A 112,515-nucleotide genomic window follows, 5' to 3' on the forward strand; every position below is an offset into this window, starting at 1 on the left:
AGAATCCCTTTCCTTAAACATATCCATATTGGAAAGAAAATTGCCTTTATTAATGTATATGCTCTAAAATGTATATAATCCCCCAAAAATATTCTCTGAATAGCATATTGTTAGAATTAACTGAATTCCATCTGTTTATTGGGACAGACATGAATGCCATTTTGGACATGCGGGACAAATCTAATAAGATCAACTACAATCCCCACGTAACCAAGGCTCTCCAGCATATACTCTCTGATTGCAACCTCATTGATACCTGGCGAGCACATAATCCTTAAGTAAAAGAGTAGACTTTCTACTCAAACAGGCATAAATCATTCTCACAAATCGATTGCATACTATTATCTACACCTCTATCTTCTTTAAGAAAATAGAAATTGGACATATTAGCTTGTCTGACCACCACGCTTACTACTGCCAACTTTAAATTTCAGAATCTCAACAAAATGTTTTTTTTTTTTTTAATAAAGCAACCGCATTTGCATCTTGGTTGTATAAATCACAATTAAAGAAGATATCAGATTTGGAAATGTTGTTAACTGTGTTAGAGTATTCTCAACAAACACTCTTCAGACCAGGCACATATGACTCTTTCCAAAGTCACAACAGAACTTAATTTATTGATAAGACAGAGCAGAATTTGCCATCCCTCCAGTAAGACTCAACCATGACCCAACCACTACTTCCATTGTAATCATCCTAGTCATTTACTGGCCAACAAGCTATGCAGTAATGATCAATTTCCTGATAGCAACTATTGAATCTGAAACAGGGGAATTACTATCAGAACCCAAATTATTTAATGAAAGATTTTTCAGCTTCTACAGTACCAGTCAAAGGTTTGGACACATCTACACATTCAAGGGTTTTTCTTTATTTTTACTTGTTTCTACAATGTAGAATAATAGTGAAGACATCAAAACTATGAAATAGAAAATATGGAATCACGTAGTAATCAAAAAGTGTTTAACAAAACAAAATCTATTTCATATTTGAGATTCTTCAAAGTAGCTACCCTTTGCCTTGTCAGCTTTGCACACTCTTGGCATTCTCTCAACCAGCTTCATGAGCTAGGCACCTGGAATGTCTTTCCATGAACAGTTGTGCCTTGTTAAAAGGCAGTTTGCGTAGTTTCTTTCCTTCTTAATGTGTTTGAGCCAATCAGTTGTGTTGTGACAAGGTAGGGGTGGTATACAGAAAATGTCCCTATTTGGAAAAAGACCAAGTCCATATTATGACAAGAACAGCTCAAAAAGCAAAGAGAAACGACAGTCCATCATTACTTTAAGACATGAAGGTCAGTCAATACGGAACATTTCAAGAACTTTCGAAAGTTTCTTCAAGTGCAGTCGCAAAAACCATCAATCACTATGATGAAACTGGCTCTCATGAGGACTGCCACAGGAAAGGAAGACCCAGAGTTACCTATGCTGCAAAGCATGAATAAATGCAAATTACCTGGATGTGAAGACTGTGGCATGCGCTGAAAGAATCAAGGTGAATGGCATTTTACTTCAAATTTTACTCTGCTAACCTTGACTTTAGTGAGGTGGTCAACTTTGCCTTTTTAAACTCTCTGTGAAATTCAATGTATCAAACCAACAACTCCGCAGTGGAGCAATTGATTTGGAGGAGGATAGGGAGGATGAAATGGATGATTACATTGAGAGATAGGCCTAGATGATCAAGGCCCTTGGTCATCCCCACCTCTCATTATGTTTTTATTTTACTAGGCAAGTCAGTTAAGAACAAATTCTTATTTTCAATGACAGCCTAGGAACAGTGGGTTAACTGCCTGTTCAGGGGCAGAATTACAGATTTGTACCTTGTCAGCTCGGGGATTTGAACTTGCAAACTTTCGGTTACTAGTCCAACGCTCTAACCACTAGGCTACCCTGCCGCCCCTGTTCAGAAAAAGACCTGTGTTTGTTCAAAAAAAGAAACCCAAAAGAGCACTTTGAACTTGAGATATAATATGTCTTAATTGCAGATTGGACCCCAGGTGTTTATTTTGTCCAAGTTTAATAATTTTGTACCTAAAGATTATGTAGATGTTTTTGTTGGAACTCTGAGCTAGCTTCCACCCCTTATTTGTTAAAAAAAAGTTATTTCTTCAGGAAAATTAAACAAAATTGAACACTTTAAATGTTTCTAATTGTATTCTGCTTAAAATCGTCCTAAGCGTGAGCACATATGTCTTTTATTGCTTTATATGAAATTAACGTGAAATGTATCGCAGAATTTCAGAAAAGCTGCTGCAAAATCAGGCATTTTTGGCTGCAGAAATCCCCATTTTAAATATTTGGGAGTACATATAGTTCCTTCCTTAGATAAAACCATTTCCAGAGCCTTACCAGAACGTTCAAATCAGGCCTCCCGAGTGGCGCAGTTGTCTAAGGCACTGCATCACAGTGTTGCGCCGTCATTACCGGCCATAACCGGGTGTCCCATAGGGCGGCGCACAATTGACCCAGCTTTGTCCGGGTTAGGGGAGGGTTTGGCCGGGGGGGCTATACTTGGCTCATCATGTTTAGTAACTCCTTGTGGTGGGCTGGGCATCTGCAGGCTGACTTTGGTCGTCAGTTAAACAGTGTTTCCTCTGACCCATTGGTGCAGCTGGCTTCCGGGTTAAGCGGGTGTTAAGAGCGTTTGGCGGGTCATGTTTCGGAGGACGCATGACTTGACATTCGCCTCTCCCGAGCCCGTTGGGGAATTGCAGCGATGATTCATTTTCAAAAAGAACACTCAAATCAATTCAAACTGACCTCAGCAGATGGACAACTATCCCAGTTCCTTTAACATGCAGAATATCTATTGTCAAAACGTATATATTGCCAAGGCTGAATTTCTGTAGTATAATGGATCCCATGACTGCCCCATGACTGCCCCTTTGCCTCCCGCCAATGGTCCAAATGTGGAATTTGTACCCTTACATATATCACGGACAGTAATGGTTTGAGAACATGCCAAGATTCGAAAGATACATACACATTAAAAGGCATCTGATTTTTTTTTCTATATTTACAATTTAGGTCAACTATGCTAGCTTATGGAGTCCCTTGGGAAATCCAACTACCAAACCATCCAATGTTGGGATGTATAAATAAATGATTTGGGCTCCGGAAAGACTGATCTCTATCATATATAAACAACTTTTAGAAAGCTCATATTCTGAGCTAACCATTAGAAAAGTATGGTCCACAGATCTATTTGAATCTGAACAACCCTTTAACTGGAACACAACATGACCTTGGCAACCCATAATTTGTTTATTGTGTCCCCTATATCAGGTAAGGGACACTATATCTTTCATATGATGTTGGAGTGCCCTGCAATGAAATACTTCTGGGCAAAGATATAAAATACATTTTGAAGTGAATGAATTTAAATATTCAATGCATTGCATCTATAGTGTTACTTAATGATGGTAGCCCTTTGAATCGCTCAATCAATCAGAGAAGATTACTGCTGGCAGGCAGCAGTGCGAAACAAATTGGCTCAGGGGATGGATGGGTGGGATGGAAAAGGGTAAGAGACATGCTTTCTTTGGGTCAGGGTAATCTTTGTATGCGTTCCTTTGATCCTTCTTTTGTAACTGTAAAAAAAAGAGGACAAAACTAAAAACGACTAAACTAAATGTGGAGGTGTCTGTAAAAGCAAACATATCAATAAAAGTTGATTATAGGGACAGTATGTATTCACAGTCATCTAAGAGATAAAGCAAACGGAAGTCGACCACTGAATCACTCTTCTGTACTGAATTCCATTCTTCTATGTACAGTAGCTACTGTTGAAGTCGGACGTTTCCATACACCTTAGCCAAATACATTTCACACTCAGTTTTTCACAATTCCTTACATTTAATCCTAGTAAAAATTCCATGTCTTAAGTCAGCTAGGATCACCAGTTTATTTTAAGAATGTGAAATGTCAGAATAATAGTAGAGAGAATGATTTATTTCAGCTTTTATTTCTTTCATCACATTTCCAGTGGGTCAGAAGTTTACATACACTCAATTAGTATTTGGTAGAATTGCCTTTAAATTGTTTAACTTGCGTCAAACGTTTTGGGTAGCCTTCCACAAGCTTCCCACAAAAAGTTGGGTGAATTTTGGCCCACTCATCCTGACAGAGCTGGTGTAACTGAGTCAGATTTGTAGGACTCCTTGCTCGTACATGCTTTTTCAGTTATGCCCACAAATTTTCTATAGGACTGAGGTCAGGGCTTTATGATGGCCATTCCAATACCTTTACTTTGTTGTCCTTAAGCCATTTTGCCACAACTTTGGAAGTATGCTTGGGGTCATCGTCAATTTGGAAGAACCATTTGCGACCAAGCTTTAACTTCCTGACTGATGTCTTGAGATGTTGCTTCAATATGTCAACCAAATTTTCCTCCCTCATGATGCCATCTATTTTGTGAAGTGCACCAATCCTTCCTGCAGCAAAGCCCCCCACAACATGATGCTGCCACCCCCGTTCTTCACAGTTGGGATGGTGTTCTTCGGCTTGCAAGCCTCCCACTGGAATTGTGATACAGTGAATTATAAGTGAACTAATCTGTCTGTAAACAATTGTTAGAAAATGTACTTGTGTCATCCAGTAGATGTCCTAATTGACTTGTCAAAACTATGGTTTGTTTTCAAGAAATTTGTGGAGTCGTTGAAAAACGAGTTTTATTGACTCCAACCTAAGTGTATGTAAGCTTCTGACTTCAACTGTATATTAGAAGCCCTGCAGACAGAGCGGGTGACATTCCTCTGTCTGTGTAGCACTCTCTGCTCTGCTCTTTTACGCACTGTTCTGCCATATCAATGACTCATCCCTTCCATAGCTGGCCAATACCCAGGCTACGATTAAAACATGAAGCACTTCATTACTCCACACGGTATCCCTCCACACCACACATAATTCAGCAGCACCACAATGTACTACCACAGACTGTCTTATGGGGGCACTGTCCAATACTGAATCACATTCACTGTGAGCTCTTCAGATCCAAGGAGGTAAGCAGGGTTTAGGTTTCTCCCCTGGCTTGCTGTAAATACCAACAGTAATGCATTAGGTCATTTAACTCCAATATTGCTGAAACTGAGTGTGGCCAAAACTTTGCCAAAGTGCAAAACATACTGCTGGTTTGAGTGAAATCTTTCCTAACCAAGAGATGTTTCCAAACCAGACATTGTCAGCTATGACATTGCTGTGCTGTAGCTCCTGTATGTGTTTTGGGGACAGTGGTATCCTACGTGGCTTTCCCTCTATCCCTGGTGCTACATTGTGGCTCTGTGCTCAGCTGGCTAGCCAGTCCTCCACCAGCCCTCTCTTCTCCCCCGCTCTGCTGTGCTCTGAGTCCACACACACAGTGGCTCCAGTGGAATGTGATGACCATGTGCTGGACAAAGCCCTGCATTCATGTCCTCACGTCCCACTCCACTTTGGGAGACTGATTACTGCCGGGCAGACAGCTAGGCAGGGGGGACACAGTCCACTATGTGTCTGGTCCTTGACCCTGCTGGTTTGCATATATCCTACACATCCGTGCACCAGATCCAGGTACAGACACTCTGTTTCCCTACCTCCCCTCTCATAGAGCCCCACAGTGGAGGTGTCATAATATCCATAAAACCGGGAGCAAGGAAATGGTTCCTAACATTTTTTTCACCATCATTTTCTTCTATAGAGGATTTTAGAAACATTTATAATAAGGACTGTGTTTTGTATAGGCTTACCCTAGTGTGACATTTTGATAAGCATGTACTTTTATCAATATATTCAGCTCTATATACTCTCAGATTCAAAAATGCTAATTAGCATAAAAGTAGTCATCATGCAAAACTATAATTCCCTGCAAGCTCCTGCACGTCATATCCGGTTGACACTTTGGTAACAAGTATTGGGCCAATTTAAAACTTGCACAAGACAGTTCACAGAATTGTCCATTTACAGAAATGTAGCCCATGTATTAATTAGTACATTTAGCTAACATTAACTAGTTAATCCAGAGGCTCTTACCTTTGTCTCGATTCGGCAGTCTCGTCCAGACCATCATTGCACTTGTAGTTCTTTATCCTCTACAGGATCGGTTATCCCCCCTGCGGTACAGTTGAGCTAATGTAGGCTAATGTGATTAGCATGAGGTTGAACATTTCCCAGGAGACAGACATACAGTGGGGAGAACAAGTATTTGATACACTGCCGATTTTGCAGGTTTTCCTACTTACAAAGCATGTCGAGGTCTGTAATTTTTATCAATGGTACACTTCAACTGTGAGAGACACATTGTATGATTTTTAAGTAATTCATTTGCATTTTATTGCATGACGTAAGTATTTCATCACCTACCAACCAGTAAGAATTCCGGCTCTCACAGACCTGTTGGTTTTTCTTTAAGAAACCCTCCTGTTCTCCACTCATTACCTGTATTAACTGCACCTGTTTGAACTCGTTACCTGTATGAAAGACACCTGTCCACACACTCAATCAAACAGACTCCAACCTCTCCACAATGGCCAAGACCAGAGAGCTGTGTAAGGACATCAGGGTTAAATTGTAGACCTGCACAAGGCTGGGATGGACTACAGGACAATAGGCAAGCAGCTTGGTGAGAAGGCAACAACTGTTGGCGCAATTATTAGAAAATGGAAGAAGTTCAAGAGGGTCAATCACCCTCAGTCTGGGGCTCCATGCAAGATCTCACCTCGCGGGGCATCAATGATCATGAGGAAGGTGAGGGATCAGCCCAGAACTACACGGCAGGACCTGGTCAATGACCTGAAGAGAGCTGGGACCACAGTCTCAAAGAAAACCATTAGTAACACACTACGCCGTCATGGATTAAAATCCTGCAGCACACGCAAGGTCCCCCTGCTCAAGCCAGCGCATGTCCAGACCCGTCTGAAGTTTGCCAATGACCATCTGGATGATCCAGATGAGGAATGGGAGAAGGTCATGTGGTCTGATGAGACAAAAATAGAGCTTTTTTGTCTAAACTCCACTCGCCGTGTTTGGAGGAAGAAGCAGGTTGAGTACAACCCCAAGAACACCATCCCACCCGTGAAGAATGGAGGTAGAAACATCATTCTTTGGGGATGCTTTTCTGCAAAGGGGACAGGACGACTGAACCGTATTGAGGGGAGGATGGATGGGGCCATGTATCGCGAGATCTTGGCCAACAACCTCCTTCCCTCAGTAAGAGCATTGAAGATGGGTCATGACTGAGTCTTCCAGCATGACAACGACCCGAAACATTCAGCCAGAGCAACTAAGGAGTGGCTCCGTAAGAAGCATCTTAAGGTCCTGGAGTGGCCTAGCCAGTCTCCAGACCTGAACCCAATAGAACATCTTTGGAGGGAACTGAAAGTCCGTATTGCCCAGCGACAGCCCCGAAACCTGAAGGATCTGGAGAAGGTCTGTATGGAGGAGTGGGCCAAAATCCCTGCTGCAGTGTGTGCAAACCTGGTCAAGAACTACAGGAAACATATGATCTCTGTAATTGCAAACAAAGGTTTCTGTACCAAATATTAAGTTCTGCTTTTCTGATGTATCAAATACTTATGTCATGCAATAAAATGCTAGTTAATTACTTAAAAATCATACAATGTGATTTTCTGGATTTTTGTTTTAGATTCTGTCTCTCACAGTTGAAGTGTACCTATGATAAAAAATGACAGACCTCTACATGCTTTGTAAGTAGAAGAACCTGCAAAATCGGCAGTGTATCAAATAATTGTTCTCCGCACTGTATCTGATATGGGCAGAAAGCTTCAATTATTGTTAATCTAATTGCACTGTCCAATTTTCAGTAGCTATTACAGTGAAATAATACCATGCTATTGTTTGAGGAGAGTGCAGAGTTATAAACTTGAAATTGTATTAATAAACCAATTTGGCCATTTGGACAGTCTTGATACAACATTTTGAACAGAAATGCAATGGTTCATTGCATCAGTCTAAAGCGTTGCACATACACTGCTACCATCTAGTGGCCCAAATCTCAATTGCGCCTAGATTCCTAAGTCATGTATTGGCCTTTCTCTTGCATTTCAAAGATGCTGAAAAAAAATGTATATAAGCACTTTTTTTATGTATTATCTTTTACCAGATCTAATGTGTTGGGGGAGGGAAGGGGAGGAATAGAGTACCACAGTGTGACTCATAATACCTATATACTTCCGGCGCCGACAGAAATGGCCGCTTCGCTTCACGTTCCTAGGAAACTATGCAGTTTTTTGTTTTTTTACGTGTTATTTCTTACATTAGTACCCCAGGTCATCTTAGGTTTCATTACATACAGTCGAGAAGAACTACTGAATATAAGATCAGTGTCAACTCACCATCAGTACAACCAAGAATATGTTTTTCGCGACGCGGATCCTGTGTTCTGCCTTACAAACAGGACAACGGAATGGATCGCATGCAGCGATCCAAAAAAACGACTCCGAAAAAGAGGGAAACGCGGCGGTCTTCTGGTCAGACTCCGGAGACGGGCACACCGTGAACCACTCCCTAGCATTCTTCTTGCCAATGTCCAGTCTCTAGACAACAAGGTTGATGAAATCCGAGCAAGGGTAGCATTCCAGAGGGACATCAGAGACTGTAACGTTCTGTGCTTCACGGAAACATGGCTCACTGGAGAGACGCTATCCGAGCGGTGCAGCCAACGGGTTTCTCCACGCATCGCGCCGACAGAAACAAACACCTTTCTGGTAAGAAGACGGGCGGGGCGTATGCCTTATGGCTAACGAGACATGGTGTGATGAAAGAAACATACAGGAACTCAAATCCTTCTGTTCACCTGATTTAGAATTCCTCACAATCAAATGTAGACCGCATTATCTACCAAGAGAATTCTCTTCGATTATAATCACAGCCGTATATATCCCCCAAGCAGACACATCGATGGCTCTGAACAAACTTTATTTAACTCTTTGCAAACTGGAAACAATTTATCCGGAGGCTGCATTCATTGTAGCTGGGGATTTTAACAAGGCTAATCTGAAAACAAGACTCCCTAAATTTTATCAGCATATCGATTGCGCAACCAGGGGTGGAAAAACCTTGGATCATTGTTACTCTAACTTCCGCGACGCATATACGGCCCTGCCCCGCCCCCTTTCGGAAAAGCTGACCACGACTCCATTTGGCTGATCCCTGCCTACAGACAGAAACTAAAACTAGAGGCTCCCACGCTGAGGTCTGTCCAACACTGGTCCGACCAAGCTGACTCCACACTCCAAGACTGCTTCCATCACGTGGACTGGGATATGTTTCGTATTGTGTCAGATAACAACATTGACGAACACGCTGATTCGGTGTGCGAGTTCATTAGAACGTGCTTTGAAGATGTTGTTCCCATAGCAACGATTAAAACATTCCCTAACCAGAAACCGTGGATTGATGGCAGCATTCGCGTGAAACTGAAAGCGCGAACCACTGCTTTTAATCAGGGCAAGGTGTCTGGTAACATGACCGAATACAAACAGTGCAGCTATTCCCTCCGCAAGGCTATCAAATAAGCTAAGCGTCAGTACAGAGACAAAGTAGAATCTCAATTCAACGGCTAAGACACAAGAGGCATGTGGCAGGGTCTACAGTCAATCACGGACTACAGGAAGAAATCCAGCCCAGTCACGGACCAGGATGTCTTGCTCCCAGGCAGACTAAATCACTTTTTGCCCGCTTTGAGGACAATACAGTGCCACTGACACGGCCTGCAACGAAAACATGCGGTCTCTCCTTCACTGCAGCTGAGGTGAGTAAGACATTTAAACGTGTTAACCCTCGCAAGGCTGCAGGCCCAGACGGCATCCCCAGCCGCGCCCTCAGAGCATGCGCAGACCAGCTGGCCGGTGTGTTTATGGACATATTCAATCAATCCCTATACCAGTCTGCTGTTCCCACATGCTTCAAGAGGGCCACCATTGTTCCTGTTCCCAAGAAAGCTAAGGTAACTGAGCTAAACGACTACCGCCCGTAGCACTCACTTCCGTCATCATGAAGTGCTTTGAGAGACTAGTCAAGGACCATATCACCTCCACCCTACCTGACACCCTAGACCCAGTCCAATTTACTTACCGCCCAAATAGGTCCACAGACGATGCAATCTCAACCACACTGCACACTGCCCCTAACCCATCTGGACAAGAGGAATACCTATGTGAGAATGCTGTTCATCGACTACAGCTCGGCATTCAACACCATTGTACCCTCCAAGCTCGTCATCAAGCTCGAGACCCTGGGTCTCGACCCCCCCTGTGCAACTGGGTACTGGACTTCCTGACGGGCCGCCCCAGGTGGTGAGGGTAGGTAACATCTCCTCCCCTCTGATCCTCAACACTGGGTCCCCACAAGGGTGCGTTCTGAGCCCTCTCCTGTACTCCCTGTTCACCCACGACTGCGTGGCCACGCACGCCTCCAACTCAATCATCAAGTTTGCGGACGACACAACAGTGGTAGGCTTGATTACCAACAACGACGAGACAGCCTACAGGGAGGAGTTGAGGGCCCTCGGAGTGTGGTGTCAGGAAAATAACCTCACACTCAACGTCAACAAAACTAAGGAGATGATTGTGGACTTCAGGAAACAGCAGAGGGAACACCCCTATCCACATCGATGGAACAGTAGTGGAGAGGGTAGCAAGTTTTAAGTTCCTCGGCATACACATCACAGACAAACTGAATTGGTCCACTCACACAGACAGCATCGTGAAGAAGGCGCAGCAGCGCCTCTTCAACCTCAGGAGGCTGAAGAAATTCGGCTTGTCACCAAAAGCACTCACAAACTTCTACAGATGCACAATCGAGAGCATCCTGGTGGGCTGTATCACCGCCTGGTACGGCAACTTGTCCGCCCTCAACCGTAAGGCTCTCCAGAGGGTAGTGAGGTCTGCACAACGCATCACCGGGGGCAAACTACCTGCCCTCCAGGACACCTACACCACCCGATGTTACAGGAAGGCCATAAAGATCATCAAGGACATCAACCACCGAGCCACTGCCTGTTCACCCCGCTATCATCCAGAAGGCGAGGTCAGTACAGGTGCATCAAAGCTGGGACCGAGAGACTGAAACACAGCTTCTATCTCAAGGCCATCAGACTGTTAAACAGCCACCACTAACATTGAGTGGCCGCTGCCAACACACTGACACTGACTCAACTCCAGCCACTTTAATAATGGGAATTGATGGGAATGATGTAAATATATCACTAGCCACTTTAAACAATGCTACCTTATATAATATTACTTACCCTACATTATTCATCTCATATGCATACGTATATACTGTACTCTATATCATTGACTGCATCCTTATGTAATACATGTATCACTAGCCACTTTAACTATGCCACTTTGTTTACATACTCATCTTATATGTATATACTGTACTCGATACCATCTACTGTATCTTGCCTATGCTGCTCTGTACCATCACTCATTCATATATCCTTATGTACATATTCTTTATCCCCTTATACTGTGTATAAGACAGTAGTTTAGGAATTGTTAGTTAGATTACTTGTTGGTTATTACTGCATTGTCGGAACTAGAAGCACAAGCATTTCACTACACTCACATTAACATCTGCTAACCATGTGTATTTGACAAATACATTTGATTTGATTTGATTTAAAACCTAGCTGTTCCAATCGTTTTTCCACCATTTATTTTTCCCATAGGGGATTTTAGAAACACTTAAAATAAGGGCTGTTATGTTTAGGCTTACCCTGGCGTGATGTTTTGATAACTGTGTAAATCTTTCTAGGACCATGTGACTTTAACCAATATATTCACCTGCATTAACCCTAAAAATGACATTTTAATTAGCTGCTAATCTTATATCTTATACAAAGTTGAGGTGCAATGACATAACTTTGCGACCCTTGTTTTAATTTGCTCCATAGCTCAGGTGTCCAAATGGACACAAAGCTGTTTGGCTCATGAAACGTAAGCTGAAAAGAATTTGTATGTAATATACATTCACACAGATTTGCAAGAAGCGGTAGTTCGGATTTGTCACTCCAAGCCAAAATATACTCATCAAAAAAGACACATTCTCTCACTGTCAACTGCATTTATTTTCAGCAAACTTAACATGTGTAAATATTTGTATGAACATAACAAGATTCAACAACTGAGATGTGAACTGAACAAGTTCCACAGACATGTGACTAACAGAAATTTATTAAGGTGTCTCTGAACAAGGGGGGTCAAACTAAAGTAACAGTCAGTATCTGGTGTGGCCACTAGCTGCATTAAGTACTGCAGTGCATCTCCTCCTCATGGACTGTACCAGATTTGCCAGTTCTTGCTGTGAGATGTTACCCCACTCTTCCACCAAGGCACTTGCAAGTTCCCAGACATGTCTGGGGGAATGGCCCTAGCCCTCATCCTCCGATCCAACAGGTCCCAGACGTGCTCAATGGGATTGAGATCCTGTCTTGCAGGAAATCATGCACAGAACGAGCAGTATGGCTGGTGGCATTGTCATGCTGGAGGGTCATGTGAGGATGAGCCTGCAGGAAGGGTACCACATGAGGAAGGAGGATGTCTTCCCTGTAACGCTGAGATTGCCTGCAATGACAACAAGCTCAGTCTGATGATACTGTGACACACCGCCCCAGACCATGACGGACCCTCCACCTCCAAATCGATCCCGCTCCAGAGTACAGGCCTCGGTGTAATGCTTATTTCTTCGACGATAAACGCGAATCCAACCATCGTCCCTGGTGAGACAAAACCGCGACTCGTCAGTGAATATCACTTTTTGCCAGTCCTGTCTGGTCCAGCAACGGTGGGTTTGTGCCCTTTGGCAACATTGTTGCCAGTGATGTCTGGTTTGGACCTGCCTTACAACAGGCCTACAAGCCCTCAGTCCAGCCTCTTTCAGCCTATTGTCTGAGCACTGATGGAGGGATTGTGCGTTGCTGGTGTAACTCGGGCACTTGTTGTTGCCATCCTGTACCTGTCCCGCAGGTGTCATGTTCATATGTACCGATCCTGTGCAGGTGTTGTTACACGTGGTCTGCCACTGCGAGGACGATCAGCTGTCCGTCCTGTCTCTCGGTAGCACTGTCTCTCAGTACGGACATTGCAATTTATTGCCCTGGCCACATCTGCAGTCCTCATGCCTCCTTGCAGCATGCTTAAGACCCGTTCACGCAGATGAACAGGGACCCTGGGCATCTTTCTTTTGGTGTTTTTCAGAGTCAGTAGAAAGACCTCTTTAGTGTCCTAAATTTTCATAAATGTGACCTTAATTGCCTACCGTCTGTAAGCTGTTAGTGTCTTAACAATCATTCCACAGGTGCGTGTTCTTAATTGTTCATGGCTCATTGAACAAGCATGGGAAACAGTGTTTAATCCCTTTATAAGGAAGATCTGTGAAGTTATTTGAATTTACAAATTATCTTTGAAATACTGAGTCCTGAAAAAGGGATGTGTCTTTTTTGCTGAGTTTATATCATACTTGGACTTAAACAATGACTTATTGACTTAAATTGTTGTGCCATCATCAGATATTTCTCAACAGTACTACTCCTAGAAGGAGTGGGAACTATGGACCGGATTCTTTTGATGAAGTGTTTGTTGTCATTTAATGAGAGGCGACTAGTTTTCATGCAAATTTTCACTTGAGAAACACTGCACGAAACATCTTAGTTAGTTGTAAAAATGTTGATGTAAGACGTCCTCTGCAATAATTTCAAAATTAATTGCCTTTTTTTACAGAAAATTATCATCACTTATTTTTGAGCTAGTCTGTATTAAAAAATATCTGACCATTTTATAAAATGACATGACATGATATCATTTTGCAGACCTGCTCCCCCATCGCCCCAAGATGAATGGTTTTAAACACTAAACTTTTGCTTTACTACTGGCTCCACTGCTTGGATTGGTGTTAACGTTAGCTAGAAACGGAAGAAAATGAAATGGCACCCCGAAAGAAAATTCAAGGAACTGATATGCCATTCAGGGCCATAACACAGCTTTCAGTTTAAGTGAGGTAATTTATTTTCTTTATTGTGTACAAAATTATTATTATGATTTTTCTCAAATTAGAAAACATTTACGAGGGCCAGACCTTGTTGTCCTCATACGTAGTTAGGGCCCTGATATCATTTGCGCCCCGTGAATGATCATGAGCAAAATAATTGTAGTCTATCATTTCACTTCCCTGTGAAAAATCATGAGCAGAGCTGACATGGCTTTGCTGTCCTGCAGCTGAAGCCGGCCAGGACCCTATCTACCAAAGGTTACACCATGTCCATTGCAATGTAGAAAAGCTTTTATGTGTCTCGTTTCAGGAAACTAGACTTATGTCACACATAACTACTTCACAGGAGAGGCATTTGAACATAAACATACATTTTTTTATCAAAATGCGTTTTTAGACAGAAATGCCTTCTGGAACATGTGAATTTTCATGTGCCTTAATACCAAATGTGTATTCCATCCATAAATACGCTTAAAACTGTTAACAATTTTATTAGCGGCCATCACTGTTTTCTCCTGCAATTCTGTAGCCTATAGACATGTTGCGCTACATGAGCTCATGTGCTCTCATGAAGTGTTTGATTAGATTTTTGACACATTTGAATACCTAGGATAGGATAAGATGTACATTTGCATTGATATAAAAGTGATTAGAGAGACAATGGAGTGCTGAGTACCAGGCAGTTAGCAAGTATGGTATGCTGCTAATGACCAGCAGCATCAGAGCTTGGAGAAGCTTAATTACCGTGACGAAACGGTCATGTGGAATTGTAGCGGTAATACGGTCACCACAACAGCCCCAGATCTCAATCCAATTGAACATTTATGGGAGATTCTGGAGACAGCGTTTTCCACCACCATCAACAAAACACCAAATGATGGAATTTCTCATGGAAGAATGGTGTCGCATCCCTCCAATAGAGTTCCAGACACTTTTTGAATCTGTGCCAAGGTGCATTGAAGCTGTTCTTGTGGATCGTGGTGGCCCAGCACCCTTAGACGCTTTATGTTGGTGCATCCTTTATTTTGGCAGTTACATGTATCTCAGTGTCTGGTTGTCTGACTCCAGGGATGGATCGGGAAAAGTTAGGGTGTGAGTGATGTCATCTTCCTGAGAAGGAAGGAAGTAGGAGGATAACGATTTGCACACCTGAGAGACCAGGCAGGTAACAAGACCTGTAGTTGATTAACAGTTTTCCTCAGTCCGGGCCACCACCCATTAACACTTACCATTACTGTCATGTTAAAGAGGTAATGAAATATTTAACAGTGGAGTAAGGGTTCTACTACAGTCTACTAAGGCCAGCACCAAACACACAATACATGGAAGTAAGGACATCTTTAAGGTAGTTATAGAATCACATCAAATGTATCACTTTAGTCTAACATCTTAAGTCAAAGTACTATTACTCTTTCTCGTAAGACGTGAAGAATGGTGTGACTGATATGAAGCTGGAGTGCTGACTCGGGACCTTACAGTATAAACAAAGCACTAGAGAATGTCTTTCTGCTCTGCTTTGTACTTCCTCTGATCTGATGTAGAACTGAGTGCCCATTTGGTTCCGCTCTTTATATAATAGAACCACATACTTTGAGCCTCCAAGGCTTTTTCCCTCAGACAACAACCACACAGGGAGACAGACACACTAATATAACATGCAACCACACATTAAACACCATAAAGTCACGCAGACACACACCTACCATAGTGTATCACACAATACTCATGTCTCTTTTGTGTTAAAAAAATGTTTTTAATTCAAAGTGTATTAGTCTAGTACACAGATTTGCAGATGATAGATACATACATACATACATACATACATACATACATACATACATACATACATACATACATACATACATATACACTACCGTTCAAAAGTTTGGGGTCACTTAGAAATGACCTTGTTTCTAAAGAAAAGCATCAAAAAAGCCCATTAAAATAACATAAAATTGAATAGAAATACAGTGTAGACATTGTTAATAATATAAATGACTATTGTAGCTGGAAACGGCAGATTTTTTATGGATAATCTACATAGGCGTACAGAGGCCCACTATCAGCAACCATCGCTCCTGTGTTCCAATGGCACACTGTGTTAGCTAATCCAATTTTATAATTTTACAAGGCTAATTGATCATTAGAAAACCATTTTGCAATTACTGTATGTTAGCACAGCTGAAAACTGTTGTTTGATTAAAGAAGCAATAAAATCGGCCTTCTTTAGACTAGTTGAGTATCTGGAGCATCAACCTTTGTGGGTTCGATTACAGGCTCAAAATGGCCAGAAGCAAAGACTTTCTTCTGAAACATGTCAGTCTATTCTTGTTCTGAGAAATGAAGGCTATCCATGCTGTTTCCAGCTACTATAGCCAGCTACAAAACATCAAAATGATGAAATAACATGTATGGGATCATGTAGTAACCAAAAAAGTATTCAAATAATCAAAAGCTGTCATCAAGGCAAAGGGTGGCTACTTTGAAGAATCACAAATATAAAATATATGTTGATTTATTAAACACTATTTTGGTTAGTACATGATTCCATATGTTATTTCATCATTGTGATGACTTCGCTATTATTCAACAATATAGAAAATAATAAAAATAAAGAAAAAACCTTGGAATGAGTAAGTGTGTCCAAACTTTTGACTGGTACTGTAGGTCCAGGTGGGATAGGGAGGTGTACAGTGCAGTGGTTATTGAGTCATCTGTGGATCTGTTGGGGCTGTATGCAAATTGTAGTTGGTCGAGGGTGTCTGGTAAGGTGGAGCTGATATGGTCCTTGATTAGCCTCTCAAAGAACGTCATTGTAACAGAAGTGAGTGCTACCGGGCGATAGTCATTTAGCTCACTTTTCTTCGCTTGCTTGGGTTCTGGAACAATGGTGGATATCTTGAAGCAAGTGGGGACAACAGACTGGTTTAATGATATATTAAATACATCCATAAACACTCCAGCCAGCTGGTCTGTGCATGCTCCGAGGACGCGGCTTGGAATGCCGTCTTGGCCACCCTCCTTCCGAGGGTTGACTCGCATGAAAGGCTTACTCACATCGGCCATGGAGATCGAGAAACCACAGTCCTCGTGAGAAGCAGGGGATGCGTCAGTGGCTCGGTGTCATTCTCCTCAAAGCGGGCAAAGAAGGTGTTCAGCTTAGCTGAGCATGACATGGCTGGTTTTCCCTTCATGAACTATGATTGACTGAAGTCCCTGCCACATTGTGTCCCATGTTGAATTGTGACTCCACTTTATCCCTGTACTGTTGTTTAGCCTCTTTGATTGCCTTACAGAAGTCATAGCTGGTCTGTTTAGCATCATGAAGAAACATAGGACTTATGGATACTGTACTTATATGAAACCGAACTGACTCAGGAGACCACTTAACAATGACTTAACAATGGAGACCACAGAAATCCGAGGACAAGATTTAGAACATTCCTCATATGTCTCTCAATAAGGGTTCTCACAAAACCTTGCAGTAGAACAGCAGATAAAAACACCACACAACCGTGCCAGAGGACTGTGGTCACCAAATATCATCACCCACTTATCCAATCAAAGTCATTTCACAATGTAGCCGAGCTGTTGCTAACGGGCAGACCAAACACTAATAGTTACAGCTTAATGAGAAAACAAACCACAGGGAAATTTTGGTCTCTCTGTTTACAGAACAAGGTCTCATAGTATCTTACTTCATATGAGTGAGTTGTTTCTGATGCCAATATGTAAGTGATGTTACATGGATAATACTGATGCAAGACACAACCTGTCAAGTTTAATGTAAAACAATTTGCTAATCAAGGCAAATACTGTCTATAAAAATGTGTAAACTGTCTCTCAGTGTAGACTACTAAACATAATCCTAAAAGACCACCTACCGGGTCAAAAGTAGGGCACTACATAGGGAATAGGGTGCCATTTGGGATGCACTCGATGACATCAGAAGAGCCTGGAGCGGTCCTCTGATTTTCCCTGCAGGGCCACGCCATCTGCTCAGCAGGGGAGCTCTGACAGTGTCATCAATTTTACCAGCTCACTTCCTCTCCTGTTCTCCTTCCAGGTGTGACAGCCCTCCTCAATGGCAGACCCCTTCCACAATTCATGAGGGTAGATTGAGTTCCTTACAATGTGTGTGTGTGTGTGTGTGTGTGTGTGTGTGTGTGTGTGTGTGTGTGTGTGTGTGTGTGTGTGTGTGTGTGTGTGTGTGTGTGTGTGTGTGTGTGTGTGTGTGTGTGTGTGTGTGTGTGTGCGTGCATGCGTGTGTGTGTGTGTGTGTGTGCGTGCGTGCGTACGTGAGCGTGCGTGTGCGAGTGTGTGTGTGTAGTAGGCAAGCAAGCAGTTTGATAGTCAGTCTGTCATATAGCCAAGCAGGAAACACCAGTCTGAAGCTACGGCACGGAGAGAGAGGAATAAAAACATAGCAGCCTGAGAGGTAACAGACATGAGTGTGTTTTCACTGGAGCTTAACAGTGTTTAGAGAACAAGTCGGACATCTTGGTTCTGCTCCTGTCTATTCTTACCTGACAAGCGTGTGACATGTTTTGGGGTGGAGGGGTGAAGGGTGTGGCAAGGCTTAGTCTAAGGCAGTGTGTGGTGTGTGTTTGTGTGTATGCATGTGTGTGCATGTGTGCGTGCGTGTGAGACTGTCCAACTCCTTTCCCCAATGTGTGTGTGTAGTCCCAGTCACCCCAGGTTGCTGTCACACTGTCACACACACTGACTGACGGATGGAACGCTGAAATCCAAGCCCCTGCGTGCCGTGACTGCCGTCACCCGAGAGCACTGGTTTTAGGTTCTGTGCCGGCGTCCATCTCTCCTCTCTCTCTCCAAATGTAACACGGTATCAGGTCTCAGGTCTCAGACCCACGCAGGTACTGGCAGGCCCCAATCAAACAAATCCAGTAAGGCCTCAAATGCCTCCCTGGCTCTCTCCACAGCACCCTGCTCAGGGCTGGCAACACTGACTTAATATCAGACCACATGACTCAGCTTACCGGTCAGATGATGCTTTGATACCTGCCCTGCCCGGCTCACTTCTCATCAGGGATCTCAACTGGGTTGGGCAGCATCTCTCTAAACGGAATGCTGTCACTGTTTCCAGATGCCCTCAGATTTAAATGCATTTTGATGAAATTTCACGGATAACATTCTGGTTGTGTTATGATTACATGTCGAGATTCATCTGAATACCAAATCGTTTATGTGTCTAGTTTAATTCTTATAATCCCAGTACTGCATAAACTGGCTTTGAATCAAATAGATAAAGAGAGACTATTTCTAATATGGTCCCCATGTGAATGCAGTGTGTTGATGTTGAGCAAAACAATGTGGATGAATTTTTAATTTGAACTAATGGACTAATGACCTCATATGTTCCCACTGGAAGACCAGTAAAAACATGTAATCCTCTAAGTGATTGGGATAGGGAGTCTGTTTGCTCCCTCAGACATATAGTATGTAGTGGTTCAGAACAGACCCTTGTGATGTGGTGCACAGGGCTGGAGTATAAATATAGGCCCCTATAACGTTCCACTAACGTTCTAGGCTGAGGCCTACTGGGAGTGCTCAGAGGGGCGGCAAGGGAGCACTTTTCCAAAGGACGTTTAGAACAGAACTATTATCGGGAGGACTTTCATAAGGGGACTGATAGGCTGAAACCTGTTTGTGTTTTTCTGGGTTTGTATTTTTAGTGTGTGAGATCAGGGCATCAGCGCAGGAGGCTGAACCATGCGGATGGCCTTTTTAAACTTAGCTGCATGTTAAGTGATGCTGTTTCAGGAAAGCAACCAGCTCTCACAGTCTCACTGCAGAATTAGACCTTTTCCCATCGTCAAATATCAAAGTTGCTCCAAACGTTCAATTTAAAGTGGTTTTGACAACCTGGGTTGACTCCTGGCTCAGTATTGTTCTGTTTCTGCAAACATCAACTGTATAAGGTAAAGGTTTTGGATAGGGTTAAAACATCAAGCTTGGACACTCATTCCGAATAGTTAAGGCAAGGGTTAAGGTTTGGGATAGGGTTTAAAAAATAAATAAAAAACAAGTGTCCACCATTGGGCTCAAACATGCAACCTTCAGATCCAGAGTCATGGGATTATACTCATCTGCCACCCCAGTCTAGAGAGCGCTAGCAAAACCCAAGCTTACTTGATGGGAATAGCACTTACTATTGCCCTTAGTGGCCGGTTTTGAAGGAATTTCCTGACGTCCTCAGGACGTGGATAGACATCCATTTTTAAAGACCCTCTTGAGCAATCTGCCTGGAAGGGAGGCCACCAATGGGTCAGCGGTGGGGGTGGAGCAATGAAATGACATTCATTCCATTCTAAATCTAAACCTCCCTGGGACAATAGTAACCCTGGCTTGGTTGCATCAAATTGAATGCATCATTCACCAGTATGATAAGGCCGGGCAGCGTTCAGTCCCAGTATAACCAGGGCTGTGTTCAGCATGTTTTTACGTTATGGAATGTTCAATTGAACAGAAACGGTGCTGTAATGAACATGGACTGTGTGGACCATAAGGCCCCGCCTCCCTAGAACCACTGGAGTTAAACTACAGTAGATAGTGAGAAACAGAAGCCTGCAGCCCGTTGGACATCCTTCTTTAATAGAGGACTGAAAGTGTAGTAAGAGTAGCCAAGAGCAGGTCAGGAAAGAGTATAAGAGACACACAGTAGCAGACTACCTTGATCCTAGAAACGTATAGTATAATCTCTATGGTGCACACTCTGGACCCGGTATGTCTATGAGGTTAGCTTGTCTATTGCAAATGTCTAATGCAAATGCCTAGTATCTCTGATGCAAATTGTGAGATTCACAGGTAGGGCAGCATGATTTAGCTGGTAATTCCAGTCACAACAGACCTGTGAAACACTGCCTCTTTAATAACGAACACCCAAACATTCTTCTTTGCTATACAGTTCAAGTCTCCAAATGAATGTTGTGCCAAACAATGGTATAGGAACATACCTTCGTGGAAATACACTGCCAAAATCTCTGGCTTTAAAAGCCCTGTTAATTCAGCATTGCTGGGGAGTGTGACTCAGTGGGAATAGCTTTTAACTTTCTGTTTGAGAGCAGCAGACCTGGGTTCAAATACTATTTGAAATCATTAAAAAAAAAGAAATTCTGGGATTGATTTAGTTTGCCTGTTGCAAAAGAACCAATAGACAGTGCCAAAAGTGCAACCCCTACCCACAGGACACTCCAGGTGGGCTAAAGCAAATGCTCAAAGTATTTGCATGATTTCAAATAGTGTTTGAAACCAGGTCTGGAGGGCATCAGTCTGTCCAGTCATCCTGTTAAATCAGGCTGGTGGAAAAGCAAAGCGTTAATGCAGTGTTATTGTAGTGAAAGCACAGGACCCCAGGGGAGACAATCACAGTAGAGTAATAGTGACAGGCTCATGCCATGGAAAACAAAACAATGAGGAGTCCTATCGCTAAGACAACATTCCAGCATGAGGCACTGTCTATATTAGGCAGAGGAGGGGAGCCGTATTGGGCTGACTGTTGGGTGAGAATATTTACATCACTGTTAGGCTACAATAGCTCAACTACGTAAGTGTATCTACTATGGAAGGACCTAAATAATTCACAACCACCGCCTTTCATTGTGTAAATACATTCAGAAAGGAAAGGAAATAGGAAGTGATCCTCAGTCATTTGCTGTCAGGATCATACTCATGTGATCAAGCAGAGACAGTAGCACTTACAGTACATAGTTCCTGCTGTTGTGTACATATTCCTCCTTGTGACACCCATTCCGCAAACAATCCAAAAAACTCTGCTGAGTAACTGCAGCTATGAGATGACACTGATGACAACCAGGGAAGGCGATACATCACTAGTTACTCTTACAAAATACCCTAAAGATAAATGTATCGCAATAAAATAGAAGATACTATTGCAAAGTATTGTAATGAATTAAAATACATATATGTTGTATTTAAAACACAAAAATAAATGTGCAAGTAGGTGGCCAAACAGCAACAACATTCTCAGTAAAGGTTACAGAAACGTCTTCCTTGCTATAACTGCGACATGTTGTTGTTTATCTACATTAGTTGAATGCACTGTCACTCTGGATTAGAGCATCTGCTAAATTACCAAGGTATACATTTATTTATGAAAATGAACAACTGCAAAGCATTGTCATCGGTCTTGTTTCGGAGTGGTGTTTCAGAGCGGTGCTATGTAACTTATTTTTCCACATTTTGCTGCCTTATCATTTTAAATTACAAATCTCCACATTTTCAAAGTGAAAGACAGTCACTCAAATTTTTCCAAATTAAAGGTGAAATATGCAGAAATCACTCCACAAGTTCCTGGTTGCTGGAGTCTAAGTTTTGCCTAAATTCAGTTTATGTGACAAAACAGCATCATGTTATGGGTGTTTGTCACCGGCAGGACTGGGGAGTTTGTTATGATCAAAATAAATATGAAAGGAGCAAAGACCAGCTAAAACGTTAGGGGAAAACACACCCCAGTCTTCTGAAAACCTAACCCTAGGATAGAGTATAATTTTTCACTGGGACAGTTACACACATTTTTATGCAAAGCACACTAAATCGGCTATTCAGGAGGTGTTGAGTGTTCCTGAGTGGTCTAGTCTCAGTCCTGACTTAAATCTGTTGAAAAAATCTGAGACAATGCTTGAATATTGCTGTCCATCCCAACCAAATTTAATGAGCTTATGCAATTTTGACAGAAAATATGGATGCCTTCAGAAAATATTATTTTCCACATTGTTTTGTGTTAGAGCCTGAATTGAAAATGAATTAAATACAGATTTGTTTTTTCACTGGCCTACACAAAATACCCCATGTCAAAGTAGAATTATGTTTTCAGAAATTCTTACAAATGAATTAAAAATTAAAATCTGAAATGTCTTGAGTCAATAGGTATTCAACTCCTTTGTTATGGCAAGAGTAAAAATGTGCTTAACATGTCATATAATCAGTTGCATGGACTCACTCTGTGTACAATAATAGTGTTTAACACATTTTCTTTATGACTACCTCATCTCTGTAACCCACACAGTTGAGCAGTGAATTTCAAACACAGATTTAACCACAAAGAACAGAGAGGTTTTTCTAAAGCTTTGCGTTTCTGTTTGTTTTTACTTCCAAATGTTTATTTAACTAGGCAAGTCAGTTAAAACCTGTTTGGGATATGTGTGCCGCTAGCGGGACATCTCGACAACATACGGTGAAATTGCAGAGCACCAAATTCAAATTAAATTACTATAAATATTTAACTCATAAAATCATAAGTGTAATTCATCAAAATAAAGCTTAACTTGTTGTTAATCCAGCCGCGGTGACAGATTTCAAAAAGGCTTTACGGCGAAAGTAAACCATGCGATTATCTGAGGACAGCGCCCCGCATACCAACACATAAAAAACATATTTCAACCAGGCAAGCGCGACACGAAAGTCAGAAATAGCAATATAAAAAATGCCTTACCTTTGATGATCTTCTTCTGTTGGCACTCCAAAAGGTCCCAGTTACATCACAAATGGTCCTTATGTTCGATAAAGTCCTTCTTTATGTCCATAAAATCTCAGTTTAGCTGACACGCTTCAGTCAATAATCCATCCATTTTCCCTCCATCAAAATGCATACAAAATGAATCCCAAACATTACTAATAAACTTTTCCAAACATAATCAAACTTTAGGTATCCTAATATGCAAATAAATTATAAAAGTTGAGATGGAGAATAGTTTAGAGTAGTTTGTTCATTACAGCAGATAAATAAGAAAGAACACGCTTTCCTCCACGTGCTTGGAAACACTACAGCCAAAATGGGAACCACCTAGAAAAACTACAATTTCTGTGTAATTTCTCTAAAAACCAGCCTGAAACTCTTTCTAAAGACTGTTGACATCTAGTGGAATCCCTAGGAACTACAATTTGGGAGGACTTGGACTTATAATTATAGTACTAGCCATTGAAAACAGTGGTAAGCTGTTATGACAACACTTATTCCCCCTAAGACAGCTGTAAAGATTTGGCATGGTTCCTCAGATCCTCAAAAAGTTCTACAGCTGCACCATTGAGAGTATCCTGACTGGTTGCCTCACTGCTTGGTATGGCAAGCAGTGGTATCGGCATCCAACCGCAAGGTGCTACAGAAGGAAGTGCGCTACAGAGGGTAGTGCGTACGGCCCAGTACAATACTGGAGCCAAGCGTCCTGCCATCCAGGACCTCTATTCCAGGCGGTGTCAGAGGAAGACCTTAAAAATTGGCTCCAGCCACCCACGTTATTGACTGTTCTATCGCACGGCAAGCGATACCGGAGTGCCAAGTCTGGGTCCAAAGGATCCTTAACAGCTTCTACCCTCAAGCAATAAGACTGCTGAACAGTTAATCAAATATTTGCATTGACCCCTTATTGTATTCTATATTTTACCTCTGCTTACATGGACATTACCTTGACAAACCCGTACCCCTGCACATTGACTCGATACAGATACCCTTTGTATATAGCCTCGTTATTGTTATTTTATTTTGTTACTATTTTTCCTTCTTACTTACTTTTTTTACTCTGCATTGTTGGTTAAGGGTTTGTAAGTAAGCATTTCAAGGTAAGGTTGTATTCGGCACGTGACATATACAATTTGATTTGAAACCACTCAGGGATTTCACCATGAGGCCAATGGTGACTATAAATTGTTTGAGTTTAAGGGCTGTGGATGAGACTGGATCAACAACATTGTAGATACTACTCAATAGCACCTAATTGACAGAGTGAAAAGAAGGAAGCCTGTACAGAATACAAATATTCCTAAACCTGCATCCTATTTGCAACTAGGCTAAAATAAGACTGTAAATAAATAATAAGCAATTCACTTTTTGTCCTCGATACAAGGTGTTATTTTTGGGGCAAATCCAGTACAACACATTGCTGAGTACCACTCTCCATAATTTCAAGCATAGTAGTGGCTGCATCATGTTATGGGTATGCTTGTAATCATTAAGGGCTAGGGAGTTTTTCAGGATAAAAAAAAAATAAAAAGAATGGAGCTAAGCACAGGCAAACATTTTGAGGAAAACTTGGTTTAGTCTGCTTTCCACCAGTCACAGGGAGATGAATTCACTTTTTCAGCAGGACAATAACCTAAATCACAAAGCCAAATCTACACTGGAAATGCTTAACAAGAATGTGAATGTTCCTTAGTGGACAATTTACTACTTGAAAATCTATGGCAAGACCTGAAAATGGTTGTCTAGCATTTATCAAAAACCAATTTGACAGAGTTTGAAGAATTTTAGAGACGTATATAGTGTATGTAGACACCCCTTCAAATGAGTGGATTTGGCTATTGCAGGTGTATAAAATTGAGCACACAGCCATGCAATCTCCATAAACAAACATTGGCAGTAGAACAGCCTTTCTGAAGAGCTCAGTGACTTTCAACGTGGCACCGTCATACAGTAGGATGCCTCCTTTCCAACAAGTCAGTTCGTCAAATTTCTGCCCTACTAGAGATGCCCCAGTCAACTGTATGTTTTATTATTTTGAAGTGGAAACGTCTAGGAGCAACAATGGCTCAGCTGCGAAGTGGTAGGCCACACAAGCTCACAGAACGGGACTGCCGAGTGCTGAAGCACGTAGAGCATAAAAATGTTTGTCCTCAGTCTGAACAGTTCCAAAAGCAACATCAACACAAGCACTACTCATCGGGAGCTTCAAGAAATGGGTTTCCATGGCCGAGCAGCCGCACACAATCCGTAGATCACCATGCGAAATGCCAAGCGTCGGCTGGAGTAATGTAAAGCTCGCCGCCATTGGACTCTGGAGCAGTGGAAACACATTCTCTGGAGTGATGAATCACGCTTCACCATCTGGCAGTCCGACGGAAGGATCTGGGTTTGGTGGATGCCAGGAGAACGCTACCTGCCCCAATGCCTGGCCTGCACAGAGCCCAGACCTCAACTCCATGGAACACCTTTGGGATGAATTTGAAAGCCGACTGCGACGCAGGCGTAATAGCCCAACATCAGTGCCCAACCTCACTAATGCTCTTATGGCTCTTATGGCTGAATGGAAGCAAGTCCCCGCGGCAATGTTCAAACATCTAATGGAAACTATTCTCAGAAGAGTGGAGGTTGTTATAGCATCAAAGGTGGGACCAACTCCGGTTTGCAGGTGACAACATACTTTTGTTTATGTAGTGTATTTTCGTATTTCATTATCATTTGCTAAGAATTCTAAAAACATGTTTTCACTTTGTGATTATGGGGTATGGGTGAGATTTTTGGGGGAATAAATCCATTTTGAATCAGTCTGTAACACAACAAAATGTGGAATAAGTCAAGGGGTATGAATATTTTCTGAAAGAACTGTATCTTGCCCAAAGATCTTATGCAGTTGGTAGAATCTTATTCCAAATTATTCACAGCTTTCTTGTGTGAAAAATGTGTGACAAATGTGAAAAAATGTAAAGGGGGTATAGACCTTCTGTAGGCACTCTATGCATATACATTTAGCAGACACTCATCACATCATAGTGCCATCAGACTTTTGATACCAATGTAGGGTAAAAGATGGCCAATATATTTTTGAAAATACAAAATTACAGCTTTCCAAAGTGTCTTATTACAAATTACATTGGAGTGCAGTTCAGCTCAGAAGTAATTCAAATCCATATTTCAAATACATGTAGAAGAAATAATGCCCATCTCTGAAGACAACCAATGCCAATAGTTGCCGGCCACCATCACTCTTCCATACAAGATGTTTTTCTTTTGTATCTGTGCCCAATTTGCATATAATACAGTACATCTCATCACCTGTCTGACACTGACGTCAACTGGAGACAAGCCCTGGGAGTGGAGGGCTACTGTCATTGTCAGTCCAAACCCAAAATCCTGATTACCCAGATTAGTGTAAAGGATTCTGGTAACATGACACACATATTGTTATTGTGTGCTACATTAGCTTACTGTGTGGACTCTTCCTGTGCTATGAATTATTAACCAGGAGACTGTAACCTATAGGCCCCAGGGTAGTTACCTCAGAGTGGGGTTAGGTTGTTTGTTGATGTGTCCAAAATGGCACCGTATTCCCTACGCAGTGCGTTACTTATTGGGCTCTGGTCAAAAGCAGTGCACTATGAAGTGAATAGGGTGCCATTTGGGACACCGCTCTGATGCTGCTGGAAGAGAAGGCGGACTGAACTCATCTGCTTCAAACACTACACACACAGAAAAAAATACATTTAAAATATACTTTTAGATCCATTTTTTAGGATACATGTGAAAAACGTCAAATTGGAGAAATAACCCCCCTCCGTTTGTTTTGTACACTGTTGCTACTCATTGTTTACTATCTGTACATAGTTACTTCACCCCCACCTACATGTACAAATGACCTCGACTAACCTGTACCCCCGCACACTGACACGGTACTGTCACGGTACTGTCACGCCCTGACCTTAGTTATCTTTGTTTTCTTTATTATTATTTTTTAGGTCAGGGTGTGACGAGGGTGGTATGTGTGTTTTTGTCTTGTCTAGGGTTTTTTGTATATCTATGGGGTTTTGGTATTGTCTGGGTAAATATAGGTCTATGGTGGCTTGAATTGATTCCCAATCAGAGACAGTTGTTTAGCGTTGTCTCTGATTGGGGAACCTATTTAGGTTACATTTAGGTTTTGTGGGTTATTGTCTATGTGTAGTTGCCTATCAGCACTTGTGTTATATAGCTTCATGTTCATTTTGTTAGTTTGTTTAGTGTTCTTCGTTTTAATAAAGAAGAATGTTGCGCCTTGGTCTCCTCATTACAACGAACGTGACAGGTACCCCCTGTATATAGCCTCATTGTTATTTTATTGTGTTACTTTGTATTGTCTTTTTTTATTTTACTTTAGTTTATTTGGTAAATGTTTTCTTAACTCTTCTTGAACTGCACTGTTGGTTAAGGGCTTGTAAGTAAGCATTTCATGGTAAGGTCTACACTTGTTGTATTCGGAGCATGTGACAAATAAAGCTTGATTTGATGTTCTTAATAACAAAATACTTTTGAGAGCTGAAATTTGTATTTTCAAAACACAAAATACTTTTCAATATTTTTTTTGTTTTTGTGATTCACAATTATATGGCCCCCTTTCACCCTGCAGTGATATTAGACGTCTGATAGCACTTTGGTGTTATAAAACCAACTGCTAGTTGAACTAAATATACTTTGCCTTAAAGATTTCATACCCCTTGACTTTTTCCACATTTTGTCATGTTCATCAACATAAAATACTCCATAATGACAAAGTGAAAACATGTTTGTAGAAACACATTTACATAAGTATTCTGAGTAAATACATGTTTGCATCACCTTTGGAAATGATTACCGCTGTGAGTCTTTCTGGGTCCCTCAGGGGCATTGTACACCTGGATTGTACTGTATTTGCACATTATTCTTTTAAAATTATTTAAGCCCTGTCAAGCTGGTTGTTGATCATTGCTAGACAACCAGTTTCAAGTCTTGCCATATATTTTCAAGCCAATTTAAGTCAAAACCGTAACTAGGTCACTCAAAAACATTCAAGGTTGTCTTGGTAAGCAACTCCAGTGTATATTTGACCTTGAGTTTTATGTTATTGTCCTGCTGAAAGGTGAATTTGTCTCCCAGTGTCTGTTGGAAAGAAGACTGAACCTGGTCTTTGTGGCTGAATGTGTTTGAAATTCACTGCTCGACTGAGGAACCTTACAGATTGGATTGGATGTGTAGGGTACAGATATGAGGTGGTCATTAAAAAAATAATGTCAAACACTGTTATTACACACAGATTGAGTCAATGCATTTTATGTTATGACTTGAGAAGCGCAATTCTACACTGAATTTATTTAGGCTTACCATAACAAAGGGGTTGAATACTTATTGACTCAAGACATTTCAGCTTTTAATTTTTTATTAATTTGTAAAGATGTCTACACACAGAATTCCACTTTGACATTATAGGGTACTGTGTGTAGGCTAGTGACACAATTTCAATTGAATCCATTTTTAATTCAGGCTGTAACACAACAAAATGTAGAAAAAGTCAAGGGGAGTGAATACTTTCTGAAAGCCCTGTATGTACAGTACATGCATCTCTAGCCATATAGAAATCGGTGGTGATTGTTAGTCGATTTTAAGTGTGATGCAGTTGAATAGTGACAATGACATGTATTGCAGTTGACATCCATTCAAGCATTACACTCCAATTTTTACCCCAATGTGTGAAATAAATACAGAGCCAGTCAAAAGTTTGGACACACCAATTCATTCAATGTTTTTTCTTTATTTTTTACTATTTTCTACATTGTAGAATAATAGTGAAAACATCAAAACTATGAAAGAACACATATGGAATCATGTAGTACCCAAAAAAGTGTTAAACAAATCAAAATGTATATTATATTTGAGATTCTCCAAAGTAGCCACCCTTTGCCTTGATAACAGCTTTGCACACTCTTGGCATTCTCTCAACTAGCTTCATGAGGTAGTCACCTGGAATGCTTTTCAATTAACAGGTGTGCCTTGTTAAAGTAGATTTGTGGAATTTATGTCTTCCTTAATGCGTTTGAGCCAATCAGTTGTGTTGTGACAAGGTAGGGGTGGAATACAGAAGATAGCCCTATTAGGGTAAATGACCAAGTCCATATTATAGCAAAAACAGCTCATATAAGCAAAGAGAAACGACAGCCCATCATTACTTTAAGACATGAAGGTCAGTCAATCCGGAACATTTCAAGAACTTTGTGCTATGATGAAACTGGTTGCCACAGGAAAGGAACACCCAGAGTTACCTCTGCTGTAGATGTAGAAGTTTATTAGAGTTACCAGCCTCAGAAATTACAGCCTAAATGCTACAGAGTTCAAGTAACAGACACATCTCAACATCAATTGTTCAGAGGAGACGGCGTGAATCATGCCTTCATGGTCAAATTGCTGCATAGACACCACTAAAGGACAACAATTATAAGAAGAGACTTGCTTGAGCCAAGAAACACAGGCAATGGTCTGGTAGATATCTGATTAGTCCAAATTTGAGATTTTTGGTTCCAACCGCTGTGTCTTTGAGATGCAGAGTGGATGAACGGATGATCTCCGCATGAGTAGTTCCCACCGTGAAGCATGGAGGAGGAGGTGTGATGGTGTGGGTGTGCCTTGCTGGTGACACTGTCAGTGATTTATTTAGAATTCAAGGCACACTTAACCAGCATGGCTACCACAGCATTTTGTAGCGATACGCCATCCCATCTGGTTTGCGCTTAGTGGGACTATCTTTTGTTCTAGAAAATGCAAAATAGTACAAATAAAGAAAAGCCCTTAAATGAGTAGGTGTGTCCAAACTTTTGACTGGTACTGTATATAAACAATAGCCTAAAAGTAGGCTAATTTTGATTGCCGTCAATAAGGAGATTCTGAATCTTCCCCCACAAGGGAATGCGTGAATGGCATTTCCATCATCTTGGTTGAATATCGTTTATATTGTAATGAGTGCGCTGAGATTCGGGAAGCAAATTCAGGGAGTGAGTGTTTTAATAAATGAATGAACGAATGAATACAAACAATAAACACGAACCACAAACAACGCACCGACTTGAAAACAGAGTCAATAACACCTGAGGAAAGAACCAAGGGGAGTGACTGATATAGGGAAGATAATCAAAGAGGTGATGGAGTCCAGGTGAGTATCAGGAGGTGCTGGTACGCGTGACGATGGTGAAAGGTGTGCGGGATAATCAGCAGCCTGGTGACCTAGAGGCCGGAGAGGGAGTATATGTGACAGATATTTTTATCACATCTATAAGCCAGGGAGGAGCAGCAAAGTTGCCATGTAACTCCTGAAATGCAAAGAAGCAGTAAATAATCACAAGGATAGTTAATAATAGAAATGCAATTTTACGGTGACAAAAACACAGCAGCCTACCACATCTGATGTGATATTGTACCCCAAAATGAGGAGATCCTACCAGAAATGCCAAAGTGACAGCAAATTTACGCTGCTATTTTCCATCCATCAACCATTTTCAGGCTGTTATAATGCAGACACTTATCCATATGACTCACAGATGTCCACTCTAAAGTAATGTTTCCCCCATAACATTCCTTCATGGCTAATCAGAAGGTTTTCAGCTCTGCTGGTGTTTGAGTTCCTCCTATTCTGATTTGACTAAAAGGTATTCTGGGAGGGTGGTGGTGGAGAAGTCCAGTTGTGTGTTCTAATGGGACTTATTATACACAGCTGTAGTGTGAGGGAGGCCCATACTCCCTCCCCTGTCAAGATTTACAACCACTGTCCAAATGCACCCACCAGATGTGTCTGCCACTCCTAGGCCTAACCAACAGGAGCCAATGTCCAAAATCACACCATGGAGATATTATCTCTCCCACACACATGGTCCATTTCATCTGCACATGGATCTGGGCCTAGATCCAACAGAGCCATAGATGATTTAGCTGAGGGGCTTAACGCCCAGACAGACTGCACATATTACAGACACGTTTACCGTCCAGATGTTCAACATTCACATTTCATCTGGTCATAACCAGGCAGGAAGCCTGATTTTAAAAGCCATAAAGTTGATATTCACATTTAGAGGCCTTGAAATGCAACCTTCAAGGCATTTAGCAATAATTTTATATTTTCATCAGCAAAGGATCTCCTCATTTTGGGGTGCAATATCACATCAGAAGTGGCAGGCTGCTGTGTTTTCTTCACAGTAAAATTGTAGTCCTATTATTAACTATCCTTATGAGTATTTACTGCTTCTTTGCAGTTCATGGGGCAGCAGGTAGCCTACTGGTTAGAGCATTGGACGAGGAACCCAAAGATTGCAAGATCAAATCCCTGGTCTGACAAGGTAAAAATCTGTCGTTCTGCCCCTGAACAAGGCAGTTAGCCCACTGTTCCTAGGCCGCCATTGAAAATAAGAATTTGTTCTTAACTGACTTGCCTGGTTAAATTAAAAAAAAATGTTTTTGCATTTCACGAGTTACAACCTGCCCCCCTGGCTTATAGCTGTGATAAAATAAGCTTGAGGCTCAAAATGGTGAGAGAAGCAGGTGAGCATGTTCTTCTGAAAAGTGTTGCTTTGTTTTCATGGCAAATGAATTCAGAATGTCTCCAACTGTTACAGCTACTGCAATGGCTGTAGATGGCTGTTGTTCAAATGGAATCGGCTATACTGTGACTATGTCCAAGGAGAATGGTGGAATTGGGGGGTAACTCTAAACTCCAAATGTCCTCCAAGTCACAGCAAATCCCATAATCACATTGAGTAATTATTTTGCTTACAAGAGACACAATGCATGCAGTTTTGTGGGGACTCTCTCTGTCCCCATTGATGTTGAAAGTATCCGCAGTGTGTCCATCAAGCACATTATTTGATGGATTCAAGCTATAAGGAATAATCCTGAACAGTATGCAGAAGGAAAAGGTTCTGTGTAACTACTCGTATGCAGTGGCCTAGCCTACCTTGAAGTATTTAACCCCCCCCCCAAAAAATGCTTCTCATAGCAGCCCATAGCAACTACCTCTGTGGCAACCGGAATGTAGGACAACTCACCTCCCAACTGAAGCAACCAGCTTTTCGGACAGTCAAAGATGCCATTGGTTTGTTTGAGCCCACAGCAGGAGTGGCCTGCGAACTTGTCCATCAATAATGTATCTTGGATTACCTTTCTAAACTCTTCAGCTCATTCTTAGGTGAGGACCGGTCGAGGTGAGCCTGTGTGTCGTTAGCGCTGGGTGTCGGGGAAACCTTTGTCTATTCACGGTGTAAGTGGATTTTATTTCAATTCAGCCTACTGTTATTTACAAAAGATGCTCACATACCTGTGACCAAATGGCTATTTTCGCAGACAATTGGCAATGTGATATTTCTTTTAATTAACGTTTTTCCCAGTGGACATTTGATTTTCTCATATTATTTGCAATTACTCCATATATCAATGATATGTTAATGATGCCAAAAATGTGTGACATTCATGCAAATGTGGAATATTGAAATATTCAAAAATATTTTAAATATCTTAAAAATGTCTGGCATCAGAAAGTAGCCTAACTTTAGAATTTTCCAAATCGCATCTCAGAAACTGAAATGGGAATAGCAGCAGCCCAATATGGCGACTGGAGTATGGGTGAGTGGGTGTGTGGAAAGGAGTGGGTAAGCGGAACTGAAAGTAGTGGATATGTGGAAGGGAGTGGGTGAGTGGAAAGGAAAGTAGTGGGCGTGTGGAAGGGAGTGGGTGAGTGGAAAGGAAAGTAGTGGGTGTGTGGAAAGGAGTGGGTAAGCGGAACTGAAAGTAGTGGATATGTGGAAGGGAGTGGGTGAGTGGAAAGGAAAGTAGTGGGCATGTGGAAGGGAGTGGGTGAGTGGAAAGGAAAGTAGTGAGCGTGTGGAAGGGAGTGGGTGAGTGGAAAGGAAAGTAGTGGGCGTGTGGAAGGGAGTGGGTGAGTGGAAAGGAAAGTAGTGGATATGTGGAAGGGAGTGGGTGAGTGGAAAGGAAAGTAGTGGATATGTGGAAGGGAGTGGGTGAGTGGAAGGGAGTGGGTGAGTGGAATGGAAAGTAGTGGATATGTGGAAGGGAGTGGGTGAGTGGAAAGGAAAGTAGTGGATATGTGGAAGGGAGTGGGTGAGTGGAATGGAAAGTAGTGGATATGTGGAAGGGAGTGGGTGAGTGGAAAGGAAAGTAGTGGATATGTGGAAGGGAGTGGGTGAGTGGAAAGGAAAGTAGTGGATATGTGGAAGGGAGTGGGTGAGTGGAATGGAAAGTAGTGGGCGTGTGGAAGGGAGTGGGTGAGTGTCAAGCGCTCTGCTATATGTTAGAAGGTTTTGATTGAGCTGTTATTTGATTTAACCTTTATTTAACCTGGAAGGGCTCATTGAGATTTGAAATCTGTTTTTCAAGAGCGTCCTGACCAAGATAGGCAGCACCAAGTCATTACACAATTACAGATATTAGACAGACAACATGAAAAACTACAGGTAGTCTAGTAAAAGAACAGAATTCACAAGAGTATAACACAATCATGAAACATCAAATTAAAAACATTGACAGGTCAGGGAATCAGCCTCAAAATCCTTCATCAATGATTTAAAAACACCAATCGGGTGTTTCAAGTTCTTCCAGTTTAAAAGTATTTTGTAAGGCGTTCCAAGCCGATGGCGCAGAGTACATAAAAACCCTTTTACCAAATTCAGTTCGGACCTTTGGAACAGTTAGCAGGATTAAGTCCTGCGAACGAAGAGAGAACCAACCACATTTCTGAACAATAAAAATGACTAAATAATATGGTTGTAAATCCAAAAGGGCTTTGTAAATAAAAGTATACCAGTGACTGAGCCTACGATTGACTAGAGAAGGCCAGCCAACCCTTGTTTATAATGTACAATGGTGCGTAAGGGTTTTGCAGTTTAAAATAAGTCGTAATTTCACTGTTGGTTATACACAAAGAATGGTAGATTGTCTGTTATTAAACTGGCAATTGTTTATTTTTTATTAAAAGTACTGATGATGGGTGCACTGTTTACTTATGTGTTGTACAGTATGTGTGTGCTTACTGTGAATGTCAGCCTAACTAATACAGTAGGTAGCTACTTCCCATGCTATTGCTGGTCAGTAGTGCTTGTTAAGATGGAGCGAAGGGCACTGTGTCCCAGTGTTGTTGCCATTCTTTCCCTCCCCATTGAGTAGTAAACTGTATGTATCTATCAAGATGACATCTAGATGGTTATCAACCTTAGTTATTTCTTGTGTAGGCCTACTTGAAATAAAATCATGGGAAGGAGAAAAATTGGCAACTTCAGCAACAGATAGCGACACAATGGTGATACCAAAGATATTTACAAGTAATCCAAGATTGTTCATCTGTGTCGTTATCAATGGGAGCAAATTAAGCATAGTGGACAGAACAAGCAAGGAGGTGGTCAGAGCCAAGCACGAGCTAGCGAGATGTTTTTGCATATTTCCATTGGGGAACACCTTCTCTGTAAAGTGAGTGAGCACAATAACTCAGTTCATTCACCCTTGCACTCCTTGTAAAGAACGCAAAGGTTCACGTCTACAAAACTTAATGCACTATTTTCGTAACAGATTATAGTTTTGACAACAGAAAACTGTATTGAGCTCAGGCTTTTATTTGGTGAGAAAATCAGCCGAATGTTGGCCCAGTTCCATCTCGCTGCAGACTCTCTCACTGATGGCCACTGGGCTTCCTCTCCTCGCCATATTGGTGGGGAGTGAAAATTTCAACCGGATGCTTGAGAATTATACATTCAGTGAAACATCTGGCCCCTTGTTCTAGCTGTCGTGATAACCAGTAGGAAGCATGTCGGCAGGCACGTCAATACAACAACGGTGAACTGGTCGCCGGCTTATCGGCTCCTTGTGTAGCCGAATCAGTCACTCAATTACCTGATTCGCTTTCCATACACCCACTCCTTTCGACATACCCACTTGCCTATACTCCCGTTGCCATATTGGTCTGCTTCTACCTATACTTGTGGAAACTGCCGAGCAAGTATAGCATCATCACTTCAGATTTTTGTATCTTATTGCCTTCAAAGATTCTCAATTAAATCAGTCGTCATGACATGTTTAGTGAAGCATTTGTTGACTGCAAACGACGATAGAATGACTCAACTGTTTGACAGATAATCATCAATTTATTGACAAAATGGCTAAATCACGACTCTTTTTCAATCCTAGAAGACATTAGAATGTGTTGGTCTTGTGAAAATCTAAGAGACAGATACCAATCTTTCTCAGTCTTATAAAGACTTAATGATAACAGATGACATGTGATATGCAAATACACTAATACACAGATCCAATATTGCATGTTTTCAGGAGAAAAGAAGAGCCCTGAGAAGACGAGCGACAAATGGAGCTAATGGGATCCACCTTGACGGCGGAGTACACCCGACCCAAAACCAGCCAATACTTCCCAGCCATCTCCAACATGGTGTCCTCCTACCGGAGCAACCAGCCTGTGCTGGCCATGAACCCCAGTGCCAACCAGCCCTGGAGGACTAACGCCTACTACCGCACAGGCAGCACTGCCGCCATCCCCTCCCTCTCCTCCATCCAGAGGGAGAACCTAGGCTTCGACCTGGTCCGGGCCAAGACCATGTTCTACCCGTCAAACCGGTCAGCCATGATCACCCGCTACACCCCAGACGACTGGTACAAGTCCAACCAGAGCAACTACCGTGAGTCGGAGTCGTCCAGGAACAGTGCGGAGCGGCTGAGGAGGGATACCATCAGGTTGATGCAGGATAAAGAGCAGCTGACAAGGAGGACCCAGGAGACCACCAGTAAGAACATTGGTGAACGCCTCAACGACATCAGTTTCTGGAGGTCAGAGTTGAACCATGAGATAGACAACATGGTGAGCGAGATCATGGCCCTCACTGAGGTGAAGAGAAGGCTGGAAAGAGCCCTGCAGGAGACCGAGGGGCCTCTGCAGGTAATGGTGTGTGTGCGTGCGTGCATGCACGCTTGCACGTGTGCGTGCTAAGCTCTATGTAAGAGTGTCCTGTAACTCCAACAGTACACAATGCATTCACACAGAAATGCAGATTGTGTAGTATAAAGCATAACAAACTCCATCTCCAGTGCACCTATTTAATCATCCATGCATGTCACTTACTCAACACAGGATCTTACTGTGTCTGATGGTGGTGGATAAAGTGACAGTAGAGTTATTGGTTCTTCACACAACTTCAGAGCAGACGGGGTCATCATTCACAATACTCTAAATTAGGTCACACGTGTCCTGTTAAGGTTGTTGGGCAACCAGGCAACCTTCCACAGAACAGCACCGGTGGTAATAATAATATAATAATAATAATATATGCCATTTAGCTGACGCTTTTATCCAAAGCGACTTACAGTCATGTGTGCATACATTCCACATATGGGTGGTCCCGGGAATCGAACCCACTACCCTGGCGTTACAAGCGCCATGCTCTACCAACTGAGCCAAAGAAGGTGGTCATTTGGTGGTCATTTGTCCTAACCCAAAGTTCTTTGGGGTGTATAGTAGCGACAACTTGATCTGGCTGGAGATCTGGTGACATGAAGGACCCACACATGGTAGTGGAGATCAGGTAGCAATAGATCGTTTTCAGAGAGGACCTCTAATAAGTAATTGGAACCTATGAAAAGAATGTATACTCACTGTATAGAGAGTCATACCAATCAAATCATAATTTGTGTATATACAGTACCAGTCAAAAGTCTGGACACACCTACTCGAATCAAGTGGAGAAGATGCAGGTCTCCCTCCACAATATTCACCCAAGGAATGCTCTTTGTTTCAAGATTATTTTTCGCGTTGGAACTCTAACACGTTCAAAAGTGAATACTAGAGCAATATTTCTAACATAGAATGTTGAGAATGGTCAGAGGCGATCTATAGAACACTAATGTAAATTGTATTTGTTATTTTGTGATGTCATTAAAAATGTTATAAAGGAAATACTGTAATTGGGAAAGTATACCCACTACATGTGAAAAGTTTCCATGCTATGCATTGTGCATGTCATTTGAAAAATGATTAAAGTGTTTTTGATAACAGAGGGATGTGATCAAATAAAATCAAACTTTTTGTCACATGTTCCGAATACAACAAGTATAGACCTTTCCGTGAAATGCTAACTTACAAGCCCTTAACCAACAGTGCAGTTCAAGAAGAGTTAAGAAAATATTTACCAAATAAACTTAAGTAAAAAATAATAAAGAGTAACACAATAAAATAACAATAACGAGGCTATATACAGGGGGTACCGGTACCGAGTCAGTGTGTACAGGTTAGATGAGGTAAATTGTACATGTAGATAGAGGTGAAGTGATGATGCATAGATGATAAACAGCGAGTAGCTGTCAATGTAAATAGTCCGGTGACCATTTAATTAATTGTTCAGCAGTCTTATAGATTGGGAGTAGAAGCTATTAAGGAGCCTTTTGGTCCTAGAGTTGGCACTCCGGTACCACTTGCTGTGATTTGAGAAACTATAAGAGATAATTGTTTTACCTTACTTTGTACAAGTGACAAGTCACGCCCCCGAGTGAGGTCAGAGAGTGTGTCAGTCTGACGGAACCAAACTGTGTAAATCACTGGTGCAACTGATAAGCTGTCCTAAGTAAAGTATCTTTGAAAGCGAATTTAAGTAGGACCGTCCTACTACTCTGCTCAAACCACCGTATTACACTACTCTCATTACCCCACTGGGAACCATCGACCTGGCTGGCTAGCCTATCTTCAAAGAAGCATCTTCACGAGCGAATGGAAGGAACATAAACTCTGTTGTCCTGTTCAGGTTTACACGACAAGTCACTGGATACCAGACAACTACAGAAGAAAACAACAATAGAAGTCTTGTTGGAACCCTTTTGGACAATCAGAGCCTGACAAGCATGCCTGTAAAAGACCCAACCCCCTTTCCAAGGAGGCCTGGTTCAGAGAGAGATACATGGTGAACCCAGACATTTCATATATAAACTATCATGAATACTTGCTCAAAGAAGACGGCGGTTTGCGTGCAAAGTATATGATTACTGTTAGAGTATTACGTTACAATCTTATTAAGTTAGAGTAACAAGCAGCCATGTTGTGTCATTTTGCTAGGGACCTGTTTTTAACATGTTAAGTGTGTATGTTTATCCCGTGTTGCCATTTAAGTAGCTAGTAAATAAATAATTAAACCTATATGTGTAATACTTAATCATTGCAGGTGCAAGGAGGTTACAACTGTTCAGAATGATGATATGATACACGGTTATGATTTAGAAGTTGACTGTTTATAGATGTGATAGGTAAAGACCTTTTCGAGTTGACTTTGGGAGATGGTAACTCTTAAAAGAACCACTCTCAATGTGCCCAAATCCTAATGAGTTCATTGTTACATTATTAATTTAAATTGGGTAACAATTAAACATAGTTAGTTGATTAGATAAATAACAGTCCTCAAATTAACGTTAAAGTCAAGTCACGACATAAGTATTCAGACCCTTTGCTATGAGGCTCGGAATTTAGCTCAGGTGCATCCTGTTTTCATTGATCATCCTTGAGATGTTTCTTCAACTTGGAGTCCACCTGTGGTAAATTCAATTGATTGGATATGATTTGGTAGGTTTACAGCCTTATTCTAAAATTAATGGAATAGTTTTTTTCAATATCCCATAATGACGAAGCAAAACTGTTTTTTTAGATTTTTTTGCTAATTTATTAAAAATGAAAATATGACATTTACATAAGTATTTAGACCCGTTACCCAGTATTTTGGTGAAGCACCAATTGGCAGCGATTACAGCCTTGAGTCTTCTTGGGTATGACGCTTCAAGCTTGGCACACCTGGACTTGGGGAGTTTCTCCCATTCTTCTTTGCAGATCCTCTAAAGCTTTGTCAGGTTGGATGGGGAGCGTCGCTGCACAGCTATTATCAAATCTCTCCAGAGATGTTTGATTGGGTTCAAGACCAGGCTCTGGCTGGGCCACTCAAGAACATTCAGAGACTTGTCCCGAAACCAGTCCTGTGTTGTCTTGGCTGTGTGCTTAGGGTTATTGTTTTGTTGGAAGGTGAACCGTTGTCCCTATCTGAGGCCCTGAGCACTTTGGAGCAAGTTTTCATCAAGGCTCTCTCTGTACATTGCTCCGTTTTTCTTTCCCTCAAGCCTGACTAGTCTCCCAGTCCCTGCAGCTAAAAACATACCCACAGCATGATGCTGCAACTACAATTTTTTACCATAGGAATGGTGCCAGGTTTCCTCCAGACGTGACGCTTGGCATTCAAAGATGCCTTTTGGCAAATTCCAAGCAGGCTGTCGTGCCTTTTACTGAAGTGTAGCTTCCGTCTGGCCACTCTACCATTAAGGCCTGTTTGGTAGAGTGCTGCAGAGATGGTTGTCCTTCTGGAAGGTTCTCCCATCTCCAGAGAAGAACTTTGGAGCTCTGTCAGAGTGACCATCGAGTTCTTGGTCACCTCCCAGACCAAGGCCTTTCGCCCCAATTGCTCAGTTTGGCAGGGAGAGTCTTGGTGGTTCCAAACGATGGAGGCCACTGTGTTCTTGGGGACCTTCAATGCTGCAGACATTCTTTGGTACCCTTCCCTGGATCTGTGCCTCGACACAATCCTGTCTCGGAGCTCTAAGGACAATCATTCAAACTATTGGCTTTGTTTTTGCTCTGACATGCACTGTGAACTGTGGGATCTTATATAGACAGGCGTATGCCTTTCCAAATCATGTCCAATCAATTTAATTTACCACAGATGGACTCCAATCGAGTTGTAGAAACATCAAGGATAACAAATGGAAACAGGATGCATCTGAGCTCAATTTTGAGACTCATAACAAAAGTTTTTTTTAAAACTCTTTTGAGACTCATAACAAAGGTTTTTTTCTTAACTCTTCTTGAACTGCACTGTTGGTTAAGGGCTTGTAAGTTAGCATTTCACGGAAAGGTTGTTGTATTCGGCGCATGTGACAAAAAGTTTGATTTGATTTGATCACATCCCTCTGTTAACAAAAACACTAATCATTTTTCAAATTACATGCACAATGCAGGGTTTTTAGGGTTTTTTATTTTCATAAATTCGCTAAAAAATCAAATCACTTTTTCACTTTTTCATTATGGGGTTTGGGGGGAGATCAAAGAGGAATACTTTCCAAATGCACTGTAAATCAGGAATGCAGACATGCTAGCTCATTATATCTGTATGAGTGACTGTGTCCAACACAATACCCCCTGTTGTTATGTTGGACACATAATGACCAAAAAGAGGATGTTATATTTTTCTCAATGACATGTAAAAAAAAAAAAAAAAAGTTGAAGGAAATACATTACTACACAACAAAACCCCTAACTAAATCAAGCCTGAGGGTCTTGTAAGTATAAAAGCAAGGCTTGCTTTCATGTAATAAAAAAAACATTGAAAAGATAGCGGAATGGGATAATGTCTTACTGTGTTGTGTGAAGAATCAAATACTTACCGTGTATGCGGTACAAATCCCATTATTGTGGGAGCACCTCCTGTAAGAGTATAAATTAGGCTGTTTGAGAAGGTTTGAATTCGAAGACACCTGCCTACACATTGTTTCAAGTACAACAGACCAACATACCTACTTCAGTAGGTCAGAGCTGTGTGCTGGAAAATCTGGTTAGAGAATGGGTGGAGTGGGCATTGTGGTACGCATGTGAATTTCCATTAATTTTCAGCTAAAACATTGTTTTTTGTTTTCAATATTAGATAACGTAGAGTTATTTGGCCATTAGATTGGAAGACCATCCTTCTACCACACCAGACTCTGTCTGTACTTTACACTACTGCACTAATATATTTCCTATATAGTGCCTACTTTGGGCCAGAGCCCATCGGGCTCTAATCAAAAGTAGTGCACGATGGGCCCTGGTCAAAAGTAGTTCACCATGTAGGGGAATAGGGTGCCATTCGGGACACTAAATTAATATTGTGTGACCATCAACAGGTGTCCCAAGAATGCCTGTATCACAGAGAGAAGCGAATGTCCATTGATCTGGTTCACGACAACGTGGAGAAAGATCTCATAAGGGTACAAACAAAGACATGTCAATACAATCATGACTTATGACTATTAATCCTAATGATCAGAACCTTATTAACTGAGCTGATACCTGTTTTGCTCATTATGTAACCAGGAAGTGGAGACCATTAAGTCATGCCAGGAGAGGATGAGGAGACATCTAGACAAAGCCATCGCTCAACTAGCGTGAGTCTACACTCCTAGAGTATGGACAGGACTACTGTATAATAGGCCTTCACTGTTTGAAAACTACATATCAAATCCTCCAGTGTAAAAAAAAAGAGAGAAATCAACACAGAGAGTGTTAAATCAACACTGACTGTGTTAAGTCTGTGGACCCATATAGACACCAGAACCGTATTAAAATACATACTGTTTGGTGTACAGCCTTATTCAAATATTTCCCAGAGTGCCTTGTCTTTCGTGTAAATTGTATTACCACTCATGACTATATTTGTTAGGGACAGTGACATGTTTGTTGCATTCATCCATTTTCAGTCCTATGGACTTCACCAAGTGAGATCCTAAGTGAGTAAGTTTTTATTTTTAGTATTTAACACAATACCATATGTATTTCATAAGGCCTTATATTATTAAGGAGCTAGTTCAACCCTAAAAATCATACGCATCACTTTGAACCAAAACCATGCCCATCAGTATCATATTTCCAAGCATGCTCTATAGCAGGTTGATTCTGAGAATTGTTTACTTCAATATCTATGTTTGTGGATAATTGATTGGTTACTCTTATACTTAACAAAGATAAATCACATATTAGAATCTGAACTCTGGCTAGTTTCCAGTAGGAACCACCCAAAGCGTTGTAAGGCAGAATTATGTGACCTGAGGGTAGGGTTGTCCTCTTGCTCAGTTGTGCACCAGGGCCTCCCACTCCTCCTTCTATTCTGGTTAGAGACTGTTTGCACTGTTCTGTGAAGGGAGTAGTATGCAGCGTTGTACGAGATATTCAGTGTCTTGGTCATTTCTTGCATTGAATAGCCTTAATTTCTCAGAACAAGAATAGACTGACGAGTGTCAGAAGAAAGGTCTTTGTTTCTGGTCATTTTGAGCCTGTAATCAAACCCACAAATGCTGATGCTTCAGACACTCAACTAGTCTAAGGAAGGCCAGTTGTATTGCTTCTTTAATAAAACAACAGTTTTCAGCTGTGCTAACATAATTGCAAAAGGGTTTTCTAATGATCAATTAGCCTTTTAAAGTGATAAACTTGGATTAGCTAACACAACGTGCCATTGGAACACAGGAGTGATGGTTGCTGATAATGGGCCTCTGTAATACCTATGTAGATATTCCATTAAAAATCTGCCGTTTCCAGCTACAATAGTCCTTTACAGCATTAACAATGTCTACACTGTATTTCTGATCAATTTGATGTTATTTTAATGGACACTTTTTCCGTTTGTTTTTAACTCTTGTCCTTCCTCAACCTCTCCCATATATTATTTTTCTATTTGCCATATCTTTCAAACTGTGGTCACGCCTTGGTCCTTAGTATTTTGTGTTTTCTTTCTTTATTTGGTCAGGCCAGGGTGTGACATGGGTCTATTTTGTGGCGTGTTCCTGTCTTTGTGTTTGCACCAGATAGGGCTGTTTTGATTTTCATTATTTCATTTCATTATTTTTGTAGTTTCTGCATGTATAGTTTTTCCTTCATTAAAATATATCATCAATCATTATCACGCTGCATTTTGGTCCGATCCTTGTTCCACCTCTTCGTCAGACGAGGAGATAGAAGAGAGCCGCTACAGAATCACCCACCACAACTGGACCAAGCGGCGTGTCAACAGGCAGCGACAGCAGAAGCAGCGAAAGGAGGAACGGACATGGGAGGATGAATTGTTCGGAGAAGGACCCTGGGATCAGCCTGGAGAATATCGCCGCCCCAAATAAGAACTGGAGGCGGCGAGAGCTGAGAGGTGCTGGTATGAGGAGAAGCAACAGCGGCAGCAGGAGCAACAATATCGGGACTACACTACTTGGGAGGAAATAGACAGGTGGGCGGTCGACCCAGAGAGAGTGCCGGAGCCCGCCTGGGATTCGCTGGAGCAGTGCGAAGCAGGTTATCGGAGAATGGAGTTGGCGAAGCAGGCATGGCGGCGCGGACGGAAGACCGAGAGTCAGCCCCAAAAATGTATTGGGGGTGGGGGGTGGCTCAGGGAGAGTGTGGCAGAGTCAGGAGTCAGACCTGAGCCAACTCTCCCTGTTTATCGTGAGGAGCCAAGGAGGAGACCAGAACCAGAGCCGGTGTTAGAGGTGAGCGAAGCAGAGACTGTGAAGGAGTTAATGGGTAAATTGGAGGAGAGAGTAATGAGGGAGTTGCTAGTTTGGTGCTTTAGGTACGATATTCGTCCGACGGAGCGTGTCGGGGATTTGATGGCACCCGGGTCAGCGCTCCATACTCGTCCTGAGGTGCGTGTTAGTCGGCTGGTGAAGATTGTGCCAGTCTCACGCACCAGGCCTCCTGTGCACCTCCCTAGCCTTGCACGTCCTGTGCCAGTCCTGCTCTCAGGCTCTCCAGTACACCGGTCCATCCTGTGCCACCTTCACACACCAGTCCTCCGGTGGCAGCTCCCCGCGCCAGGCTTCCTGTGCGTGTCCTCGGTCCAGTACCACCAGTGCCAGCACCACGCACCAGGCCTTCAGTGCGTCCCGCCTGTTTAGCGCTGCCAGAGCCTTTCTCCTCTCCTGCGCTGCCGGAGCCTCCCGCCTGTTCAGCGCTGTCGGAGCCTTTCTCCTCTCCTGCGCTGTCGGAGTCTCCCGCCTGTTTAGCACAGCCAGAGCCTTCCTCCTCTCCTGTGCTGCCGGAGTCTCCCGCCTGTTCAGCGCTGCCAGAGCCTTCCTCCTCTACAGCGCTGCTGGAGTCTCCTGCCTGTTTAGCGCAGCCAGAGCTGCCAGCTTGCATGGAGCAGCCGGAGCTGTCTGTCTGCATAGAGCAGCCTGAGCTGTCAGCCTGCATAGAGCAGCCTGAGCTGTCAGCCTGCATGGAGCAGCCAGAGCTGCCAGTCTGCATGGAGCAGCCAGAGCTGCCAGTCTGCATGGAGCAGCCAGAGATGTCAGTCTGCATGGAGCAGCCAGAGCTGCCAGTCTGCATGGAGCAGCCAGAGCTGCCAGTCTGCATGGAGCAGCCAGATCTGCCAGTCTGCATGGAGCATCCAGAGCTGCCAGTCTGAATGGAGCAGCCAGAACTGCCAGTTTGCATGGAGCAGTCAGAGCTGCCAGTCTGCACAGAGCTGCCAGTCTGCATGGAGCAGCCAGAACTGCCAGTTTGCATGGAGCAGTCAGAGCTGCCAGTCTGCACAGAGCTGCCAGTCTGCATGGAGCAGCCAGAGGTACCAGTCTGCATGGAGCAGCCAGAGCTGCCAGTCTGCATGGAGCAGCCAGAGCTGCCAGTCTGCATGGAGCAGCCAGAGAAGCTAGATCCGCCAGTCAGCCAGGATCCGCCAGTCAGCCATGATCTTCCAGATCCACCAATCAGCCATGATCTTCCAGATCTGCCAGTCAGCCAGACTCTTCCAGATCCGCCAGTCAACCAGACTCTTCCAGATCCGCCAGCCAGCCAGGATCTGCCGGAGCCCACTACCTGCCTGAGCTTCCTTTCAGTGCTGAGCTTCCCCTCAGTGCTGAGCTTCCCCTCAGTGCCGAGCTTCCCCTCAGTGCCGAGCTTCCCCTCAGTGCCGAGCTTCCCCTCAGTGCCGAGCTTCCCCTCAGTGCCGAGCTACCCCTCAGTGCCGAGCTGCCCCTCAGTCCCGAGCTGCCCCTCAGTCCCGAGCTGCCCCTCAATCCCGAGCTGCCCCTCAGTCCAGTGGGGTTCTGGGTGAGGACTACTAGGCCATGGTCAGCGGCGTTACAAGGGGACTACTAGGCCATGGTCATAGGACGCGTTACAAGGGGACTAAGACTTGGTTGGAGTGGGGTCCACGTCCCGAGCCGGAGCCGCCACCGTGGACTGACGCCCACCCGGACCCTCCCCTATGGGTTTAGGTGTGCGGCCGGGAGTCCGCACCTTGGGGGGGTTCTGTCACGCCTTGGTCTTAGTATTTTGTGTTTTCTTTCTTTATTTGGTCAGGCCAGGGTGTGACATGGGTCTATTTTGTGGTGTGTTTTTGTATTGGGGTTTTAGTAGGTATTGGGATTGTGGTTGAGTAGGGTTGTCTAGGAAAGTCTATGGTTGCCTTGAGGCGGTTATTAATCAGAGGCAGGTGATTTCATTGTCTCTGATTGGGAACCATATTTAGGCAGCCATATTCTTTGTGTGTTTCGTGGGTGATTGTTCCTGTCTTTGTGTTTGCACCAGACAGGGCTGTTTCGGTTTTCATTATTTCATTTAATTATTTTTGTAGTTTCTGCATGTATAGTTTTTCCTTCATTAAAATATATCATGAATCATTATCACGCTGCATTTTGGTCCGATCCTTGTTCCACCTCTTCGTCAGAGGAGGAGATAGAAGAGAGCCGTTACAACTGTACTTTTTCAAAAAAGTTCTTAACCTATATATGTTTTACGGACACAGTATGTTTTACATTAGTTATCTTGCTGTTATTAGTCCCAACTTCAGCTCCATTCAACCCCTCCCATCTATCTCTTAACACCATCCTAATTGGATTTCTATTTGCCATATATTTTTCAACTAAGCTGGGATGTTTAACAAAAGTTCTGAACCTTTCTATTCTCATTGTTTCTACAGATTCATGTACTTCCGCCGCCGACAGAGATGGCCGCCTCGCTTCGCGTTCATAGAAAACTATGCAGTTTTTTGTTTTTTTTACGTGTTATTTCTTACATTAGTACCCCAGGTCATCTTAGGTTTCATTACATACAGTCGAGAAGAACTACTGAATATAAGATCAGCGTCAACTCACCATCAGTACGACCAAGAATATGTTTTCCGCGACGCGGATCCTGTGTTCTGCCTTACAAACAGGTCAACGGAATGGATCGCATGCAGCGACCCCCAAAAAACGACTTCGTAAAAGAGGGAAACGTAGCGGTCTTCTGGTCAGACTCAGGACACGGGCACATCGCGCACCACTACCTAGCATTCTTCTTGCCAATGTCCAGTCTCTTGACAACAAGGTTGATGAAATCCGAGCAAGGGTAGCATTCCAGAGGGACATCAGAGACTGTAACGTCCTCTGCTTCACCGAAACATGGCTCACTGGGAAGACGCTATCCGGGCGGTGCAGCCAACGGGTTTCTCCACGCATCGCGCCGACAGAAACAAACATCTTTCTGGTAAGAAGAGTGGCGGGGGCGTATGCCTCATGACTAACGAGACATGGTGTGATGAAAGAAACATACAGGAACTCAAATCCTTCTGTTCACCTGATTTAGAATTCCTCACAATCAAATGTAGACCGCATTATCTACCAAGAGAATTCTCTTCGATTATAATCACAGCCGTATATATCCCCCCCCAAGCAGACACATCGATGGCTCTGAACAAACTTTATTTAACTCTTTGCAAACTGGAAACCATTTATCCGGAGGCTGCATTCATTGTAGCTGGGGATTTTAACAAAGCTAATCTGAAAACAAGACTCCCTAAATGTTATCAGCCTTTCGATTGCGCAACCAGGGGTGGTAAAACCTTGGATCATTGTTACTCTAACTTCCGCGACGCATATAAGAACCTGCCCTGCCCCCCTTTCGGAAAAGCTGACCACGACTCCATTTTGTTGATCCCTGCCTACAGATAGAAACTTAAAAAAGAGGCTCCCACGCTGAGGTCTGTCCAACGCTGGTCCGACCAAGCTGACTCCACACTCCAAGACTGCTTCCATCACGTGGACTGGGACATGTTTCGTATTGCGTCAGATAAAAATATTGACGAATACGCTGATTCGGTGTGCGAGTTCATTAGAACGTGCGTTGAAGATGTCGTTCCCATAGCAACGATTAAAACATTCCCTAACCAGAAACCGTGGATTGATGGCCGCATTCGCATGAAACTGAAAGCGCGAACCACTGCTTTTAATCAGGGCAAGGTGTCTGGTAACATGACCGAATATAAACAATGCAGCTATTCCCTCCGCAAGGCTATTAAACAAGCTAAGCGTCAGTACAGAGACAAAGTAGAATCTCAATTCAACGGCTCAGACACAAGAGGCATGTGGCAGGGTCTACAGTCAATCACGGACTACAAGAAGAAACCCAGCCCAGTCACGGACCAGGATGTCTTGCTCCCAGGCAGACTAAATAACTTTTTTGCCCGCTTTGAGGACAATACTGTGCCACTGACACGGCCTGCAACGAAAACATGCGGTCTCTCCTTCACTGCAGCCGAGGTGAGTAAGACATTTAAAGTTGTTAACCCTCGCAAGGCTGCAGGCCCAGACGGCATCCCCAGCCGCGCCCTCAGAGCATGCGCAGACCAGCTGGCCGGTGTGTTTACGGACATATTCAATCAATCCCTATACCAGTCTGCTGTTCCCACATGCTTCAAGAGGGCCACCATTGTTCCTGTTCCCAAGAAAGCTAAGGTAACTGAGCTAAACGACTACCGCCCCGTAGCACTCACTTCCGTCATCATGAAGTGCTTTAAGAGACTAGTCAAGGACCATATCACCTCCACCCTACCTGACACCCTAGACCCACTCCAATTTGCTTACCGCCCAAATAGGTCCACAGACGACACAATCTCAACCACACTGCACACTGCCCTAACCCATCTGGACAAGAGGAATACCTATGTGAGAATGCTGTTCATCGACTACAGCTCGGCATTCAACACCATAGTACCCTCCAAGCTCGTCATCAAGCTCGAGACCCTGGGTCTCGACCCCGCCCTGTGCAACTGGGTACTGGACTTCCTGACGGGCCGCCCCCAGGTGGTGAGGGTAGGCAACAACATCTCCTCCCCGCTGATCCTCAACACGGGGGCCCCACAAGGGTGCGTTCTGAGCCCTCTCCTGTACTCCCTGTTCACCCACGACTGCGTGGCCACGCACGCCTCCAACTCAATCATCAAGTTTGCGGACGACACAACAGTGGTAGGCTTGATTACCAACAACGACGAGACGGCCTACAGAGAGGAGGTGAGGGCCCTCGGAGTGTGGTGTCAGGAAAATAACCTTACACTCAACGTCAACAAAACTAAGGAGATGATTGTGGACTTCAGGAAATAGCAGAGGGAACACCCCCCTATCCACATCGATGGAACAGTAGTGGAGAGGGTAGCAAGTTTTAAGTTCCTCGGCATACACATCACAGACAAACTGAATTGGTCCACTCACACTGACAGCGTCGTGAAGAAGGCGCAGCAGCGCAGGAGGCTGAAGAAATTCGGCTTGTCACCAAAAGCACTCACAAACTTCTACAGATGCACAATCGAGAGCATCCTGGCGGGCTGTATCACCGCCTGGTACGGCAACTGCTCCGCCCTCAACCGTAAGGCTCTCCAGAGGGTAGTGAGGTCTGCACAACGCATCACCGGGGGAAAACTACCTGCCCTCCAGGACACCTACACCACCCGATGTTACAGGAAGGCCATAAAGATCATCAAGGACATCAACCACCCGAGCCACTGCCTGTTCACCCCACTATCATCCAGAAGGCGAGGTCAGTACAGGTGCATCAAAGCTGGGACCGAGAGACTGAAAAACAGCTTCTATCTCAAGGCCATCAGACTGTTAAACAGCCATCACTAACATTGAGTGGCTGCTGCCAACACACTGTCATTGACACTGACCCAACTCCAGCCACTTAATAATGGGAATTGATGGGAAATTATGTAAATATATCACTAGCCACTTTAAACAATGCTACCTTATATAATGTTACTTACCCTACATTATTCATCTCATATGCATACGTATATACTGTACTCTATATCATCGACTGCATCCTTATGTAATACATGTATCACTAGCCACTTTAACTATGCCACTTTGTTTACTTTGTCTACATACTCATCTCATATGTATATACTGTACTCGATACCATCTACTGTATGCTGCCCTGTACCATCACTCATTCATATATCCTTATGTACATATTCTTTATCCCCTTACACTGTGTATAAGACAGTAGTTTTGGAATTGTTAGTTAGATTACTTGTTGGTTATCACTGCATTGTCGGAACTAGAAGCACAAGCATTTCGCTACACTCGCATTAACATCTGCTAACCATGTGTATGTGACAAATAAAATTAGCTTTGATTTGATTTGATTTGATTGTATATGGAAAATAAAATGTTTTGCTAAAAGTATTATTATACAGTATTATTGATTGATTGACTATGACTTTTCAGATTACCCGGTAGTGCTCCATTCCTGGACCAAAAACATAATATAAATTAATGAATCAATCAATCAATGTACATCCACAAACATACATTGCAGAAAGTATCCAGACCACATTTTGTTACGTGAGAGCCTTTTTCTAAAATGGATGAAATGTCAGGTCTGAATGCACTGTAGATACTGTAGATATACAAACCATTTAAAAAAGCAACCTGTAATAGAGCATGCTTGGAAATATGATGATGATGGGAATATTTTCGGTTCAAAGTGTATGTGTATTAGTTTCAGGCCCCTCTATTAGGGTAGAACTAGCCCCTTAAAATAAGGCCTTATGAAATATGTATGCTAGGCGGCGTTTATACCTGCAGCTCAATTCGTTTTTCCACTAATTGGTATTTTGTCCAATCACATTAGATCTATTCACATCAGCTATTTTTCAGTGCTGATATGATTGGTCAAAAAAACTATTAGTGAAAAAAGATCAGAATTAGGCTGCCTGTCTAAAACAGGCCATATTGTGTTAAATAATATATTTAAACAATATACTTATTTAATGGTAACGTATTTGCTTAGGATCTCACTTGGTGAAGTACGTTGGACTGAAAATTGATAAAGCAACATTGATGTCTCTGTCACTAACAAACCACAGTCATGGGTGGTAACTGTACAATTTACTCGAAAGGCAAGGCACTCGGGGATATTTTTGAATAATGCTTTACACTAACCATTGTGTTAACGTAACACTGTTCCAGCATCTATATGGGTCCACAGAGTGTTGATTTAACCCTCTCAGTGTTAGTTTTGTTTGTTTTTTAACACTGGAGAATTTGCAGTGTAGGGGCCATTTTAACCAATAGTCCTACTCAGGAAAAAGCAAGCTAAAAAAAGGTCTCTCTCCAGGTATAGAAATATATTTACAATGATAAGTCTCATAATAACACATAACGGCTCATACATGCTCATAACATAATAAAACATTACACCTGTCGGCGTAACGTCAAGTGTTAAAGTGTTACTATGCCTCTGTGTGTGTTACTTCCATCAGGTCAAACCGAGCAGCTCAGCATGAGCTGGAGAGAGACCTCAGTGACAAGGTGACAGCCCAGAGAATAGACAATAAGTGTCACCATCTCAGGAATGCGTCAGACGGGATCAGCTACTACAGAGGGATCGAGAGACTGGACCCATCGTAAGTCCTACCTACCCACTACTTTAGATGTGGACGTTATACAGCTTTGTGATTGAAATGGGAGATACTGTATACGCTGTGAAAGGGATTGCCCCCTCAGCCATGAACATTGTAAAACATTTTCATGATCTTCAAGCGCGAAAAAAAATGAAAACAATTACAAATCTTAACAAAAGGCGTCTGGTAGAAGTAAATTAATCCACAAAAAAACAGATACAATTGTAGGTACAGTTGAAACCGGAAGTTTACATACACTTAGTTTGGAGTCATTAAAACTTGTTTCGGGACTGGTGCACTTCACAAAATAGATGGCATCTTGAGGGAAGAAAATTATGTGGATATTGTGCAGCCACATCTCAAGACATCAGTAAGGAAGTTAAAGCTTGGTCGGAAATGACCCCAAGCATACTTTCAAAGTTGGGGCAAAATGGCTTAAGGACAACAAAGTCAAGGTATTGGAGTGGCCATCACAAAGTCCTGACGTCAATCCTATAGAGAATTTGTGGGCAGAACTGGAAAAGTGTGTGCGAGCAAGGAGGCCGACAAACCTGACACCAGCTCTGTCAGGAGGAATGGGCCAAAATTCACCCAACTTATTGTGGGAAGCTTGTGGAAGGCTACCCGAAATGTTTGACCCAAGTTAAACAATTTAAAGGCAATGCTACCAAATACTAATTGAGTGTATGTAAACTTCTGACTCACTGTGAATGTGATGAAAGTAATACAAGCTGAAATAAATCATTCTCTCTACAATTATTTAGACATTTCACATTTTTTTAAATAAATTGGTGATCCTAACTGACCTAAAACAGGGAATTTATACTAGGGTTAAATGTCAGGAATTGTGAAAAACTGAGTTTAAATGTATTTGCCTAGGGTGTAGGTAAACTTCCAACTTCAAGGATGAATTTGACTTGTGGAGGTCTACATTTTGTCTTCTGAGGTCTTGGCTGATTTCTTTTGATTTTCCTATGATGTCAAGCAAAGAGGCACTGAGTTTGAAGGTGGGTCTTGAAATACATCCACAGGTACACCTCCAATTGACTCAAATTATGTCAATTAGCCTATCAGAAGCTTCTAAAGCCATGACATTATTTTCTGGAATTTTCCAAACTGTTTAAAGGCACAGTCAACTTAGTATATGAAAACTTCTGACCCACTGGAATTGTGATACAGTGAATTATAAGTGAAATAATCTATCTATAAACAATTGTTGGAAAAATGACTTGTGTCATGCACAAAGTAGACGTCCTGACCGACTTGCCAAAAATATAGTTTGTAAAGAAGAAATTTGTGGAGTGGTTGAAAAACGAATTATAATGACTCCAACCTAAGTGTATGTAAACTTCCGACTTCAACTGTATAATCTGTTGATTTATTGTATAGCAGATGTAACAGATATACATGCCATCCCTATCTTCATCAAAGCTGTGAGGAAGTGATGTAATATATAAACAGACGCCCTGCCCTCACTGTAACGTTAACAAAACTGTGGGAACACGGTTTACCGGTGTCCTAGCTAGCTAACTACCGGTGTCGTCCCCTCCTGTGTACTCCGTTGGAGAAACAAAGCTTCCTGAAGTATTGCGGTTTTCCAGCCAATCATGTCAAAAATAGGCTCATTACGAGGCTTTGATCAACACAGTGTACTCTTGTGTCAAAATAATTTAGAGCAGCCAAATTAATATAGATGATGTCCCACACTCCGTAGCGCATGTGGAGCATAGCCTTTTTGTCTTCTACCAAACCAATACCAAACCAATCAGGTGGTTGTTTGATGAAACTAAGCTTTGGACATCACTGATCATGTGTGTCTGATAAAGAAATACAGGCATCGGCACACTGCTTCGAAGTACACTGCTTAGTGATTTCGACACATGCCTCAGAGCTCCTGTATCAAACATAACATCACTACCGGAGGCCCAGCTAGTGCCCAGTGTCCTTCTCCCCCGCCTGCTGAACACCTGCCCTTGCTGTAACATTAACAGACCCGCCTTGAAGGCAGTGCTCGGCAGAAGGATAGTGTCTATTGGTGTCCTAGATTGCTAGCTACTTACATTTGCCCCCCGCCTCCCTCCTGTGTAACGTTACCGGAGTCCTAGCTTAAAAATGGACCGGGAGAAGTATAAAGAGAGGTTCCCACAGATGCAGGAATGTCCACATGCAGGAACGCCCCGAGTTCCAGATGGAAATCACACCCTTCTCTGCACATGTGCAGATACTGTGTGTGACAATGTGAGAACGAAGTCTTTCATCTCGCTCATCTCAATATATGCGGTGCTGCTCGTAGCAACCTCATTTTTGCTACCTTTATTCTACCTTTAATGACTGCATTTCCACAAATTGGATGATATTATCTTTAAACCCATTCAAACTAGTACGGGACTGGATATGGAAGTAAAGCAGAAGGGGTCATCACCTTCAGATTGTATTGACACAGGTGCTTCACATTTTGTCTGACTATAAAGCACCAATCCCAAATTCAACTCTAGCTGCATCCACCCCAGTGTATCTCCTGCATGCCTTCCAAAGGCATCCCAATTAATTGACCATTGTGTCCATTGTCATTTCTCACCCACTTGACCAGGCTCTCCCTGCCCGACTCGTGGTCAAAGTTCACGGATGACAACATCCTTCACTCCCAGAGCGAGCGGGCGGCTTCCCACAAGCTGCGTGATGTTATTGAGATCCTGCTGAACGTCACGTCCAATGAGATGTGGAAACATTTCAACACGGTCAACGTGTCCTTCACCAACCGCATGTCAGAGACCGCCGATGCCAAGAACAGCCTGCAGACACACCTGGCTAAGGTGACTGACCATTACCTGACCAATGACCATCAAGATCGTCTTTCATGTTTAATCCCTTTTTTGTTTAGTTCCATTGAACTCAGTGAAATGCAGTTTGAGTGTATCTTGTTAAACATCATAGTACTTCAACATCAGGTCCAGGGGACAGTAAGGAAGGGGTTATTAACTGCCTGCATACCATAGTTGATGATTGCTGAAATTTTACTGCTGTCTTTGATTGATTTTCCTACTGAAAAAGCAGCATAGACCAGCATAAATTTCAAGCTGGTCCGTGCTAGTTCATGCTGGTCTATGTTGGTCAGCGCTGGTCAGATGCTGGTCAAGCTCGTCTGTCCAGCAAGCCAGTGTTGTAGTACTCAAGACCCATCAAATTATTGTATTTTTGAGAGTGTGATTTTGAGAGTGAAAATTGGAAAAGTCTAGGAAAACTCATTTAAAAAAATATTATATTTTATCCACACAATGTGCCTTTCCTTCACTGGGCGGGCTATTTGAAAACTTTAAGCAAAATTAGAGTATATCCACTTCTCAAGGCACCACTCACTACACCACTGCATAGGGCAAATGGAAAGCAATCACACACAGCATGATGTTAAATGATAAGCAGTCCATAAACTTGGCCATAATAGGCCAGTAGGTTCCAATCATAAGAATAATAAAACCGAACCATTAAGCATTTACCAATCGAAATGTAGAACTATTACTTCCCATTGAATTTTTTTTAATTTTAATTAAGCACACAAAGTAACCGGTGAAATAAAGTTTAAAGTCGAACTGACAGCGTTTTAATAACTTTGCAGATATGAAACAAACAGACAATTAGAATATCAGTCAAAAATATAATATTCCCAGTTCCAAAACCAACTTCATAGGAGGTTTCAAAAATAAGTTATATTTAACTCAACGTTCCATTACGTACACTAAGACATTGTTGGCAGAATAGATGGATGCAGTTCAATGCATGATTAATATAATTCACCAAAACATTATCCAAAAATATTGCTATCAGGTTGTAAATCACAGCTGGCCTGGTACATTGTTTGCTGTCTCCATTCGGGATGCAATGTTTCAGTTTCAATTACTCAATATTCTGGACAAAAACTGACAAATGTAACTAAGGCTGGGAATGTCAACACAATCAAACTAGCAAGGGCAATGATCACAAGTCAGTCATAACGTGGCTAATATGCTAGAATATGTATGTAGCAAACTAAAAACACCTAGCTGCTAGGAGAAGGTTATGTCATGCCATTCGAGGTGTGGGTGAGTGATTGATTTTTTTTTTACCCTCATAATGTTTTTCGGTGGCTATACACAGAGATGCAGGTGTCATTTGGTTAGCTAGCAAGAACTTGACAGACTGCTATACAGTTAGCCAAAGTGAATTTTCAATGCAAATATGCTATCTACTCCGATTACAGAATACTCTTGTTTGAGTGTGCCAGAGCACAGAACAAATTACGAATTTACAAACATGCAACAACTGCTGAATATGACCGGTGTCAGTAAATGTAGGGGGGGAGGAAGTAATAGTTAGTCAAGAACGCTCTAGATATCATGTAAACAGCCTAATCAGCTCTGCATCGGAGAGTAAAATGGCAGAGTGAGGTGTTCTCTCATTTGTGATTGGAAGTAGCTAGCTAACCAGCTAGCCAACTTTAGGCAGTGAGCTTGGGTGCTTGGTTAGGACAAGTATTCATTGGCAGGCAAGCTGCAGAAGGATGAGGAGGCTACAGTTCCCCATCGTTTATCAGTGCAAATTTGAAAACGTTTGAGAGTGTTTATCTAATGTTCCTTCGTTAGATTTTTGCTCATCTTGCTCTGGCTAGGAATAGTTGTTGAGCTTGTTGTTATTGATGTGCATAACTGAGGGAGGGAGAGCCTACCTTTTCATGGTTGTTTGATCAATAGGATTGTAAAGTTTCCAAATGTAAGAGGACTCCTGTGGTGTTTACATATTTGCAGAAATCTATTCTGGTCTATATTGTGGCTTTTGGCAAATGTGTTCACCAAAAGAATGTTGTCAGAATTATTTTTTTTAAGTGTCAATCTTCCTGGGGGTGTATAAGATTTCATGTTGCTAAAGTGCTGTTGCTTCCACTTTAAATGCAACAATGTTTCACACACACACACACACACGTTATTTTCAAAGAGAGGATTAACAACAGCAACAGCTTCGGATGGCCTTGCCCATTGCTGATTTAGCTAGATAGATGTATCTCCCCAAAGACCAGCAAGGAAAAATCCTGATTGGATTTTATTTATCTTCTAAATTAACCCTTTCCTTTCCAACAAAACTGAAGGGATTCAATCAGAATTTAATTGAAAATAATAATCTAATTATCATTATCATTATTATGTTATTATAATCATTATTTTATAAATCCTTAGCCCTTCTCTGAAGGTGTAGAAGGCTCATTGTGCTCCACTGTGTTTGGGTTAGTAAGAATTTGTATAGTGGCTCTATTTGCCTTCAGCAGCATCTATTCACTATTCTGAATGTCTAAAGAAACCATATGTTGTTCTGAAATATGAACACAGAAATACTGGACATTTTGAACTCTTATTATGGTGGGGATTTGACAAAATTACCATCATGGTCTTTAATTGGACTCACATTTTTCTTGTCTCTGTCTCGATACAGTCTCGGACCTCTTGTCCCCCTCCCGGTCTCGGTTATGACTCGGTCTCGCCCCCCTCCGGCCTTGGTCTTGACACGGATTCGTTTGGCTCCGATCTTGGCCTTGATTCGGTTTCGCTTTAGGTGGTCTTGAACACAACACTGCAGCATGGTCTAGCTTGTCTGACCAGCATGGTCTAGCTGGTTCTGCTGGCCGACCAGCATGGTCTAGCTGATCAAGTTGCTAAACCAGCCTTTGGTGTGTTTGGACTGTTGCTTCAACATTGATAAAGTTTAAACATAAAGTTACTCGTCCCCTCCCCATGTGAAACACTTGGATTCATTATTAAGGGAACAAGGAGAAATTGCCTTCACTCTCATTTTAATACAACAATAGTAACATGATATTCTCTTACCTAATTCAAATAAGTACTGCCTCGTAAATAATATCGGAACAGGCGTTTTTGCAGAGGGTTGTGGTTTATATAGCTAGATACAGTGCCTTCAGAAAGTATTCATACCCCTTGACTTATTCCACATTTTGTTGTGTTACAGCCTAAATTAAAATGGAATCAATATATATGTTTTACCTATCTACACACAATACCCCATTATCACAAATTGAAAACATGATTTTAGACATTTTTGCTATTTTATTGAAAATCAAATTCAGAAATATCAAATTTACATACAGTACCATTCAAAAGTTTGGACACACCTACTCATTCAAGGGATTTTCATTACTTTTACTATTTTCTACATTGTAGAATAATGGTGAACACATCAAAACTATGAAATAACACATATGGAATCATGTAGTAACCAAAAAAGTGTTAAACAAATCAACATATATTTTAGATTCTTCAAAGTAGCCACCCATTGCCTTGATGACAGCTTTGCACACTCTTGGCATTCTCTCAACCAGCTTCAACTGGAACAGTCTTGAAGGAGTTCCCACATATGCTGAAAACTTGTTGGATGCTTTTCCTTCACTCTGTGGTCCAACTCATCCCAGACCAGTTCAAATGGGTTGAGGTTGGGTGATCTGATGCAGCACTCCATCACTCTCCTTCTTGGTCAAATAGCCCTTACACAGCCTGGAGGTGTGTTGGGTCATTATCCTGTTGAAAAACAAATGATATTGTTGCAGAATGCTGTGGTAGCCATGCTGGTTAAGTGTTCCTTGAATTTTAAATAAATCACTTAGTGTCACCAGCAAAGCACCCCAAAACCATCACACCTCCTCCTCCATGCTTCACGGTGGGAACCACACATACGGAGAGCATCTGTTCACCTACTCTGCGTCACACAAAGACACTGCAGTTGGAACCAAAAATCTAAAATTTTGACAGATTGCCACCGGTCTAATGTCCATTGCTAGTGTTTCTTGGACCAAGCAAGTCTCTTCTTATTATTGGTGTCCTTTAGTAGTGGTTTCTTTGCAGCATTTTAACCATGAAGGCCTGATTCATGCAGTCTCCTCTGAAAATATGATATTTTAATGTGTCTGTTACTTGAACTCATGCTGTGCAGCATTTATTTGGTCTGCAATTTCTGAGGCTGCAATCTCTAATGAACCTATCCTCTGCAGGAGAGGTAACTCTGGGTCTTCCTTTTCTGTGGCGGTCCTCATGAGAGCCAGTTTCACCATAGCACCATAGAATCTTTAAAAGTTCTTTAAATCTTAATCTTTAAAAGAAACAACATTTCTCAAAAGAACCTTTAGCAAGGCACACCTGTTAATTGAAAAGCATTCCAAGTGACTACCTATTGAAGCTTGTTTAGAGAATGCCAAGAGTGTGCAAACCTGTCATCAAGGCAAAGTGTGGCTACTTTCAAGGATCTCAAATATAAAATATAAATATTTTTTTGGTTACTACATGATTCCATATGTGTTATTTCATAGTTTTATGGCTTTTCAACCTCTGCCATATTGCAGCTCTCTAGGTCCTCTACTATTCTATTTTTACCAATGACCTGCCACTTGCATTAAACACAACTTGTGTGTCCTTGTATGCTGATGATTCAACCATATACATGTCAGCAACCACAGCTAATGAAGACATTAAAACCCTTTACAAGGAGTTACAGTCAGTTTTGGAATGGGTGTCCAGTAATAAACTCTAAAACTAAGACCATTATATTTGATGCAAATCATTCCCTAAACTCTAACCCTAACCTCAGCTGAACCTGATAATGTTGAATAAGTTATGGAGTCGTGGTAAAAACATATACTGTAGATTCAATGGTTGTAAAGATGAGGAAGAGGTCTGTCCATAATAAAGAGATGCTCTGCTATTTTGAGTCTTACTGTCCTCTAGTTTTGTCTTATCTTGACTATTGTCCAATCATGTAGTCAAGTGCTGCAAAGAAAGACCTAGTTAAACTGCAGCTGGCCCAGAACAGAGCGGCACGTCTTACATTGTAATCAAATGTGCATTCTATGCATGCCAGTCTCTCTTGGCTAAAAGTTGAGGAGAGACTGACTGAATCACTTATTTTTATAAGACATGTGAATGTGTTTCAAACTCCAAATTGTTTGCACAGCCAACTTACACACAGCTCTGACACACACACTTACCCCACCAGACATGCCACTAAGGGTCTTTTTACAGTCCCCAAATCCAGAACAAATTCAAGAAAGCGTACAGTATTATATAGAGCCATTATCACGTAAAACTCCCATACATCTCATATTGCTCAAATGAACAGCAAACCTGTTTTTTTATTAACATAAAGCAACACGTCACGGCACAAAGCCTCTCCCCTAATTGACCTATATATTTTGTGTGTATGTATTGATATGTAGGCTATGTGAGACTTTTTAACATGTATGTAGTTCTGTCCTTAAGCTATTCTTGTCTCTTAATGTTTCATGCTTTGTGTGGACCCCAGAAAAAGTAGCTGCTGCTTTCGCAACAGCTAATGGGGATCCTAATAAAATACAAAAAACCTGATGTAAAACTGTGCAAATGTGAAGGAGCATTATAACTCTGCCTGAATTGTCACCTTTTATGGTGACAATAACACCCTTATTTGCCGTCTACTTTGTAGGTATTGGAATTAGGCCAAGACAGTACATCTAAGGGAAATATAAATGGTAAACTTGATCAAATGTCTTTAGCAGTGTTAACAGAATATTTGCTGACATTTGCTGTATCTGATCGTTTCTGAAACGCAAAAATAATAACAAATTGCTATGGACCTGTAAATAATGTTTTGCATTTACTTTCTCCCGAACATAAATATGCTTGCACTGCCCGTGAACTGATGTCACTTGTTAAATCCACATTAATCAGTGTAGATCAGGTATTCCCCTCAGGTGTACGCGCAATGCCGTCGGGGTACGCCAAATAAAAATGTGATTCACATTTTTAAAAATAAAACTTATTTTGTATTTTTTTTAAAGAAAAAAAATCACCACATTTTCAAACAGTCCATTTATATTTTCCAAAGGGGCTATACATCTGGGGCAGTTTTTTTTCTCGCCTCGTTTCACTGTCAAAAATACAATTAAACCATCTAGTGTTGAAGTGAAATAACAACACAATGTCAAATACAGGTAGCCTAGTCAAATAATGAACATCCAATCACATGAACGATTACCATCTGGCGGGAATTCCACTAACGGTCAGTATGTAGCCAAACATAGCTGCTGCTCATTCCGTTTGCGCGAAAATTAATAATTGGAAGAAAAAAAGTAAGGCCCGCGTCCATAGAGACACATACCAGCAGTACTACACCTGCACCTGGACCATAGAAGAGGCACAAATATAATGAGAACTACATTGATTTGGGGTTCACTTATATTGGGAGTAGTGCCTTTCCTCAGCCACAAAAGCACTATCTCACAACTCAATGAAACCTTCACTCTTGCACAGACATTTTGAAACAAAACATGCCAATTTGAAAAATAAGAGAATTAAGATGACTTTCGAGTAGTAAGTCATGTATAAAAGCAACAGATACCATTAATAAGAAGGGGCTAGAGGTGTTTTATATGGTGAGCTACCAAGTGGCTAGGACAGGCAAGCCCCGTACTATTGTGGAGGACTTAATTCTTCAATTATTTTTAATCGTACTGGATAGCTTTGTGACATCAAATGGATTTTGGTGGTCAAGATGTGTTGGTATCTGTACTGATGGTGCAAAAGCCATGACAGTGAGACATAGTGGAGTGGTAACGCGAGTGCAAGCAGTTGCTCCAGACACCACTTGGGTACACTGCAGCGTACATCGAGAGGCTCTTGCTGCCAAGGGAATGCCTGACAGCTTGAAAGATGTTTTGGACACTACAGTGAAAATGGTTAACTTTGTTTCAAGCAAGGCCCCTGAACTCTCTTGTATTTTCTGCACTATGCAATGATATGGGCAGTGATCATGTAATGCTTTTACAACATACAGAAGTGCGTTGGTTGTTAAGGGGCAAAGTATTGACATGTTTTTTTTAATAGAGAGACGAGCTTAACGTTTTCTTTACTGACCATCATTTTCCCTTGTCTGACCGCTGGCATGATGATGAGTTTCTCACACGACTGGCCTATCTGGGTGATGTCTTTTCTCACCTGAATGATCTGAATCTAGGATTACAGGGACTCTCCGCAACTATATTCAATGTGCGGGACAAAACTGAGGCTATGATGAAGAAATTGTAGCACTTCTCTGTCTGCATTAACAAGGACAACACACAGGTCTTTCCATCATTGTATTTTTTGTGTGCAAATAAACTCAATCTTGCGGGCAATGTCAAATGTGATATAGTGAAGCACCTGAGTGAGTTGGGTGCGCAATTATGCAGGTGCTTTCCCAAAACGGATGACTCAAACAAATGGATTCATTATCAATGTCCTGCCTCCAGTTCACTTACCGATATCTGATGAAGAGAGCCTCATCAAAATTGCAGCAAGCATACTGTGAAAATTGAATTTAATCAGAAGCCACTGCCATATTTCTGGATTGGGCTGCGCTCAGAGGATCCTGCCTTGGCAAATTGCGCTGTTAAGACATTGATGCCCTTTGTACCTATGTGAGAGTGTATTCTCGGCCCTCGCTAGCATGAAAACTAAATACTGGCACAGACTGTGTGGAAAATTATTTAAGAATGAGACTCTCTCCAATATAACCCAATATTGCAGACTTATGTGCATCCTTTAAATGACACCCTTCTAATTAACCTGTGGTGAGTTATTCACAATTTTAGATGAACAAATAAGGTTTTATATGTAAGATGGTTAAATAAAGAGCAAAATGATCAATTATTATTATATTATTATTTGTGCCCTGGTCCTATAAGAGCTCTTTGTCACTTCCCACAAGCAGGGTTGTGATAAAAAATTCACACACATTCTTACGTTTAATAAATGTATTGTATAGTGTGTGTGTGTGGCAGGCTTACAATGATGGCAAAAAACAACAAATTTGAGGGTGCGGTGACCCTGGTGCTAGAGGGGATACGCAGCTGGAGGTTGAATGTTTGAAGGGGTACGGGACTATAAAACGTTTGGGATTTTGTACAAAACGTTTCATCCGACTGGTACAGTAGCTTAGCAGGTCGACAATGGAATACTCAGGGGAATGAGGGTATGATGTCGAATCCTGTTGAAGGCACACTATTTTGAAAATTGTTTTATGTGAAACCACACTGTTGTTAAAATCATTTGTTTTATTTAGTATAGTATACGCTTCTGTGTTAAGCATCCTAAATAATGCCAGAAATTCAGTTTTTGAAAAATAGTCAACTTCAAGGCAAAAAAATGAAGCATGATGTATGCAAACCTGGTATTCCAACTGATTATAGGTTACGAAAGTCAATAACTTACTGCTGCGCCACAGAATTTTGATGAAAACAGTGGAGGAAGAAAATGTCTATCTGAAAGTCACAGGCTGCTATTTATTGTTGAACGGCAAATGTCACTCATGTGCATTGTGAACAGATAATGAAGCGCTGAGTAATTAACTGTTTTTCGGGACAATTTGGTGAAAGTCTCGAAGTCTTCAGACAGCCTCGGTTTTCCATTACTCGCGAAAACACAACGAAGGCTGGTCACCAGCCTATGCTGGTCTATGCAATTTTTTCTCCAGGGTTGTAAACAAACTATTCAAGGGTCTATTGCATTTTCACGTGACATCTTTCATGATAATGGAAAACAAAGGTTTAATCCTATCACATTGCTTTTACTGTTCAATGAGGAGAAAAATAAAACTCCTTTCAGCCCCTTTTACTTGTGTCTCACAAGATCAGCGTTTGATGGGCAGAGACATGTGAGTTTGGTGGAGTGATCACCCTCTTCACTGGTCTAGGCCTTATTTTTACTGTAATCGTGTTATGGAACCCAGGCATGCAAACTAATTCACCAAACTTTGTTACTGCAAGGCTAAATAGTCTTGTCAAAAGAAGGACAGCAAACATAGATTTATCTGGCATTGCCTGTGTTCAACACTTTCCACTGATACATACCCTTGGTAGTGGAGTAGTAGACACTGGAGCCCATTGTTGTCGAAGGGTTAATTGGATGTTGCAGGGCTCTATCCACCTCAGCTGTTCTCTGGGTTTATCCATTGACAGCAGCTATGATGTGAGGCACACAGTCTTTAATAACGCCACTCAGCCAGTCAGTCAGCCAGGGATGGTTCTGAGGAGTGGTTGAGTGATTCAGGGGAATGAGATAACATGATAATGTGATGGTGGGATGAGAAGGAGGAAAGTACTGTACAGTACAGTGTTAATCTGATTTGATCTACAGTTACATTTGGTGTTAGTTTTGCTTTTTCAGACACCTGCATCTGTACTATACATTTCACATCACCTAACAGTGTGGTGTAAATAAACAAGTTCTTTGAGTTTCCTAGAACTCTTTACCTCAAACCCTTACACAGCAGGCAAAACTGGTTGCAATTGACGTCCATAGCATTATAGACAGTTCCGTTTGTAAACTGGTTGTAACAGCGCCATTTCAACCGCTAGAACTGCTCCATTCCTGACCACTTAAATTCCTCTGTTTCCTTACTCCCTGGATCATCTCACTATCCCTCTCGCCTGTTTCTACTGGCAGACCCTCCAGGAAATCTTCCAGACAGAGATGCTGATAGAGAGCCTGAAGAAGGCTCTGAGGGACAAGGAATGCCCCCTGAAGGTGGCCCAGACCAGGCTGGACGAGAGGACACGCAGGCCCAACGTGGAGCTCTGCAGGGACAACCCACACCACAGGTAGGGCTCGAACATGTTGTGGGTATTTTATAGCCTGTAAAATGAGGACGTTTTACAGGTACATTCCCTTCCTTCTCTGCCATTTACCTCTTCTCCTCCGCTTGTCTTGTCCCTATCCTTATCGCTATTTCCAGACTGGTGGGAGAAGTGAGGGAGATAGAGGACACCATCCACAAGCTGCGTGAGAGACTGATGGAGGCAGAGAACACCCTGCAGAAGCTGGTGAAGACCAAGGCTGCCCTGGAGCATGACCTGTCCATCAAGGCTAACTCCTTGTTCCTGGATCAGGAGAAGTGCATGGGCATAAGGAAGAGCTTCCCCAGCACCCCACGCCTGGTGGGATACACCTAAAGCCATCACATACAGTGCATTCGGAAAGTATTCAGACCCCTTGACTTTTACAGCCTTATTCTAAAATGTTTTTTTTTTTAATTCCCTCATCAATCTACACACAATATCCCATAATCACAAAGCAGATTTTTAGATATTTTTTCTAATTTATCAAAAACAAAAACTGATATATCACATTTACAAAAGTATTCAGACCCTTTACTTAGTACTTTGGCCGCGACGACAGCCTTGAATCTTCTTGGGTATGATGCTACAAGCTTGGCACAGCTATATTTGGGGAGTTTCTCTTATTCTTCTCAGCAGATCATCTCTAGCGCTGTCAGATTGGATGGGGAGCGACGTTGCACAGCAATTTTCAGGTCTCTCCAGAGATGTTAGATTGGGTTCAAGTCCCTGCTCTTGCTGGGTCACTCAAGAACATTCAGAGACTTGTCCCGACGCCACTTCTGCATTGTCTTGGCTGTGTGCTTAGGGTTGTTGTCCTGTTGGAAAGTGAATCTTCGCCCCATTCTGAGGACTGGAGCAGGTTTTCATCAATGCTCTCTCTGTACTTTGCTCGGTTCATCTTTCCCTCTATCTTTACTAGTCTCCCAGTCGTTGCCACTGAAAAACATCCCCACAGCATGATGCTGCCACCACCATACTTCACCGTAGGGACGGTGCCAGGTTTACATCAAATGTGACGCTTGGCATTCAGGTCAAATGGTTCAATCTTGGTTTCATCAGACTAGAGAATCTTGAGAATCTTTCCAAGAGGGGTGTCGTGCCTTTTAATGAGTAGTGGCTTCCCGTCTGGCCACTCTACCATAAAGGCCCGATTGTTGCTGCAGAGATGGTTGTCCTTCTGGAAGGTTCTCCCATCTCCACAGAGGAACTCTGGAGCTCTGTCAGAGTGACATCGAGTTCTTGGTCACCTGCCTGACAAAGGCCCTTCTCCCCCAATTGCTCAGTTTGGCCAGGCGGACAGATTTAGAAAGAGTCCTGGTGGTTCCAAACTTCTTCCATTTAATAATGATGGAGGCCACTGTATTCTTGGGGACCTTCAATGCTGCAGAAATGTTTTGGTACCCTTCCCTAGATCTGTGCCTCGACACAATCCTGTCTCGGAGCTCCACGGACATTTTCTTCGACCTTATGGCTTGGTTTTTGCGCTGACATGCACTGTCAACTGTGAGACCTTATATAGACAGGTGTGTGCCTTTGCAAATCATGTCCAATCAATTGAATTTACTACAGGTGGACTCCAATCAATTTGTAGAACCATCTGAAGGATAATCAATGTAAACAGGGTGCACCTGAGCTCAATGTCGAGTCTCTTAGCAAATAGTCTGAATACTTATGTAAATAAGGAATTTCTGAAAACCTGTTTTCACTTCGTAATTATGGGGTATTTTGTGTAGATTGATGAGGAAAACATTTAATACATTTTAGAATAAGGCTGTATACATTTTAGAATAGCGTAACAATGTGGAAAAAGGGAAGGGGTCTGAATACCTCCCGAATGCACTGTACATGTATACCACAGGAGGTTGGTGGCACCTTAATTGAGGAGGACGGGCTCTTGGTAATGAATGGAGCGGAATTGGTGGAATGGTATCAAATAAATCCAACACGTGGTTTCCATGTTTTTGATGCCATTCCATTTGCTCCGTTCCAGACATTATTATGAGCCGTCCTCCCCTCATCAGCCTCCACTTATGTATACCATAAGAGTGGTGGGCTACACTTGGGCAATGACGAAGTACTGTATACACTAACTAAGACCCAGAATGTTTCCTGGTCAAGAGCATTGCACAAGGGAAAACTCCTGGATCCTATAGCAATGAGCATCATATAGGGATAGGGAAACGCATATCCTTTCCATGCTATTGTACCGACCTGACCTGTACTATTCTGGCTCCGCTTCTCACATTTTCCTTTCTAGCATGGTTCCAGCCAAGCCAATCTACGCTATACTGCTCTGGCCTGGTTCTTCCTACGCTGAGGAACCAGACCAGAGCAGTAATAGTCAGATGGGCGTGGCTTGGCAATAGAGAATGATAGAGGACTCTAGTGCACAAAAGCTTGTTTTAGCATGAGCACCGCCATTGAGGACGTTCACCATTTTTGGAGTCGTCAACTGGTTGTGACTTCCTTTAGGTGAAGGAATGATTAAATAATTTTGTCCAGGTCATCAGGAGAGATCAGCCAATGAATTGTACTTGTGAGTAAACATTCCATGACTGCAGGTGGCAGTAAATCGCTAACTTTGGCTTTATACCTTTTCAAACAACACACTACCGGTGGCAGTATATACCATTTCAGGTTGTTTGCCAACTCATATATGTAGTAGAAGAAAAACATTGACTACTTCCAAAATGTAGATAGCCTCAATGGTGCATGCTCTAACATATGCCATAATGGGACAGATACAATGATGTGATTTCTATCTAAGTCTATGGTGGAACATTATCACGACAATATATTATCAGGTCTGGGGACAGCCCTATTGGTCTGACAGTCCATGGAAACCAAACAGTGGTTCTGGGCAAGCAGCAGATGTGGCAGTAATCTCCAAACAAACACACAGGATTAGCTCCTGTAGCAGAGAGGCTAGAACAAATATATAGGCCTCTGGAGGGTTACTTAGTCAACCTCTGATCTGTCAGAGTCAATAACTAGCCTGGATGATACCTTTGTGAGCCATTGACACTCACTGGTGGTGGTTTTACTACTGTTTGAAAGAAAGCTCTGGCCCTGGAAAGACACTAAAAGTTCAAGTGAAACTGACACAGGTGGCCATTTTTTTAATTACTTCCAGGCTGCTTGGTATACCGTTATTTTTAAACCATTCAGTGAGTGAGATTTATTGTATTGTCAACTTAATTTAGTATTTGATTGCCTTTACTGGTGGTATATAAATCATTTGACACAATGGTGGAGCTGTGTATATAGTACATCCACCCATCTTCTCCTTCTCCCTGTATAGATTATACCTATCCCCCTCTTCTCCCCTTTCCTTCTCATCCTCTTCCTGATGTCTTTATAGTCCAGCATTGGGCGGTGATGGATTGTTGTAATAGTTTTCCAGACACATACGATAACACACAGAGAAAGGCATTACCCTGTAGCACTCACTTCTGTCATCAAGTCCTTTGAGAGGCTAGTTAAGGATCATATCACCTCTACTTTACCTGCCACCCTAGACCCACTTCAACTTGCTTACCGCCCCAATAGATCAACAGACGATGCAATCGCCATCGCACTGCACACTGCCCTATTCCATCTGGACAAGAGGAATACCTATTTAAGATTGCTGATCATTGACTATAGCTTAGCATTCAACACCATAGTACCCTCCAAGCTCATCACTATGCTCGGAGCCCTTGGTCTGAACCCCGCCCTGTGCAATTGGGTCCTGGACTTCCTGATGGGCCGCCCCCTGGTGGTGAAGGATGCGTGCTCAGACCCCTCCTGTACTCCCTGTTCACCCATAACTGCGTGGCCACGCACGCCTCCAACTCAATCATCACGTTTGCAGACAACACAACAGTAGTAGGCCTGATTCTCAACAATGACGAGACAGCCTACAAAGAGGAGGGGAGGTCCCTGGGAGTGTGGTGGCAGAAAAATAACCAATGTCGACAAAACAAAGGAGCTGATCGTGAACTTCCGGAAACAGCAGAGGGAGCAGCCCCCTATCCACATCGACGGGCCCAGTGGTGCAGGTGGAAAGCTTCAAGTTCCTCAGCATACACATCACTGACAATCTGAAATGGTCCCCCCAAACAGACAGTGTGGTGAAGAAGGAGCAACAGCATCTTTTCAACCTCAGGAGGCCGAAGAAATTTAGATTGGCACATCAAATCCTCACAAACATTTACAGATGCACAATTGAGAGCATCCTGTCGGGCTGTATCACCGCCTGATACCGCCAACTGCACCGCCCGCAACCGCAGGGCTCTCCAGAGGGTGGTGCGGTCTGCCCAATGGATCACCGGGGGCAAACTACTTGCCCTCCAGGACACCTACACCACCCAATGTCACAGGAAGGCCATAAAGATCATCAAGGACAACAACCACCAGAGCCACTGCCTGTTCAACCCGCGACCATCCAGAAGGCGAGGTCAGTACTGGTGCATGAAACCTGGGACCGAGAGACTGAAATCCCGCTTCTATCTCAAGGCCATCAGACTGTTAAACAGCCATCACTAGGCGGCTTCCGGTTTACGTAACCATGCACCTAAGAGGCAGGATTAGCTCCTGCTGCCCCATATACATAGACTTGAAAACACTGGCCACTTTGATAATGGAACATTAGTCACTTTAAAAATGTTTACATATTTTTGCTTTACTCATCTCATATGTACAGTGGTTCTTCCTTTAAAAGTTTTGAGCTTGTGGTAGATGGTGGCAGATTGTGGTAAATGGCATCGTTCTGGCAACAATGGCTGACACTTAAATAATGTGCCATAGAATTCTGTGGCACCCCGCAAGCTGTGCTGCAGCACGCCTCAACTTTTAAAGGAAGAACCACTGTACATGCTGTATTCTATTCTACTGTATTTAGTCTATGCCACTCTGACATTGCTCATCCTAATATTTACGGAAATATTCCTTAATTCCATTATTTTACATTTAGGATGTGTGTATTGTGTGTATTGTTGTGAATTGTTAGATATGACTGCACCCGCAATAACATCTGCTAAACATGTGTATGTGACAAATAAAATTTGATTTGATGAACAATATTGATTTCCATTTAACTCCATTGAGCGCCTGTACTAACCATTAACACATTTCCTCCCCTGACCCAACCCAACCCTGCTACTTTAACACTCTAACCTCCGACACAACCTTAGGTTCAACTAAGGACTGTCAGTCTTGCTCAAGTCCGATGGAGAAGAGCGACATCTTACGAGTTCCAACCCAACTTTGCTATTTAGAGAGTTTTTTTCATTGGTATCTTTACTTTTTTGTACAGAAAGTTCATACTATTACCTCATATGAACGCCAAGCACTTCTGGACGTCAGATCGGCAGTAACTAACCTCGATTTCGACTTCAAATCCGACTCCGACTCAGCTGTTCCCTTGTTCATACCGGATTGCATTCCTTTGTTTTATGGGCTGCCAAAACGCAGCAGGCGTAGATGCAGTAGACGAGCCAGCATCCTGGTGAGACTGACAAAGAGAAAATCGACCAGCACTCTCCTCCGTTCTATTGGCAAATGTCCAGTCTTTAGAGAATAAGATGGATGAGCTTTGCTCGAGAGTCTCCTTTCAGAGAGACTTGAAAAACTGCAATATTACATGACTTGCAGAGACGTGGCTGGATGTCAGTGTACGTAGAACTCAGTGGTTTCTCCATGCAGTGGCACGATCGAATGAAGGCAGCCTCAGGAAAGTCCAAAGAGGGAGGGGTGTGCCTCTTCATAAACAACAACTTTTGCGCCATTTCCATTGTGAAGTAAATCTTGAGCGTTTGCTCACCTGATATAGAATACCTCATGCTAAACTGAAGACCAATTTATTTACCAAGACAGTTCTCATATGTAATTATCATGGATGTTTACATCCCTTCACAAGCCAACACCATTTCTGCACTCAGTAAACTGTATGGGGTTTTAAACAAACAAGGATCCGCTCACCCAGAGGCAGTGTTTCTAATGGGAGGAGACTTAAAACTGTTCTACCTCACTGCCACAAAAGTGAGGCGATAAAACTCTAGACCACTTTTATTCTACACACAGAAACGGATACAAGGCCCTCCCTCGTCATCCCTTCTGCAAATCTATTCTCCTGCTTTCTGTTTACAAACAAAAGCTCAAACGGGAAGTACCAGTGATGCGCTCAATACGGAAGTGGTCTGATGAAACAGACGCAAGGCTACAAGCCTGTTTTACTAGTGCAGACTGGGGTATGTTCCAGGATTCATCCGAAAGCATTGAGGAGTTAACCACATCAGTCATGGACTTCATCAATAAGCGCATAGACAACGTCATCCCCGCAGTGACTATACAAACGTATCCAAAAAGCTAAAGGCTAGAGCTACCGCTTACAAGGAACAGAACACGGACGCATACAAGAAAGTCTGCTATGACCTTCACTGGTTCCGACACTCGTAATATGTGGCAGGGCTTGCAGATGATAACAGATTACAAAGGGAAACCCATCTGTGAGATGCCCAGTGATGCATTTTATGCATGCTTTGAGGAATGCAACAATGAGTCTTGCGTGAAAGACTAACACTCGCAAGGCCACCCGTCCATACAGAATACCAGGGCACATTCTTAAAGCATGCGCTGACCAGCTGGCAAGTGTCTTCACAGACATTTTCAATCTCTCCTTGTCCCTGTCTATAATCCCAACATGTGTGAATACGCTCTTTATGGCCGATGTGAGTAAAACTTAAAAAGGTTAATACTCATGAACCGCCGGACCAATTGGAATACCAGGGTATATTCTTAAAGCATGTGCAGAACAGCTGGCAAGTGTCTTCACAGATATCTTCACAATCTCTCCCAGTCTGTAATCCCAACATGTTTCAAATTTACCACCATTGTCCCTGTTCCCAAGAACTTCAAGGTAACCTGTTAAAATAACTATTGCCCTGTAGCACTCACATGGTGAGGGTAGGCAACAAGCAACACCTCCAGCAAGTTTACCATCAACATGACTCCAACCCCATCATCAACTTTGCTGACTACAAAATGGTGGTAGGCCTGCTCACCGGCGGTGATGAGACAGCCTACAGGGAGGATGTCAGAGACTTAGCAGTGTGGTGCCAGGACAACAACCTCTCCCTAAATGTCAATAAGACCAAGGAGCTGATCGTGGACTACAGGAGGAGAGAGCACGCCCTCATCCTCATCAACAGGGCTGAGGTGGAGCAGGTCAAAAGCATCAAGTTCCTTGGTATCCACATCACTAAAGGCTTAACTTGGTCCCCACACACCCGCAGAGTCGTGAAGAGGGCCCGACAGCACCTCTTCCCCCTCAGGAGGATGAAAAGATTTGACATGGGGTCTCGGAGCCTCAAAAGGTTCTACAGCTGCACCATCGAGAGCATCTTGACTGGCTGCGTCACTGCTTAGCATGGCAAATTCCCCTCCTTCGACCACAAAGCGCTACAGAGGTTGGTGCAGACAGGCCAGTACATCACTGGGGCTGAGCTCCCTGTTATTTAGGACCCCTACTGGTACTGGTACTTCCTGTATTTAGCTCCATTCTTGTATTTTATTGCTCTTGTGTTTCTATTTACATTTTTATGATTATTTAACTCTGCATCTTTGGGAAGGGCTCGTCAGCAAGCATTCACGGTGAAGTCTAAACCAGTTCGGCACGTATGACAAATGCAATTTTACTTAATTTGATACTGTTTGAGTCCCTGCCCAACTTCCGAAAACTTCTGAAACCCTACCTCTTCAAAGAGTATCTTAAATAATACATTTCAGTCTTACCCCCAGTATTTCTGTCACAAAAACTGTTGCATTAAATTGCAAATATACCTACTCTATCTCTCTACTATCTCACATATACAGTGCCGATAGGCTGGCCTACATGATAAGATTATTATTGATAAGAGCATTCAAGCATCATGTCACCAGAATAAGACCCTCAATATTTATTGGAAAGGAGCATCAGGCTCATAGTGTGCACTTTCGCCATGTGAAGTTCATCGTAATTTATTTAATCTGTAGCCTAATAAAAAAATTGTTTTTAATTTTACCTTTATTTAACTAGGCAAGTCAGTTAAGAACAAATTCTTATTTTCAATGACGGCCTAGGAACAGTGGGTTAACTGCCTGTTCAGGGGCAGAACCACAGATTTGTACCTTGTCAGCTCGGGGATTTGAACTTGCAACCTTCCGGTTACTAGTCCAACGCTCTAACCACTAGGCTACCCTGCCGCCCCAATCTGCCCCAAAAGTCATAGCGGGAGGACCACACACCATATCTATCAGGAATCAAGGTAAGACCCAGATGCAGACTGTCAAAGTAACAATGTTTATTATAGCAACAGGGGCAGGCAACGACAAGTCAAGGCAGGCAGGGGTCGTTAATCCAGAGTATAGGGCAAAGGTACAGGACGGCAGGCAGGTTCAGGGTCAGGGTCAAGACAGGTAGAGTAGTCGAACAGGTGGGCTCAGAGACAGGACCGGCAAGGGTCAAAACCAGGGGGGGGTGAGAAAAGGAGAGACTGGGGAAAAGCAGGAGCTGAGAAAGAAGCTGGTTGACTCGACAAACAAGACGACCTAGCAACGGACAAACAGAGAACACAGGTATAAATACACAGGGGATAATGGGGAAGATGGGCGACACCTGGAGGGTGGTGGAGAAAATCACAAGGAAAGGTGAAACAGATCCAAAAAAACTGATTGGCCCTCTGATAGGACAAATTAACACAGGTTGGGTGAGCTAGCGCAGTGAGAAGGTTTTGAGGGTTGCGAGTGTGAAACTGAATGGGGAAAATATATATATTCATACATATTTTAATAGGCTACATGTAGCCTACCATTTGTATTTTATATGTATCTTTGCTTATTCGATCTGGTTACTAACATCATACTACAGCATTGCACCTCAATCTTGTTTCAAAAATGAGAACCAAAAAGTTGTGCTTCTTGACTGTTGACCAATGACCAGTCATCAGCATTGGGGCGCAAAGGCAGGCGTACATATCCAGATTAGTGACCAGAAAACGTTGTTCAAATTTCTCTGGTTTTGCATAGCAAAAACAGAATAGCCTACCTACATTAATATTATCCATATAACTACTATTTAGCGATCTGCTTTAGATATCTTTGCCACAACAATAGGCTACCTGGTGATGATTGAATTTATCATTTTCATATTTGTGCATGGGGTTCGCAAGCTTTGAACCACTTCTTATTGGTGGTCATGGGTCAAATCATCTGATTTGCTGTACAGCTATAGGATTGGGTGCCGCGTAAACGTCAAATTTTAGGGAGAGATGACTATCTGATAGAGGAATTCTAAATTCCTGTATGTTTTATTGCCAAAATCAATTCGCACTCATTTCTAATTCATTAATGAGTTGTAAGTTCATTAATTATGCATGAAGTAGATTGAGACCAGTCTTAAAAGCCAAAGGTAAACAGCGTTTATTACAAGAGAGTACTAAATGCATACACACATTTCCACAGGTTATAAACTGAAAATGACATCAGCGTTTTCCAAACGTTCTATTTCACAAGCAGAGGGGCCCCCTAGCTCTTGAGCCTTCGCATTATCAGCACGAAGTCAAGGCCAGTCAGTATAAATCAACATTCTCGACAATCTGGAGATGGCCCGTTCCCACCACCTGGAGATTTGTACAACTGAATGAACTAAGGAACAGACCTTCATTGTTACTAAACTCCTGACTACATTATATACAATTGGGAAAGGGAGCAAGAGAGAAAATTCACATGTACAGTACATTATAGCATTTGGACTAGTCAGTTCTGATTGGAATGTATACATAATTAGTCATTTCAACCATAATTTCCTCTATCACTATCATAAATGAATATGCATCTGCAGCTCCAAAAATTGTTTGGTGATCAAGAATATGAACCGTTTGCTTTGCATGCTCACCAGCAATGGGGCATCAAGCAACAATTACTAGCATAGGCATACTGGTCTTTTGGTATGTCAAAATTGCTTATCAAACAAGTCATTGGCTGTAAGGCCAGAGGGGCAGCCATCCTTATCAGAAAAGGCACTACGTTTGTCTCCTTCAAAGTAATTTCAGATACTAATGGCAGTGATGGGGAAATTGTTTAGCACACAGGTTATTCTGGCTAACCTCTATGGTCCTAATTGGGATGACGCTACATTTTTCTCTGACCTCATTGGAACACTTCCCGACCTTAAACTCTCATCATTTGATACTGGGCGGAGATTTCAATTGTGTCTTACATCCAAGTCTAGACATATCCAGACCGAAGCCCAACAATGTAATTTCAAAATCAGGCTCGGTAATCAACTCATTTTTAGAATCCTATAATTTGATTGTTCCATAGAGGAGGAGCAACCCCACTGCTGAACAATACTCATTTTTTTCTCCAGTCTACCAATCATAGAATTGACCTTTTCCTGCCGGACAATAGAATTCTTCCTTTTGTAACTAATAGCCAATATCACATCCTCTTTATCTCAGACCATAGTCCAGCTAGATGTCCAGCTAGATTGTCCAGCTAGATTTTCGTTTTTCCGGACAGTACCGTGTCACAACACGCGTGGCGACTTGACCCACTACTACCATCCTGTAGTCCCTTTAATAAATACATATCAACCTACATTGATGTCTTTTTACAGATCAACTGCACCCCTGACGTGTCTCATTATGCTGTGTGGGAGTCTTTAACAGCATATCTAAGGGACACATGATTTTATACACAGCATATGACAACAAAATGCGCACTAAACGCTTATCGGCGCTATCTCAACTCATTCTAGATGAGTGTGTGTGTGTGTGTGTGTGTGTGTGTGTGTGTGTGTGTGTGTGTGTGTGTACCAGCTTGTTTTTGTGTTAGAGGTTAAACTTGCACTTTTATTCAGGGGTGCCATGTTTTATGACTGCACTGCATGTTATCTTTTGTTTGCACAGAGCTTCCCATTTGACACACATACACACACACACACACACACACGTCACTGCCCTCCCCCCTGCTGTACAAACAGTATTGTGCTTGACTGTGACCTACAGCAGTAAGTACATGGTGGATCCATGGTGGTTTCTAGCATTCCCACCCTCCAGTGTTTGTTTGCAGCCCCCCCCCACCTATCTCCCTTACATCACAAGACTTGCGCTTCTCATCGCTCAGTGATTAGACTTACTGACGGGCAGAGAACAGAGCTGAGGCTTTCCCTCCTCGTCTCCCTCTCTTTGTCTCTCAGTTTAAGTGTGTTTATCTTTATCTGTCTTTCTGTCTTTTTCTCTCCCCCTATCTATTTTTATAGTCCCCCTTTTGACCTCCTGTCCCTCCTCTCCCACCCCTGCATACAGGGAATGTCCTCTGGAATTGTCCCCACAGTCCAAGCATCTTGGCAGTTGATAAATTTGGTTATAGATGACCCTCAGTTCATAAACAAGCACAAAAAAGAACGTCCCTTTTCCAGGACCCTGTCTTTCAAAGATAATTTGTAAAAATCCAAATAACTTCACAGATATTCATTGTAAGGGTTTCAACACTGTGTTCCATGCTTGTACAATGAACCAGAAACAATTAATGAACATGCACCTGTGGAACAGTCGTTGAGAGACTAACATCTTACAGACGGTAGGCAATTAAGGTCACAGTTATGAAAACGTAGGACACTAAAGAGGCCTTTCTACTCACTCTGAAAAACACCAAAAGAAAGATGTCCAGGTTCCCTGCTCATCTGTTTGAACATGCCTTAGGCATGCTGCAAGGAGACATGAGGACTGCAGATGTGGCCAGGGCAATAAATTGCAATGTCCATACTGTGAGACGCCTAAGACAGCGCTACAGGATGGACAACCTTATTGTCCTCACAGTGGCAGACCACGTGTAACACCTGCACAGGATCAGTACATACGAACATCACACCTGCGGGACAGGTACAGGATGGCAACAACAACTGCCCGAGTTACACCAGGAATGCACAATCCCTGCATCAGTGCTCAGACTGTCCGCAATAGGCTGAGAGAGGCTGGACTGAGGGCTTGTAGGCTTGTTGTAAGGCAGGTCCTCACCAGACATCACCGGCAACGGTGTTGCCTATGGGCACAAACACACCGTCGCTGGACCAGACAGGACTGGAAAGAAGTGCTCTTCACTGACAAGTCGCGGTCTTGTCTCACCAGGGATGATGATTGGATTCGTGTTTATCGTCAAAGGAATGAGAGTTACACCGAGGCCTGTACTCTGGACCGGGATCGGTTTGAAGGTGGAGGGTCCGTCATGGTCTGGGGCGGTGTGTCACAGCATCATCGGACTGAGCTTGTTGTCATTGCAGGCAATCTCAACGCTGTGCGTTAGAGGGAAGACATCCTCCTCCCTCATGTGGTACCCTTCCTGCAGGCTCATCCTGACATGACCCTCCAGCATGACAATGCCACCAGCCATACTGCTCGTTCTGTACGTGATTTCCTGCAAGACAGGAATGTCAGTGTTCTGCCATGGCCAGCGAAGAGCCCGGCTCTCTGGTGGCCACACCAGATACTGACTGTTACTTTTGATTTAGCCCCTTTGTTCAGGAACAAATTATTCCATTTCTGATGGTCACATGTCTGTGGAACTTGTTCAGTTTATGTCTGTTGTTGAATCTTGTGTTCATACAAATATTTACACGTTAAGTTTGCTGAAAATAAACGGAGAGGACGTTTCTTTTTTTGCTGAGTTTATATTTTATGTACTATGTTTATGTTTAGACTAGAGAGCTGATGATGTTTAGTGGGGAGCCACAGTTCAATACTATATCATTGAGAGGTTTGCGGTCTCAACTCCACATACATTTTTAAAAGCCATATGGGTCGTTCCACCAATTTTGAGAAGTTTTAATTTCACCTAATTTTAACATTCTGTCAAGAAGACCACGTTCAACTTCACAAAAAACACCTTTCCCATCTCAAGAGGTTAAATAATGAAAGTTCTGTAGTAAGTGCTTATTAAAGACATGGCCCGGTGACTAAGAAAGTATTTTAAAAACCTCCCAATTTCACCTGGATGTGTCACTGCGTAGTTCATACATTTATAATCTATGAGCAGCGACTGTTTACTTGAAGCTGTGCCGCTCCATTTTCCAATTTTAGTCATTTAGCAGACACTCTTATCCAGTGCAACTAGGGTTAAGTGCCTTGCACATCAACACGTTCTTTACCTAGTCGGCTCTGGGATTCAAACCAGCAACCTTTTTGTTTACTGGCCCAACGCGCTTACCCGCTAGGCTACCTGCCACCCATTCCCTACAATTCCTTCCACGTGGGCCAGCACTCTAACATTTACCGTTCTAGCCTATGAGCTTCAGCCTCTCGCATTTGAGTGACAGCCAGTCCCAATGGCTCAGTGGACACAGCAGAGAGAGAGAGAGAGAGAGAGAGAGAGAGAGAGAGAGAGAGAGAGCAATATCTGCACATGTGTGACGTAGTACGCAAAAGTATACAAAAGTACCAGAGAATTTCTTAAAGTGTCAAATAAAGTAACAGGGTTGACTAACAGGGTTGATGATTTCTTAAAATCAGCCATAAATCCCCTTGTGACAGGGAAAATGGAAGCTTACTATGTATAACAGGAGTGGCAATTGAATGCAATAAAATATTTTGTTGTATAAAAGTTGGGTAGCAGGGTTGAAGTGTTGTGATTGACAAGCTCAGTTTTCCACCGCAAAACATCAGAAAATGGTAAAATGAGTAGAACCAGCTCACATGAGTAGAACCAGCTCACATGAGTAGAACCAGCTCACATGAGTAGAACCAGCTCACATGCTTTAACTCTATGATTTTACTATCAAATGTTAAAGCTTTTTAAAAATTCCCTTATTAAAATGAGAGTTCAGTTCACGTAACAGGATTTTACTTAAAATGAGGGAAAGACGTAAATGATTCACTAATGACATGAAATAAACAATAATCTTCAGAAATGACTTTGTCAAAGCAACAAATAACTAGGGCTTTACAATGATGGTGTAACTTGGAGACATTTGGGGATTAAGTGGGTTAAAATCTTCCTAGAAGTGACACAGGGTTGACAGAGGCACATGACTATATTAAAGGGCACTTAATTTATTATAACGGGCTTTTAAAATTCAATATTGGAGAACAAGTTCTACTTAAAATATCAAAGGGACGCAAAAGGATCTCATTTCGTGGGAGACCCACATAAAATATAATATTTGTGAGGGCCTCCTGGGTGGCGCAGTGGTCTAGGGCACTGCATTGCAGTGCTAGCTGTGCCACCAGAGACTCTGGGTTTGTGCCCAGGATCTGTCGCAGCCGGCCGCGACCGGGAGGTCCGTGGGGCGACGCACAATTGGCCTAGCGTCATCTGGGTTAGGGAGGGTTTGGCTGGCAGGGATATCCTTGTCTCATCGCGCACTAGCGACTCCTGTGGTAGGCCGGGCGCAGTGCACGCTAACCAGGTCGCCAGGTGCACAGTGTTTTCTCCGACACGGTGTTTCCTGGATTCCGGGTTGGATGCGCGCTGTATTAAGAAGCAGTGCGGCTTGGTTGGGTTGTGTTTCAGAGGACGCGTGGCTTTCGACCTTCGTCTCTCCCGAGCCCATACAGGAGTTGTAGCGATGAGACAAGATAGCAGCCGGACTACTACTAACAATTGGATACCACGAAATTGGGGAGAAAAGGGAGTAATATATATATATATACAGTATATATATAATATTTTTTTATTACATTCTATTTTCCAGATGTGTCTTGGAGACAGAGTGACGTGAAACTAAACTTATCCCACTCTAGAAATTGATATTGAATTACTATACATTTTTCACATTTAGACCATTAAATTCATTTTTCTTAGGAATCAAGGCCAATTTAATCGAATCCTATAGTATAATTTATGTGGCTCAACTACCTGTGTGCATAGATTAGTCCATTGAAAAACTATATTACACTTGTATACTAGAAAATGCAATGATATTATATAACATCAAAAGGCAATACCACAATGCATCCAAGTCTGATAGTGGTTATGATAATGTTACCTGCTAATTTCACAAAACATCAAAGGTGTGATTCTCTACCTGGGAGGAGTGTCATATTACAACATTATGACAGTGATATAGATTATTCAACAAGTGGAACATTAGCTCATCTAATCTCTCATGGACAGACTTATTATATCTTAGTTCTGGACAAAACCTGGGTTAACCGAGACTAGCTCATCTCTGATCCCATAGTACCACCAGGGCCCCCATACAACCAAATCCTCCACAGCTGGTACAAAGGCCTGCAGGGATATGACAACAAGCAAACTAACTGTGTCTAACCTGACTTCTCCTATTGAGTTTTCAGTTTCCACATCATGCTAACAGTGAACCCTAACATCCACAGGAACAATTGTCTTCTCAGGGGACTTAGTCCCTGGCCAAACTCCTCTTCTCGGCCTTCACCACTAATATTAGGCTAGTGTAGATTCTGACTATGAGAAACGGAAGGGCTGTGATGGTGAGAGAAAAACAGTAGTAGAAGGGTGCGAAGGTGAGAGGTCACACCCTAGTACACATGATTTCATCTACGGCTAAGTAGCCATTCAACGTGACTTGTTTCATGGAACCTATGCGTAATGATAGGAAATGTTGATACCAAATATGTCTCTATCCTGGGATTGATGTAATACATGTATTTTTGGTCATTTTGTAATAATCCTAGACCTCATGGAGATACAGTCAGTATGTGATGTCAGCTCTCTCTTTGTGGTCATGAGAAGAAGAAAACGGCCCAACATCAGTCACTGTAGTCGTGCAATCTCTCCCGACCGTTAGAGTGAAGCGAGAGGAAGCTTGAGGCAGCCAAGATAATGCTTTTCTCTGCATGGTTTCCTATCATAGCTGACATTGGCCATGTCACAGTGATGCTTGAGTAGTGGTGGTCATGCCTTAAGTGTTAGTATCCCTTTTATTCTCAGTATTGCCATAGTTCTAACCTGTCATTCAATCCCTCATATCACTCACCGGCATACTCCACATAACTAAGTTTTATCAAACAAAGTGAAATGATAAGATTCAACTGCAACCTGAAGATCAGGATTCATAAGCAATGTATTGAATCACATTGGGTTAAAGAGAGATGGCCAACTCATGGAGCCAAGAGTCTGAAGATTCCACAGTGAAATAGTTTGGAATGCCTGGACAATCTATTTAATAGATCTGTTGTTCTCTCCTTCGGTTCATTCTGCAGGCAGATATTATGTTAGACTGAATGAGAGAGAGAGAGAGAGAGAGAGAGAGAGAGATGGGTGGGTGGGTTGGTGGGTGGGTGGGTGGGTGGGTGGGTGGGTGGGTGGGTGGGGGTGGGTGGGTGGGTGGGTGGGGTGAAGGAGTGAGGAGAGGGGGTGATGTTAGCCGACTGTGCTGAATCAGAGTGTGGGATGATTCTAGAATTTATTTTCATTCACTGTTGTTTATTTATTTGTCTGTCTCTAAGGAGACAACAGGAAATGTGGTAGTTATAGAAAGATAAGGGAAAGAGGCCGTCAGGCAGTCAAAGCAGAGCAGTTCCTCACACTACCGTGAACTGATTCTGATCATAAATGATCACATTATCTTTAGAAACAGCACAAACACCTCGCAAATTAGCATATTTTAGCAGTGGCACTCTTTGGTTTTGTTTCCGAATGGTACTCTATTCCCTATGTAGTAGACTACTCTCGTCAAAAGTAGTGCACTATGTAGGGAAAAGGGTGCCATTTCAGACACAGACTCCATTGTCAACACCTCGTGCTTTGTTTGTCTGAGAATGTAATGTAAACCTGATGACAAGACTACCATACTAGAGCATGAGGTTAAACTAATAGATACACAAACACAATTCATTGTGTATCCCTCTCTCTCTCTATCTCTCCAACCATCCCCCTCCCTGCCTCCTCCCAGCACATTCTGTTTCTCTGACTACACACGCAACATTCTCCTAACCTCCTTACACACACATGCTCAGAAAATGTGCTTACTCATATCATGCCACTGTTTCCGATGCGGGCCATTTTACCGGAAGAAACACCATGTGCCTTCACTAATCCCCTCTATATAAACCTGCTTTATCTTTGCATCTCCATTAGGTGTGCTTTCATGCACATGCATATATGTGCATATGCACGTGTGTTTGTACGTGCATGTGTGTACATTTGAGAGAGACTGCATCTCAATGTCTTTAAATAGCAGGATTTAGCAGTCCATTGTGACACATCTGGGCTGTGTCAGACAGAGGGAGGGAGCGGGGCAGAGCGGGGGCGGGCGGTGAGGGTGGGTGGGAAGCTGTTGAACTAACTCTAAGGGCCAACAGAGATGAGCACTTCACACTGATGCCAGCCCAGGACACTGGGAGTAACCTAACCCTCATCTGACCAACACCCAATAGCAGCTTTCCAAGTGGTTATCCTTTGTCCCTGGGTACTCCTGAACTCCAAGGAAGGAATCCCACCTGGAACCTATTGCTTTGCTGTCCGTCAATAGCCAATCCACTGTAAGTCTGATGAGTTCTTTCCCGGGTAACTATGTATCTTGCTTTTTTTGCTCTCTGCACCTACAAGTAACTGAATGGGCTCTATTTGAACATACATACATAACACAATGGTAGCATCCCCTAGTCGCTTCTTCACACTTCTTCACGTTGAGACTGGTGTTTTGCTGGTACTATTTAAGGAAGATGCCAGTTGAACACTTGTGAGGCGTCTGTTTCTCAAACTAGACACCCTAATGTATTTGTCCTCTTGCTCAGTTGTGCCCCGGGGCCTCCCACTCTTCTTTCTATTCTGGTTAGAGACTGTTTGCACTGGTCTGTGAAGGGAGTAGTACACATCGTTGTACGAGATCTTCAGTTTCTTGGCAATTTCTCATATGGAATAGCCTTAATTTCTCAGAACAAAGCCTTTGTTTCTGGCCATTTTGAGCCTGTAATCGAACCCACAAATGATGATGCTCCAGATACTCAACTAGTCTAAAGAAGGCCAGTTTTATTGCTTCATTTATCAGAACAACAGTTTTCAGCTGTGCTAACATAACCATTTTGCAATTTTCTATTGATCAATAAGCCTTTTATAATGATAAACTTGGATTAGCTAACACAACAGGCCATTGGAACACAGGAGTGATGGTTGCTGATAATGGGCCTCTCTACGCCTATGTAGATATTCCATTAAAAATCTGACGTTTCCAGCTACAATAGTCATTTACAACATTAACAATGTCTACACTGAATTTCTGATCAATTTGATGTTATTTTAATGGACAAAAAAATTGCTTTTCTTTCAAAAACAAAGACATTTCTAAGTTTACCCCAAACTTTTGAACAGTAGTGTATCTTTCCTAAATACTTTAACTTGAACCCATTTGCAGTCCACATTGTTCTAAGTAATTATATGGCTTCAATAGCATTCACACTGACATAGGGGCCTGGCCTACTGTAAATTGCTTTATGGCTATGCATGGTTATGCCAAACATTGTCAATAAGCAAGATTAAATGCATTATTGATAAGGCCTAATAAGTGAACAAATAATTCTAATCAAATTCTAAACAAAATAACTAGTTTTAAATAGACTATGTCACACGTACAGGTACCATCATTTCTCACTGTGGGTATATAATATTAAAACAACGCAGACTATTGAGAGTTTTATGCACATCCAAACGTTTCACACTAGCCAGACAAAGATCCAATATGAAGAGAAAGGGAGAATGTCCACTCACCGTTATATTGCTCCCAAATAGGCCTGTTTTATGAACATAATCGCAACCATTTTACAGATTAGATCGCATTCCCACATCTCCAAGAAATTACATTGCAATCACGCCACGGACGTTGTCACCATGAAACCAGGAAGGTTAACCATTCTGTTAGGTTGTAATAAAATGAAAACACATACGCATACAAATACTAATACATAAATCAGTGTAAAATGTAATGATATCATAATATCGCCAGGATAAAAAAGACACGAATTGCTGTTGAACCACCCTTTGTTGTAGTAGGCCCAAGGGAGGGCTTGGTTTTGAACATATACAACGGAAGACAAGCAATTTTACAGGTTACAGATAAACTTCTCAATACAAAAGTTCAATGGTATTCACCGCGGTTCAATGATATATCTATCATTGCATGATGGGCATGTAGCCTACATCATTTTACGCACGTCCAAAACGGGACTTGCGTGGCTAAAATAAGGTGGATCTGCTTACAATGCACAGATAAAAAGGAAATGCCAGCTCACTGTTTCATTTGATATAATACAGGTAAATTGCCGAACCTGGCCTTAGGGGTGGGAAATGTTCAGTGCGCAAGGTTTTACATGACGAAATTGCAAACTAATGTGCGTTTGACACAAGCGCCGCCTTATCACCAGCCGCAAATAGAGCCCAATTTCCTTATACTTTTTTGCTACAATATGGAATGCGTATTATGTTGTTTCTTTGTCTTGAAGTCGTGATGACATTTGATTACATTTCCTCAAGGATGTTTTAGTAAAGTAATACCATATTTCCCATATCAAGAATACACTGATAACAACGTGTTTCTCCTTTCCTTCAGGTCTCAGTATTTCTGAAAATGTTAAATTCTCATTTTGACTTAGCTTATGTATTTTCCTTAGGCTTTCAAGTGCTTTGATTTTTGACATTAAGAATGAGGTGCTGATTCACTTGGAAAAGGGAAGACAGAGCTCCTACCATATGGTAGTCTGCTGCCATGGATAAGATACAGAAATATAAATAGGCCACAAAATAACTTTTGTGGCCTATTTCTGAACATATGTCTTCTTTGTAATGCAGAGATAAATCCCTGTGTTTGCTAGTTAGTGATGGAGATGCAACATTAGACACAGGTCAGATCCTGACCAGTTGACTGTCTCTTCCAGCTGGGTTGGCTCTGGGCCTCTGCTAAACAGATGTAAATGTAACACTCCCGTGCAGTAGGAACGTCCACCAACCAACACACTCACTAACTCTTGTCAGTCTTTTACAAACATTGGCATATATGGGGCTAGGAGGGTGTGCTAGCTTTTCATTTCAAGCAGCGAGCTACTCCTCTAGCCTGGTCCCAGATCTGTATGTGCTGTTTGGCAAGGCATCGACTATAGCAGTTGAATATGCTAAATAAACAGATCTGCGGCCAGGCTTGTACTTCTCAGCACCTCTGGGGCAGTATGCTGTCTCTATATCACTGCCAAGAACTGCCATTGTATACCTACTACTACATAAATACATGGAATAAAGTGTAATAGGTGTCCCATGTCATCTTGATACACAACTACTGTCCTACAAAAGTACATTGACTAAATGGAGGAGTTTTGAAATACTCACATGCTGTGAGGTCAATCAATGAACTGAGTTGAAGCTCTGTGTATCAGAAGTTTGTTCATTGACAATGTTTTACTAAGGGTGGGCAAACATTTCTATTGGGCATCAGCCCTTGACAATAAGATACATTAAGATTTCAATGTTTATCTCTCACCAACACTTAACTGATACTTTTTCATTCTGCTGAACATGCTTTCAGCCAAGATGCCTCCACCATTATCCAGAGAGAGGTTTGATTGTGTGTGTATATATATATATGTCTGCTGACATGGGTTATCTAAGTCCTGTGGACCTGTAGAGCTGCTCTACTAGCCTACTGAGTGTGTGTTAAGTGTCTGTCTGTCTGTCTGGCTGTCTCATGCTGTGAGTGTGACATCCACCCAACACCCCCTGTATTCAGCATCCAGGGCTGAAACACTATGCTGGAGTATTATTCCTTATAGGCATAATGACTGACTGTTGAGTGCAGCAGTGTGTGTATCTAATGAGCCTAATCTGGACCACAAAGACCCTTACACTGTATAATTTATAGAATATGTCTTTCACTGTGCAGAATTCAGTCTCTTTCACTCAGAATGTAGATTTCAGTATCTCTCACTGAGAGTGAAGCAGCATTGACTGACAGTTTCTGTACAGCAGGTCTCCGTGCTGTAGTGTGCTACAGGTTGTTTACGTTAGAGGGAAAGTCATGTCTTAATACTTACAGAGAGAGCTTGGGACGGTTTCTCCAAAGTACTCCTGATGAATGGAGAATCTCCATTGAAAGTACTTTTCAGTCCAGGACATTGAGTATAACCTGTGTCCAGGAATCAGGGTCCTAAAGTTTTGAATCCTCACTGCTCTTCACACTTAAAAGACGCTGTCTGAATTCCGATCATTGTAATCATTGCAACACCCGTGGCTTTATTACCCGGTTATCTGTATCTGTACCTGTAAAAAGGAGTGAATCCATCCCTTTGGAGGTTGGAACGGCCCTGACACTCCCACACTCCTAGTTGTATGAGTCAGGTCAAACAGAAGATAGAGGATAGCCCCATATCCTGTCTGTGTCCCAAATGGCACCCGAATGCACATTGTGCATTACTTTTGACCGGAGGCCTATGGGCTCCCAACTGAATGAGTCATGTAAAACAGAGGATAGGGGATAGCCCTAGATCCTATCTCTCCTATCCAGCAGGCCTACGTCCCATAGGCGCTGCGCTGCGGCTGGGGCATACCCACCCGTCCACACATGCAGTGTGATGGGGTGAGTCACTCATTGGACAGACCACACTGTGTGCTATGGCTAGTATCCAGCGGGAGGGAGAGGGACTCCCACCCTTGGAACCAACAATGTTTGTGTACCTTATTGCCCAGACAACACTGCAGCAGGATGAATGAATGACTGACTGGAGGGAGGGAGACACCTCAGTATTAATTCAGTTTGGAGCACGTCCAACATACCCTATTCTATACAGCATACTGTACATGGTACATCCACCCTGACCCCTCTCAGTTTCAACATGAGAGAAATGATCATGTCTAAGGAATTATATCCAGATATATGAATAAATGCATGTGTTGTTCATGGTATTCAGGATAAACAAACAATGTGTCATGAAATCACTTATTTTAAAGTACACAAAGTGAGTAACTTACAAGCGGCTTTCCTGCTGAGTAAACACGCACCGCGTCTTCTAGGGATATCAGGAATCCTAGCCGTCGGACACTCCATGACGTACCGACGCACGGATGGGCGTTGTTCTTCCATAATGAGAAACTTTATAACTGCAGCGCTGCCACTGACGTCAATCTAGCCAGAAGGACTTGTGACCGGTGGACTACAGTTTTTGGACTCTTTGGGAAACTTGCTTTTTGCGATTTTCGGCTGAAAACCATTTTTGTGATATTATAGTCACTCCACAGTCGCATTAAGTAAGTTGACTTTTCTTCCAATTGTGGTTATTTATTCGCTAGATTAATGCGCATGGAATATGTGGCACGCACGGAGCACCAACACCAAGCGGGTTTTCAGGGGAGCGGCTTGGTTTATTTTTCTAGTACCTATAACACCCATAACGTGGTTGACAGATGTTTGTCTTTATTTTACTTATCGACTATCAGTGTGTCGACATACAATAACCTTTTCTGTTATATTATGTGACTTTTTTTTATTTTTGCTACATAGTCGGAGTAGAATTGTTTGTTTATAATTCATGCGCACTTAATGATAATATGGATGCAACCTAGGTCCAACTGGATCTGCGGTGTTGTGTGAAAGGTGGTCTGTTCTTATCAAGACTGCTTTTTTTTTTAAATACATTTTTAGTAAGGACAGGCTACACTAAAAATCGTGTAGTTAGTATGCACATATCTTCAGCTTATTACAAGTTTAATATAAGGAGGACATTAACATTGTCTTTTTTAGAACTCTGCTGATAGACCTTCCACGGTGCTGATAAAGTTTTTTGGAGTAGGCGCTGTTCTGAGTTCAGAACGGGTACTGCAAATCCTGCAGTGACACACCCATGTCCCAGTCCCACAGAACTGGAGAGAGACTGAGAAATTCACAAACTAACGGTGTCCCTTTTATCATAGCTTCTTCTGGCAAGATGCTGCTCCTTCTACTGGGAATTGTCATCCTGCATGCCGCAGCCCTAGTCCTCCTGTTTGTGTCAACAATTGTCAGCGTAAGTAAACCATCGTTATCAATGAATGATCTGATAAAGCAATGTATTACTGATATCTCATTTCTGATAATCATTCCAAACAGAAAAAAATGTTTTATACATTTAAAAATCAGTAGTTTGTTTTAAAGCATTGACATCTCTGCTATCTGTAAAGGTGTTTTCTATCAGGCTGCAGTGTTCTCTTGTTAATAGCAATACTGTGTTGTTTATCCTCTAGGCCTGGACAACAGGGTCCACTAGCAGCTCAGACCTCTGGAATAACTGCTCTACAATCAATGGAGGATACCACTGTGAACCAGCCTACACTGGAGGTAGGATGCAGTACAGACTGACTTTGTACATCTGATGCTGTGGCTTGTTTTTCTTCTTTTTTTTCATTCTGCATGATGCTGATGATGCCTCCTCTTGTCCAATAGTGAACTTAATGTTGAAAGGATATACTGTAGACATGTATTTCTTGACCTTGTAAATTGAGTAGTGTGTTTGTGCATTCGATTCTTCTGAGGTGTGTCTTGAGAATAAGTTAAGCACTGTTGGTTGACTGAAAGATCCGTAGACAATAAGACATGGGAAGACCTGAACTGTGATTAACTATAACTGGCTTAAGCCCACCCATTCACTCTCTAGTTTACCGTGCCCCTGAAGGGTGTGTCAGGCCCCACTGTGACTCTACTGCCATCAAGGGGTGAGGATGTGAACCTAGAGTTTGCACTGTTCATAGGCTCTCCTCTGTATAAATAGTCATGGTGTGATGTCCATATTCAGGCTGCATGTTTGGGAGGCCATAGTGGTGGGATGAAGGTTTAGGGTGGGACTTTGTAGGAAATCTCAAGTGTTAGATCTGGGGAGGTGTGTGTGGCAGACGGGGAGGCCTTGGACCACCCCATGTAGGACATAGTGTGCTGACAACCCTGGTCACGCCCATGTATCAGATTGTGTGTACAGCGAGATCATTAACAAAACGAGAGCTCTAGCAGCCGTGATTGTCTGAGACAGATTTAGACCAAAGCCAATAGTACATCACAAAGTATGTGGACACCTGTTTGTCTAAGATCTCATTCCAAAATCATGGGAATTAATATGCTGTATGGACCTCGCTTTGTGCATTGTCATGAAACGGCAAAAGGCCTTCCACAAAGTTGGACGCTCAGAATTGACTAGAATGTCATTGTATGCTGCAGCTTTACTATTTCCCTTCATTGGAACTAAGGGGCCTAGCCCGAACCATGAAAATGGTCTGGGGCTGTTTATTCCTCCTCCACCAAACTTTACAGTTGGCATGATGCATTCGGGTAGGTAGTGTTCTCCTGGCATCCACCAAACCCAGATTTGTCCGTCAGACTGCCAGATGGTGAAGCGTGATTCATCACTCCAGAGAACATGTTTCCACTGCTCCAGAGTCCAATGGTGGCGAGCTTTACCCCACTCCAGCTGATGCTTGGCATGGTGTTCTTAGGCTTGTGTGCGCGGCTGTTCGGCCATGGAAACTCATTTCATAAAGCTCCCGACGAATAGTTATTGTGCTGACATTGCTTCCAGAGGCAGTTTGGAACTCCATAGTAAGTGTTGCAACTGAGGACAGAAGATTTTTACACGCTACGTGTAATAACCGCACTTACATTTGACCAGGTCCACTCTAGAAGGGCAGAAATTTTCTTGTGCCACATTGAAAGTCACTGAGCTCTTCAGTAAGGCCATTCTACTGACAATGTTTGGCTATGGAGACTGCATGGTTGTGTGCTCAATTTTTATTTACCCGTCAGCAACAGGTGTGGCTGAAATAGATGTCCACATACTTTTGTGTGTATTTGCAATAGAATATCTTACAATTTCCAGAAACATGATTCACCAACTTCAAACATCTGCTGTCTGAGCAGCTAACCGATCGCTGCAGCTGTACATAGTCTATCGGTAAATAGCCCACCCATTTTTACCTACCTCATCCCCATACAATATCTCTACCTGTACATGACCATCTGATAATTTATCACTCCAGTGTTAATCTGCAAAATTGTAATTATTCGCCTACCTCCTCATGCCTTTTGCACACAATGTATATAGACTCCCCTTTTTTTCTACTGTGTTATTGACCTGTTTACTCCATGTGTAACTCTGTGTTGTCTGTTCACACTGCTATGCTTTATCTTGGCAAGGTCGCAGTTGCAAATGAGAACTTGTTCTCAACTAGCTCACCTGGTTAAATAAAGGTGAAATAAAATACAAATAAAATAAAAAATACTATAGAACTTGTGTTCAATTGCCTTGGAGACCCAGTACCACAGTGCTAACTGCAGTAGCCTCGAGCCCATAGCTAGCTGCCTGGTGATGTCATGTGTCTAGAATGTGCGGGTGGGTCTTGGGCCCCGGTGTGTGTTGTCAATGAGACGGGCAGTAGAGCCAACAGCAGGCTGAAGCCAACATGCTCACTCTGTCTTTCTCTCTCTCTCTCTCCTCTGCCAGGTGGATTCATGGAACAGCTTGTTTGTTTGATTTGCTTTCATTACACCACTGATTGACGCACTGTGTTTGTATAAGGAGTCACGTGTTTGTGTTCTGTCAGGAGGGAGGGATCGAGGGGAAGATAGTGGAGTCTGTACTGAAGTGCACGGGGCCCGGCCCAGTCAATCAGTAGTGCTCAAAGGCCCCTGGAGTGCTTTACTGAGAAATCCGTACAGCTGGCATGCCTGGGCTGGGAGAGATAAACATGAGGACAGAGCATACTGAGTAACATGAGGCTCTGTATACTGAGGGCGGGGTGGTGGTGGAGGCACGAGCGAAGGTCACACCCACTGGGTGGCCTTTTATTTTTAATTTTGCTATTAGGAGTTAAGTTATGTAGTTATGCGTAGTTTATATTCCACATGGGATTGGTTTGTTTTGTCCATCTTGTTTGTACTTGACCTGCCTTTGCCCCTGAAATGGCAATCCAGTCTTAGTTTGTATGACAAATTAGAGTTGAGCAAAGTCCACACTAGGGATGCGCCTTACTGTATGTTAGTTATTACATGTCATGGACACAACAGCTGGTATGATCTCTACTGTAGCCACAAGCTGGCACATTAATCTTTTATATGAAGCTTTGATAGTCAGGACTCAACAAAACTAGAACAATTCTTAATTTTCCTGTTGACTTTTCTGTGAAATCTTTGTATTTTTATATACATTCTAGAGTATAGACTCCAGTATAACATATTGTTGTACGGGTATACCCATGGCGCATATAATGGCAATACCTGTAGAGACAAGCACAACAAGCGTTATTATGGTAGATATTCTGTCCCCAGAGGACCACATCTCACACCAGAAAATCCCCCATGTCACAGCCTTCTGTTACCAGACAGGCAGCCCTGAAGAGAGGAAAGAAGGGAACACGTCTGTTTATCAACAGTATAGATGGAGATATTTATAGAACCCTAATATAGAGCAGGACAAACAAGGATAATGTAACCTATCATGTTTAGGCCTATACATGGAGTTATTGCATTACATATACATTCCAGTATTCTTGTTATGAGAGCTGTTTGTATTGGTTTTGTGTAATGCTTTCGTGGATATAAATAGTGTTTGTCATATTGCTGTACAGTGGATGGGTTCGATGATAGTGTTGTTGGCAATTTCCTCCGCCATATCTCCTGTCTAGTGTGCTCTGCTCTGGGGTGAGTGCAGCATGGGGACAGACATAATTGTCGTTCTGGGTAACCTGACTCTTTGATGGCCTCATCGACTCCATTAAACCCTGTTGTCATTTCCCCAAACCTCTCATGAAAAGATGTATTAGTTTCCTAGAAAACTACAGGTGCATCATGGGAGATCTACCAATGATGTCAACTGAAGAAACCTATGAATTAGTAATGTGTTTGCAGACTGAGTACTTTTGCTGGTGATGTTTGTTTGTGTAGTCACGCAAGGTCGCCACAAAGCCAACTGTCTCCTTACTTCAACATTATCTACACATCTACTTCTTAGCTGCTATCATTCATTCAGGTTTCTTAACCAATTTAGTGACGCTAAAGCAGTCTGAGCAGGGCCTCAAACCATTGGCTTCATGATGAATTAAATACCTGTAAAAACAAGCATGCACAGTAAGTTTGGTACCTGACAGACTCAAATTCTGAGACATGGAGGATGCATGGTATATACTGAGACTGGAACCTTCCTTTCCTACTTGACTAAGGTCCAGTCTCTTTAGTATCCTATGGGAGCATGCAGATCTGTTTGGCTCTGTAGAACAACATTTCTTTTGGGGGGGGTAGCATTAGCCACCAAAAGAGGACTGTAGCAGAGGACTGTAGCAGACGCAGCTAAACATGAGATGAGAGAGATGTGTGAGGAATGGCTTCAGATAGAGGGATAGCTGGCTTAGGAAACCTGAGAGTGGATGCAGGTTGCATGCATGACCCTCAGACAAGAAATAGACCCCCTTGGAAGTCCAGGCATTCCAGACGTAGATAGTGCTGTGGTTGTAGCACTAACACACAGATTGGTGGGGGCAACGTCTCAAAGTCCCTGGCTGTCAATACAGGTTACTAGAATGGGTTAACAGGGCTTTCTGTACTGTAGTACGCTGGCCTTGGAGCAGTGGTCGGTAGCCAGAGGCTCAATATGTAACAGTGTTAGGGGCCTGTGTATTACTGAGTACGCTACAATGCTTTCAGGAACAGAATATCTATGTAGGTACCATTATTGTAAATCCATTAAGGATTCCAGGTAACTAAACAAGACTCATTCTGTGTCTGGCCAGACCAATATTTAGCTGATTTAACAATTTGAGTTTCATTCTCATTAAAAGTATTTGCTTTAGTGTGGTGACCTGGGCATGACTCGTTTATCATGTTGTGTATAAAAAGTGAAGTTGATTTCTAGAAGTGAGTCTTATGGGTCCATGTACTGTATAGCCATGTATCCTGTGTGCTCCTCTGTAGCTCAGTTGGTAGAGCATGTCTCTTGCAACACCAGGATGGTGAGTTTGGGACCAACCATAATAAGAAAATGTCCACTTTGGATAGAACCATCTGCTAAATGGCATATATTATCTATAATTGACTGACAAGCTCCCTCTCTACCCTACAGAGTGGATCCAGGCAGTGCAGGCCCTGATGATCCTGTCCATCATCTTCAGCTTCATCTCGCTCTTCCTGTTCTTCTGTCAGCTCTTCACCCTCCAGAAGGGAGGACGCTTCTTTGTCACTGGAGTCTTCCAGATCCTCGCCAGTGAGTAGCCATTTTGTCATTCAGGAAAACAAAACTGAAACGGACACATTCAGAAGTTTACACCACACTCTTCGAAGTATATGTGCCTGGAAGAACCTTTTGGGTTGCCACACCTGCGGAACCTTTCCACTTGAAACATGTTGCTCAAGCGACCCCTCTGAAAAGGTTATTTGAGGAACCCATGTGTAAATGTTCAAACCAGAACCTTTATGTGATTTAGAGGGGTTCAATTCTTAACCTTTTATTGTAGAGGGGACAGCCTATCAGATTTTGAGGTGAGGCTTATTGGAGGCATAGCTTTCAAATAATTATTTTTGTTCACACTTTAGCATAAATGTCATTCCTGTTCAAATTTGTACACCGCAAATCAAAATGTTCCTTGATCATATTAGAATATGTAATATGCATTCATCATTGCTGATTACATATAGTGGTAACTATTTGAACTTAACTTTTTATATGCTCTTGGAGAACTCAAACTCCTCTTAACTTGATGGAAACTACAGAACCATCAGTATTCAACCTTAGCATGCAATGACAATAGAACAGATGAACTGGAATGACATTTACTCTTAACGGGTGACTAAGATATATTTTACAGCCACACCTCTACTCCAGGGTCCCTCCATGAACCCGTTGCTACAATAGGGGTTTATCAATTGTTTATTGTGTTCCGTGCCCTTTGGCTATGGATAGACACTACTTCTAGTCTATTGTCAAAGGGCTGCCAATGTCAAACCTCCCAGGTTGGCACTGTAGACTGTGCCAGTGGGCACAGAGACGATCACACAAGTGGAAATGTCAAGACAGGCAATGTAGGGGGTGAACAACAACCTCAACAAAGAGACAATGCCATGACATGCCAGTTCACAGTGGGCTGGGGAACTTGGAAGTAGACAAAGGTTCTAGATGAGGAAGTGAGAGGCCTGTTTATGGTTAAATAGCCTCCATCTCCCCCAATGCTGCCCAGCAGGGTTCATAGTAGGACACATTAAATAAAGCACAGATTGTGATTACATGACACACAATTTGATCTTCAGGTTCAAATGGAATTGACTGTATTGTATGTAAACATTTCCTCTCATCCTTTCCAGGTCTGTTTGTGATGAGTGGAGCAGTGATCTACACAGTGATGAGTCCGAACTGGGTGCCAGTATCGGAGGCCTTCGGCTGGGCTTATATCCTGGCCTGGGTGGCCTTCCCTCTGGCCCTGATCAGCGGACTCATCTACGTCATCTTGAGAAAACGGGAATGAGGCCCATGTCCCCTAACCTCCACCCCGCCCTCAGCATTAACAATCACCCTAGGAGACTAAACTCAAAAGCCTGAGGACCTGTATACCTCACTGGGTCACAAGGCTGCTTCACCTAGGTCTGCACCGCACCCTAGGGGTAACACCAAAAACACAACCACCAAAAATGACATAATGAAACAACCAATACTGTCAAATGTATATACTGTAGTATTGTAGTATCTATGGTTTAAAACCTATTTATAACACATTTTACGTGTATGTACATAGTATTGTCGTGTTGCTCCGTTGACAAAAATATTCGTATGAGCTTCATTTTAGCTGATAAAGTGCCTAAATATTTGTTTGTAATTATGAAATAATTAGACGCTGTTTGTTTCTCTCTATGTAACCCATCAAAAAATGAAGAATAAAAAAAGTTTTGAACTATTTTAACCAAAGTGCATGTATAAAATATAGAGCGAGAAAGAATGTGTAACTGAGCTTGCTTTACAAAAACTAAAAGTGTGGTTGTTAAAGGGACTCTCCTGTACTTTTTTAATGCTTTTTAGCCAGTAGTTTTAAAAGTAGAGCTCACGATCCAAAAGTGGCCCCCGAAAATTGCGTACTACGACACGTGCCCAATGTCACTGCTTCCGCTCATGCTCTGCTGTGTGCATCATGTGCCTCTTCCTAGTTTTAACAAATACGGTGAGGAGCTGAGGCTCATTGGTTGAACTCAATTGCTAGGGGGCTGGCTCAAATGGGAGAAATTCTAGGAAAAATGGCGAAGCACAGCTTCAAGAAAAAGTTGCTTTCAAACTAGGGATTTCGTGGCTAATTGAGGTAACTGTAATTCTTAATTACACATCCAGCCCAAAGCGGGTGGTTTAAAACAAATACTTAGTAGTTGCCAAAGGTCCGGCGCATGTCTTTAACCATTCAAATGTTGGTTTGGTTATTTCTGTTTGTAAAATGTTTCAACATTATTTTTTATTTTTATTATTTTTTTTTCAACAGATGGTGCTATGTATTTACCATTCCTATTACTGATAGCCATTTTGCAATAATTTACAGTCAAATGACTTGACTTATGCCATGACGTAACTAGGACATCAGGATGAGAAGTAGACTCCATTGTAATGTCCATGTGCCTAACTGCTTATGTGTATAGAGAAGGCAATTCCATTTTGATCTGTCTAAATCAAAGCTTTGAATCGATCAGCTTTGATTGTTTGGCTACAGGGCGTTTGAGTGATGTAGCATTAGTTTATTTTGTTGGAATGCCATTTGGAATGTCAGTATTAGAAGATCCTGCCAATGTTCCATTTGCATTACTTAAACTGTTTTAGACAAGTTCAAGGAATGTAAGCTAAATGAAATTCACGGTGACTAAGATCTGTCTTTTCTCTCTTTGTAAGGCCTTGCCATGTTGATTTGTTGTGTTTGTGTTTTATAGCATATGTACGACCAGTAAACACACTAGAACCTTTCTCCTGGACAGAGTACTGTAACAACTAGTAGGGCATTGTAGCCAGATCCAAATTAATTTTAAATTAAGTTTTTATATCTAACATTTTCTAGAGATATTTCAATAGTAATGGTAAGCTCGGCGGCAGCCTACTCAAACCTGATCGAGGCAGAATGGAGGACATTACTTTTAGTATTAGCTTTGTCATGTGGGAGAAAATGGACAGTGTTTGCAGTTTATGTTCTGTTTGCATACAAATGTTCTGTTTCACATACTTGAAGTTTGACAAGCTGCAGTCTCTGCCACCCTGAAGAACGCAACTTTCTTTTTGGGGAAAACATTGTTTAATATATCTATGACGATCTAGTATGCAGACTGATTCAATAAAACCAACCAAATTGAAAACAGCTCCTACCTACGGGGATTTCTATATATATATTTCAGTACTCATACTGTATGTTGTGTATTCTTCCTCATCACAGAATAAAACTAACACTAACCCCATTAGACCTATATCTGATACATTGCATAATGTTGAACTCTAACTATTTAGCCAAATACAATGTTAATAGCTATTGTCTGCCTTGAAGTTATGGTAAACTACTGACGTGAAAGGTGCAGTACATGAAAGAGTGTAAAGTGGAATCCCTGCCAATGTTAACTGTATCTGGTTGGTCTTAGATAACTGTGTGCTATTAAAGAGAATGCAAATTCTGAGTTCTCCCTCTCTCTGTGTCCATGATGTAATGATACCTGCACTAGGGGATCGATACAATCTGTATTGCCGAAGTCCAGCGCTATAGCGCGCTTTAAATTTAAAGGTACTATTGAGCCGACATATGCTGCTTTTACTGTGAATGCCGTCTGTGCGGGAACATTGCTTTTAAATGTGCAGTGCATTCAGAAATTATTCAGACCCCTTGACTTCTTCCACATTTTATTACGTTACATCCTTACTCTAAAATTGATACATATATATTTTATCCATCTACACACAATACCCCATATTGAAAAAAACTGAAATATGACATTTGCATAGTTATTCAGACCCTTTACTCAGTACTTTGTTGAAGCACCTTTGCCATCGACTACAGCCTCATCTTCTTGCGTATGATGCTACAAGCTTGGCACAGCTGTATTTGGGGAGTCCCATTCTTCTCTGCAGATCCTCTCAAGCTCTGTCAGGTTGGATGGAGAGTGTCGCTGCACAGCTATTTTCAGGTCTCTCCAGAGATGTTAGATCGGATTCAAGTCCAGGCTCTGGCTGAGACACTCAAGGACATTCAGAGACTTGTCCTGAAGCCACTCCTGCATTGTCTTGGCTGTGTGCTTAGGATCATTGTCCTGTTGGAAGGTGAACCTTCGCCCCACTCTGAGGGCCTGAGAGCTCTGGAGCAGATTTTTATAAAGGATCTCTCTGTACTTTGCTCTGTTCATCTTTCCCTCGATCCTGATTAGTCTTCCAGTCCCTGCCGCTGAAAAACATCCCGCAACACGACGCTGCCACCACGCTTCACCGTAGGGATGGTGCCAGGTTTCCTCCAGATGTGATGCTTGGCATTCAGGCAAAATAGTTCAATCTTGGTTTCATCAGACTAGAGAATCTTGTTTCTCATGGTCAGACTACTTTAGGTGCCTTTTGGCAAATTCCAAGCGGGCTGTCGTGTCTTTTACTGAGGAGTGGCTTCCGTCTGGCCACTCTACCATAAAGGCCTGATTTGTGGAGTGCTGCAGAGAGAGAAGGTTGTGCTTCTGGAAGGTTCTCCCATCGCCACAGAGGAGTTTACTCTGAAGCTCTGTCAGAGTGACCATTGGGTTCTTCTTCTTCCCTGACCAAGGCCCTTCTCCCCCGATTGCTCAGTTTGGCCAGCAGTAGGAAGAGTCTTGGTGGTTCCAAATTATGTTGGCCACTGTGTTCTTTGGGAACCTCCAATGCTGCAGAAATTGTTTGGTACCATTCCCCAGATCTGTGCCTCGACACAGTCCTGTCTCTGAGCTCCACGGACAATTCCTTTGACTTCATGGCTTGGTTTTTGCTCTGACATGCACTGTCAGCTGTGGGACCTTATATAGACAGGTGTGTGCCTTTTCAAATCATGTCCAATGCATTTCATTTACCACAGGGGTACTCCAATCAAGTTGTAGAAACATCTCAAGGCTGATCAATGGAAACAGGATGCACCTGAGCTCAATTTAGAGTCTCATAACAAAGGGTCTGAATACTTATGTAAATAAGGTATTTCAGTTATTTTGTTTTTTTTGCAAACATTTCTAAAAACCTGTTTTCACTTTGTGATAACGGAGTATTTTGTGCGATTGATGAGTAAAAAATGTATTTAATACATTTTAGAATAAGGCTGTAACATTACCAAAATGTGGAAAAAGTCAAGGGCCTGAATACCTTCTGAATGCACTGTATATCGCGCTGTAGCGCAGGTCTTCAGCACTACGGATTGAATCCAGCCCTAGCTCTGCATACACAAACATACAGTTTCTGTACATCTCCTTATTTAACATGTGCTTCATACAGTATGTGCTTCATGTCACTGGTTTAAACACACCTTCTGTGCCCATTCTGGGGCAGTCTGTCTGTAGCATGTGGGCTACTGTAACTTAAGGTACCTGGTGTGACTGCAGCAGCAGCTATGTGACTAGTGTTTAACATGGTGGTACTAAGGCATGATGGGCGACCCGACGATGCAGTCTTCCTTGGCATGCAGCTAGTGTTTCTCTGTCAGCAACCTGTCAAGAGAACCATCGCGCTCTCCCAGAAGCTTGACTGATGCGTAAAACCCGCAAATTCAGACAAACAAAAAGGTATACTGGGTTCGCAATCAAAAAGATATCGCATAAAGCTTATTTCATTATTATTATTAATACTATTTTTTATTCACTGGATCATGGATAGCGTGTACAGACGTTTTAGCTTTACAGCTTTACAAACTGAAGAAGGCTGTAAAGCCGAAATGTCTGTGTACGCTATCCCTGATGCAGTGAAAATAATTTTTAAAAAGTGAATAAGGAAGTAAGCATTATGCTACATCCTTTTGAGTGCGAACCCATAACAGCTTTTTGTTTGTCTGTCAGCAAACTGCCCAGTGACAGAGAGAGAGAGAGAAGACTCAGATAAGATACAGTATGATCACTGTTGATGAGAATTTGTCCATCTTAAACTCTAGGTGAGAAGTAGCTACAGTATGTAGCTACAATCTTTCATATGATCCTGCCAAAAACATATAATCTTGGGAGAGAGAAACAAGCTGAGCTGTCAGGAGTAAAATAAGATCTAAACAGACAGATGTAGGATCTTCATTTGTTCACCCTTTAGTTGCATGAAATTTATTGCACAGCAGGAAATGCAAATGTGTAGTGTATTCAAGGTTTACAAATGCTTCTAAAGTTTGTAGTTTCGGCTTTAAAATGTCAACGTCTACATTCGTTATTCATTATAATTCACACAATAATTCAAATTTCTTGTTGCTGCAATATTATTTTCCTGCTGTGAGAAACTGGTCAATTTAAGATCCTACATCTGTCTGTATTCCGTATAGCTGCCCAAACCACTGTTCTTTTCATGTGCGTTTAGACGGTCATTAGCTAACTGTTGTACAAGGGTTCAGTTAGAAGATAAGTTCCTCTAATGAAGTCTGCACCTTCATGTATCTCTGTCTGTACAGCTGCACAGAATGCCATGTTCTGAGCTCAACTCAAATGACTTTTGATATGACTAATTCTAAACTCATCAATAAAGGATGTTTGTTACCACTTCCTCTTTTTGCAGCCTTGTGGACAAGGCTAAATATTTCTGCATAGAGTTTTTTTTAAACCATTTTTTTATTAACAACATTCTGTTTGAGTATCTAGACTTCCAACTCGGGTTGCAAAATGTCTGGTGACTTTCCACAAATTCCTAGATTTACTCCTTATTCCCTCCTAATTCCAGAAGTCCCCCCAACTCGGATTTCTGGAAAACCTGGGGATATTGGTTAAGTTACTAGAATTTTGCAACCCTACTTAAGACATACAGTATCGCAATCCCATCTTTAGAACAGAGGCACTTCTCGTTCCCGAACGAAATTGTCAGTTCAGAACCAGCTCACTTTTGTAGATCTATGTCATGTTTGAAAGCTAAGTGATGACGGGTGAGTTTCCAACCATGAAAGAGGACACCTGGAGACATCTTGGATTCCTGCTGGAGGCCTGGGAGGTCACTCTGCCCAACTGCCTCCCCTCATACTTCACATAGCTGTGGGTAAAACAAGGACACTGGGCTGTCTCACTGTGTGTTGGCATCCAGCACAAGAAGCTGCTGACTGTCTACCCAGATCTCTTTTCATACACACTGGCGAAGAAGAAGATGATGCCTGTGCACTTCATGGCACCTTGAGTACTTTTAAACACTAAACATTATGCAACTAAATGATGTCTTGCCAGTGACGCAGAGGAAACACATTTAGGGGTCTATTCAATCTCTATTGCTGAAGCCTTCAGAAATGATTCCCCTTGACTAATTCCACATGTTGTTGTTACAGCCTGAATTCAAAAGAGATTACATAGATTTGTATTTCTTAACCATCTACACACAATGACAAAGTGAAAACATGTTTTTAGACATTTGAAATAAAGTAATATCTCATTTACATAAGTATTCATACCCCTGAGTCAATACTTGTTAGAATCACGTTTGGCAGCGATAACAGCTGGGAGTCTTTCTGGGTAAGTCTCTGAGTTTTGCACATCTGGATTTTACAATTATTTGCACATTATTCTTTTAAAAAATACTTCAAGATCTGTCAAGTTGGTTGTTGATCATTGCTAGACAGCCAATTTCAAGTCTTGCCATAGATTTTCAAGGCGATTTAAGTCAAAACTGTAACTAGCGCACTCAGGAACATTCAATGTCGTCTTGGTAATTAACTTGTGTTGATTTGGCCTTGTGTTTTAGGTTATTGTCCTGCTGAAAGGTGAATTTGTCTCCCGGTGTCTGTTGGAAAGCAGACATCAATCAGGTTTTCCTCTCAGACTTGACCTGTGCTTTAGTGCCTTATTGCAAATAGGATGCGTGCTTTGGAATATTTGTAACGGCTCTCTTCTATCTTCTCCTCTGATGAAGAGGTAGAACAAGGATCGGACCAAAATGCAGCGTGATGATGATTCATGATATATTTTAATAAAGAAAAAAAATATACATGCAGAGACTACAAAAGAATGAAATGTGAAAACCGAAACAGCCCTATCTGGTGCAAACACAAAGACAGGAACAATCACCCACGAAACACTCACAGAATATGGCTGCCTAAATATGGCTCCCAATCAGAGACAACGATAATCACCTGACTCTGATTGAGAACCGCCTCAGGCAGCCATAGACTACGTAGACACCCCACAAAACCCCAAGACAAAACACACACCACAATAACCCATGTCACACCCTGGCCTGACCAAATAAATAAAGAAAACACAAAATACTAAGACCAAGGCGTGACACTTCCTTTTTCACCCTGTCATTTAAGTTAGTATTGTGAAGTAACTACAAAGTTGTTGATCCATCCTCAGTTCTCCTATCACAGCCATTAAACTGTTTTAAAGTCTCCATTGGCCTCATGGTAAATCCCTGAGAAGTTTCCTTCCTCTCTGGCAACGGAGTTAGAAAGGTCTGCTTTTTATTTTGTTTACCCATCTAACAATAGGTGCCATTCTTTGATGTATGTGTGGGGGACAGAGATTAGTTATTCATTCAAAAATCATCTTAGACACTATTATTGCACATATTGTCAACCTATCATATGAGTTGTTAAGCTAAATTTTACTCCTGAAATATTTAGTCTTGCCATTACAAAGGGGTTGAAAATCCAAAAAACATAATTCCACTTTGACATAATGGGTTATTGTGTGTAGGCCAGTGACACAAAATCTGTAACACAACAAAATGTGGAAAAAGTAAAGTGGGTGTCAATACTTTCTAAAGGTATGTGTGTATGTCTGTGTAGGTGTGTGCATGAGTGACTGCATGTGTACTAAGATGCGGAGAATCAGAGCAGGTGATCAGCAGTCTGATGACTTGTACTGTAGATATAAACTATCTCTGAGCCTGTTGGTATGGGATCTCATGCTGCGATACTGTCTGCCCGACAGTAAGGGAGAGAACAGCTCGTGGCTGGGGTGTGTGGGGACCTTGATGAAGCTGTGTGTGCCTTCCTCAGACACCAATGTAATGTACTGGGCTGTCTTCACCACCCAGTGGAGGGCCTTGCGGTCGTGGGCGGAGCAAATTCCCTTACCAGGCCGTGATGCAACGGGTCAGGACGCTCTCGATGGTGCAGCAATAGTACCGGGCGGTATGCCACATTTCTTCAGCTGTAACACATTCTAGATGACAGAAGAGAAAAGACTCAGAAGACATTACATTGTTGTTTTGAAATACAATAAGATGTGGCAGTTTGGCATTTTTGAAAAACCCCTGTAAAGCATGGCCAGTAGTCAAAAAGACTTCAACACAGCCATTATTAGTAGATCATATATTTACCATACGAGGTCTGCATTAGTTCACTGGCCTTTGTAGACTAATATAGCCTCCTGCCTCTATTACGACTAATGATGAATAGTGGGGGTCAGAGGATTTCACAGCCTTGTTTACATGATAATAGCCCCTGATTGACTCACATTCTAACAAAGAAATGTCTGTTCCTACTCACTTTAATTGGATGACAGTTGGAGATCAGGGAGGGAGGATCAGGTTCTATGGGGATAATGTCCTAAACCAAACAAATGTAATTGGATTGCACTTTAATTGGATGACACTTTAATTGGATGAAATCCAATCGATGATTCTCTCCGTACCATGTTTGTTTTGTTGTATTCAGAATTGTCCAAGTTCTCTCACTGCCTCCAATTGTTTAAGTTAGGGTAGCCCATCTATTTTGGGTGGAGATGCCTGGAAATCTACAGTACTAGCCCTCTAAATGTTTCCTTGTTCGCTCAAACCACATGGGCCAAGCTGGGCCAATTGTGTGCCGCCCCAATGGGACTTCCGATCACAGCCGGTTGTGATACAGCCCGGGATTGAACCGGTGTCTCTAGTGACACCTCTAGCACTGTGATGCAATGCCTTAGACTGCAGCGCCACTCGGGAGGACAAACCTTTTCCCATTTCTAACACTAGATCAGGTTCTATGGTTTTATGGGGATAATGTCCTAAACCAAACAAATGTAATTTCTAAAAAGGGATTTTCTTTTGGGAGAAATGGTGGGAGTGCCTGTGGGCCAAAGTTCAGCTAGAATAAACAACATATTTGCTCTGCACATGTACATGTAGCTATTATCTCACATGTACAGTTCAACATGGCTAGAGAAGGGTGTAATTGCAAACCACAATTCGGGACGTCTTCTGATATAGGCATTTCTTGATATCAAGTTACACCCATTGATTTGCATCGGGTACAATAGTTCTTGACAACTGAAGCTAAGCCTAACCCTTTTCCTAACCTTAACCTGTCTCCTAACCTGTCTCCTAACCTGCCACGTTAATTATCCTAACCTGCCACGTTACTTGTCCTAACCTGCTATGGAAACAAATCATCAGATTCATAACACCAGAACTGACCATTGGCAGGTATCAATGGACATTTCTTGATATCAGGGCACACCTACATCAAGAAATGCCCCAAATTGCAATCTGCAATTACACCATATTCCATGGCTGCTCATACCTGGATGTTGTCTTGTGGTGCTATAGAGTGCCATAGTATGAGTCATAATACTCACAAAACCTAGAGGTCAAAAAAGAAAATGGTTCCAATCATTTTCCCAACACTAATTTTTCCAACAGAGGATTTTAGAAACACTTAAAATAAGGGCTGGGTTTCGTGTAGTGTTACCCTGGCGTGTTGTTTTGATAGCCGTGTTAATCTCCCTAGAACAAGGTGATGTTTATAAAGGCAAACTCTCTTACCACACCATTCCAGCTCCTTCCAACACCTTCCCAGTTAGGAGGCTAATAGAGCCCAGCTGAGGTTCATTAGTCAATCAAGTGTGTGATTGACTGGCCAATTAGCCCAAACAGTTGAGAAGACTGCTGCTCACTTTCAGAGATGATTTTTCTTGAGCATTTCTTTAACTTTAAATTAACTGCCCTCTGCCTCCAGGGAGTGATGTACTGACACTGCACAATGTAGCTCATGGTCCTCCGGGCCAGCAGGTGGTGCTGGTGCACCCATTCTCCGCCATTTGTGACAGAGCCTGGGGAGAGGCCACCGCCACAGACCATAGCTAGGAGGGGTCTCAGGGTACAGAGGCTCAGTGAGGCAGAGTAAACGGCTTAATTCCCTAGGCTTGGTTACATCTTTTTACAAACAGAAATGCTCAAGAATAAGGAACTTAAAGTATAAATTCAGTCTCTAAGGTTTCTCTTAAACTGAAAGTATTTAAACTCCCAACTTGTCTGCTGCTGTCTCCAGTCCTTTCTCCTCTGAAGACTGGTTCAGCCTTCTCAACTGTTTGGGCTAATGTTCCAGCCAATCACACAAAATTATGAAAATAATATATATAGATGACATTGGTTTTAGCGTTGTTAAATAGGAATGGCGCTCACATTGGCTTGGTCTCGTAGTGAGGAGCCTATTAAACATAGCTAGTTCCATAAACATATTTTGGAGAATTCGTAAATTCATTGAAATAAATGACCAAACTATAAAACTAGCTAGCCGGCTATGGGTAATTGTAGCTAGCTACCTGAAAGTAGTGCTACGTTAGCTTGCTGGTACATTAATAGCTCAGGTTGGTTGTTTTTAAGCTCAACTTCAAGATTTCCAACAAGGACGTTGCCTCTCCGATCATCACTCTCCCTGCTTGGGCAAGTGATATTTAAGGTACACTTGGATGTGGCGACGTAAAACATAATTCAAGGGCTGAGGGTTTAGGGCCGAGGGCTGTTCACTCTCTATTTGAACTACAGCTTTCTAAAACAGGAGGCACAGTGCTAACCCTAAGGTCTGGGGGCAACGGGAGCCTGACAAATTCTGTGACAACCCCTCATCCCACTTCCTCTGAACACTCAACAAGATGGGCCCAAGCAGCCCCTCCGGACCCCAGGTTTCCTACCCAAAATGAGAGCCTGATCCAAGGGCCCTCCTCTCTCCATATGCCAGGATGTGGGAGGGCTTAAAAAAGGTTCACTAAAAGCAGATCTGGTCATTCAAAACTGTGATATTGAAGAAGGAAAAGGATGGAAGAAAACTCTCCTTAACCCAAGTCAAAGATCAAATAACCCAGCATGTATGTTCGTGTAAGATAAAAACAGTAAGCTATTCATTCTCCTGCTGACCACTTATAAGTAGGAATCTACAATTAATAAAACATGTTTAAAAGAGATGGCACCACAGGTTCAAAAGGGGTGTGTAAAAGATGTATGTCTCTTTACTGGGGCCTCTTTTCCTGATCAGTTAAAACTCTGGGTCCTATTCGTAGACTATGACAAAATATTCTTATTACAGATAGCTTCCCTTTTCATCCGTGCTATGACTAGGGCTAGGGTTTTTCTTGTCATGTCATGTGAATTGGAAACACTCCTGGCCTAAGGTGGATCAAACTCTTTCACACTACCAATAATAATAATAATAATATATGCCATTTAGCAGACGCTTTTATCCAAAGCGACTTACAGTCATGTGTGCATACATTCTATGTATGGGTGGTCCCGGGGATCGAACCCACTACCCTGGCGTTACAAGCGCCATGCTCTACCAACTGAGCTACAGAAGGACCCACAATCTTGTTATTATTAATTCTGAATCTGATATCAAAAGAGCCAGAGAAAACAACTTCAACTTCTTCAACATACTCTGACGTTTCGTGAACTACTGTAGCACGGCTGAGTGTTATGCAAAGAATGGTTACAATGTCTTCAAATATTAATTTCATCACCTCAGCTTTGTCAAAGACTGGTTCACCCTGGCTTCCTGACCCTGCTGAGTCCCCGTTCACCATCTGATCCTGCTAAAATGAGGCTTGACAAATAATTCACTCGGTGTACATTTATACATTATATTATCCAAGAATACAATCAATGGTTCAATAATTGAAAATACCACTATTTCCAGATACCATACTGTAGCTTTATGTCACGTCCTGACCATAGAAAGCCTTTCTTTTTTATGGTGGAGTAGGTCAGGGCATGACTGGGGGGTGTTCTTGTTTATTATTTCTATGTGTAGTCTAGTTTTTGTATTTCTATGTTGGCCTGGTATGGTTCCCAATCAGAGGCAGCTGTCTATTGTTGTCCCTGATTGGGGATCATATTTAGGCAGCCTTTTCCCACCTGTTGTTTGTGGGATCTTGTTTTTGTATTGTTGCTTTTGAGCCCCACAAGGCTGTACGTTTGTGTGTTTGTTTCTCTTTATTGTTTTGCTGTGAGTTTCACTTAGTAATAAAAAGATGTGGAACCCCAGATCACACTGCGCTTTGGTCCACTTATTATTATTATCGTTACACTTTAAGCTAAATTAAATGTAACTATATGTAATAAAAGTCATAATTTATTAGGAGAGGACCATAAACAATAACTAGTAATGCTGCATACTGGGTGTGTGTGTGTGTGTGTGGGGGGATTAGTAATAGTATTACTTTAAATGATAGGTATGTACAATCCTGTTACTCTGGTTGTGTAAGATGCTGTTGTCACCTAACTCTGTCTCTAAATCCACAATGGCTGTGCACATCTCATGTTCTTACCCCCACCCCCACCCCCTGTAATCTGAAACTTGCATGTACGGAAAGAGGTATCTCTGTTCCAAACAAGTCTCTCCTTATCCTCTTTTCTAAGAACAAACCGTTCTTAGTACGAGAACACAGAAGACCATCGGTTGGTTCAACAAATTGAGACAGTTGTGGTGGATTAAGAAAATGGAACAAGGTTGGGCTATACAAGGCAAGCACTCTTTTCACTTTTGTGTGTGTATTGTGACCAGCCCCCTAATCAATACGTTTTTAATAAAGTTAATATCCTGATTGGTGATTGACCTCGTCTCTCCTCATTATTGGTCATTTAAAATATCCACCACAATACTAGTGTCAGAATCAAGTGGTGTCAGTATTCACATCCTGCTTTCACACAGGCAAAAGAGACATACCCTGAGAATCGGGGTCTACCGCTCAATGCGATGGTGTCCGTGGATCAATTTAACGCAAAAATGTCAGCCGGAACCAGTACCAAAGCCACGCAGGTCGCCAAAACAAGGGACTTTGCATCTAAGAGGATCATTAAGCTGTTGCCATGTCGCTTCTGTAGGCCTGCCCATCAACTCAAGAAGAAATGTTGTATCCATTCACTGATATTGTTAATAATATACTAAATTCACCTGAGCTGCATAGACTGGTCTTCCCTGGCTGTCTGACACGGTTTTGACACCTTTCACCATCTGATCCTGCTAACCCATGATGAGCATAGTGTTGTGTACTAACTGCACCCCAACAGTGAAGCCAGTAGAGCTGTTTATTGCTGTGTCATTGTGAAAAGTTGGCAGTTAGCTAACTGACAGATCAATAACGTTGCACATCTAATAAAATGTCACATTGCACTGAAAGAAATTAAGAATATCAGTCTTCAATTGTTTTGCCGCTGGTTTCATTGTTTGATTCAGGTCTAGTGTGATGGAGGCAAAAAGAATAGCTAACGTTAGAGAGATAGCTAACTAGCTAACGTTAGCTAACATTTGGCTAGCTCTCTCTCTCAAAAGTTACAACAACTAGTGAAAGCTAGCCAAGTTCATTTACTTCTGTTGAAAAGGGACAAAACAAAGTCGACAAAACATTTCCATACACACAACAGCTTTTAGATATGAAGTGGCTATTATAGCACTATCTGACAGATAGCTAGAGGCTAGCGATGAACATATTGACATATTGATTATCGCGGACTAGGCCCAAATTCCCGACACTCAAGAAGAAGGAGGAGAAGGAGGAAAGGCGTGCGGGATACCTGACAAGACTTCGTTGGAGACTGGATAAATTTCCTCTACCCTCTGTTCTACTGGTGAAAGTGCCATCACTGGAAAATAAACTGGATGAGCTCCGTTCGAGACTATCCTATCAATGTGATCTGAAGGACTGTAATATCCTACATTCCTCAGAGACGTGGCTGAACAAGGACATGGTCAATATAAATCTAGCTGTTTTTCTTCACATCGGCAGGACTGAGCGGTTGCGTCTGTTAAGCTCAGGGGAGTGGGTGTGTCACTTTGTTAATAAAAACTGGTGCATGATCTCTAATATTAAGGAAGTCTTGAGGTTGTGCTCGCCTGAGTTAGAATACCACACGATAAGCTGTAAACTACACTATTTACCAAGAGAGTTTGAATCTATATTTTCTTCGTTGCTGTCTATTTACCACCAAAAAACGATGTTGGCAGTAAGCACACACTCAACGATAAGGGCATAAATAAACAAGAAATTGATCACCCAGAGGTTGCGCTCGTAGTGGCCGGTGACTTTAACGCAGGAAAACTGAAATCAATTTTACAAAATCTTTACCAGCATGTTACCTCTACAACTAGAGGCGAAAAAAACTAGATCACCTTTATTCCACACACAGACACATATAAGGCTCTCCCTCGCCCTTCTTTTGGCAAATCTGACCATAACTTTATCCTCCTAATTCCTGTTTACAAGCAAACACTCAAACAGGAAGTACCAGTTACAACCACAATACAGAAGTGGTCAGAGGAAGCAGGTGCCAAGCTACAGGACTGTTTTCCTAGCACAGACTGGAATATGTTCCAGGAGTCATCAAATCAAATCAAATTTTATTTGTCACATACACATGGTTAGCAGATGTTAATGCGAGTGTAGCGAAATGCTTGTGCTTCTAGTTCCGACAATGCCGTAATAACCAACAAGTAATCTAACTAATTCCAAAACTACTGTCTTATACACAGTGTAAGGGGATAAAGAATATGTACCTAAAGATATACGAATGAGTGATGGTACAGAGCAGCATTGGCAAGATACAGTAGATGGTATCGAGTACAGTATATATATATGAGATGAGTATGTAAACAAAGTGGCATAGTTAAAGTGGCTAGTGATACATGTATTACATAAGGATGCAGTCGATGATATAGAGTACAGTATATACGTATGCAAATGAGATGAATAATGTAGGGTCTGTAACATTATATAAGGTAGCATTGTTTAAAGTGGCTAGTGATATATTTTACATCATTTCCCATCAATTCCCATTATTAAAGTGGCTGGAGTTGAGTCAGTGTCAGTGTCAGTGTGTTGGCAGCAGCCACTCAATGTTAGTGGTGGCTGTTTAACAGTCTGATGGCCTTGAGATAGAAGCTGTTTTTCAGTCTCTCGGTCCCAGCTTTGATGCACCTGCACTGACCTCGCCTTCTGGATGATAGCAGGGTGAACAGGCAGTGGCTCGGGTGGTTGTTGTCCTTGATGATCTTTATGGCCTTCCTGTAACATCGGGTGGTGTAGGTGTCCTGAAGGGCAGGTAGTTTGCCCCCGGTGATGCGTTGTGCAGACCTCACTACCCTCTGGAGAGCCTTACGGTTGTGGGCGGAGCAGTTGCCGTACCAGGCGGTGATACAGCCCGCCAGGATGCTTTCGATTGTGCATCTGTAGAAGTTTGTGAGTGCTTTTGGTGACAAGCCGAATTTCTTCAGCCTCCTGAGGTTGAAGAGGCGCTGCTGCGCCTTCTTCACGATGCTGTCTGTGTGAGTGGACCAATTCAGTTTGTCTGTGATGTGTATGCCGAGGAACTTAAAACTTGCTACCCTCTCCACTACTGTTCCGTCGATGTGGATAGGGGGTGTTCCCTCTGCTGTTTCCTGAAGTCCACAATCATCTCCTTAGTTTTGTTGACGTTGAGTGTGAGGTTATTTTCCTGACACCACACTCCGAGGGCCCTCACCTCCTCCCTGTAGGCCGTCTCGTCGTTGTTGGTAATCAAGCCTACCACTGTTGTGTCGTCCGCAAACTTGATGATTGAGTTGGAGGCGTGCGTGGCCACGCAGTCGTGGGTGAACAGGGAGTACAGGAGAGGGCTCAGAACGCACCCTTGTGGGGCCCCAGTGTTGAGGATCAGCGGGGTGGAGATGTTGTTGCCTACCCTCACCACCTGGGGGCGGCCCGTCAGGAAGTCCAGTACCCAGTTGCACAAGGCGGGGTCGAGACCCAGGGTTTGGAGGGTACTATGGTGTTGAATGCCGAGATGTAGTCGATGAACAGCATTCTCACATAGGTATTCCTCTTGTCCAGATGGGTTAGGGCAGTGTGCAGTGTGGTTGAGATTGCATCGTCTGTGGACCTATTTGGGCGGTAAGCAAATTGGAGTGGGTCTAGGGTGTCAGGTAGGGTGGAGGTGATATGGTCCTTGACTAGTCTCTCAAAGCACTTCATGATGACGGAAGTGAGTGCTACGGGCGGTAGTCGTTTAGCTCAGTTACCTTAGCTTTCTTGGGAACAGGAACAATGGTGGCCCTCTTGAAGCATGTGGGAACAACAGACTGGGATAGGGATTGATTGAATATGTCCGTAAACACACCGGCCAGCTGGTCTGGGCATGCTCTGAGGTCGCGGCTGGGGATGCCGTCTGGGCCTGCAACCTTGTGAGGGTTAACACGTTTAAATGTCTTACTCACCTCGGCTGCAGTGAAGGATGGCATTAAGGAGTTAATAAGCATTAATAAGTGTCTCGAAGACGGGGGATAATAATCCTGACCAACAACTGTCTGTCATATACAGTGCCGTCAGAAACTATTCAGACCTCTTGAGTTTTTCCCCATTTTGTTACGTTACAGCTATATTCTAAAATGGATTTAAAAAATAAAACTCAGCAATCTACACACAATAACCCATAATGACAAAGTAAAAACAGGTTTTTAGAAATGTTTGCAAAATTATTACAATTCAAAAACAGAAATACCTTATTTATATAAGTATTCAGACCCTTTGCTTTGAGACTCGAATTTGAGCTCAGGTGCATCTTGTTTCCATTGATCATCCTTGAGATGTTTTTACAACTTGATTGGATTCCGCCTGTGGTAAATTCAATTGATTGTCCATGATTTGGAAAGGCACACACCTGAATATACAGTGCAAAAGCATTTACTCCCTTGGTGTTCTTCCGATTTTGTTGCATTATAACCTGTAATTTAAATGGATTTGTGGTACCTGTGGTATGACCTAAAGATTGCTCTACACCAGCGGAACCCATCCAACTTGAAGGAGCTGGAGCAGTTTAGCCTTGAAGAATGGGCAAAAATCCATGTGGCTAGATGTGCCAAGCTTATAGAGAAGAGACTTGCAGCTGTAATTGCTGCAAAAGGTGGCACGCTCAAGTGTTCTGTTTTTTTGTCTTATTTCTTGTTTGTTTCACATTAAAATATGTTTTGCATCTTCAAAGTGGTAGGCATGTTGTGTAAATCAAATGATACAAACCCCCAAAAATACATTTGAATTCCAGGTTGTAAAGGCAACAAAATAGGAAAAATGCCAAGGGGGATGAATACTTTGGCAAGTCAATGTTTAAGGTCCCACATTTACATTTACATTTAAGTCATTTAGCAGACGCTCTTATCCAGAGCGACTTACAAATTGGTGCATACACCTTATGACATCCAGTGGAACAGCCACTTGCATCTAAATCTGGGGGTGAGAAGGATTACTTACCCTTACTTACCCTATCCTAGGTATTCCTTGAAGAGGTGGGGTTTCAGGTGTCTCCGGAAGGTTGTGATTGACTCCGCTGTCCTGGCGTCGTGAGGGAGTTTGTTCCACCATTGGGGGCCAGAGCAGCGAACAGTTTTGACTGGGCTGAGCGGGAACTGTACTTCCTCAGTGGTAGGGAGGCGAGCAGGCCAGAGGTGGATGAACGCAGTGCCCTTGTTTGGGTGTAGGGCCTGATCAGAGCCTGGAGGTACTGAGGTGCCGTTCCCCTCACAGCTCCGTAGGCAAGCACCATGGTCTTGTAGCGGATGCGAGCTTCAACTGGAAGCCAGTGGAGAGAGCGGAGGAGCGGGGTGACGTGAGAGAACTTGGGAAGGTTGAACACCAGACGGGCTGCGGCGTTCTGGATGAGTTGTAGGGGTTTAATGGCACAGGCAGGGAGCCCAGCCAACAGCGAGTTGCAGTAATCAAGACGGGAGATGACAAGTGCCTGGATTAGGACCTGCGCCGCTTCCTGTGTGAGGCAGGGTCGTACTCTGCGGATGTTGTAGAGCATGAACCTACAGGAACGGGACACCGCCTTGATGTTAGTTGAGAACGTCAGGGTGTTGTCCAGGATCACGCCAAGGTTCTTAGCGCTCTGGGAGGAGGACACAATGGAGTTGTCAACCGTGATGGCGAGATCATGGAACGGGCAGTCCTTCCCCGGGAGGAAGAGGAGCTCCGTCTTGCTGAGGTTCAGCTTGAGGTGGTGATCCGTCATCCACACTGATATGTCTGCCAGACATGCAGAGATGCGATTCGCCACCTGGTCATCAGAAGGGGGAAAGGAGAAGATTAATTGTGTGTCGTCTGCATAGCAATGATAGGAGAGACCATGTGAGGTTATGACAGAGCCAAGTGACTTGGTGTATAGCGAGAATAGGAGAGGGCCTAGAACAGAGCCCTGGGGGACACCAGTGGTGAGAGCGCGTGGTGAGGAGACAGATTCTCGCCACGCCACCTGGTGACCTGTCAGGTAGGACGCAATCCAAGCGTGGGCCGCGCCGGAGATGCCCAACTCGGAGAGTTGACATTGCATGTCAGAGCAAAAACCAAGCAATGAGGTCAAAGGAATTGTCTGTAGAGCTCCAAGACAGGATTGTGTCGAGGGACAGATCTGGGGAGGGGTCCCAAAACCTTTCTGCAGCATTGTAGGTCCACAAGAACACACTGGCCTCCATCATTCTTAAATGGAAGAAGTTTGGAACCAACAAGACTCTTCCTAGAGCTGGCCGCTCAAGCAAAACAGCAATCGGGGGAGAAGGATCTTGGTCAGGGAGCTGACCCAGAAACCGATGGTCACTCTGACAGAGCTCTAGAGTTCCTCTGTGGAGATGGTAGAAACTTCCAGAAGGACAACCATCTCTGCAGCACCATACTTTAGTTTATTTGGTAAATATTTTCTTAAAGATTTCTTGAACTGCATTGTTGGCTTGTAAGTAAGCATTTCAAGGTAAGGTCTACACTTGTTGTATTCGGAGCATGTGACAAAGTTTGATTTGATTTTGACATGCTGGTAGAAATGAGGTAAAACGGATTTAAGTGTGCCTGTATTAAAGTCTCTGGCCATTAGGAGCGCACTTCTGGATGAGCATTTTCTTGTTTGCTTATGGTCTTATATAGCTTGTTGAGTGCGGTCTTAGTGCAAGCATCGGTTTGTGCTGGTAAATAGACGGCTATGAATAACATAGATGAAAACTCTCTTGGTAGATAGTGTGGTCTACAGCTTATCATGAGGTATTCTACCTCAGGCGGGCAATACCTAGAGACTTCTTTAATATTAGACTTCTTTAATATCGCACACCAGCAGTTATTGACAAATAGACACACACACCAACACACGTCTTACCAGACGTAGCTGCTCTATCCTGCCGTTGCACGGAAAACCCAGCCAGCTCTATATTATCCATGTCGTTGTTCAGCCACGACTCGGTGAAACATAAGATATTACAGTTTCTAATGTCCCGTTTGTAGGATAGTCTCAACCGTAGAGCATGGAGTTTGTTTTCCAGTGATTGCACGTTGACCACTAAAACCGATGGTAATGTTGATTTACTCACTCGCCTATGAATCCTAACAAGACACCCCAACCTTCTCCGTCGGTATCGCCGTCTTTTCTTCACGCTAATAACGGAGATTTGGGCCTGTTCTCCAGAAACCAGTATATCCTACGCGTCGGACTCATTAAAGAAAACATCTTCACCCAGTTCGAGTGAATCGCTGTTCTGATGTCCAGAAGC

At 42.5% G+C, this 112,515-nt stretch overlaps 2 protein-coding genes and 1 long non-coding RNA gene across 3 annotated transcripts; 2 read left to right on the forward strand and 1 right to left on the reverse strand.

The window, feature by feature from the left end:
• The first annotated feature begins 35,880 nt into the window (after positions 1-35,880).
• Positions 35,881-64,786, forward strand: tekt3 (tektin 3). The gene is made up of 7 exons (XM_035801245.2): positions 35,881-36,466; positions 41,488-41,571; positions 41,678-41,748; positions 50,871-51,014; positions 53,602-53,824; positions 63,497-63,651; positions 63,786-64,786. The coding sequence occupies exons 1-7, from the start codon at positions 35,882-35,884 to the stop codon at positions 64,000-64,002; spliced, it is 1,479 nt and encodes a 492-aa protein (XP_035657138.1). The 5' UTR covers position 35,881; the 3' UTR covers positions 64,003-64,786.
• On the reverse strand, positions 57,097-85,699 carry LOC118402889 (uncharacterized). Its single transcript, XR_004829572.2, has 3 exons — positions 85,615-85,699; positions 62,902-63,076; positions 57,097-57,565 (listed from the first exon to the last, which is right to left on the reverse strand). It is a non-coding gene; the product is annotated as an uncharacterized LOC118402889 (long non-coding RNA).
• Positions 85,700-85,729: 30 nt separating this feature from the next.
• On the forward strand, positions 85,730-95,275 carry pmp22b (peripheral myelin protein 22b). Its single transcript, XM_035801246.2, has 5 exons — positions 85,730-85,890; positions 86,554-86,645; positions 86,863-86,956; positions 91,716-91,856; positions 92,951-95,275. The coding sequence occupies exons 2-5, from the start codon at positions 86,568-86,570 to the stop codon at positions 93,109-93,111; spliced, it is 474 nt and encodes a 157-aa protein (XP_035657139.1). The 5' UTR covers positions 85,730-85,890; positions 86,554-86,567; the 3' UTR covers positions 93,112-95,275.
• The last annotated feature ends 17,240 nt before the right edge of the window (positions 95,276-112,515 follow it).

Source organism: Oncorhynchus keta, chromosome 24 (genome assembly GCF_023373465.1).
Source record: "Oncorhynchus keta strain PuntledgeMale-10-30-2019 chromosome 24, Oket_V2, whole genome shotgun sequence".
NCBI lineage: Eukaryota > Metazoa > Chordata > Actinopteri > Salmoniformes > Salmonidae > Oncorhynchus > Oncorhynchus keta.

Coding starts and splice junctions, on each gene's coding strand:
- tekt3 (XM_035801245.2), top strand. CDS start 35,882: ATGGAGCTAATGGGATCCACCTTGACGGCGGAGTACACCCGACCCAAA. Junction 51,015..53,601: donor ATCGAGAGACTGGACCCATC/GTAAGTCCTACC, acceptor CCACTTGACCAG/GCTCTCCCTGCCCGACTCGT. Junction 53,825..63,496: donor TGCAGACACACCTGGCTAAG/GTGACTGACCAT, acceptor TTCTACTGGCAG/ACCCTCCAGGAAATCTTCCA.
- pmp22b (XM_035801246.2), top strand. CDS start 86,568: ATGCTGCTCCTTCTACTGGGAATTGTCATCCTGCATGCCGCAGCCCTA. Junction 86,957..91,715: donor TGAACCAGCCTACACTGGAG/GTAGGATGCAGT, acceptor TCTACCCTACAG/AGTGGATCCAGGCAGTGCAG. Junction 91,857..92,950: donor AGTCTTCCAGATCCTCGCCA/GTGAGTAGCCAT, acceptor CATCCTTTCCAG/GTCTGTTTGTGATGAGTGGA.